General features: G+C 46.2%; 14 protein-coding genes and 2 pseudogenes across 14 annotated transcripts in view; all 16 read right to left on the bottom strand.

Annotated features, from left to right (window-relative positions):
• LOC132206499 (ferritin, middle subunit-like) overlaps nt 1–2,522 on the bottom strand; it is a 5,576-nt gene extending 3,054 nt beyond the window's left edge. Inside the window, exons 1-2 of the mRNA XM_059640686.1 lie at nt 2,421–2,522; nt 1–63 (exon numbers count right to left, since the gene is read on the bottom strand). The exon at nt 1–63 is cut by the window's left edge and continues 84 nt beyond it. Of these exons, the coding sequence (XP_059496669.1) occupies nt 1–63; nt 2,421–2,522 (165 nt within the window). The remainder of the gene's footprint in view (nt 64–2,420) is intronic.
• A 2,207-nt stretch (nt 2,523–4,729) lies between these two features.
• Nucleotides 4,730–9,458, bottom strand: LOC132206546 (ferritin, heavy subunit-like). The gene is made up of 4 exons (XM_059640748.1): nt 9,357–9,458; nt 6,774–6,920; nt 5,318–5,443; nt 4,730–4,885 (listed from the first exon to the last, which is right to left on the bottom strand). The coding sequence occupies exons 1-4, from the start codon at nt 9,456–9,458 to the stop codon at nt 4,730–4,732; spliced, it is 531 nt and encodes a 176-aa protein (XP_059496731.1).
• Nucleotides 9,459–11,062: 1,604 nt separating this feature from the next.
• Nucleotides 11,063–15,624, bottom strand: LOC132206589 (ferritin, heavy subunit-like; the record flags this gene model as incomplete). The annotated part of the gene is made up of 4 exons (XM_059640831.1): nt 15,523–15,624; nt 12,195–12,341; nt 11,652–11,777; nt 11,063–11,203 (listed from the first exon to the last, which is right to left on the bottom strand). Coding segments are annotated over exons 1-4 (516 nt in total), but the record flags the coding sequence as incomplete, so codon positions are not given.
• A 5,433-nt stretch (nt 15,625–21,057) lies between these two features.
• On the bottom strand, nt 21,058–25,224 carry LOC132206569 (ferritin, heavy subunit-like; the record flags this gene model as incomplete). The annotated part of the gene is made up of 4 exons (XM_059640801.1): nt 21,058–21,201; nt 21,666–21,791; nt 22,929–23,075; nt 25,147–25,224. Coding segments are annotated over 4 exons (495 nt in total), but the record flags the coding sequence as incomplete, so codon positions are not given.
• Nucleotides 25,225–28,892: 3,668 nt separating this feature from the next.
• On the bottom strand, nt 28,893–34,067 carry LOC132206568 (ferritin, middle subunit-like; annotated as a pseudogene).
• A 1,473-nt stretch (nt 34,068–35,540) lies between these two features.
• On the bottom strand, nt 35,541–42,215 carry LOC132206498 (ferritin, heavy subunit-like). The gene is made up of 5 exons (XM_059640685.1): nt 42,114–42,215; nt 39,174–39,320; nt 37,664–37,789; nt 37,056–37,199; nt 35,541–35,648 (listed from the first exon to the last, which is right to left on the bottom strand). Exons 1-5 carry the CDS (start codon nt 42,213–42,215, stop codon nt 35,541–35,543), a joined length of 627 nt encoding a protein of 208 aa, XP_059496668.1.
• Nucleotides 42,216–44,806: 2,591 nt separating this feature from the next.
• Nucleotides 44,807–47,930, bottom strand: LOC132206497 (ferritin heavy chain B-like). Its single transcript, XM_059640684.1, has 4 exons — nt 47,784–47,930; nt 46,162–46,287; nt 45,564–45,698; nt 44,807–44,926 (listed from the first exon to the last, which is right to left on the bottom strand). Exons 1-4 carry the CDS (start codon nt 47,928–47,930, stop codon nt 44,807–44,809), a joined length of 528 nt encoding a protein of 175 aa, XP_059496667.1.
• Nucleotides 47,931–52,588: 4,658 nt separating this feature from the next.
• On the bottom strand, nt 52,589–57,317 carry LOC132206425 (ferritin, heavy subunit-like). Its single transcript, XM_059640551.1, has 4 exons — nt 57,216–57,317; nt 54,633–54,779; nt 53,177–53,302; nt 52,589–52,744 (listed from the first exon to the last, which is right to left on the bottom strand). The coding sequence occupies exons 1-4, from the start codon at nt 57,315–57,317 to the stop codon at nt 52,589–52,591; spliced, it is 531 nt and encodes a 176-aa protein (XP_059496534.1).
• A 1,589-nt stretch (nt 57,318–58,906) lies between these two features.
• Nucleotides 58,907–63,485, bottom strand: LOC132206570 (ferritin, middle subunit-like). The gene is made up of 4 exons (XM_059640802.1): nt 63,384–63,485; nt 60,054–60,200; nt 59,511–59,636; nt 58,907–59,062 (listed from the first exon to the last, which is right to left on the bottom strand). Exons 1-4 carry the CDS (start codon nt 63,483–63,485, stop codon nt 58,907–58,909), a joined length of 531 nt encoding a protein of 176 aa, XP_059496785.1.
• Nucleotides 63,486–68,849: 5,364 nt separating this feature from the next.
• On the bottom strand, nt 68,850–74,021 carry LOC132206407 (ferritin, middle subunit-like). Its single transcript, XM_059640516.1, has 4 exons — nt 73,917–74,021; nt 70,964–71,110; nt 69,456–69,581; nt 68,850–69,005 (listed from the first exon to the last, which is right to left on the bottom strand). The coding sequence occupies exons 1-4, from the start codon at nt 74,019–74,021 to the stop codon at nt 68,850–68,852; spliced, it is 534 nt and encodes a 177-aa protein (XP_059496499.1).
• Nucleotides 74,022–86,279: 12,258 nt separating this feature from the next.
• Nucleotides 86,280–99,987, bottom strand: LOC132206395 (ferritin, heavy subunit-like; the record flags this gene model as incomplete). The annotated part of the gene is made up of 6 exons (XM_059640491.1): nt 99,886–99,987; nt 96,959–97,105; nt 95,457–95,582; nt 88,411–88,557; nt 86,879–87,004; nt 86,280–86,414 (listed from the first exon to the last, which is right to left on the bottom strand). Coding segments are annotated over exons 1-6 (783 nt in total), but the record flags the coding sequence as incomplete, so codon positions are not given.
• Nucleotides 99,988–102,780: 2,793 nt separating this feature from the next.
• Nucleotides 102,781–108,383, bottom strand: LOC132206496 (ferritin, middle subunit-like; annotated as a pseudogene).
• Nucleotides 108,384–109,616: 1,233 nt separating this feature from the next.
• On the bottom strand, nt 109,617–115,479 carry LOC132206495 (ferritin, heavy subunit-like). Its single transcript, XM_059640683.1, has 5 exons — nt 115,402–115,479; nt 112,637–112,783; nt 111,181–111,306; nt 110,603–110,746; nt 109,617–109,658 (listed from the first exon to the last, which is right to left on the bottom strand). Exons 1-5 carry the CDS (start codon nt 115,477–115,479, stop codon nt 109,617–109,619), a joined length of 537 nt encoding a protein of 178 aa, XP_059496666.1.
• A 1,433-nt stretch (nt 115,480–116,912) lies between these two features.
• Nucleotides 116,913–121,485, bottom strand: LOC132206561 (ferritin, middle subunit-like). The gene is made up of 4 exons (XM_059640789.1): nt 121,384–121,485; nt 118,060–118,206; nt 117,517–117,642; nt 116,913–117,068 (listed from the first exon to the last, which is right to left on the bottom strand). The coding sequence occupies exons 1-4, from the start codon at nt 121,483–121,485 to the stop codon at nt 116,913–116,915; spliced, it is 531 nt and encodes a 176-aa protein (XP_059496772.1).
• A 5,434-nt stretch (nt 121,486–126,919) lies between these two features.
• On the bottom strand, nt 126,920–131,116 carry LOC132206602 (ferritin, heavy subunit-like; the record flags this gene model as incomplete). Its single annotated transcript, XM_059640864.1, has 4 exons — nt 131,015–131,116; nt 128,791–128,937; nt 127,528–127,653; nt 126,920–127,063 (listed from the first exon to the last, which is right to left on the bottom strand). Coding segments are annotated over exons 1-4 (519 nt in total), but the record flags the coding sequence as incomplete, so codon positions are not given.
• A 3,644-nt stretch (nt 131,117–134,760) lies between these two features.
• Nucleotides 134,761–139,922, bottom strand: LOC132206410 (ferritin, middle subunit-like). The gene is made up of 4 exons (XM_059640522.1): nt 139,821–139,922; nt 136,863–137,009; nt 135,367–135,492; nt 134,761–134,916 (listed from the first exon to the last, which is right to left on the bottom strand). The coding sequence occupies exons 1-4, from the start codon at nt 139,920–139,922 to the stop codon at nt 134,761–134,763; spliced, it is 531 nt and encodes a 176-aa protein (XP_059496505.1).
• Between the last annotated feature and the right edge of the window lie 311 nt (nt 139,923–140,233).

Raw genomic sequence — 140,233 nt, 5'->3', positions numbered from 1 at the left:
CTGATCTTTGAAGAACCGGGAGACATGGGTGAGGGCAACATCATCCCGGTCAAAGTACGACATCTAGAAGGGAGATAACATGTTAAAGCCCATTAAACACATCATTGACCCCATTTCTCATGCTCAGAACTGGAGGACTGGTTTAGTCTAAAGCAAACTAATGATTCAATCAGCTGAAAATTGTTGACACCTTACAATGTTCACTAATGGTGTTGCAAAATTAGCCAGCAGCTCCTTTAATTGGAGGAAACCAAACAACCCCAGCTTCTTCCACGTAAGATGCAAATTCAGTGTTTTGGTTTGTAAACCCTGCTGAATTGTTTGGGGGGGGGGGGTGTCTGGCACAGCCTGGATAGAAAAGCTGAAAGCACATTTCTACCATCTAGCCTCCAGAAATGGATGGAAGTGGTAACTGAATAGGGTTTAAACAAGTGCCAGGAGCTGGAATGCAGGATGTGCACAGGGTCAGGCAACTTCAAGTCATTACATGTCTCCCCTGGTGCTCGAGTAACATGCAGATGCTGGACATTAATATAGCTGGTAGGTACAGGTCTTCTGCAACCAATTGGATCAGATGTACTGTATTTTTTTTTACATAAAGCAGCTCTACAAGAGATGCTGTTTGCAGTATGCAGGAGAATGAGGGCGATTAGGAGAATCTTGGTGCTAAAGGAGAGCCTGCCCAGTGACAGCCTTTGGCTTGTTGCAGCAATAGTTTATCACATTTGTTTATGCCATGCACTCAGGTTGCCAGAAGCTTGCAAAGCAAAGCATTAAAATTCACAACTGAAACAAGATCAAATGTTCAGGAGGCCTAATGGTATCTGCAGGACTGTGTGACCTATAGATTGTTGACTTGTTCAAAGCTGGAGAGCTCAATTTAGCTTATTCCAAGAGGCTAAACTATTGTTTTCCCCACTCATTTCACTCACTTTTCAACTGAGATTCACAATCCAACAAGTTACTGCTGATTAGGAACAGTCTATTGACATCAAAAGAAGAAGTTGTTCTTTGGTAGAATCCTGGTGAGAAGTTAGTTTAATCCTCAAATACAAACTAAAAGTTAAAAAAGTGGTTTAATTGGGTAGTTAAGTTGTAGAAGGTGAAGAATAGTGGGGATTTTATTATCAGCACACAAGATTCCCTATTGAGTTGGGACAGTGGTCAGTGACTAAAACCCAACAATTGGTTCACTAGTTAAAGCTATTCCCACCTCCCAAAAAGGTAGTTATAGGGACTTTATCCTCATGTCCCTAGATAGGACTTCCTTCCAATAGGCACAAGCCCAGAGAGTGATGAATATTCTCCATGTGTCTGGAGAAAAGTGGAGCTGCAACGTGCAAGAAGCAGACACCATCCAGGACAGAGCAGCCCACTTCGTGGGGACTGCATTCACCACCTCCTTTCAGGGTCCATTATCTACCAGGTCCCCTGCAGCACTCACCAAGGGGACCTCAACACCTTCTGAACACATTCTACTCCTTGGAAGGGCACAGGGGCACCACCACATGGTGGGAGGAGCCAGTTTGTTTCTTTATCTGGTTAAATGGTAAAGGAAGAACATTTATTTCTTCACCTCTGGGTCAATAGCCTCAGCATGTTCCAGCAGCCCCCTTTTGGGGGCGGGGGGGTCGGGGGGGGGCAGGCACCTATAACAAGTCAACTTTCTATAGGTTGTGAAGTGATGGATCAAACCCACTTCATGATATAGAGCACAGAAAGCCAAAATAATATCGGAGACCTACTTAAGCAGGGAGCAGCTTGTCTTACCTCAAGGACTTCAGTTCAGCTTAAAAAAATCTGATTTGTCAAATTACTACAACACCTTATTGTAAATACCAAAACCAGTATGTTTGTTTATTTACATGCACAAAATTAAAGCAGATACATCAAGGCAGATTTAAAAAGGTAGTTAGCCAATGGTTATCTGGATCAAAGCTTGACAGTAGTTTAGAAAATTATGGAGAGCCACAGCCAGTTATAGGCAATCACAGCCCTAAAAGGAATTGTAAGATAAATCACAAGATGCTTCACCCTCCATATATCATTGAGACAACTGGGGCCTCAGTTGCTGCATATCAGTATCATATCCCATTGTCACCACATTTACGCTGAATCAAGAAATAGCTAAGAGAGATACAAAAAAAAACAAACAAGTCTACAAGAGTGTTAAAGATAATGGGAACTGCAGATGCTGGAGAATTCCAAGATAATAAAATGTGAGGCTGGATGAACACAGCAGGCCAAGCAGCATCTCAGGAGCACAAAAGCTAAACGTGTGCTCCTGAGATGCTGCTTGGCCTGCTGTGTTCATCCAGCCTCACATTTTATTATACAAGAGTATTAATCTAGTTTGTTTTAAAAAAAAACAGTTCACTTCATAACAGAAGTAACTCCAACCCCACAGGGACAGCACTCACCAAAGACTGATAGAGATAGGAGGCAGTGAGCTCCACATTAATCTGCTTGTTGACAGCAGCTTCACAATCCTGGTGATAGTTCTGACTGATCTGGGAGGCCATTTTGTGATAGAAACAACTTTCCTTATCCAACAAAACCAAATTATAAATATAGAAAGAAAATCAGCTACACCTAAAATAGCAATGCCATTGGGCTCTATTTATACTCCAGGAGAAGACCCTCATTTTTTGAGCAGGAAATGACATCATCAGTGATGGCCAATCACTCTTGTTAATCAATTGATCAGTTGCCACGTCCAATCAGTGCAGGATGGGAATTGGATCCAGAAACCAGAATTGACAACTGGTGGATGATGGAATTGCTGAATGACCTTTGACCTCCTGTGCAAGAACAAATTGTATAAGTTTATCAACCTGAAAATGAGAATAAAATAGACGTATAATTACCACTTTGATAAGACATTTGGACACTTATGGGGGAAGGAATGGCTTCGAGGAAGATGGGCCAAATGGCACTACAGAGTTTTGGAAACCTGGTGTGTAGGGACTGTGTGGGCAGAAGAGTCTATTTCCATGATGTACGACTTGATGACTGTGCAACAGCCTCCCCCTTTTGTTTGGTACTTTTGGGCGTGATGGGGGCTCAGTGGTGAGCACTGATACGTCACAGCCACAGGGACTCTGGTTCAATTCGAGCCTTTGGCAACATGAGTGGAGTTTGCACATTCTCCCTGTGTCTGCATGGATTTCCACCATCTGCTCCGACTCCCTCCCCTAGTCCAATGGGCTGCAGATTAGGTCGATTGGCAAAGATAATTGCTGACAGTGACAAGGGGCATTCGGATTTGTTAGATTAGCCATGGGAAATGTGGGATTAAGGGAATAGGGTGTCCCTCAGCAGGAGGTTGCTCAGTAGGTCATTACAAATTTAATCAGCTGAATGGCATCTGCCCGCATTGAGGGATTCTACAGCAAAAACTAAAACTTCCTGTTGTTAGCATCGAGAGCAGACATTGGAATCCCATACAGATCAGGGGAATTCCAGCTGACCTCTTGGTAAGTGGCTTCTGTGAACGGTTGGGCTGAATTTTCCCAGATCTGGGCTGGGCAGCTTGTTGGAGTGAATGCTGGGAGAGAAGGGGGGTGTGGTGGAGAAAGGAGGAGGAAGAAGGGGAGGATGGCACATGAAAGACAATTTTGGATTGCTCTTGGGAAAAGCTCAGCCCCAGTGTGAACTGACTCCTTCTTGAGCAAAGATGGAGCGGGCTATGTTACTCAGATGGAGGAATGAAAAAGCCAACCCACAGTGAGTCCAGCCACCCTCCCTCAGAAATGTCAAGAGGGATTTAACTGGGTAGGGGGTGCAACTGCAGTTGGCTGGAACAAGAGATGGGGAGAAAGAGAAGGTCACAGGCCTCCAGTGCTGGTCCTGCTTTGATCCATAACCGGCTCCAAGATCCCTAGGCTACATTCACAGGAGACCAAAAACAACAATGCTGAGAATAGAAAATACTGGTCATGGTAGGGCCTCACTGGGGAGGTTACACCAGATGAGTCAAGCCTGTGTCTTTCCTAACTTAGCTGGTTCCTGCAACTGGATTTAGAGCAGAACTTGATATATCTACTTCCGCCAGCATTTTGTCAACTGATCCAGCCTCCAAATCACAGACTTGTCTTCCCATTAGATTATCGTCCGAGTGACAAATCTCATTGCTCGTGGTGACTGAGGGGAGCCTGTAGGAAGGGAAACCTGGCATTGAACGTAGATATCCCACATCCTATGGAATGGGCGTCTGGTTTATCCCTTCGAGCAGGTACGGGAACTTCCTGTCTCAAAAAGGAAGACAAGTTCTGATCGACAATTGAACCTAGAGTATCCAGAACTGTACTAATTGACCTCTGGAAGATTTTCCACCCCACAATTGGGGAAACACCAACCTCATCCTACTTAGAGGGGAAAGTCTTGAGTCTCCTGTGTCATGAGAAAAAGGAAGTCCGTCTAGTTACTGTGCAATGATCGAGAGTGAGTAAATACATCCATTGAAAGGTTGTTTTCATGTCCAATTAGTAATTGGGTCAGCCAAATTACAGAAAGAGAACTGCCTTCAAGCTCAATAAGACATTTCCCAAAATATCCAGTGCTCTGAATGATGGACAATAAGCAAGATCATAAATGATTTTATTCATTTGCATTCAGCTGGTACAGCCATTATTCTTTGCTACAAGCCTCTTCTCCCTGGAAGGAGACGGGTTGCCCAGGGTGAAGTGGGGAATACATTCAGAACAAGCAGACAGTACTCCAGGCCACACTAACTGCTGTCCTCCAGGGAGAGCCTGTCAAACAGGTACTCTCCCATCCCATTCTCAGGGGCTCCCAGGCGCTTCAGGTTGGTGATGTAGTCCCCGAGTTGCTTGATGATCTCCACCTCCTCATCCAAATAGTGAGTCTCCAGGAAGTCACACAGCTGCAACAGAGGAATATGACACTTGGTACATTTATACTATCCAAGACAACTTCACAATTCCTACTGAAAAAGACTGAGCCATAGCTAGTTCTAGACATCCCTGAAAATCTAGCTAACAGGTGGAGAATTTGTGCCAGTGAGGACATTTCAGCTGCTTCATCTCACCTTCTTAAAGAGCTCCAAGTTGTATTGTATAGTGCAACAATCCCCAATTCAGCAGCCAAAAATCACATCAGCATTCCCACTAGACTGTAATCCAAATTCCTATTTCAGTTCGGTGTTGAGCAGTTTAACATTGTCATCATAATTATGATGACAAAGGTACAATGTAGCATCTGGACAAAGTTACGTCTGTGAATTTCCACTCCACAAAGACCAACCAATGAAGTTGAGGAGGCATGGCAGTGATGAGAATGAAGAGGTGAAGCTTGCATGAGGGTCAGTCTGGGCTGTGGCGAGTTGGTGTAGATCCAGCAAACTCTGGTTCACATTCTTCTCCACATCCAGGGCAACCTGCATTGCCTGCAGACTGTTACCCCACTCATCCCTCTCAGGCTTCTGAGGATGGAAACAGGAACAGTTAAGCTTCAGAATCAGAGACTCGCCGCAGCATGGGAGCAGGCCATTCAGCCCATTGAGTCTGCAATCAACCTTCTGAAGAAGATCTCAGATTTACCTGAGCCATTCGCACTGCAATTCCCCCATGGCTACTTCACCCAGCCTGCCCATATTTGGACTGTAGGAAGAAACCTGAACATGTAAGCACCAGTCATCAGAGGCCAGAGCTAAACCTGTGTCCCTGGCACTGAGCAACTGTGCCACCCCTAAAACCCACATTCATTACTTGTGAAGTGACTTCACTTTGCTCCATTTATCCTTGATCTGAAGCATGAAGTCATTGTGGGCTAGGGATTTATTTCACACAAAGTTCAACTGTTTGCACCAGTGCCCATTTGGCGTTTAGATCAGGACATTGACACCTTAGTCTCAAGGGCTCTTGAGGTAGAGTACCAATCTGCACCTTGCAGGCCAGGCATCTATGTCTCACCTGTGCTGGTGGCTTCATCCATGTCTGAGCAGGATGATCAGACATCACTACTATTTAATTCATTGAAGGGAGCAATGTGCTTACAGTAAAAGGGACAAGCAACAAATGCCCAAGTCCATCCCTCAAGGTTCAGCAAAGGTAGACAGAGTGGGGAAGGGGCTGACATGATGCTGGTCTCCATGATTTGGGGCTCAGTAGAAAGGATGAGTCTTGCCACAAACATGGCAGCATTGGCCAGACCAAAGATGGAATGTAGTGTGGTGACCAGAACCACCATCAGAGGGACAAGGTGGCACTGCAGGGGGTACAGGTGAGGGTCATCAGGATGTTGGCCCAAGATGGAAGCAAAAAAAGACAACAAAAATACAATGATGAGAGGGAGGTTGGATAGCCTGGGATGGTGATCTGATGGAAGTGTGGAAGATCAGGGAGGATGGACAATACACAGTCCCCATGGCAGACATGAAGACCAGATGGCACAGGTTTGAGGAGATTGGAGGACCCACCCACCCAGTCGAGGGTGGGAGAGGTATGGGATGCATTACCTGAGGGGTCAGTGGAGGCAGTTACTCCAGCAACATTGAAGCCTAATCTCAACAACTTCTTCATGCCAGAAGATAGTCGGCTGTGGACTAAGTGCAGGAAATTGTGTTAGTCTAGTTTGATGTTTGTGGGCAGCATAGACATGGTGGACAATAGGGCTTGTTTAGAAACTGCCTTCAAAAGAAATCAAACAGGGAAGCCATGCCAAAATAGGATTTTCACATCCCAACAGGACGCAGCACCACAAGAGCTGCCATTCTCTCCTCCACAGCTGCAACCCTCCCACCCAACTCCAACCTTCACATCCTGGAGGAGGACTCGGCCTCCACGCTGATTCTGGAATTTCAGCAGCTTCTCTGCATGTTCCTGCTTCTCCCGGGACTGATCTTTGAAGAACCTGGAGAAGTGGGGGAGGGCCACATCATCCCGGTCAAAGTAGGACATCTGGAAGGGAGATAACATGTTAAAGCCCATTAAACACAGCACTGACTCCAAATTCTAGTTCAGCCTTCTGCAGCAAACTAACTGCCTGGTATGTGAACATGTTTGAGAACCCAATGATGTCCAGCTGTCCAGCAGATCCTTCAACTGGGATCAAACAGAACAATCCCAATTTCCTGTTGGAAACTGGCAAAAGTTTGGCTTAAAACAAACAGTAAATTACTCAGGCTGCCTGGCACAGCATTATAGCTCTTCTTGTATCCAGCCATGTTTGCACTCACTAACCTTCATTCGAATTGGACAATATTAGTGCCAAACAAACAGCTGAAACAAGCACCAGGAGCTGGAGTGCAGGCTATACTTGAGTAGGGGAGCTGTAACACTATTGCTCCTTTGGGGCTGGCATGGAAATACATGTTAGACACTGCTGTAACAATATAACCAGGACGAAGCAAGGTTTCTGTGGCCTCAAAACCAGGGAGATTGAATGTACGGTATATTTTATGACTACAAGATATAATAGAGGCGAATGAGAGAAAGCGACAACAAGATAGTGCAAAGGAAAACCTACCCAGTAACTGCCTCTGGATTGTTGCAGTTATAGTTTATAGCACACTAAAATTAGTGCACTCACATCCAGAAGGGGGAGAACAAGGGTCACATGAACAAAACAAATTGAATCAAACTGAGGGAAGGTCAAATATTGGAGAGAGAGAACCAATGTGACCTGTATCTACAGATAATGGCTGATCTAACGTCACTAGTTAACACAAAGCTGGACAACAAAGTTTGGCTTATCCCAGCTGGCACCGTTCTGTTGTTTGTCCACCCATATGTGACTCACTTCCGAACCGAGATATTCACAATCCAATGCCTTGAGGTTTATGAAGGGCTATTCTTCTGATATTTGAAACAGGAGCTAAGAGTTTTGTTGTCGAGGAAGCCTGGTGGGAAGTTATTGTCTTCATGTAGAAGCAGTCAAACAAAATTTCTTGTCTGTTTAACGGGGTAGGAACAAGCTGTGGCAGGAGAGAATAGGAAGGATTTTATAATTGGCACACGTGTTCCCCAAGGGAATTGGGACCCTGGTCAGTAATTAAAACCCGTCAACTGGCTCACCAATGAAAGCTGTACCCACCTCCCAAATGGAGTTTATACGGGCTTCATCCATCTGTCATGAGGCATCTTCTTTCTAACAGACAAAAGCTGAGAGTGAAGAAGATTCTCCATGTGTCTGTGGAGGTGGAGCTACAACATTCAAGATGCAGACACCATCCAGGACAGAGCAGCCCACTTCATGGGGACTGCATTCACCACCTCCTTTCAGGGTCCATTATCTACCAGGTCCCCTGCAGCACTCACCAAGGTTACTTCAACACAACTTCCAAACACATTCTACCCCTTGAGATACGATGATGTAGAGCTGGATGAACACATCAGGCCAAGCAGAGGAGCAGGAAGGCTGCTGTTTTGGGCCTAGGCCCACCTTCAGAAGGGTCATGCCCCAAGACATCAGCCTTCCTGCTCCTCTGATGCTGCTTGGCCTGCTGTGTTCATTCAGCTCTACACCTTGTTATCTCAGATTCTCCAGCATCTGCTGTTCCTACTGTCTGAAACATTCTACCCATTGGAAAGTTACAGGTTCACTGCCACCTGGCTAAAGGGGACAGTTTGTTCCCTATCAGGATGGCATAGAGACTGGACCATGAATCTCAGACGCCAGCAGCTAGAGGGGATGCAGGGTGTGGGTGAGGGGGCAGGAGGCAAACATGGTTTGCAGAAGCTTCAACACGCCACACACTAAAGCAGATCAACTTTCTACAGGTTCAGGGATAGGCCACACCCATCTCATGATGGGAGTGCAAAATGCCAAGCAGGCCTCAGCTGAGATCTACTTTAAAAAGTCAGATACCAGTCACTCACAGCCTAACCTCAAGTAGGTTTGCTCAGATTAGCCACAGCAGACTGCAATAGGGAATTATCATTGTCAATATCAGAATTGATATTTAAGTATCACCACAAAAGCAAGCAAATATAAAATCAGATACTTAAACCTGTCAGAAAGAGGGTAACTAGCCAGTGGGTGATTCTAGTCCCACAGTCTGATCAATATAATACCTTTCTGAAGTAACCCTACCAACATTTGGTAATCTTAGAGGGAATGACATCTACTGCCAATTCAAACACCAAAGTGGCAAATATCTCCAGGGACACTTCATCCTCCACATATCTCTGAAGCCCAACTGGGACCCAGCTTCAGAGTACATCATTATCAAACCCCATTGGTATAGTAACGTTGCCCTTATCCTGAATTAATATTTAGGAAAGGACTACAAAACTCAATCTACAAAGAGAGAGTGCCCAGTTAATTAAATTCAAGAGAAAACATTTACTTCAACTACATAGATCAAGTTTTAACCCTGCAGGGACACCACTCACCAAAGACTGATAGAGATAGGAGGCAGTGAGCTCCACATTAATCTGCCTTTTGACAGTAGCTTCACAATCCTGGTGACAGTTCTGACTGATCTGGGAACTCATCTGAAAAAGGAAAAGCTTGCTTTACTTTCCTCACCACCTGCTCCTGTTTTTGTTACTTTCGGGGGCATGGTATCTTACTGATGAGCACTGCTGCTGCATAGTGCCCGGGACCCACATGTCATTCCAGTCATGGGCGACTCTGACGAGGCTGTACATCGTCCCCGTGTCTGTGTGGGTTCCTTTCCTCCCACAGTCCAGAGACATGCAGTTTACTTTGCAATGGCTGTGGGATAGAAAGATGGGGGCAAGAAGACAGGGTGTGTCTGAACAAGATGCTGTTCAGAGGACAGAGGATCAGTGCAGACTAAATGGGCTGAACAATCTCTTCCTGCACTGCACGGATTCACAGATTCTACAGCCAAGACTCAAGATTATTTGAAATAAAACACTTCTTGTACTGGAACAAATACATTCAGTGCCTGAACGACCCACACCTTCAGTGAAGGCTGCAGTGTGCACTCGCTACACAACTCCCTGGAACAATCCCCAGGCTGGCTCTGATCACCCCCTCCTCAACCCATCATCTCTCTGACACCTCAAAAAGATAGAAGAAGCAGTCGTACAGGAAAGTCAGCATCTCACGGTCTCCTCTCCAAGTCGCACTGATGCTTCAATGTGATTGGGTGAAATCTACCTTCATCAGGAGTAACCCTCAGCGTGTGTGAAGCACAGAGGAACCAAGGGAGCAGCTTAGTGCACTCAATGCTGGCTTTAGCAGCAAGAGCCAATCAAATGGCAGCATTGAACCACGAGTGTTGCTGTGTTACTCCAAAAGACACAGTGATGGTGCTCGAAGTGGTATTGAGCTCATACATGAGCATGTAACAGTTCAAGATAATTTCCTGAGCTAACTCCATGGAATATGGGTGCTGTCAATGTTGGGGCTGAATTTTCCCAGCTGTAGACTGGCAGGGTGGAAGTTTATTGCTAGGAGTGGGGTGGTGGGAGGGGTGAGAAAAGCAATGAAGGTGTTGGAACAGGTCAGAGAAAGTAAACTGACAAAAGCCACATTAGGCCAGCTTCAGAATGCTCCTAGGAGAATTGACTCGAGGCTAAGGGTAATTACACCAAGATCCCTTCAGGGTAGCAGCATATTTAACTCCCACAACAAGAGGAATGAACTGTTCAGTGCTGTCAACTACAGTAGGCTGTAACAAGGCAGGGTAGGTCTCAGCCCACCAGTACTGGCCTTGGTTTGAACCTTCACCGGCTCCCAGTAACTTTAGGCTGTGTCCACATGAGATAAAGGCAGCAAATGTAAAACAGAATATGCTGGTCATGTCAGGGCCCATTGGGAGGATACGAGTCAGGTTGAACTCATCTCAGTCCCAGCTGAACTGTTTCCTGCACCTGGGCAGAAAGCAGAGCCTGATATCTCTTCCCATCGGCCTATTGGTGAGAACCTGCAGCGTCCAGCTGTCTGAATGATGGACAAGAACCAAGATAAACACATCATTTTATTCATTTGCATTCAGCTGGTACAGCCATTACATTCTTTGCTACAAGTCCCTTCTCCCTGGAAGGAGACAGATTGCCCAGGGTGAAGTGGGGAATGCATTCAGACCAAGCAGACAGTACTCCAGGCCACACTAACTGCTGTCCTCCAGGGAGAGCCTGTCAAACAGGTACTCTCCCATCCCATTCTCAGGGGCTCCCAGGCGCTTCAGGTTGGTGATGTAGTCCCCAAGTTGCTTGATGATCTCCACCTCCTCATCCAAATAGTGGGTCTCCAGGAAGTCACACAGCTGCAACAGAGGAATTATGGCAACTTGGTACATTTGCATGATCCAGGAAATTTTCAGAATTCCCACTGCGAAACAGACCCCACCATAACTGGCTCTCGACAGCTGGAAAAGCCACTGACATCTAGATGTTGCGCCAGGGAGGACAGTAACATTCCAGATGCACCTTGTTGTTTGTGAAGTGGAGCCGAGCTGAACTGTGACAGACAATGATCATTCTACTGCAAGTGGCCCTGAAAGTGAATTCAGTGGCCAACATCACTCGTGGTACTGAATCCAAATTCCCATTTCAGCTCATTGCTGAGCTGTTTTAATGTTGATTAAATGAACATACTGTTCAGATATGATATTGTGATCAAAGTATCCCAGTGAATTTTAATCTACAAAAGACCAATGAGGTGTTGCCCTGAGGGCCTAGCAGTGATCAGAACGAGGAGGTGGGAAAGCTCACATGAGGGTCAGTCTGGGCTGTGGCGAGTTGGTGTAGATCCAGCAAACTCTGGTTCACATTCTTCTCCAGATCCAGGGCAACCTGCAGCGCCTGCAGGCTGTTACCCCACTCAGCCCTCTCTGGCTTCTGGGGATGGAGAGAAGGACAGGTAAGCTTCAGAATCTCTGCAGCATGGGAACAGGCTATTTGACACATGGTGACAATAACAAAGGTCACTACATCGTTTTATTCATCCCCGATCAGCAGGTACGGCCACTGCGTTCGTCGCTACAAGTCCCTTCTGTGAACAATCCCACCTTATTCCTGTAACCCTGCATTTTAAATGGCAATCCTTCTAACCCACACGTCATTGAACCGTGAAGCCAATGTGGACATGGCAAGAGCAAGTAAACTCCAGTCGTTCACTGGAGCCTAGAACCAAGAACAAAACTTGGATCCCTGGCACTGAGGCATGCATGGTAAACACCGAGTCACTGTGCCATCCCTGAGGAGCAGCCACTCTCTACCACCCAACTCCCCCCACCCCAAAAACCCAACACCAGCCTTCACATCCTGGAGGAGGACTCTGCCTCCACGCTGATTCTGGAATTTCAGCAGCTTCTCTGCATGTTCCTGCTTCTCCTGGGACTGATCTTGGAAGAACTGGGAGACATGGGGGAGGGCAACATCATCCCGGTCAAAGTAGGACATCTGGGAGAAAACAAGTTACAACCATTAAACATCATGCAATTGGTGCCAGACATGACTGGTTTAGCCTTCAATCAAATTGAGAAGTCAATAAACATGACATGTTTTTTTAAATACATCAAGGTGGATGAGAACCATTGTCCAATTAGCCAGTGGCTCCAGTTCAAGGATCATCAAAAACAACCCTCGCCTCCTCCTGGTAACCAGGCAAACTTGAAATTCCTTGACCAAAACCTGTGAATTGACCATGCCTGTTCTTGTCTGTAGAGAGAAGAGCATTTCCACTCTAAGCACCATCAGAATTGGAAGAAGTTTGTGACTGAACAGGGTTTAAGGAAATGCCAGGAGCTGGAGTGCCACATATACTTGTGTGGAAGAGCAGCCGATACCTCCTACCACCCCGCCCTTGATCATGACTCCACCCCTGACCACCAAACCATCTCCTCGTCCATTTACAACTTCACTGGAGATGACCTCCCACCCACAGCCTCCAACCTCATCCATTCCCCATGGAGATAGCCGAAGGCCCTCTGCTTCTCTCATCCTGCAGGTCTGACTGGTCCCCATTCACCAACAACCTTGTCCACTAGCCAACTCATCCTCACCCCTAACTTCTCCTTCAATTCCTCCCACCTCCTACAGAGGAAGGGGGTGGCCATAGGTATCTGCATGGGTCCAGGCTGTGCCTGCTTCTGTTAGGATTTGTGGAACAATCCTTCTACAGGGAGATGGGCCATAAACTCCACATCTTCCTCCATTACATCCCACAAAGGAGCTTGAACGGTTCCTCTAATTCATTAGAGCCTTCTACCTCAACCTTAAGTTTGTCGATCAATCGTTGATATATTTCAAACCTACTGACTCCTACAGCTACCTAGAATACACCTTACCCACCTTCCTGTGGAAGGAAAACGCCATCCCCTAATCCAATTCCTTCACCTCCAGCCCCGAGGGGAGGCATTCTACTCCTGGGCATCCCAGATGTCCTCGTTTTCCGAGGGAGCGTAACTTCCCTTTAGTGGAAGAAAAGCACAACCGGTCTTGCATCTTATCCCTCACACAACCAAAACAGAATCCTCTCATCCTTCAGTATCACCTCAATGCCAGGATCCAGTGCATCATCCTCTGGCACTTATACAATCTACAATCTGACAAAGACATGTTTTACCTCTCCAACCTTAGCTGCCTTCTGGAGAGACCACTGATTCCCTTGTACATTCCACTAGCCAGGGCTTTTTTCCTGCCACACAGATTGTGCTACACCTCCCCTCATCCCAGGCCCCAAGACCTTCCACATCAAGACGAAGTGGACCTACACACCTGCAGTGAGGTATGCTGTATCCACTGCTCCTAATGTGGCCTCCTCTACATCAGGAAATCCGAGCAGAGGCTTGACACCACTTTGTGGAGTGCCTATGCTGGGCTCGTGACCAGCAGCTGCACCTCCAAGTCACAAAATACTTGCCCTTCAGAGGGGCAGGAGGGGACAGTTGATGTTCATTCTGGGCCTCCAATGCCACCCAAAGGTTGCAGGAACAGCACCTTGTATTCTGCTTGGGAACCCTGCAGCCCAATGGTATCAGTGAGGACTTAAGCTGAAAGATCTCCCTTCCCCCAATCACAGCTCAGCTAGTTCCCACCTCCCCGACTGGTCCGTCCTTCCTCCCACCTACTTCCCCACACCACCCCACCTCCCGCCGACCCCCGCCACCTCAAATCCCATCCCCACCTCCACGGACAGGCCTACTCAACTCACTTGACTTGATTGGCTCCATCCTTACCTCAGACCGGAGTCTCCTCACCACCTGTTTCTTTATCCCTCATCCATTCACCTCCCCACCCCTTCCTATTTCAGGGACCCCTTCCCCTCCCCATTTCTCAAGGGTCCAGGCCCAAAACATCAGCCTTCCTGCTCCCCCTGATGGTGCTTGGCCTGCTGTGTTCATCCAGCTCTACACCTTGTTAGAGCAGGTTATCTAGTTCCAACTGATCAGGCTGAGAAGTTTCTTTTGTCAAAAAACAGTCATGTAAATTTCTCTGGCTTTTCTTGGGTAGCTGCATCTCACAGATATACAATAGTAGGTTGTTTGGGCACATGCTGCCCAATTGATATGGGACACCACTAACAGTTAAGACCCAACAGGCTTATTGGTGATAGCTGTTCCCACCTGCTAAAGGGAAGGGTACAGGGATTTCATCCTCAGAGTGGGAAGAGAATGCTTCTCAGACATAAGCCCCATGGAGGGATGAATATTCTCCCTTTTTCCCAAGAAGTGGAGCTGCAACATGCACAAAGTAGACACTATGCAGGACAGAGCAGCCCACCTCATTGAAGGGAGTGAGTGAATGCACTCCCAGTGTCCACTATCTACCAGGTATCTAGCAGCCTTCAAAAGCTGCTTCAACATTTACAAACCATTATAGCCTGCCATTTTGAGAGGCCATAGGCACAGTGCTCCCTGGAGAAAGGCACTATTTCCCATACCGTGGGAATTTGAAACTCCAATTCTTCACCTTTTTTGGTGAAGTGAAGACCTCAGGTTATTCCAGACACCCTGTGCATGCACTCACAGGAGGGTATTGATCTATTGGAGGAATGGACAACAAGTGACTTCCTGACCACTAACAGTCCATTCATGAACTGAGAATGCAGAAAGCCAACTAGTCCACATCTGAGGCCTCCTCAATGCAAGTTACAACTGCATATGCTCAGAGAAGCCAGTCACTGCCATCATTCTCCATCACAGAATGGAAACTGGCATGTGTATTTAGGATCAGAGCACAAATTAAGTGTGATCAAGGTAAATTAAAATGTTACAGGATGACTAGCCAAGGGGTGCCTACAACTCCCAACACCATTACATCTAATTTTAGTAAAGTTTGGTCAATTCTGGGGAGGAAAACGAGTTACCACCAGGCAGAGACCTGGCAGTAAATTGTAAAATAATTGACAGAACAATTTGCCCTCCATCTATCACTCAATCCCAGCTGGTGAATTAGATACTGCACATCAATATCAAAATCCATTGTCACCAAAGGGCATTACATTTATCCCAAAATGATTTTTCAAGGTGCAAACTTAAACTCCTCAAATCTACAAGACTATGAAGTTAATTAGAAACAAGAGGATCAGCGCATTTTTGCAGAATAGATTTAATTTCAACTCCATCAAGACAAAACTCACCAAAGACTGATAGAGATAGGAGGCAGTGAGCTCCACATTAACCTGCTTGTTGACAGCAGCTTCACAATCCTGGTGATAGTTCTGACTGATCTGGGAGGCCATTTTATGAAGAAAATAGCTTTCCTTTTCCTCCAAAATCAAATAACAAACTTAGAAAGATGATCAACAACACCATAAACATCGCTCTCTTGGGAGATTTTTATACTCGAGCAGCAGCCCTTTATTTTCTTGAGCAGGAAATGACATCATCAGTGATGGCCGATCACTCTTGTTAATCAATTGATCAGCTGCCACGTCCAATCAGTGCAGGATGGGAATTGGATCCAGAAACCGATCAGAATTGACAACTGGTCGATGATGGAATTGCTGACTGACCTTTGACCTCCTGCACAAGTGCAAATCCTGGAAATATTTCTCTGTGAAAATGACAATAAAATATACTCTAAAAGTTCACGATTGTATCTGAGATTATATCTTAAGACACACTCATCACAGATTGGCAGAATTCTGTCAGTTTGTTACTCTGAGGGATTAGTCTTTGTACTTGTTGAATAACAGCGTTGGAGCCCATTGAAAAATGGCCAGATTTTGTTAACAGTAAACATTTTCTTATTGCTGTGCAGCGACAGAAACAATGTGCTTTTGGGTTACCTCATACAGGAAGCTCATTCCTTTGTGGATCCATTCTGAATCTGCTGTGATCTCCTTGACGTTGGGTTCATGAAGTGCAGTTTGAAAAGCAAGGTGCTAAATGTGCTGAGTGCCTCTCCTGCATAGTAGACCTCACACCTCCCTGTCTACATTGCTGCTGGAAATGTATAGCACATGCAAACTTTCTATCGCAAAGTTTGGTTTTTATTTGTTTGAAGTAGATCGAGAGCTTAACTCCAGCATGTTTCCAAATGGAGAGTGGCTGGTCCTGTTTACATTACATTCTGTAGAATGTATGGCTCAGCAACTGCGTTGAATGGAGCAGCCTCCCATGGACTGGTGGCCTGTGAGGCTTTGGGAATTGAGGATCCCCAATGAACGTTCGAGTATGATCACAGCACTGATGTACAGACTGGTGGAAGCAAGTTACTTTCACTCAATATCTGCTTCAAAAAGCAGGATGCAGTCTAGTGCTATCTTTTAGCTTTGAATGACAAGTTTGAATATTATTCATGTGTTCAAAAAAGGGAATGGGGTAACCCTGGAAATTACAGGCCAGCTAGTCTTATGTCAGTGGTTGGCAAATTAATGGGAAGGGCTGTAAGAAACAGAATTAATGATCACTTGGATAGGCACAGTATGATTTGTGATGGCCAGTGTGGATTTGTGAGGCGTACATCATGCCTCACAAATCTGATTGAATTCTTTGAAGGGATGACCAAACGTGTGGATGAAGGTAGATCAGTGAATGTGGGATACATGGATTGAAGTAAGGCGTTTGATAAGGTTCCCCATGGCAGGCTCATGCAGAAAGTCAGGAGGCATGTGACGGGGGAAATGAGACAGATTGGATTCAGAATTGGCTGACCCATAGAAGACATGGGTGACAGTTGACTGAAAATATTCAACATGGCGCTCAGTTACGAGTGGTGTACCTCAAGGGTCTGTTCGGGGTCCTCTTCTATTTACGATTTTGGTAAATGATTTGGATGTAGGAGTGGAATGGCGGATTAGTAAGTTTTTGGAAGATACGAAGGTGATTTGACTTGTGGATAGTGTGGACGGCTGTTCCAGGTTACAAAAGGACATTGATAGGATGCCGAGCGGGGCTGAGAAGTGGCAGACAGAGTTTAACCCTGAAAAGCGTGAAGTGATTCCTTTTGGAAGGACAAATTTTAAAGCAGAACACAGGGTTAACGGAAAGATTCTTGGCAGTGTGGAGGAGCAGATGGATCTCGGGGTTCATGTCCACAGTTCCCTGAAAGCTGCCAGTCAGGTGGATAGAGTTGTCAAGAAGGCATGTGGTGTGTTAGCTTTCATTCATAGAGGGATTGATTTCAAGAGCTGTGAAGTTATGCTCCAGCTATACAAAAGCCTGGTTCGGCCACATCTGGAGTATTGTGTCCAGTTCTGGTCACCTCATTCCAGGAAAGATGTAGAAGTGTTAGAAAAGGTGCAGAGGAGATTTACCAGGATGTTGCTTGGAATGGAGGGAAGGTCTTACGAAGAAAGGTTGAGAGAACGAGGGCTTTTCTCTTCAGAACAAAGGATGAGAGGTGACTTGATAGAGGTGTACAAAATGATCATAAGTATAGGCAGATATGACAGCCAGAGACTTTTTCCTAGGATGGAGTTAGCTATTATGAGGGGGCATAGTTTTGAAGTGAGTGGAGGTAGATATAGGGTGGATGTCAGAGGTAGGTTCTTTACTCAGAGAGTGGCTGGGGCGTGGAATGCATTGCCGGAGAGTGCAGTGGAGTCAGCCTCGTTAGGGGATTTTAAGCGGCTATTAGATAAGCATATGGATATAAGGTAGTGGAGGTGAGATCGTCCTTGGGTTTAGGATAAAAGTTCGAAACAACATCGTGGGCTGAAGGGCCTGAACTGTGCTGCACTGTTCTAGGTTCTATTTTCTAAGAAACCATGGGCAGAGGTCAATCCTAATTCATGTGCTCATGGCTTTGAGACTAAGTCAGAGTCTGGGAATTCTGTTGTGAATAACTCTACTTCAGACTTTCCAGAGTCTGTTCACCATCGATAAGACTGAAGTTGGGAATAATGCTGGAGTAGTTTGCAATTTTCCAGCTCAATGCCGCCCCAGTGACACTGAAGCAGCTCCAAGTAAATCCATCACTATCCTGACTTGGAATAATATCAGTGTTTGTGAGTGAAGATCCCAGAAGCCCCTCCTCAGCAACAGCAGCAGCATCATTCCGGTCTCTCCGACACCAGGTGGACTGCAATAAGCAGCTCATCACCATCTCCTGAAGTGTAACAGTTGCTGAGCACTAAATGTAGCCTTGCCATTGGCACACTCAAGATTGACTGTATATAAAAAGCATGCTGTGATAGGGTCAGGTGGGGTCCAAAATTAGAGGGCATCGGTTTGAGGGGAGAGGGGTAAGATTTGATGGGGACATGAGGGGCAACATTTTCATACAGAAGGTGGTGTGCATTGTTAGAACGAGCTGTCAGAGACAGTGGTGGAGGTAGTTAGAATTACAACATTTAAGTGACATTTGGAGATTTGCATGGAAAGGAATGGTGTAGAAGGATATGGGCCAAAGGCAGACAAGTGGGACAATGTCAGTGATAATGGGAACTGCAGATGCTGGAGAATTCCAAGATAATAACATGTGAGGCTGGATGAACACAGCAGGTCAAGCAGCATCTCAGGAGCACAAAAGCTGACGTTTCGGGCCTAGACCCTTCGTCTCTGATTTTGTGCTCCTGAGATGCTGCTTGGCCTGCTGTGTTCATCCAGCCTCACATTTTATTATCTTGGGACTATGTCAGGTTGGGAAATCTGGTCAGCATGGACAGGTAGGACCGAAGGGTCTGTTTCCGTGAGAAACGAGTCATTCACTCTAATTCTATGCAACAGAGTGTTCCTGTTTTTTGTAACTTTTGGATGGCAGGGTATTTTAATGGTCAGCATTACTGCCTCATAGTGCCAGGGACCTGGGGTCAATTTCAGTCACGTGTGGAGGCTGCACATCCTCCCCGTGCCTGTGTGGGCCTCTTCCCACAGTCCAAAGACATGCAGTTTATTTTGGACTGGCCGTGGGAAAGATGGCGTAAGAAGGCAGGGTGTGTCTGAACAAGATGCTGTTCAGAGGATCAGTGCAGACTAAATGGGCTGAACAACCTCTTCAGAGGATCAGTGCAAACTAAATGGGCTGAACAACCTCTTCCCGCACTGCAGGGGTTCTACACCCAAGACTCAAGATGGTTTAAAATAAAACTCTACGTGGTGGAACAAATACATTCAGTGCCTTAAAGACCCACACCTCAGTGAAGGCTGCAGTGTGCACTCGCTACAAAGCTCCCTGAAACATTCCCCAGGATGTCTCTGACAGCCCCCTCCCTAAACCACGATCTCTGACACCTCGAAAGATAAAGGAAGCAGCCATTCAGGAAAGTCAGCATCTGCAGGTCTCCTCCCTGAGTCACACTGCTCCTTCAATGTGATCGGGTGAAATCAACCTGCATCAGGAGTAACCCTCCCCGTGGGGGAAGCTCAGAGGAACCAAGGGAGCAGCTTAGTGCGCTCAATGCTGGCTTGAGCAGCAAGAGCCAATCAAATGGCAGCATTTAACCAGGAGCGTTGCTGTGTTATTCCCAGGTCACTATTATCCTGCTGTAGGTGCCATTAAGTGCATCCAGTTCAGGTGAATTTTTTCAAGCAGACTTGTGCTGAATATTCCCATCTCTTGGCTGGCTGGCCTGAAGTTTATTACTAGGCGTGGTGGGGTTTTTGACCAAGACTTGGCAGAGAGCAAGGAAGTAAACGGAGCAAAGCCACATTAGGACAGCTTTGGATTACTCCTGGGAAATGGTTCCCCCCGTGTGAGCTTTCTTGTCGAGCTACAATGGGTATTTAATCCATATCGCCTGGGAGAGCAGCGCATGTTCCTCAGGCGAAGGAACAAATGAACTGGTCATTGTGAGTAACTGCTGATGGCTGTCCGGAGGCAGGCAGTTGGTGGTGGGGATCAGGAGGCCACAGGGCTGGTCTTGGCTTGAACCTCAACTGGGTCTGAGTGAATCTAGGATGCACTGTCAGGAAAAAGTAATAACATTGATTTGAACAGAATAGACCAGGTGTGTCAGATCCCAGTTGCTAAGTTTAATTTTATTGCTCCCAGCATTGCTGGTTCCTCCACAAGGCTAGAGAGGGGACGCTGCTGGATCTCTTCCCTTAAGCTCTTGTTGAGGCAAGCTGAGCCAGCTGGCACAGAATTTACATTGGCATCAACTTGTGATTTGTGTGGACTTTAGCAATCAGTCTCGGTTGGTGGAGGTTGACAGAGGTTGACAGGGAAGCTATTGCTTAGCAAACTAGACATGAACATAAAGCATCCTACAGCCCTGTTTCTGTGAAAGTGGGTGTCAAGTCTTTCTTTCGGCCAAACAGGGGTGTTTTCTCTTTCGAAAGCAATGAAAATTTTAGCTGCACCTGTATTCATCATACCTGGCTGTGGGATAATAGTACAAAGTGACTTGACACCCCGCAGGCCCAAACCTCAAGTTCTGGCTGGAGGAATAACTTGGATTCATAACTTAGAGGAAGTTCCACGGGAATTCGGAGACTGATGCTGGGGTGGTGTTGGAGGGAAGACCAGGGAAATATTCTGTCAAATTAATAATTTCATTAGCCAAAATTACAGGCTTGAAGCTCTCAAAAGCTCTTTAATATCAAGGGTCTCAATGATGGACAATAAGCAACATCAATACATTTCATTCATTTCCACTCAGCTGGTTCAGCCATTACATTGTTTGCTACAAGCCCCTTCTCCTTGGAAGGAGACAGGTTGTCCAGGGTGAAGTAGGGAATACATTCAGACCAAGCAGACAGTACTCCAGGTCACACTAACTGCTGTCCTCCAGGGAGAGCCTGTCAAACAGGTACTCTCCCATCCCATTCTCAGGGGCTCCCAGGCGCTTCAGGTTGGTGATGTAGTCCCCAAGTTGCTTGATGATCTCCACCTCCTCATCCAAATAGTGAGTCTCCAGGAAGTCACACAGCTGCAACAGAGGAATATGACACTTGGTACATTTATACTATCCACGACAATTTCAGAATTCCCACTGCAAGACAGACTTAGCCATGACTAGCTCTGGACAGCCCTGAAAAGCGAGCTAACACCTGGAGAATTTGTGCCAGTGAGGACAACATGTCAGCTGCTCCATCTTGCTGTTTGTGAAATGGAGCTGAGTTGGATTGTGATGGACAATGATCATTCCACTGCAATGATACTAATGAAGAACTCAGTGGCCAACGTCATTTCAGCACTTCCACTAGATTATAGATCAAATTCCCCTTATACCTCATTGTAATCAGTATGATCCCAAGTGATCAATGTTACAATAGTTCAGGAAAGTAATGGATGGAAAGTGTTACTTCAGTGAATTTCCAATCCACACAGACCAACCAATGAAACGTTACCTTGAGGGTCTAGCAGTGATGTGAATGAGGAGGTGAAGCTGACATGAGGGTCAGTCTGGGCTGTGGCGAGTTGGTGTAGATCCAGCAAACTCTGGTTCACATTCTTTTCCAGATTCAGGGCAACCTGAATTGCCTGCAGGCTGTTACCCCAGTCATCCCTCTCTGGCTTCTATGGATGGAGAGAAGGACAGGTAAGCTTCAGAAACAGAATCCCTGCAGCATGGGAGCAGGCCATTCACCCCACTGAGACCATAACTGCTGAAGAGCATCCCATCTGGTCCCATTCCCACCCTGTTCGTGTAACCTGCATTTCAAGTTGCCAATCCTCTTTTCTACTGTGTGGGGAAGCCATGCTTTGGGATAACGTTTAAACTCTCGTCACGGGCCAGAACCAAACTGGTACCCCTGGCACTGAGTCAACAGTGCCAACCACTGAGCCACTGTGCCATCCCTGAAGTCCAGATAAAGAAAACATTAGCTACTTGGTGACTCCTTTCACCTTGCCCCATTTATCCTTGACCTGAAGCCGGAAGTTCAGGAACATATCCTTGTACCACAGGGAATAAATATGTACCAGATTAGTCATTTGCACCAGTGTCCATCTGCTGGAGTCTTAAAAAGGATATTCATGAGTGAATCCCAAGGGCTGTGGGGGAAGTAGCGGTCGTGTCCCAAGCTCCGGTTGACAAGGCTGAGGTTCAAGTCTCACTTGTGCTTGTGGCCTCATACATGCCCGAGCGGCATGGTCAGAACCATCATTACTTGAATTCATTGTGGGGGGCAGTAATGTGCTTACAATAAACACAGGATCATCGATCCCTCAATGCTCACACAAGGCAAACTGTGTGTGAAAGGGGACATAGGCCAAGTAACATGTGTTAGTTTGGGGCAGGGTTGTGAGGAACAGCACAGGGACAAGTCCTTTGAACACATTTTATGAAAATTCTTCTCCCGGTCTCTGCTGTATTCTATCTTTGGCCTCGCTAGTCAGAAGGACAGGATAGCACTGCAGGGGGTGCTGGTGAGGGTCCCCAGGTTGTTTCCCCGAGACAGAAAATCCATTGTGAGGAGAGAGATTGGACGGGCTGGGGTTTTCCTTGTCCTTTGAGCAGGTGAGGCTGAGGTGGTTGTTTGATGGAAGTCAGGCTTGTATAAATGCTGAAACACTGGAGATGGAGGAGAGCAAACAGGGAAGCCAAGCAAAAGAACTTTCCACACTCGCTCAGGATCTGAAAATCTTGTCACTGGAGATGACACCGCAAGAGCAGCCATTCCACCCTGCACTCCCCCACCACCCAACCCCAACCTTCACATCCTGGAGGAGGACTCGGCCGCCACGCTGATTCTGGAATTTCAGCAGCTTCTCTGCATGTTCCCGCTTCTCCTGGAACTGATCTTTGAAGAACTGGGAGAAATGGGGGAGGGCAACATCGTCTTGGGCAAAGTAGGACATCTGGAAGAACAAGTTCAAGTTACATTCGACATCACTGGCTCACTCCCCATTGCAGTTCTCAACTACAAGACTACTTGAGCACTCAAACCAAACTGACAGAAGGCATGCTCATGTGTCAGACACTGAACAGATTGTGAACCCAGTGTTGTTCAATTCACCAGCAACTGGGCAAAATCACAACAGTCCAGCTTCCTCCTGGAACCAAAAATACTGTTTTATTTTGGTTTGAATCTACTGGTGATTAGCTCAGGAGTGCCTGGCACAGCCTTTGTGGAGAGACAGAGCTGAATTCATGCTTCTATTCATTAATCTCCAACAGAATTGGATGAAGTTACTGGTTGAACAGGGTTTCAGGAAGTGCCAGGAGCTGGCGTACAGGATGTACACAGGATGGAGGAGCCACAAGGCACTGTGTTTTGCCTTTCAGGTAAACTTTCAAAAAAGATGTTGAACCTTGTTCTAGTCAATGAATAGTAGGGAGAATGTTTTCTACAAACCCAGGATCAATGAGATTTGGACATAAGTGTACACATTAACTCTACACGGGTACGCTATCTTCAGTATGATGTTTAGCACTAAGATAATGCCAAGGAAAGCCTGCCCAGTAACAGCCTTTGGATCGTTGCAGCAGTGGGTTATTGCTCTGCCGAAAAATAGTGCAAACTCAGGCTGTCAGAAACTTGCACCAAGTCACATGACTGAAACAAATGATCAAATGTCAAATATGAGCGGCCTGTAGATAATGTCACTAGTGAAAACAGTAACCTGGAAAAGCACTTGCCCTGACTTAACCCAAACAGGCAAAAAATCCTGTCGGCTTTCAGCCCATGTGACTCATATCTAAACTGTCATGTTCACAATTCGATGTAAGGGTTTAAGAGCTAATCGTCACTATTGGAAGCATCAGCTAAGAGTTACATTCTGGGGAAGGACTCCTGAAAAGTTACTTTAATCCACAAATCCAAAAACCACAGTCAGGCAAGCAAAAATCTCTGGTTTAAGTGGGTAGTTACACGTCATGGCAGAAGATAGTCGGGATTTTATCCTTGGGAAGCATGTGCCAACAGAGTTGGGACACAGTGATTAAACCCCAACCACTGGATCACCAATAAAGCTGTCCCACCTCCCAAGTGAGGCTTATAGGGACTTAGTCCTCATTACAAGACAACTTCCTCACAACAGGCACAAGCCCAGAGAGAGATGAATATTCTCCATGTGTCTGGAGAAGGGGACCTGCAACATGCAAGAAGCAGACACCATCCAGGACAGAGCAGCCCACTTCATGGGGACTGCATTCACCACCTCCTTTCAGGGTCCATTACCTACCAGGTCCCCTGCAGCACTCACCAAGGTTACTTCAACACATACCTTCCAAGCACAGTCTACTCCTTGGAAGGGCACAAGCACATCACCACTGGGATAGAGGGGACATTTTGTTTTAGGTCAAGCTAAATGATATGGGAACAACCTCCATTCCTTCACTGTCACTGGGCTAATAGCCTCAGCACATTCCAGCAGCCCCAGTGTGGGGTGGAGAAGGGCAGAGAGGGGATCCAACATTTCTCACACACAGCAGATCAACTCTCAGTAGGGACGGGATAGGCCACACCCACATCTTCAATAAATACAAGTAAAGCCAAGTCAGCCTCAATGAAGGAGATCCACATAAAATAGATACCAGTCACAGACTAGCCTCAGGTTTGTTCAGACTAACAAGGGCCACTGCAACAGGGAAGTTATTGTTATTGTCAGTGTTAAAAAAAATCAGCATGTTTGTTTAGGACCACCACAGAGATCAGGCAAATGAAGTCAGGAAACTTGTGTCAGAAAGAAAACAAAAGCAAGAGGCTTTTACCCTCCAGATACCACTGAAGGCCAACTGGGACCTGAGTTAACATACATCAGTATCCTACACCATCGTGACAGTAACACCACCTCTATCCTGAACTGATATTTAGGTAGGAGCCACAAAACCTCAATCTACTAGATTGTCAGCTTCACTAGAGGCCAGGCAAAGAATTTACTTCAACAGAACAGATTTATATGTTTAACCCCGAGAGACAGCACTCACCAAAGACTGATAGAGATAGGAGGCAGTGAGCTCCACATTAATCTGCTTGTTGACAGCAGCTTCACAATCCTGGTGATAGTTCTGACTGATCTGGGAGGCCATCTTGTGACAATAAATTTCTTTTATTCTCCTCACCACCAAAATAACAAAATTAGGAAGAACAATCAACATCATTCCCGTGGGACTCTATTTATACCCCAGGGGCAGACCCTCTTTTTATGAAGCAGGAAATGACATCATCAGTGATGGCCAATCACTCTTGTTAATCAATTGATCAGTTGCCACGTCCAATCAGTGCACGATGGGAATTGGATCCAGAAACGAATCACGGTTGACAACTGGTCGATGATGGAATTGCTGAATGATCTTTGACCTCCTGTACAAGTGCACATTCTGTAAATGTATTTGCCAGAAAATGACAATAAAATATACTCTAAACCTTCGCTTTTCTATCTGAGGTTGTGCGTGAAGACACAGTCATCACAGATTTGCAGAATTCTGTCGGATTGTTAATCTGAGGGATTATTCGTCATAACTTTTGAACGTTGCTGTTGGAGCCATAGAACATAGAACATAGAAGATTACAGCACAGCACAGGCACTTCGGCCCTCGATGTTGTGCCGACCTGTCATACCGATATGAAGCCCATCTAACCTACACTATTCCATGTACGTCCATATGCTTGTCCAATGACGACTTAAATGTACCTCAAGTTGGTGAATCTCCTACCGTTGCAGGCAAAGCGTTCCATTCCCTCACTGCTCTCCAAGTAAAGAAACTCTGACATCTGTCCTATATCTTTCACCCGTCCATTTGAAGCTATGCCCCCTCGTGCTCGCTGTCACCATCCCAGGAAAAAGGCTCTCCCTATCCACGCTATCTAACCCTCTGATTATTTTATATGTTTCAATTAAGTCACCTCGCAAACTTCTTCCCTCTAATGAAAACAGCCTCAAGTCCCTCAGCATTTCCTCCTAAGACCTTCCCACCATACCAGGCAACATCCTAGTAAATCTCCTCTGCACCCTTTCCAAAGCTTCTACATCCTTCTTATAATGGGGTGACCAGAACTGTACACAATACTCCAATTGCGGCCGCACCAGAGTTTTGTACAGCTTCGCCATAACCTCTTGGTTCCGGAACTCGATCCCTCTATTAATAAAAGCTAAAACATTGTATGGCTTCTTAACCGCCCTGTCAACCTGGGTGGCAACTTTCAAGGATATGTGTACATGGACACCGACATCTCTCTGCTCATCTAAACTACCAAGAATCTTACCATTAGCCCTGTACTTTGCCTTCCGGTTACTCCTACCAAAGTGCATCACCTCACACTCGTCTGCATTAAACTCCATTTGCCACCTCTCAGCCCAGCTCCGCAGCTTATCTATGTCTCTCTGCGACCTACAGCATCCTTCGTCACTATCCACAACTCCACCGACCTTCGTGTTGTCTGCAAATTTACTAACCCATCCTTCTACGCCCTCATCCAGGTCACCTATTAAAAATGAGAAACAGCAGTGGACCCAACACCGACCCTTGCAGTACACCACTAGTAACTGGTCTCCAGGATGAACATTTCCCATCGACTACCGCCCTCTGTCTTCTTTCAGCAAGCCAATTTCTGATCCAAACTGCTATATCTTCCACAATCCCATTCCTCCACATTTTGTACAATAGCCTCTTGTGGGGAACCTTAGAAGCTCAGCGAATGCCTTGCTCAAATCCATATACACCACATCAACCAGTTTACTCTCATCTACCTGTTTAGTCACCTTCTGAAATAACTCAATAAGGTTTGTGAGGCATGAGCATGACTTTCCCCTCATAAAACCGTGCTGACTATCCCAAATCAATTTATTCTTTTCTAGATGATTATAAATCCTATCCCTTATAACCTTTTCCAACACTTTACCAACAACTGAGGTAAGGCTCACTGGTCTACAATTACCAGGGTTGTCTCTACTCCCCTTCTTGAACAGGGGAACCACATTTGCGATCCTCTGAACAGGGGAAACAACATTGGCTAATCTCATCTTTCTAAAATGCCCAGATTTGGTTGATATGAACATTTTCCTATTTCTGCGCAGCAACAGAATAGTATGCTTTTGGATCGTCTAATACAGGCAACCGATGTCCTTTAGATCTGTTCTGAATCTGCTGTGATCCCTGGGACTTAGGGTCTCATGAATCCCAGTTTGAAAAGCAAGATGCTAAATGTGCTGAGTGACTCGTATACACAGTAGGCCTCAGGGTTTTCTGTGAATGAAAATCCCAGAAGCCCCTCCTCAGCAGCATCATTCCAGAGTCTCCTACACCAGACGGTCTGTAATAACCAGCTGCTGAGCACTAGATGTAGCCTTGCCATTGGCACACTCAAGAATGACTGTATATAAAAAGCATGCTGCGACAGGGTAGGGAAGTCCAAAACTAGAGGGCACAGGTTTGAGGGGAGAGGGGCCAGGGGAAACACAGGGTCAAAGGACTGTGGTGTGACTGAGCAGGATGTTGGGCAGATGGTTGATACTACGTGGGTCAAACGGCCTCTTCCAGGAGAGTAGGGATTCTATCACCAAGGATTGAGACTGGGCAAAATAAAAAGGATTATTGTGATGGAACAAATATATTCAGTACCTTAATGACCCACACTCTTCCTAAGGCTGTAGTGTGCACTTCGACAAAACTCAAGACAAACTCTGGGCTGTCTCTGTTCACCCCCCTCCCTCAGCCATGATCTGACACCTTGAATGATCAAGGAAACAGCTGTATAGGAATGTCAGCATGTCCAGGCATCTTGTCTGAAGGAGACAGTCCCAACCTTCCCCAGAAATCCCTGCTCCCTCACTCGTTCAAATTGAAGCGTGTCAAAAGAAAAAGAGCCTTCAGCCCATGGAAAGGTTCCAAGAACCAAGGCAGCAGCTTTTCATACAAACCCTTCAACAGTAAGAAGCCAGTTGTAGCTGCAAGCATAAACCAAATGGGAGTATTTTTAAACCGTGGGCTATCATCCAAGCCCCAGGTCACCAATCCTTGTCTTTATGGGATCAAGACCATCCACTATCAATCAGGTAGCCCCAGAGAATCTGGAGCCAATTCCCTGGAATGTGACTGTTGTGAAAGTTTGGGCCGAATTTCCCCAGCTCAGGGCTGGCAGACTTCCAGTTATTTCCAGTGGGGGCAGGCAGGGTGGGGTGGAGAAGAGAAGCTGTTGGAAGAGAAAGTTGCTGAGCCCATGGGTGAAGGAAAGACAGCAAAAAAACTGATGAAGCCACTTGGAAGACAAATTTTGGATTGCTTCTGGGAAAAGAGATCAATGCAGTTAAACCAAGACAGTTATTTAGAAAACCCCAAGGTGCCCTGGGAGGAGCAGCAGACAACTGACAAAACTAAATGCGAACTGGTCAGTGGGGCCAACTGTCAATGGCTATTGCAAGGGTAGGTCACAGGCCCCGATTTGAACCTGAACTGGCTCCCATAGGCCTAGAGTCTGTCCACAGTGTGGGGGGGGCGGGGGGGGGGGGGGGGGTGAACTTCAGTAGGAAAGCTTGATTGACCAAAGAAAGGTATCAATGGTCTCAAAATGATGGACAAAAACCAATATCAATATATCATTTTATTCATTTCCATTCAGCTGGTACAGCCATTACATTCTTTGCTACAAAATTCCTTCCCCCTGGAAGGAGACAGATTGCCCAGGGTGAAGTGGGGAATGCATTCAGACCAAGCAGACAGTACTCCAGGCCACACTAACTGCTGTCCTCCAGGGAGAGCCTGTCAAACAGGTACTCTCCCATCCCATTCTCAGGGGCTCCCAGGCGCTTCAGGTTGGTGATGTAGTCCCCAAGTTGCTTGATGATCTCCACCTCCTCATCCAAATAGTGAGTCTCCAGGAAGTCACACAGCTGCAAGAATATGACAACTTGCTACATTAATGGTATCCAAGACAACCTCAGATTTCCTACTGCAAAACACTCAGCCATATGAGCTCTAGACTACCCTGAAAACCTAACACCTGGAGACTATGCCAGTGAGGACCATGTATTTCAACTGCTCTTGCAGTTTGTTAAGTGATGCTGTGTTGGATTATGATGGATAGTGATCATTCCACTGTAATAATCCTGGATGAGCATTCAGTGGCCAATATCACTTCATCACTCCTACTAGATTATAATCCAAATTCCCATTTTACTTGATTGCTGAGCTGATCAGATTATAAGCATTGGTACGGATCTGAAGAGATCCAAATGGCACTTGTCTGAGACAGCAGGCAACTTCTAATCCACAAAAGACCAACCATTGAAGGTGTTACCCTGAGTGACCAGCAGTGAAGAGAATGAAGTGGTGAAGCTTACATGAGGGTCAGTCTGGGCTGTGGCAAGTTGGTGAAGATCCAGCAAACTCTGGTTCACATTCTTCTCCAGATCCAGGGCAACCTGCATCGCCTGCAGGCTGTTACCCCACTCATCCCTCCCTGGCTTCTGAGGATGGAAAGAAGCAAAGTGAAGCTTCAGAATCTCTACAACATCGATCAGTGCAGAACTGCTCTGAAATGCATCCCAGCTCATCCCACTCCCCCTCTATTCCTGTAACCCTGCATTTCAGATGGCCAATCCTCTTATACTATGAGGACACCAACGCAGACATGGGGAGGACATGTAAACACCAGTCCCTCACCAGAGGCCAGATCCAGACCTGTGTCCCTAGCACTGAGAACACTGCTAGCCCCTGAGGCAGCCCTGGAGCACAGCTGAAGAACAGTTCCTTCAGAATTGCTTTCACCTTGCCTGTCGGTCCTTGATCTGAAGGAGGAAGGTGAATAACAGGTCCTTGTGGGGGATAATGACAAGATTTGCATCAGGGTCCATCTGATGGAATTGCGAGGATATTCACGAGTGAAGCCTAAATGCTGTCATGGTACAGTGGTAGTGCCCCTGTCTCTGGCTGACAAGGCCAAGGTTCAAGTACCACTTGTGCTGGTGGCTTCATACATGCCCGAGCAGGATGATCAGAAACATCACGGCTATTTAATTCATCAAAGGGACAGCGAGGTGTTTGCAAAGTGTGTTGTGCTGCTAACAGTTAAGAAAGGCCCAAAACCATAGATCCCTCAAAGTTCAGACAAGGTCAACAGGGTGTAACAGTGACAGAGGGCAAGCAACCTCTATTAGTTGGGTGTGGTGGAACAGGAAGGGGGCCAGTCTTGTCACAGTTTGTTCTTCTAGTCACCACATTATTCCCTCTTGGGCCTCACCAGTCACAAGGACAGGATGGCACTGCAGGGGGAAGCTGGTGAGGTTGCCCAGGCTGTTGCCCAAGATCCATTGATTGGAGGTTAGATAGGCTGGGATTTTCTGTGGAGCAGGAACGGCTGAGGGAGTGACCTGATGTAACTATTGAAGAATAGAGAGTGGCCAGTTGATGGAATGTCTTCCCCATGGCAGACACCAAGACCAGAGAGAAACCAGGTTTGTGGAGTAAGCAGGTTAGAGGGGATTGGAGGAAACGTTCTCTTCACCCTCCTCCGAGGGGGAGGTTAGAAATATGAGATGAACCACATAAAGGGTTGGATGGTGGTGGAGTCAGCTACTCCAGATCAGTTTAAGGTCCAGCTGGACAAGTATATAGTGCCAGGACAGTGGCCTGTGGACCAAGGGAAGGTAAATGGGATTAATGTGCTTTAGTGTTTGTGGGGTCAGCAAAGACATGGTGGGCCAAAGGGCTTCTTTCTACACTGGCTTCAAAAAGGAGATCAAACAGGCCGAACAAAGTTTTGACTCAAATGAAAACCTTGTCACTGACTTGAAACCACACCACAAGAGCAGCCATTACCATCCCATTCCCCACCCCACCCAACTCCAACCTTCACATCCTGGAGGAGGACCCGGCCTCCACGCTGATTCTGGAATTTCAGCAGCTTCTCTGCATGTTCCCGCTTCTCCTGGACTGATGTTTGAAGAAGCGGGAGACATGGAGGAGGGCAACATCATCCCGGTCAAAGTAGGACATCTGGAAGGGAGATCAAGGTAAAGCCCATTAACAAGTCACGGGCCAATTTTAGTTCAGAGCTCCAGGGCTACTTGAGCATTCTAAAAATCAGACTGACAATAAGCTGTTAAGTACCTGATGCATTAACAATTCAGAACCCAGTTTGGAGCAGTTCCTGTTGAATTGGAAAAATCAAAACAATCCCAGCTTCCTCCAGGTAAGCTGTAAACACCATGTGTTTTATTTTGGTTTGAAACTCCTGGCAAATTGCTCAGTGGGTCTGGCACAGCATTGGGTGAGAACAAGTGTGAATTGATGTTTTTACTGATTAACCTCCACCAGAAATGGGAAAATTACTGATTGAATAGGGTTTCAAGAAATGCCAGAAGCTGGAATGCAGGATGTGCACCAATAGAACAGCTGCAGGGCACGCTATTGCTCCTTTGGCAAAGGCCAGAAAACAGATCCCAGACACTGCAACTAACAGCTAGGAAGGAGCACATTTTCTGCTTAGTCAGGATCAATGCAATTGGATGCACTGTATCTATTAGTTTGACAAGGGCTGCAGTAGTGGGGTGGCTGGGGTGAGGGGGAAGGGATGAATGAAGGACATGGGCACCAAGAATCTGCCAAGGAAAGCCTGCCTCGGGACAGTCTTTGGATTGTTCTAGATACAGTTTACTGCTGCATCTAAAACAGCTGTACTGAGACTGCTAGCAACTTGTACCATTACACATGAAACAATGATTGACAAAACAAACTGATCACATGACAAATATGACAGTGACCTGCAGATCACCTCCTCTCTAGACAACATCACTTATTAAAACAGTAACCTGGAAATGCTACTGTTGACTTAATCCAACAGGCAAAGTCCTGTAGATTTCTAAACCAGGATGTTCACAATTCAATGTATTCAGGTTTACCAGGTCTGCTATTGGAAGCAGCTACTAAGACACACATTCTTGGGAATCCTGCTGAAAAAAGTTGCTTTAATTGTCAAATGCAAACACAAGCACAATTTATCATTGCCCATTTAAATGGGCAGTTAGAAGATGTAGAATAGTGGAGATTTTACTCTTGGGACATGCTTCCAAGTTGTGTTAGGAACATGGGTCAGCGATTAAAACTGACCTGGTGGCTCAATGAAAGCTGTTGCCACCTCCCAAAGTGGGGCTGACAGGGACTTGATCCTCATCATGAGAGGACTTCCTGCTGACAAGCACAAGCCCAGAGAGCACCCGGCAACACTCACTAAGGTTACTTCTAACACCTTCTAAACACATTCTACCCCTTGGAAGGGCACAGGCACCCAACCACCTGGGGAAAGAGGGGCTAGTTAGTTTAGAGTCAGGCCAAATACAACAGGAATAAGCTATTTTTTCCATATTCACTGGGTCAGTACCCTCCGCACATTCTCAGCCCCACGGCAGTGCCATGCCTTGGAAAAGCTCCAACACTGATATACAGACAGCCCACACCCACCTCATGAGTATGAAAAAAAGCAAAGTAGATCTCAAATGGAGATCTGCTTGATCAGATACCAGTCACAACCTCACCCAGTTTAATCTGAAACTAGAACATAACAGCACAGTACAGGCCCTAGATGTTGTGTCAACTTGTCATACTGATCTCAAGCCCATCTAACCTAGACTATTCCCTGTACGTCCATATGCTTGTCCAATGACGACTTAAATGTACCTAAAGTTGGCAAATCTACTACCGTCACAGGCAAAGCATTCCATTCCCTTACTACTGAGTAAAGAAACTACCTCAGACATCTGTCCTATATCTATCATCCCTCAATTTACAGCTATGCCCCCTCATGCTCACCGTCCGCAGAAAGAGGATTTCCCTTTCCAACCCTCAGAATATTATATGTTTCAATTAAGTCAACTCTCAACCTTCTCACCAATGAAGACAGCCTCAAGTCCCTCAGTCTTTCCTCATAAGAGCTTCCCTCGATACCAGGCAACATCCTAGTAAACCTCCTCTGCACTCTTGCCAAAGCTTCCACATCCTTATAATGCAGTGACCAGAACTGTATACAATACTACAAGTGCAGCCACACCAGAGTTTGGTACAGCTTCACCATAACCTCTTGGTTCCAGAACTCAATGCCTCTATTAATCAAAGAGAAAACACTGCCTTCTTAACCGCCCTGTCAACCTGGATGGCAACTTTCAAGGACCTGTTTACGTGGACACCGAGATCTCTCTCCTCATCTACATTACTAAGAATCTTACCATTAGCCTCGTGCTTTGCCTGCTGGTTACTCCTACCAAAGTGCATCACCTCACACTTGTCTGCATTAAACTCCATTTGCCACTTCTCAGCCCAGCTCTGCAGGGCTAGAACAAGCCTATTCTAAGCTGATTGCAATAGGAAATCAAGATTATTTGAGATGTTAAGTTGGGATCACCACAAAATTCAAATACAAGCAAGGATACAAGGAGGAAAAGAAGAGCAGTGACTAGCCGATGGTGCTTCCATTCCCACAATGGTGAGTCCCAATTCATTTTTAAATTAGTTCCCTCAAGTTTCAAACAAAGTCACAGGAAGCGATAATTACCACCAGTCACAGCACCATCATGGGACAGGCAAGTAACTACAAGAACACTCCACATCTCACTGACAACCAACTGGGACCCAAGTTAGAGTACATTAGACACCAAACTATTGTTATAGTAACATCACACTCATCCTGCAGTGAGAAAGAGGTAGGAGCCACAAAACTCAGTCTATAAGATAGACAACTTAATTACATCCAAGGGGAAGAGTTCACTTCAACAGAACAGAAGTATGTTTCACCCAACAGAGACACCACTCACCAAAGACTGATAGAGATAGGAGGCAGTGAGCTCCACATTAATCTGCTTGTTGACAGCATCTTCACAATCCTGGTGATAGTTCTGCATGATCTGGGATGCCATCATATAAAGGAAAAGCTTGCTTTAGTTTCCGCACCACAAAAATAACAAAGTTAAGAACAACAATAAACATCCCTGCCCTGGGACTCTATTTATACCCCAGGAGCCAACACTCATTTTATGAAGCAGGAAATGAGATCATCAGTGATGGCCAATCACTCTTGTTAATCAATTGATCAGCTGCCACATCCAATCAGTGCAGGATGGGAATCGGGTCAAAAAACCAATCAGAATTGATGAGTGGTTGATGATGAAATTGCTGAAATGATCTTTGACCTCCTGAACAAGTGCAAATTCTGGGAGGACATCTCCCTGAAAATGAGAATAAAGTATGCTCTAAAACTTCACGTCTGTATCTGAAGTTGTGCGTTAAGACACACTCAACACAGATTTGCAGAATTCTGTCGGATTGTTATTCTGAGGGATTAGTCGTCATAATTTTTGAACATTGGTGTTGGAGCTCTTTGAAAAATGGCTCGATTTGGTTGATCTGAACATTTTCCTATTTCTGTGCCGCAACAGAAATAATGTGCTTTTGGATCATCTAAAACAGGCAACTGATGTACTTTGTGGATCCAATCTGCATCTGATGTGATCTCCCTGACCTTGACCTTGAAGGCCCAGTTTGAAAAGCAAAACACGAAATGTGCTGAGTGCCTCTTCTACACAGTAGGCCTCAGGCCTCTATGTCTCAGTTGCTGCTAGAAATGTATCGCACGTTGAACATTTCTGTCTCCCAGTTTCGTTTTTCATTGTTTGAAGTAGAACTAGCGATTAACCCCAGCAGGTTTCCAAGTGAGGAATTTCTGGTCCTGTATACATTGCGTTCTGTAGATGGTACAGCTCAGAAACTGGGAATTCAGATGCTGGGAATTCTGTCAGGAAGTACTCAACTCCTGAGTTTCCAAAACCTGTCCACCGTCAATAAGGCTGAAGTTGGGAGTAGTGCTGGAATAGTTTACAATGTTGTCGCTTGAGGCAGCTCCGACGACACTCAAGCAGCTCCATGTAAATCTGTCACCATCCTGACTTGGAACACTATCCCTGTTTGTGAACGAAAATCCCAGAAGCCCCTCCTCAGCAGCAGCAGCAGCATCATTCCAGTCTCTCCTACACCAGGTGGACTGTAATGACCAGCTCATCACCACCTTCTGGAGTGTAACACTTGCTGAGCACTAAATGTGGCCTTGCCCTTGGCAGACTCACGATTGACTGCATACAGTAAGCATGCTGGGACAGGGTAGGGGAGTCCAAAACTAGAGGTGGTAGGGGTAATGTTTTCACACACAGGCATATGGAGTTTGGGGGGGTGGGGGGAGAGGGAGGGAAGCTGAAGAACAGCTTTTCCCCACAGAAAATGGTTTAGGTCAAGAATGAGTGGCTACATAAAGCAGGAGAAGTAGGTGCAATTGCAGTTGTTAAAAGACATTTGGTGATTTCCAGGGAAAGGACTGGTTGAGGGATATGGGGCAAACACAACTAGTTCAGATTTGGAACACTGCTCGACCTGGACGGTTTGAGCCAAACAACCTGTATCTCTGCTGTAGGACTCTGACAGTATGCAACAGCATATTCCTTTGTTCGGTACTTTAGGGTGAGACAGTGTCTCAGTAGCGAACACTTACCTCACAGCGACATGGGATTTATTACAGCCTTAGGGCACCCTGGGGAGTTTGTACATTTACAGTGTCTGTTTGGTTTCCAACCCACCATCTGAACTATTTGCTGGTCAAGTGGATAGGCAATGCTAAATTGGTGATATTGACAAGGGGCAAGCTGGATTAGCCATGGGGAAGACACAGGGTTAAAGGACTGGGGTGGGACTGAGCAGGATTCTGGTCAGAAGGTTGATGCTCCCTGGGTCAAATGGCCTCTTGCCAGAGAGCAGGGATTCTATCACCAAGGATAGAGACTGGGCCAAACAACAACGATTTTTGTGATGGAACAAATCTATTCAGTACCTTCATGACCCACACTCTTCCTAAGGCTACAGTGTGCACTTGTGCCAAAACTCAAGATAATCTCCGGGCTGTCTCTGATCACACCCTCCCTAACCCATGATCAGACACCTTGAATGATCAAGGAAACAGCTGTAAGGCAAAGTCAGCATGTCCAGGCATCTTGACTGAAGGAGACAGCCCCCATCTTCCCCAGAAATCCCTGCTCCCTCACTGGGTCAAAAAAAATTTCATCAGCCCATGGAAAGGTTCCAAGAACCAAGGTAGCAGCTTTTTGTACAAACCCTTCAACAGTCAGAGGCCAGTTGTAGCTGCAAGCATAAACCAAATGTGAGTATTTTGAACCATGGGCAATCATCCAAGCCCCAGGTCACCAATCCTTGTATTTATGGTAGAAAGAGCATCCACTATCAATCAAGTAGCCCCAGAGAATCTGGAGATGATTCTCTGGAATGTGACTGTTCAGAATGTTTGGGCTGAATTTCCCCCAGCTCAGGGCTGGTGGACTTCCAGTTATGGGGAGGGCCTGAGCCCTGGGCGGAGGAAAGAAAGCTAAAAACTGAGGAAGCCACTTGAAGGAATTTTGGATTCCTTCTGGGGGAAATTCAAATCTATGCAGTTGAACCAAGAAAGTTCAGAAAACCCAAGGTCCCCTGGGAGGAGCAGCAGACTTCAGTGACAAAGTGAACTGGTCAGCAGGGCCACCAGTTGATGGTTGTCGTCAGGGTCGGTCACAGGCCCCATTTGAACCCCAACTGGCTCCCGTAGGCCTGGAGTCTGTCCACAGGGGGTTGGGGAAAAGCAATGGTGAAGTGAGGCAAGAAAGCTTGCTTGACCAAAGAGGTATCAGTGGTCTCAAAATGATGCACAGTAACTGAGATCAAGAGATCATTTTATTCATTTCCATTCGGCTGGTACAGCCATTACATTCTTTGCTCAAAGTCCTTTCTCCCTGGAGAGAGACAGATTGGCCAGGGTGAAGTGGGGAATGCATTCAGACAAGCAGACAGTACTCCAGGCCACACTAACTGCTGTCCTCCAGGGAGAGCCTGTCAAACAGGTACTCTCCCATCCCATTCTCAGGGGCTCCCAGGCGCTTCAGGTTGGTGATGTAGTCCCCAAGTTGCTTGATGATCCTCACCTCCTCATCCAAATAGTGAGTCTCCAGGAAGTCACACAGCTGCAACAGAGGAATATGACACTTGGTACATTAACACTATCCAAGAAAACGTCAGAATCCCCACTGAAAAACATGCATATGGAGGGAGATTGTCAGGGATGACTAGAGCCAACGCCTGGAGAAATTGTGCAAAGAGGACAACTGCTTTTTAGCTGCTTCATCTTGCTGTTTATGTACTGGAGCAGAGTTGACTTGTGATGGATAAAAGTCATTCCACTGCAGTGGCCCTGAATGAGAATTCAGTCACCAATATCGCCTCAGTCCTCCCCACAGGTTTACAAGTTAAAATACATACTTGGAGTCAACTGCTCAGCGATGATTTTGTAATCACTATGGATCTGAAGTGATCCATGTCATCTGCACAAAAACAAAGTCTAACTGAATTTCTAATCCACAAAAGACCAACCAGTGAAGGTGTTGCCCTGAGGGCCTAGCAGTGAAGTCAATGAGGAGGTGAAGCTTACATGAGGGTCAGTCTGGGCTGTGGCGACTTGGTGTAGATCCAACAAACTCTGGTTCACATTCTTCTCCAGATCCAGGGCAACCTGCATTGCCTGCAGGCTGTTACCCCACTCATCCCTCTCTGGCTTCTGGAGGAGGGAAAGAAGGACAGTTAAGCTTCAGAATCTCTACAACATGCATCAGTCTGTAACTGCTCTGAAGAGGATCCCAACTCGTCCTTCTCCCACCCTATTCCTGTCACCCTGCATTTCAGATGGCCAATCCTCTTATACTATGAGGACACCAACGCAGACATGGGGAGGACATGTAAACACCAGTCCCTCACCAGAGGCCAGATCCAGACCTGTGTCCCTAGCACTGAGAACACTGCTAGCCCCTGAGGCAGCCCTGGAGCACAGCTGAAGAACAGTTCCTTCAGAATTGCTTTCACCTTGCCTGTCGGTCCTTGATCTGAAGGAGGAAGGTGAATAACAGGTCATTGTGGGGGATAATGACAAGATTTGCATCAGGGTCCATCTGATGGAATTGTGAGGATATTCACAAGTGAATCCTAAATGCTGTCATGGTACAGTGGTAGTGCCCCTGTCTCTGGCTGACAAGGCCAAGGTTCAAGTACCACTTGTGCTGGTGGCTTCATACATGCCTGAGCAGGATGATCAGAAACATCACGGCTATTTAATTCATCAAAGGGACAGCGAGGTGTTTGCAAAGTGTGTTGTGCTGCTAACAGTTAAGAAAGGCCCACAACCATAGATCCCTCAAAGTTCAGACAAGGTCAACAGGGTGTAACAGTGACAGAGGGCAAGCAACCTCTATTAGTTGGGTGTGGTGGAACAGGAAGGGGACCAGTCTCCTCAGTTTGTTTTTCTGGTCACCACATTATTCCTCTTTGGCCTCACCAGTCACCTGGACAGGATGGCACTGCAGGGGGAAGCTGGTGAGGTTCCCCAGGCTGTTGCCCAAGATCCATTGATTGGAGGTTAGATAGGCTGGGATTTTCTGTGGAGCAGGAACGGCTGAGGGAGTGACCTGATGTAATTGAAGAATAGAGAGTGGCCAGTTGATGGAATGTCTTCCCCATGGCAGACACCAAGACAGGAGAGAAACCAGGTTTGAGGAGTAAGCAGGTTAGAGGGGATTGGAGGAAACTTCACCCCACCCCCACCCCCACCCCTCTGAGGGGCTGTTTGAAATATGAGATGAACCACATAAAGGGTTGGATGGTGGTGGAGACTGCGACTCAAGATCAGTTTAGGGTCCAGCTGGACAAGTACTTAGTGCCAGGACAGTGGCCTGTGGACCAAGGGCAGGTAAGTGGGATTAATGTTGTTAGTGTTTGTGGGGTCAGCATAGACATGGTGGGCCAAAGGGCTTCTTTCCACACTGGCTTCAAAAAGGAGATCAAACAGGCTGGACAAAGTTTTGACTCAAATGAAAACCTTGTCACTGACTTGAAACCACACCACAAGAGCAGCCATTACCATCCCATTCCCCACCCCACCCAACTCCAACCTTCACATCCTGGAGGAAGACTCCGCCTCCACGCTGATTCTGGAATTTCAGCAGCTTCTCTGCATGTTCCCACTTCTCCTGAGACTGATGTTTGAAGAACTGGGAAAAATGGGGAAGGGCAACATCGTCCCGGTCAAAGTAGGACATCTGGAAGGGAGAACAAGGTAAAGTCCATTAACAAGTCATGGGCCAATTTCAGTTCAGAACTACAGGGCTACTTGAGCATTCTCAAAATCAAACTGACAATAAGCTGTTAAGTACCTGATGCATTAACAATTCAGAACCCAGTTTTGAGCAGTTGCTGTTGAATTGGAAAAATCAAAACAATCCCAGCTTCCTCCAGTAAGTTGTAAATACCATGTGTTTTATTTTGGTTTGAAACTCCTGGCAAATTGCCCAGGAGGGTCTGGCACAGCATTTGGTGAGAACAAGTGTGAATTGATGTTTTTACTGATTAACCTCCACCAGAAATGGGATAAATCTTTGATTGAATAGGGTTTCAAGAAATGCCAGGGGCTGGAGTGCAGGATGTACACCAATAGAACAGCTGCAGGGCACTGTATTGCTGCTTTGGCAAAGACCAGAAAACAGATCCTAGACACTGCAATTAACAGCTAGGAAGAAGCACATTTTCTGCTGAGTCAGGATCAATGCAATTGGATGCACTGTATCTATTAGTTTGACAAGAACTGCAGTATTGGGGTGGCTGGGGGGGCATGAGGAGATGAATGAAGGATGTTAGCTCCAAGAAAAGCCTGCCTAAGGACAGCCTTTGGATTGTTACTGCAACAGTTTACTGCTGCACTGACTCAGACTGCTAGCAACTTGTACCATTACACATGAAAGAAAGACTGACAAAACAAACTGATCACATGACAAATATGACAGTGATCTGCAGATCAACTACTCTCCAGACAAGATCCCTCATTAACCTGGAAAAACCACTGTTGACTTAATCCAACAGGCAAAGTCCTGTAGATTTCTAAACCAGGATGTTCACAATTCAATGTATTGAGGTTTAGCAGGTCTGCTATTGGAAGCAGCCAGTAACAAGCACATTCTTACAAATCCTGCTGAAAAAAGTTGCTTCAATTCTCAAATGCAAACACAAGCACAATTTATCTTTGCGATTTAAATGTGCAGTTAGAAGATGTAGAATAGCAAGATTTCATTCCTGGCACATGCTTACAAGGTGTGTTGGGACAATGGGTCAGTGATTAAAACCCAACTGCTGGCTCAATGAAAGCTGTTCCCCCTCCCCAAGTGGGGCTGACAGGGGCTTGATCCTCATCAGGAGGGGACTTCCTGCTGACAGGGACAAGCCCAGAGAGCACCCTGCAACAAACACTAAGGTTACGTAAACACCTTCTACCCCTTGGAAGGGCACAAGCACCCCACCTGGGGAAAGAGGGTCCAGTTAGTTTAGAATCAGGCCAAATACAACAGGCATAAACTTTTTACCAGAGTCATTGGGTCAGTACCCTCAGTACATTCTCAGCCCCATGGCAGTGCTGTGCCTTTGAAAAGCTCCAACACTTGACATACAGACAGCCCACACCCACCTAATGGAGTATCAAGAAAAGCAAGGTAGATCTCAAAAGGAGATCTGCTTAATCAGATAAGAGTCACAACCTCACCCAGTTTAATCTGAACATAGAACATAACAGCAAAGTGCAGGCCCTTCAGCCCTTGATGTTGTGCCGACTTGTCATACTGATCTCAAGCCCATCTAACCTACACTATTCCATGTATGCCCATTTGCTTATCCAATGATGACTTAAGTGTACCTAAAGTGGGCAAATCTACTACTGTCACAGGCAAAGCATTGCATTCCCTTACTGAGTAAAGAAACTACCTCTGACATCTGTCCTATATTTATCAGCCCTCAATTTAAAGCTACCCCACCTCATGCTCACCATCACCATCTAGGAAAAAGGCTCTCCCTATCCACCCTAACTAGCCCTCTGATTATTTTATGTTTCAATTAAGTCACCTCTCAACCACCTTCTCTCTAATGAAGAGAGCCTCAAGTCCCTCAGCCTTTCCTCATAAGATCTTCCCTCCAGACCAGGCAACATCCTAGCAGATCTACTCTACACCCTTTCCAAAGCTTCACATCCTTATAATGTAGTGACCAGAACTGTATGCAATCCTCCAAGTGCAGCTGCACCAGAGTTTTGTACAGCTTCACCATAACCTCTTGGTTCCAGAACTCCATCCTCTATTAATAAAAGACAAAACACTGCCTTAATTGCCCTGTCAACCTGGGTGGCAACTTTCAACATTCCATGTCTATCTATCAACAGATCTCTCTGCTCATCTACACTACCAAGAATCTTACCATTAGCCCTGTACTTTGCCTTCCGGTTACTCCTACCAAAGTGCATCAGCTCACTTGTCTGCATTAAACTCCATTTGCCACCTCTCAGCCCAGCTCTGCAGGGCTAGAACAAGCCTACTCTAAGCTGATTGCAATAGGAAACCAAGATTCTCAGTATCAATTGGCAGGTTTACTTCAGATCCCCACAAGATTCAAATAGAAACAAGGATACAGGAGGGAAAAAAAAAACAGTGACTAGCTGATGGTGCTTCCATTCCCACAATGGTGAGTCCCAATTCATTTTTAAATTAGTTCCCTCAAGTTTCAAACAGTCACAGGAAGCTATAATTACCACCAGTCACAGCACCATCATGGGACAGGCGAGTAACTACAAGAACACTCCACCCTCCACATCTCACTGACAACCAACTGGGACCCAAGTTAGAGTAACATTAGACACCAAACTATTGTTACAGTAACATCACACTCATCCTGCATTGAGAAAGAGGTAGGAGCCACAAAAACTCAGTCTATAAGATATAGAACTTAATTACATCCAAGGGGAAGAGTTCACTTCAACAGAACAGAAGTATGTTTCACCCAACAGAGACTCCACTCACCAAAGACTGATAGAGATAGGAGGCAGTGAGCTCCACATTGATCTGCTTGTTGACAGCAGCTTCACAATCCTGGTGATAGTTCTGACTAATCTGAGAGGCCATCTTATAAAGGAAACACTTGCTTTATTTTCCTCACCACAAAAATGACAAAGCTAAAAGCAACAGTAAACATCCCTGCCCTGGGACTCTATTTATACTCCAGGAGCCAACACTCATTTTATGAAGCAGGAAATGAGATCATCAGTGATGGCCAAACACTCTTGTTAATCAATTGATCAGCTGCCACATCCAATCAGCGCAGGATGGGAATCGGGTCAAAAAACCAATCAGAATTGACGACTGGTTGATGATGAAATTGCTGAAATGACCTTTGACCTCCCGCACAAGTGCAAATTCTGGAAGGACATCTCCCTGAAAATGAGAACAAAATATACTCTAAAACTTCACTTTTCTATCTGAGGTTGTGCGTTAAGACACATTCATCACAGATTTGCAGAATTCTGTCGGATTGCTATTCTGAGGGATTAGTCGTAATAATTTTTGAACGTTGGTGTTGGAGCTCTTTGAAAAATGGCTCGATTTGGTTGATCTGAACATTTTCCTATTTCTGTGCAGCAACAGAAATAATGTGCTTTTGGATCATCTAAAACAGGCAACTGATGTACTTTGTGGATCCATTCTGCATCTGATGTGATCTCCCTGACCTTGACCTTGAAGCCCAGTTTGAAAAGCAAAACGCTAAATGTGCTGAGTGCCTCTTCTACACAGTAGGCCTCAGGCCTCTATGCCTCAGTTGCTGCTAGAAATGTATCGCACGTTGAACATTTCTGTCTCCCAGTTTTGTTTTCGTTGTTTGAAGTAGAACTAGTGATTCACCCCAGCATGTTTCCAAGTGAAGAATTTCTGGTTCTGTTTACATTGCGTTCTCTCGATGGTACAGCTCAGAAACTGGGAATTCAGATGCTGGGAATTCTGTCAGGAAGTACTCAACTCCTGAGTTTCCAAAACCTGCCCACCCTCAATAAGGCTGAAGTTGGGAGTAGTGCTGGAATTAGTTTACAATGTTCTCGCTGGAGGCAGCACCAACGACACTCAAGCAGCTCCATGTAACTCTGTCACCATCCTGACTTGGAACACTATCCCTGTTTGTGAATGAAAATCCCAGGAGCCCCTCCTCAGCAACAGCAGCAGCAGCAGCATCATTCCGGTCTCTCCGACACCATGTGGACTGTAATAAGCAGCTCATCACCACCTCCTGGAGTGTAACAGTTGCTGAGCACTAAATGTAGCCTTGCCATTGGCACACTCAAGATTGACTGTATATAAAAAGCATGCTGGGACAGGGTAGGGGGGTTCCAAAACTAGAGGGCACCGGTTTGAGGGGAGAGGGGCAAGATTTAAAAGGGGCGTGAGTGACAACATTGTCACACAGAGGGTGTTGCGTGTATGGAACGAGCTGCCAGAGGAAGTGGTAGAGGTGGATAGAATTACAACATTTAAGTGACATTTGGAGATTTACATGGAAAGGAACGGTTAAGAGAAAGATGGGCCAAACGAAGGCAAATGGCACTACACAGTTTATGAAAACCTGGTCTGCAAGTTCAGGCTGCGCTGCAGAGTCTATTCCCATGGCGTAGTTTGCCGCAGTGTATTCCTTTCCTTTGGTACTTTAGAATGTTTTGGCGGCTCAGTGCCAGGGACCCAGGTTCGATTCTCCCCCTGGGTGATGGACTGCGTGGATTTCCTCCAGGTGCTTGAGTTTCCTCACACAGCCCGACGATTTGCAGATTGTCGATAGTGAGCAGGGGCATGCAGGCTTGGTCGAATAACCATGGGGAATGTGGAGTTAAGGCAAAGGGGTTGGGTCTAAGGAGGATGCTGTTCAGAAGGTCTATGCAGATTTAATGGGCCTAATGGTCCCTTCCTGCACTTGAGGGTTACTGTAGCCTAGACTTATTTTCACCAAAAATAAATTGCTTTATGAGGTTGGAACAAATATGTTGAGTGCCTTTTGACTCAGCAGCACCGCCCCCCAGCCAACCTCGATGAAGGCTGCAGTGTACACCCGCTACAAAACTCCCTGGAACAATCCTCAGGATGTCTCAGATCGCCCCCTCACGAACCCATTATCTCTGACACCTTGAACGATAAAGGAAGCAGCCGTAAAGGAAAGTCAGCATCTCCATGTCTCCTCTCCCAGCCACTTTGCTCCTTCAATGTGATTTCACCCAATCAACCTGCATCAGGAGTAATGTTCACCATGGGGGAAAGCTCAGAGGAACCAAGGGAGCAGCTTAGTGCGCTCAATGCTGGCTTTAGCAACAAGAGCCAATCAAACAGCAGCATTTAACCAGGTGCATTGCTGTGTTATTCCCAGGTCCCTGTTATCCTGCTGTAAGCAGCAATGAGGCCCTACATTATAATCCAGTACAGTTCAGGTGAACGTCTTGAGCTGACTCCCAGGGAAAGGGGCTGTGGTGAATGTTTAGGCTGGTGGGGCACGTGGATAGAAAAGGTCGGGTGGGGGGAGGGCGGGGTGAGCGAAGTGGGGAGAAGCGGAAGAGAAAGAGCTCCAGCCACAGTTTGGGATGGTGAAACCAAAAGTAACAATACTGAGAATATAGTGTTTATTGGTCAGGGTAGGGCCCAATGGGGGAAAAAAAAAAGAGATATACCAGGCAGTCCAGATTGTTTCACACCTCTGCTGCTTCCGCCACCTGGATTGAAATCAGAGCCTGCTGGGCCTCTTCCTTTAGACCTTTGTGATCAGGAAGCTGGGTCAGTAGATAAAGGGCTGTCTTCACTTTTTGTTGCTGTCATCATTCAGGCAATAATTGAGTACGCAGGATGGCTGAGGCGGGGAAGAGATTAAGGGAAATGTGCAATTGAACACCACTATCCCAAATTCTATCAGGCTGGGTAGAGAAGTCTATGTAGAAGGTGTGGGAACTTCCTGTCACCAGAGGAAGACAATTGCTTTGAGCTACAGTTGAACCCACCATATCCAGGAGCGCACTAATTGTCCTCTAGAAGAAAGCCAATGCCACAATTGACAAATCCCAACCTTATCCTATTTGGAGGAAAAACACCTTCAATTTCCACAGGAATAACCTAAAAAACACTCCATCTCGTTACATTCTAATGTGGGGATAGTGAGCGATTCCGTGAAGGGTTGCCTCGTCCAATTAGAAATTGGACCAATCAAATTACAGAAAACAAACTGGCTTCAAGCAAGAGCTATCACCCAAAGTATTCAGAGCTCTGAATGATGGACAATAAGCAACATCAATGCATGATTTTATTCATTTCCATTTAGCTGGTACAGCCATTACATTCTTTGCTCCAAGTCCCTTCTCCTTGGAAGGAGACAGATTGCCCAGGTGAAGTGGGGAATGCATTCTGACCAAGCAGACAGTACTCCAGGCCACACTAACTGCTGTCCTCCAGGGAGAGCCTGTCAAACAGGTACTCTCCCATCCCATTCTCAGGGGCTCCCAGGCGCTTCAGGTTGGTGATGTAGTCCCCGAGTTGCTTGATGATCTCCACCTCCTCATCCAAATAGTGAGTTTCCAGGAAGTCACACAGCTGCAACAGAGGAATATGACAACTGGGTGCATTAACACTATCCAAGACAATTTCAGAATTCCCACTGAAAAACAGGCTTTACCATACTAGTTCCAGACAGCCCTGAAAATTTAGCTAACGCCTGGAAAATCTGTGTCGGTGATGACAATAGGATTTCAGCTGCTCCATCTTGCTGTTTGTGAAGTGGAGCTGAGTTGGATGGTGATGGACAATGATCATTCCACTGTAATGCTCCCAAGTGAGAATGGGAATTCAGTGGCCAATATCACTTCATCACTCCCAATGGATTGCCTTCCAAACTCCCATTTCACTTCATTTCTGATCACCATGTAACAACTGCTCAGCAGCATGGACCCAAAGTGATCAGTGCACACCTGTGAATTTCCAATCCACACAGACCAACCAATGAAGTGTTGCCCTGAGGGTATGGCAGGGATGAGAATGAGGAGGAGATGAAGCTTACATGAGGGTCAGTCTGGGCTGTGGCGAGTTGGTGTAGATCCAGCAAACTCTGGTTCACATTCTTCTCCAGATCCAGGGCAACCTGCAGCGCCTGCAGACTGTTACTCCACTCATCCCTCTCTGGCTTCTGAGGATGGAAAGAAGGACAGGTAAGCCTCAAACAACATCCCTGCAGCATGCATCAGGCCATTCTGCCCACTCATGACCATCTGAAGAGCATCCAACCTGGTCCTAGTCCCAGCCATGTAATCCTGCATTTTTCATGGCCTATCCTACCCTGCACATCTTTGGACTGTGGGAGGAAGCCTATGTAGAGATGTGGTGAACATGTAAACTCCAGAATTAAGCTCGTGCCCCAAGCACTGATGCATTTGTGCTAACCACCGCCATCCCTGAAGTCCTTAGGAAGAACAGATCAGTTATTTAAGGAATTGCTTTCACCTAGCCCTATTTGCTTCTTCCGAAAGGAGAGTCAATTCACAACCAGGTCATAGTGGGGATAAGAGTTATGTTTGCACAGAATTGTCAGTGCCCATCTGATGGCATCCCAAGGAGGATATTCACAACTTAATCCCAGGGCTCGTAATGCAGTGGTACTGTCCCTAGGTTTGGAGCATAGGCCCAGGTTGAAGTCCCACTTGTGCTTATGGCTTCATATAGGACTGACCTGAATGATCAAAAGCATCACTACTATTTAATTCATTGAAGGGACAGCAATATGTTGACAATAAAGGAACCAAGAGAACAAGACTAGAGATATTTCAAGGATCCATAAGTGTAGACAGGATGGGGAAGGTGGCTTCCACAATGCCCTTCCCCATTTCTTGGGGCGCAGTACAGGGACTCCAGTCTTGTCACAAACTTTGCAGCATTGGCCATGCAAAGGTGGAATACAGTGTGGTGACCAGAGCCACAATGGCACTGGAAGGGTCACCAGGATGTTGCCCCAAGACTGAAAAATCCATTAAAAGGAAGATTAGATTTCTCACTCCAATCCCCAGAGTGAAGTCAGTTGAGATGTTTATGTGATGGCATTTGATTAGTGTGGAGTCTTGATAGTAGATGGGGAGTGTCTGCTATGAGGGGGTGGGGAGAAAGAGACATTAAGACCAGAGGGCACTGATGTGAGGAGTCAGCAGGTTAGAGGAATCCTTTGCCCAGAGGGTAGTGGAAAAATAATATGGGGGGGTGGGGCAGTGGGGGAGGCATCTACTGCTGCAATATTTAAGCAGCTTCTAGACAACTACCAATGCCATGGGGGCTGTAGACCAAGTGCAGTAAATGGGATTAATGTGGTTTGGTGTTTGTTGGGTCAGCATGGGTTGGGGGGGGGGGGGGGGTGGGGGGAGAAGCAGCAGGTGGAGGGGAGCCAAGAGGCTTGTTTCTGGGATTTCTTTCCTTTTAGTCAAAAGGAGGGGAGCCAAACAAAACAGTTTTCACTTTCTTTCAGGACATGAAACCACACCATAAGCAGCCATTTCTCACATCTCCTCCCCACTGCCTGCTTTCTCCAACTCCAACCTTCACATCCTTTACCACATGTGAATCTTGTCACTAGTGACCAAAAACACCATGAGCTACTATTCCTGCACACCACACCACGCCCCCCTCCCAAACTCCAACCTTCACATCCTGGAGGAGGACTCTGCCTCCACGCTGATTCTGGAATTTCAGCAGCTTCTCTGCATGTTCCTGCTTCTCCTGGGACTGATGTTTGAAGAACCGGGAGACATGGGCGAGGGCAACAACATCCCGGTCAAAGTACGACATCTAGAAGGGAGATAACATGTTAAAGCCCATTAAACACATGATTGACCTCATTTCTCATGCTCAGAACTGGAGGACTGGTTTAGTCTAAAGCAAACTAATGATTCAATCAGCTGAAAATTGTTGACACCTTACAATGTTCACTAATGGTGTTACAAAATTAGCCAGCAGCTCCTTTAATTGGAGGAAGCCAAACAACCCCAGCTTCTTCCATGTAAGATGCAAATTCAGTGTTTTGGTTTGTAAACTCTGCTGAATTGTTTGGGCGTGTGGGTCTGGCACAGCCTAGACAGAAAAGCTGAAAGCACATTTCTGCCATCCAGCCTCCAGAACTGGATGGAAGTGGTAACTGAATAGGGTTTAAACAAGTGCCAGGAGCTGGAATGCAGGATGTGCACAGGGTCAGGCAACTTCAAGTCATTACATGTCTCCCCTGGTGCTAGAGTAGCATGCAGATGCTGGACATTAATATAGCTAGTAGGTACAGGTCTTCTGCAACCAATTGGATCAGATGTACTGTATTTTTTTTACATAAAGCAGCTCTACAAGAGATGCTGTTTGCAGTATGCAGGAGAATGAGGGCGATTAGGAGAATCTTGGTGCTAAAGGAGAGCCTGCCCAGTGACAGCCTTTGGCTTGTTGCAGCAATAGTTTATCACATTTGTTTATGCCATGCACTCAGGTTGCCAGAAGCTTGCAAAGCAAAGCATTAAAATTCACAACTGAAACAAGATCAAATGTTCAGGAGACCTAATGGTATCTGCAGGACTGTATGACCTATAGATTGACTTGTTCAAAGCTGGAGAGCTCAATTTAGCTTATTCCAAGAGGCTAAACTATTGTTTTCCCCACTCATTTCACTCACTTGTCAACTGAGATTCACAATCCAACAAGTTACTGCTGATTAGGAATAGTCTATTGACATCAAAAGAAGAAGTTGTTCTTTGGTAGAATCCTGGTGAGAGGTTAGTTTGATCCTCAAATACAAACTAAAAGTTGAAAAAGTAGTTTAAATGGGTAGTTAAGTTGTAGAAGGTGTAGAATAGTGGGGATTTTATTATCAGCACACAAGATTCCCTATTGAGTTGGGACAGTGGTCAGTGACTAAAACCCAACAATTGGTTCACTAGTTAAAGCTACTCCCACCTCCCAAAAAGGTAGTTATAGGGACTTTATCCTCATGTCCCTAGATAGGACTTCCTTCCAATAGGCACAAGCCCAGAGAGTGATGAATATTCTCCATGTGTCTGGAGAAGTGGAGCTGCAACGTGCAAGAAGCAGACACCATCCAGGACAGAGCAGCCCACTTCGTGGGGACTGCATTCACCACCTCCTTTCAGGGTCCATTATCTACCAGGTCCCCTGCAGCACTCACCAAGGGGACCTCAACACCTTCTGAACACATTCTACTCCTTGGAAGGGCACAGGGGCACCACCACATGGTGGGAGGAGCCAGTTTGTTTCTTTATCTGGTTAAATGGTAAAGGAAGAACATTTATTTCTTCACCTCTGGGTCAATAGCCTCAGCATGTTCCAGCAGCCCCCTTTGGGGGGGGGGGGGGGGGGTCGGGGGGGGCAGGCACCTATAACAAGTCAACTTTCTATAGGTTGTTAAGTGATGGATCAAACCCACTTCATTATATAGAGCACAGAAAGCCAAAATAATATTGGAGACCTACTTAAGCAGGGAGCAGCTTGTCTAACCTCAAGGACTTGAGTTCAGCTTAAAAAAATCTGATTTGTCAAATTACTACAACACCTTATTGTAAATACCAAAACCAGTATGTTTGTTTATTTACATGCACAAAACTAAAGCAGATACATCAAGGCAGATTTAAAAAGGTAGTTAGCCAATGGTTATCTGGATCAAAGCTTGACAGTAGTTTAGAAAATTATGGAGAGCCACAGCCAGTTATAGGCAATCACAGCCCTAAAAGGAATTCTAAGATAAATCACAAGATGCTTCACCCTCCATATATCATTGAGACAACTGGGGCCTCAGTTGCTGCATATCAGTATCATATCCCATTGTCACCACATTTACGCTGAATCAAGAAATAGCTAAGAGAGATACAAAAAAAACAAACAAGTCTACAAGAGTGTTAAAGATAATGGGAACTGCAGATGCTGGAGAATTCCAAGATAATAAAATGTGAGGCTGGATGAACACAGCAGGCCAAGCAGCATCTCAGGAGCACAAAAGCTAAATGTGTGCTCCTGAGATGCTGCTTGGCCTGCTGTGTTCATCCAGCCTCACATTTTATTATACAAGAGTATTAATCTAGTTTGTTTTAAAAAAAACAGTTCACTTCATAACAGAAGTAACTCCAACCCCACAGGGACAGCACTCACCAAAGACTGATAGAGATAGGAGGCAGTGAGCTCCACATTAATCTGCTTGTTGACAGCAGCTTCACAATCCTGGTGATAGTTCTGACTGATCTGGGAGGCCATTTTGTGATAGAAACAGCTTTCCTTATCCAACAAAACCAAATTATAAATATAGAAAGAAAATCAGCTACACCTAAAATAGCAATGCCATTGGGCTCTATTTATACTCCAGGAGAAGACCCTCATTTTTTGAGCAGGAAATGACATCATCAGTGATGGCCAATCACTCTTGTTAATCAATTGATCAGTTGCCACGTCCAATCAGTGCAGGATGGGAATTGGATCCAGAAACCAGAATTGACAACTGGTGGATGATGGAATTGCTGAATGACCTTTGACCTCCTGTGCAAGAACAAATTGTATAAGTTTATCAAGCTGAAAATGAGAATAAAATAGACGTATAATTACCACTTTGATAAGACATTTGGACACTTATGGGGGAAGGAATGGCTTCGAGGAAGATGGGCCAAATGGCACTACAGAGTTTTGGAAACCTGGTGTGTAGGGACTGTGTGGGCAGAAGAGTCTATTTCCATGATGTACGACTTGATGACTGTGCAACTGCCTCCCCCTTTTGTTTGGTACTTTTGGACGTGATGGGGGCTCAGTGGTGAGCACTGATACGTCACAGCCACAGGGACTCTGGTTCAATTCGAGCCTTTGGCAACATGAGTGGAGTTTGCACATTCTCCCTGTGTCTGCATGGGTTTCCACCATCTGCTCCGACTCCCTCCCCTAATCCAGTGGCCTGCAGATTAGGTCGATTGGCAAAGATAATTGCTGACAGTGACAAGGGGCATTCGGATTTGTTAGATTAGCCATGGGAAATGTGGGATTAAGGGAATAGGGTGTCCCCCAGCAGGAGGTTGCTCAGTAGGTCATTACAAATTTAATGAGCTGAATGGCATCTGCCCGCATTGAGGGATTCTACAGCAAAAACTAAAACTTCCTGTTGTTAGCATCGAGAGCAGACATTGTAATCCCATACAGATCAGGGGAATTCCAGCTGACCTCTTGGTATGTGGCTTCTGTGAACGGTTGGGCTGAGTTTTCCCAGATCTGGGCTGGGCAGCTTGTTGGAGTGAATGCTGGGAGAGAAGTGGGGTGTGGTGGAGAAAGGAGGAGGAAGAAGGGGAGGATGCCACAGTAAAGACAATTTTGGATTGCTCTTGGGAAAAGCTCAGCCCCAGTGTGAACTGACTCCTTCTTGAGCAAAGATGGAGCGGTCTATGTTACTCAGATGGAGGAATGAAAAAGCCAACCCACAGTGAGTCCAGCCACCGTCCCTCAGAAATGTCAAGAGGGATTTAACCGGGTAGGGGGTGCAACTGCAGTTGGCTGGAACAAGAGATGGGGAGAAAGAGAAGGTCACAGGCCTCCAGTGCTGGTCCTGCTTTGATCCATAACCGGCTCCAAGATCCCTAGGCTACATCCACAGGAGACCAAAAACAACAATGCTGAGAATAGAAAATACTGGTCATGGTAGGGCCTCACTGGGGAGGTTACACCAGATGAGTCAAGCCTGTGTCTTTCCTAACTTAGCTGGTTCCTGCAACTGGATTTAGAGCAGAACTTGATATATCTACTTCCACCAGCATTTTGTCAACTGATCCAGCCTCCAAATCACAGACTTGTCTTCCCATTAGATTATCGTCCGAGTGACAAATCTCATTGCTCGTGGTGACTGAGGGGAGGCTGCAGGAAGGGAAACCTGGCATTGAACGTAGATATCCCACATCCTATGGAATGGGCGTCTGGTTTATCCCTTCGAGCAGGTACGGGAACTTCCTGTCTCAAAAAGGAAGACAAGTTCTGATCGACAATTGAACCTAGAGTATCCAGAAGTGTACTAATTGACCTCTGGAAGATTTTCCACCCCACAATTGGGGAAACACCAACCTCATCCTACTTAGAGGGGAAAGTCTCGAGTCTCCTGTGTCATGAGAAAAAGGAAGTCCGTCTAGTTACTGTGCAATGATCGAGAGTGAGTAAATACATCCATTGAAAGGTTGTTTTCATGTCCAATTAGTAATTGGGTCAGCCAAATTACAGAAAGAGAACTGCCTTCAAGCTCAATAAGACATTTCCCAAAATATCCAGTGCTCTGAATGATGGACAATAAGCAAGATCATAAATGATTTTATTCATTTGCATTCAGCTGGTACAGCCATTATTCTTTGCTACAAGCCTCTTCTCCCTGGAAGGAGACGGGTTGCCCAGGGTGAAGTGGGGAATGCATTCAGAACAAGCAGACAGTACTCCAGGCCACACTAACTGCTGTCCTCCAGGGAGAGCCTGTCAAACAGGTACTCTCCCATCCCATTCTCAGGGGCTCCCAGGCGCTTCAGGTTGGTGATGTAGTCCCCGAGTTGCTTGATGATCTCCACCTCCTCATCCAAATAGTGAGTCTCCAGGAAGTCACACAGCTGCAACAGAGGAATATGACACTTGGTACATTTATACTATCCAAGACAACTTCACAATTCCTACTGAAAAAGACTGAGCCATAGCTAGTTCTAGACATCCCTGAAAATCTAGCTAACAGGTGGAGAATTTGTGCCAGTGAGGACATTTCAGCTGCTTCATCTCACCTTCTTAAAGAGCTCCAAGTTGTCTTGTATAGTGCAACAATCCCCAATTCAGCAGCCAAAAATCACATCAGCATTCCCACTAGACTGTAATCCAAATTCCTATTTCAGTTCGGTGTTGAGCAGTTTAACATTGTCATCATAATTATGATGACAAAGGTACAATGTAGCATCTGGACAAAGTTACGTCTGTGAATTTCCACTCCACAAAGACCAACCAATGAAGTTGAGGAGGCATGGCAGTGATGAGAATGAAGAGGTGAAGCTTGCATGAGGGTCAGTCTGGGCTGTGGCGAGTTGGTGTAGATCCAGCAAACTCTGGTTCACATTCTTCTCCACATCCAGGGCAACCTGCATTGCCTGCAGACTGTTACCCCACTCATCCCTCTCAGGCTTCTGAGGATGGAAACAGGAACAGTTAAGCTTCAGAATCAGAGACTCGCCGCAGCATGGGAGCAGGCCATTCAGCCCATTGAGTCTGCAATCAACCTTCTGAAGAAGATCTCAGATTTACCTGAGCCATTCGCACTGCAATTCCCCCATGGCTACTTCACGCAGCCTGCCCATATTTGGACTGTAGGAAGAAACCTGAACATGTAAGCACCAGTCATCAGAGGCCAGAGCTAAACCTGTGTCCCTGGCACTGAGCAACTGTGCCACCCCTAAAACCCACATTCATTACTTGTGAAGTGACTTCACTTTGCTCCATTTATCCTTGATCTGAAGCATGAAGTCATTGTGGGCTAGGGATTTATTTCACACAAAGTTCAACTGTTTGCACCAGTGCCCATTTGGCGTTTAGATCAGGACATTGACACCTTAGTCTCAAGGGCTCTTGAGGTAGAGTACCAATCTGCACCTTGCAGGCCAGGCATCTATGTCTCACCTGTGCTGGTGGCTTCATCCATGTCTGAGCAGGATGATCAGACATCACTACTATTTAATTCATTGAAGGGAGCAATGTGCTTACAGTAAAAGGGACAAGCAACAAATGCCCAAGTCCATCCCTCAAGGTTCAGCAAAGGTAGACAGAGTGGGGAAGGGGCTGACATGATGCTGGTCTCCATGATTTGGGGCTCAGTAGAAAGGATGAGTCTTGCCACAAACATGGCAGCATTGTCCAGACCAAAGATGGAATGTAGTGTGGTGACCAGAACCACCATCAGAGGGACAAGGTGGCACTGCAGGGGGTACAGGTGAGGGTCATCAGGATGTTGGCCCAAGATGGAAGCAAAAAAAGACAACAAAAATACAATGATGAGAGGGAGGTTGGATAGCCTGGGATGGTGATCTGATGGAAGTGTGGAAGATCAGGGAGGATGGACAATACACAGTCCCCATGGCAGACATGAAGACCAGATGGCACAGGTTTGAGGAGATTGGAGGACCCACCCACCCAGTCGAGGGTGGGAGAGGTATGGGATGCATTACCTGTGGGGTCAGTGGAGGCAGTTACTCCAGCAACATTGAAGCCTAATCTCAACAACTTCTTCATGCCAGAAGATAGTCGGCTGTGGACTAAGTGCAGGAAATTGTGTTAATCTAGTTTGATGTTTGTGGGCAGCATAGACATGGTGGACAATAGGGCTTGTTTAGAAACTGCCTTCAAAAGAAATCAAACAGGGAAGCCAGGCCAAAATAGGATTTTCACATCCCAACAGGACGCAGCACCACAAGAGCTGCCATTCTCTCCTCCACAGCTGCAACCCTCCCACCCAACTCCAACCTTCACATCCTGGAGGAGGACTCGGCCTCCACGCTGATTCTGGAATTTCAGCAGCTTCTCTGCATGTTCCTGCTTCTCCCGGGACTGATCTTTGAAGAACCTGGAGAAGTGGGGGAGGGCCACATCATCCCGGTCAAAGTAGGACATCTGGAAGGGAGATAACATGTTAAAGCCCATTAAACACAGCACTGACTCCAAATTCTAGTTCAGCCTTCTGCAGCAAACTAACTGCCTGGTATGTGAACATGTTTGAGAACCCAATGATGTCCAGCTGTCCAGCAGATCCTTCAACTGGGATCAAACAGAACAATCCCAATTTCCTGTTGGAAACTGGCAAAAGTTTGGCTTAAAACAAACAGTAAATTGCTCAGGCTGCCTGGCACAGCATTATAGCTCTTCTTGTATCCAGCCATGTTTGCACTCACGAACCTTCATTAGAATTGGACAATATTAGTGCCAAACAAACAGCTGAAACAAGCACCAGGAGCTGGAGTGCAGGCTATACTTGAGTAGGGGAGCTGTAACACTATTGCTCCTTTGGGGCTGGCATGGAAATACATGTTAGACACTGCTGTAACAATATAACCAGGAGGAAGCAAGGTTTCTGTGGCCTCAAAACCAGGGAGATTGAATGTACGGTATATTTTATGACTACAAGATATAATAGAGGCGAATGAGAGAAAGCGACAACAAGATAGTGCAAAGGAAAACCTACCCAGTAACTGCCTCTGGATTGTTGCAGTTATAGTTTATAGCACACTAAAATTAGTGCACTCACATCCAGAAGGGGGAGAACAAGGGTCACATGAACAAAACAAATTGAATCAAACTGAGGGAAGGTCAAACATTGGAGAGAAAGAACCAATGTGACCTGTATCTACAGATAATGGCTGATCTAACGTCACTAGTTAACACAAAGCTGGACAACAAAGTTTGGCTTATCCCAGCTGGCACCGTTCTGTTGTTTGTCCACCCACATGTGACTCACTTCCGAACCGAGATATTCACAATCCAATGCCTTGAGGTTTATGAAGGGCTATTCTTCTGATATTTGAAACAGGAGCTAAGAGTTTTGTTGTCGAGGAAGCCTGGTGGGAAGTTATTGTCTTCATGTAGAAGCAGTCAAACAAAATTTCTTGTCTGTTTAACGGGGTAGGAACAAGCTGTGGCAGGAGAGAATAGGAAGGATTTTATAATTGGCACACGTGTTCCCCAAGGGAATTGGGACCCTAGTCAGTAATTAAAACCCGTCAACTGGCTCACCAATGAAAGCTGTACCCACCTCCCAAATGGAGTTTATACGGGCTTCATCCATCTGTCATGAGGCATCTTCTTTCTAACAGACAAAAGCTCAGAGTGAAGAAGATTCTCCATGTGTCTGTGGAGGTGGAGCTACAACATTCAAGATGCAGACACCATCCAGGACAGTGCAGCCCACTTCATGGGGACTGCATTCACCACCTCCTTTCAGGGAGAATTATCTACCAGGTCCCCTGCAGCACTCACCAAGGTTACTTCAACACAACTTCCAAACACATTCTACCCCTTGAGATACGATGATGTAGAGCTGGATGAACACATCAGGCCAAGCAGAGGAGCAGGAAGGCTGCTGTTTTGGGCCTAGGCCCACCTTCAGAAGGGTCATGCCCCAAGACATCAGCCTTCCTGCTCCTCTGATGCTGCTTGGCCTGCTGTGTTCATTCAGCTCTACACCTTGTTATCTCAGATTCTCCAGCATCTGCTGTTCCTACTGTCTGAAACATTCTACCCATTGGAAAGTTACAGGTTCACTGCCACCTGGCTAAAGGGGACAGTTTGTTCCCTATCAGGATGGCATAGAGACTGGACCATGAATCTCAGACGCCAGCAGCTAGAGGGGATGCAGGGTGTGGGTGAGGGGGCAGGAGGCAAACATGGTTTGCAGAAGCTTCAACACGCCACACACTAAAGCAGATCAACTTTCTACAGGTTCAGGGATAGGCCACACCCATCTCATGATGGGAGTGCAAAATGCCAAGCAGGCCTCAGCTGAGATCTACTTTAAAAAGTCAGATACCAGTCACTCACAGCCTAACCTCAAGTAGGTTTGCTCAGATTAGCCACAGCAGACTGCAATAGGGAATTATCATTGTCAATATCAGAATTGATATTTAAGTATCACCACAAAAGCAAGCAAATATAAAATCAGATACTTAAACCTGTCAGAAAGAGGGTAACTAGCCAGTGGGTGATTCTAGTCCCACAGTATGATCAATATAATACCTTTCTGAAGTAACCCTACCAACATTTGGTAATCTTAGAGGGAATGACACCTACTGCCAATTCAAACACCAAACTGGTAAATATCTCCAGGGACACTTCATCCTCCACATATCTCTGAAGCCCAACTGGGACCCAGCTTCAGAGTACATCATTATCAAACCCCATTGGTATAGTAACGTTGCCCTTATCCTGAATTAATATTTAGGAAAGGACTACAAAACTCAATCTACAAAGAGAGAGTGTCCAGTTAATTAAATTCAAGAGAAAACATTTACTTCAACTACATAGATCAAGTTTTAACCCCACAGGGACAGCACTCACCAAAGACTGATAGAGATAGGAGGCAGTGAGCTCCACATTAATCTGCCTTTTGACAGCAGCTTCACAATCCTGGTGATAGTTCTGACTGATCTGGGAACTCATCTTATAAAGGAAAAGCTTGCTTTACTTTCCTCACCACCCGCTCCTGTTTTTGTTACTTTCGGGGGCATGGTATCTTACTGATGAGCACTACTGCTGCATAGTGCCCGGGACCCACATGTAATTCCAGTCATGGGCGACTCTGAGGAGGCTGCACATCGTCCCCGTGTCTGTGTGGGTTCCTTCCCTCCCACAGTCCAGAGACATGCAGTTTACTTTGCAATGGCTGTGGGATAGAAAGATGGGGGCAAGAAGACAGGGTGTGTCTGAACAAGATGCTGTTCAGAGGACAGAGGATCAGTGCAGACTAAATGGGCTGAACAAACTCTTCCTGCACTGCACGGATTCACAGATTCTACAGCCAAGACTCAAGATTATTTGAAATAAAACACTTTATGTAGTGGAACAAATACATTCAGTGCCTGAACGACCCACACCTTCAGTGAAGGCTGCAGTGTGCACTCGCTACACAACTCCCTGGAACAATCCCCAGGCTGGCTCTGATCACCCCCTCCTCAACCCATCATCTCTCTGACACCTCAAAAAGATAGAAGAAGCAGTCGTACAGGAAAGTCAGCATCTCACGGTCTCCTCTCCAAGTCGCACTGATGCTTCAATGTGATTGGGTGAAATCTACCTTCATCAGGAGTAACCCTCAGCGTGTGTGAAGCACAGAGGAACCAAGGGAGCAGCTTAGTGTGCTCAATGCTGGCTTTAGCAGCAAGAGCCAATCAAATGGCAGCATTGAACCACCAGTGTTGCTGTGTTACTCCAAAAGACACAGTGATGGTGCTCGAAGTGGTATTGAGCTCAAACATGAGCATGTAACAGTTCAAGATAATTTCCTGAGCTAACTCCATGGAATATGGGTGCTGTCAATGTTGGGGCTGAATTTTCCCAGCTGTAGACTGGCAGGGTGGAAGTTTATTGCTAGGAGTGGGGTGGTGGGAGGGGTGAGAAAAGCAATGAAGGTGTTGGAACAGGTCAGAGAAAGTAAACTGACAAAAGCCACATTAGGCCAGCTTCAGAATGCTCCTAGGAGAATTGACTCGAGGCTAAGGGTAATTACACCAAGATCCCTTCAGGGTAGCAGCATATTTAACTCCCACAACAAGAGGAATGAACTGTTCAGTGCTGTCAACTACAGTAGGCTGTAACAAGGCAGGGTAGGTCTCAGCCCACCAGTACTGGCCTTGGTTTGAACCTTCACCGGCTCCCAGTAACTTTAGGCTGTGTCCACATGAGATAAAGGCAGCAAATGTAAAACAGAATATGCTGGTCATGTCAGGGCCCATTGGGAGGATACGAGTCAGGTTGAACTCATCTCAGTCCCAGCTGAGCTGTTTCCTGCACCTGGGCAGAAAGCAGAGCCTGATATCTCTTCCCATAGGCCTATTGGTGAGAACCTGCAGCGTCCAGCTGTCTGAATGATGGACAAGAACCAAGATAAACACATCATTTTACTCATTTGCATTCAGCTGGTACAGCCATTACATTCTTTGCTACAAGTCCCTTCTCCCTGGAAGGAGACAGATTGCCCAGGGTGAAGTGGGGAATGCATTCAGACCAAGCAGACAGTACTCCAGGCCACACTAACTGCTGTCCTCCAGGGAGAGCCTGTCAAACAGGTACTCTCCCATCCCATTCTCAGGGGCTCCCAGGCGCTTCAGGTTGGTGATGTAGTCCCCAAGTTGCTTGATGATCTCCACCTCCTCATCCAAATAGTGGGTCTCCAGGAAGTCACACAGCTGCAACAGAGGAATTATGGCAACTTGGTACATTTGCATGATCCAGGAAATTTTCAGAATTCCCACTGCGAAACAGACCCCACCATAACTGGCTCTCGACAGCTGGAAAAGCCACTGACATCTAGATGTTGCGCCAGGGAGGACAGTAACATTCCAGATGCACCTTGTTGTTTGTGAAGTGGAGCCGAGCTGAACTGTGACAGACAATGATCATTCTACTGCAAGTGGCCCTGAAAGTGAATTCAGTGGCCAACATCACTCGTGGTACTGAATCCAAATTCCCATTTCAGCTCATTGCTGAGCTGTTTTAATGTTGATTAAATGAACATACTGTTCAGATATGATATTGTGATCAAAGTATCCCAGTGAATTTTAATCTACAAAAGACCAATGAGGTGTTGCCCTGAGGGCCTAGCAGTGATCAGAACGAGGAGGTGGGAAAGCTCACATGAGGGTCAGTCTGGGCTGTGGCGAGTTGGTGTAGATCCAGCAAACTCTGGTTCACATTCTTCTCCAGATCCAGGGCAACCTGCATTGCCTGCAGGCTGTTACCCCACTCAGCCCTCTCTGGCTTCTGGGGATGGAGAGAAGGACAGGTAAGCTTCAGAATCTCTGCAGCATGGGAACAGGCTATTTGACACATGGTGACAATAACAAAGGTCACTACATCGTTTTATTCATCCCCGATCAGCAGGTACGGCCACTGCGTTCGTCGCTACAAGTCCCTTCTGTGAACAATCCCACCTTATTCCTGTAACCCTGCATTTTAAATGGCAATCCTTCTAACCCACACGTCATTGAACCGTGAAGCCAATGTGGACATGGCAAGAACAAGTAAACTCCAGTCGTTCACTGGAGCCTAGAACCAAGAACAAAACTTGGATCCCTGGCACTGAGGCATGCATGGTAAACACCGAGTCACTGTGCCATCCCTGAGGAGCAGCCACTCTCTACCACCCAACTCCCCCCACCCCAAAAACCCAACACCAGCCTTCACATCCTGGAGGAGGACTCTGCCTCCACGCTGATTCTGGAATTTCAGCAGCTTCTCTGCATGTTCCTGCTTCTCCTGGGACTGATCTTGGAAGAACTGGGAGACATGGGGGAGGGCAACATCATCCCGGTCAAAGTAGGACATCTGGGAGAAAACAAGTTACAACCATTAAACATCATGCAATTGGTGCCAGACATGACTGGTTTAGCCTTCAATCAAATTGAGAAGTCAATAAACATGACATGTTTTTTTAAATACATCAAGGTGGATGAGAACCATTGTCCAATTAGCCAGTGGCTCCAGTTCAAGGATCATCAAAAACAACCCTCGCCTCCTCCTGGTAACCAGGCAAACTTGAAATTCCTTGACCAAAACCTGTGAATTGACCATGCCTGTTCTTGTCTGTAGAGAGAAGAGCATTTCCACTCTAAGCACCATCAGAATTGGATGAAGTTTGTGACTGAACAGGGTTTAAGGAAATGCCAGGAGCTGGAGTGCCACATTTACTTGTGTGGAAGAGCAGCCGATACCTCCTACCACCCCGCCCTTGATCATGACTCCACCCCTGACCACCAAACCATCTCCTAGTCCATTTACAACTTCACTGGAGATGACCTCCCAGCCACAGCCTCCAACCTCATCCATTCCCCATGGAGATAGCCTAAGGCCCTCTGCTTCTCTCATCCTGCAGGTCTGACTGGTCCCCATTCACCAACAACCTTGTCCACTAGCCAACTCATCCTCACCCCTAACTTCTCCTTCAATTCCTCCCACCTCCTACAGAGGAAGGGGGTGGCCATAGGTACCTGCATGGGCCCAGGCTGTGCCTGCTTCTGTTAGGATTTGTGGAACAATCCTTCTACAGGGAGATGGGCCATAAACTCCACATCTTCCTCCATTACATCCCACAAAGGAGCTTGAACGGTTCCTCTAATTCATTAGAGCCTTCTACCTCAACCTTAAGTTTGTCTATCAATCTTTGATATATTTCAAACCTACTGACTCCTACAGCTACCTAGAATACACCTTACCCACCTTCCTGTGGAAGGAAAACGCCATCCCCTAATCCAATTCCTTCACCTCCAGCCCCGAGGGGAGGCATTCTACTCCTGGGCATCCCAGATGTCCTCGTTTTCCGAGGGAGCGTAACTTCCCTTTAGTGGAAGATAAACACAACCGGTCTTGCATCTTATCCCTCACACAACCAAAACAGAATCCTCTCATCCTTCAGTACCACCTCAATGCCAGGATCCAGTGCATCATCCTCTGGCACTTATACAATCTACAATCTGACAAAGACATGTTTTACCTCTCCAACCTTAGCTGCCTTCTGGAGAGACCACTGATTCCCTTGTACATTCCACTAGCCAGGGCTTTTTTCCTGCCACACAGATTGTGCTACACCTCCCCTCATCCCAGGCCCCAAGACCTTCCACATCAAGACGAAGTGGACCTACACACCTGCAGTGAGGTATGCTGTATCCACTGCTCCTAATGTGGCCTCCTCTACATCAGGAAATCCGAGCAGAGGCTTGACACCACTTTGTGGAGTGCCTATGCTGGGCTCGTGACCAGCAGCTGCACCTCCCAGTCACAAAATACTTCCCCTTCAGAGGGGCAGGAGGGGACAGTTGATGTTCATTCTGGGCCTCCAATGCCACCCAAAGGTTGCAGGAACAGCACCTTGTATTCTGCTTGGGAACCCTGCAGCCCAATGGTATCAGTGAGGACTTAAGCTGAAAGATCTCCCTTCCCCCAATCACAGCTCAGCTAGTTCCCACCTCCCCGACTGGTCCGTCCTTCCTCCCACCTACTTCCCCACACCACCCAACCTCCCGCCGACCCCCGCCACCTCAAATCCCATCCCCACCTCCACGGACAGGCCTACTCAACTCACTTGACTTGATTGGCTCCATCCTTACCTCAGACCGGAGTCTCCTCACCACCTGTTTCTTTATCCCTCATCCATTCACCTCCCCACCCCTTCCTATTTCAGGGACCCCTTCCCCTCCCCATTTCTCAAGGGTCCAGGCCCAAAACATCAGCCTTCCTGCTCCCCCTGATGGTGCTTGGCCTGCTGTGTTCATCCAGCTCTACACCTTGTTAGAGCAGGTTATCTAGTTCCAACTGATCAGGCTGAGAAGTTTCTTTTGTCAAAAAACAGTCATGTAAATTTCTCTGGCTTTTCTTGGGTAGCTGCATCTCACAGATATACAATAGTAGGTTGTTTGGGCACATGCTGCCCAATTGATATGGGACACCACTAACAGTTAAGACCCAACAGGCTTATTGGTGATAGCTGTTCCCACCTGCTAAAGGGAAGGGTACAGGGATTTCATCCTCAGAGTGGGAAGAGAATGCTTCTCAGACATAAGCCCCATGGAGGGATGAATATTCTCCCTTTTTCCCAAGAAGTGGAGCTGCAACATGCACAAAGTAGACACTATGCAGGACAGAGCAGCCCACCTCATTGAAGGGAGTGAGTGAATGCACTCCCAGTGTCCACTATCTACCAGTTATCTAGCAGCCTTCAAAAGCTGCTTCAACATTTACAAACCATTATAGCCTGCCATTTTGAGAGGCCATAGGCACAGTGCTCCCTGGAGAAAGGCACCATTTCCCATACCGTGGGAATTTGAAACTCCAATTCTTCACCTTTTTTGGTGAAGTGAAGACCTCAGGTTATTCCAGACACCCTGTGCATGCACTCACAGGAGGGTATTGATCTATTGGAGGAATGGACAACAAGTGACTTCCTGGCCACTAACAGTCCATTCATGAACTGAGAATGCAGAAAGCCAACTAGTCCACATCTGAGGCCTCCTCAATGCAAGTTACAAGTGCATATGCTCAGAGAAGCCAGTCACTGCCATCATTCTCCATCACAGAATGGAAACTGGCATGTGTATTTAGGATCAGAGCACAAATTAAGTGTGATCAAGGTAAATTAAAATGTTACAGGATGACTAGCCAAGGGGTGCCTACAACTCCCAACACCATTACATCTAATTTTAGTAAAGTTTGGTCAATTCTGGGGAGGAAAACAACAGTTACCACCAGGCAGAGACCTGGCAGTAAATTGTAAAATAATTGACAGAACAATTTGCCCTCCATCTATCACTCAATCCCAGCTGGTGAATTAGATACTGCACATCAATATCAAAATCCATTGTCACCAAAGGGCATTACATTTATCCCAAAATGATTTTTAAAGGTGCAAACTTAAACTCCTCAAATCTACAAGACTATGAAGTTAATTAGAAACAAGAGGATCAGCTCATTTTTGCAGAATAGATTTAATTTCAACTCCATCAAGACAAAACTCACCAAAGACTGATAGAGATAGGAGGCAGTGAGCTCCACATTAACCTGCTTGTTGACAGCAGCTTCACAATCCTGGTGATAGTTCTGACTGATCTGGGAGGCCATTTTATGAAGAAAATAGCTTTCCTTTCCCTCCAAAATCAAATAACAAACTTAGAAAGATGATCATAAACATCGCTCTCTTGGGACAATTTTTATACTCGAGCAGCAGCCCTTTATTTTCTTGAGCAGGAAATGACATCATCAGTGATGGCCGATCACTCTCATTCATCAATTGATCAGCTGCCACGTCCAATCAGTGCAGGATGGGAATTGGATCCAGAAAACGATCAGAATTGACAACTGGTCGATGATAGAATTGCTGACTGACCTTTGACCTCCTGCACAAGTGCAAATCCTGGAAATATTTCTCTGTGAAAATGACAATAAAATATACTCTAAAAGTTCACGATTGTATCTGAGATTATATCTTAAGACACACTCATCACAGATTGGCAGAATTCTGTCAGTTTGTTACTCTGAGGGATTAGTCTTTGTACTTGTTGAATAACAGCGTTGGAGCCCATTGAAAAATGGCCAGATTTTGTTAACAGTAAACATTTTCTTATTGCTGTGCAGCGACAGAAACAATGTGCTTTTGGGTTACCTCATACAGGAAGCTCATTCCTTTGTGGATCCATTCTGAATCTGCTGTGATCTCCTTGACGTTGGGTTCATGAAGTGCAGTTTGAAAAGCAAGGTGCTAAATGTGCTGAGTGCCTCTCCTGCATAGTAGACCTCACACCTCCCTGTCTACATTGCTGCTGGAAATGTATAGCACATGCAAACTTTCTATCGCAAAGTTTGGTTTTTATTTGTTTGAAGTAGATCGAGAGCTTAACTCCAGCATGTTTCCAAATGGAGAGTGGCTGGTCCTGTTTACATTACATTCTGTAGAATGTATGGCTCAGCAACTGCGTTGAATGGAGCAGCCTCCCATGGACTGGTGGCCTGTGAGGCTTTGGGAATTGAGGATCCCCAATGAACGTTCGAGTATGATCACAGCACTGATGTACAGACTGGTGGAAGCAAGTTACTTTCACTCAATATCTGCTTCAAAAAGCAGGATGCAGTCTAGTGCTATCTTTTAGCTTTGAATGACAAGTTTGAATATTATTCATGTGTTCAAAAAAGGGAATGGGGTAACCCTGGAAATTACAGGCCAGCTAGTCTTATGTCAGTGGTTGGCAAATTAATGGGAAGGGCTGTAAGAAACAGAATTAATGATCACTTGGATAGGCACAGTATGATTTGTGATGGCCAGTGTGGATTTGTGAGGCGTACATCATGCCTCACAAATCTGATTGAATTCTTTGAAGGGATGACCAAACGTATGGATGAGGGTAGATCAGTGAATGTGGGATACATGGATTGAAGTAAGGCGTTTGATAAGGTTCCCCATGGCAGGCTCATGCAGAAAGTCAGGATGCATGTGACGGGGGAAATGAGACAGATTGGATTCAGAATTGGCTGACCCATAGAAGACATGGGTGACAGTTGACTGAAAATATTCAACATGGCGCTCAGTTACGAGTGGTGTACCTCAAGGGTCTGTTCGGGGTCCTCTTCTATTTACGATTTTGGTAAATGATTTGGATGTAGGAGTGGAATGGCGGATTAGTACGTTTTTGGAAGATACGAAGGTGATTTGACTTGTGGATAGTGTGGACGGCTGTTCCAGGTTACAAAAGGACATTGATAGGATGCCGAGCGGGGCTAAGAAGTGGCAGACAGAGTTTAACCCTGAAAAGCGTGAAGTGATTCATTTTGGAAGGACAAATTTTAAAGCAGAATACAGGGTTAACGGAAAGATTCTTGGCAGTGTGGAGGAGCAGATGGATCTCGGGGTTCATGTCCACAGTTCCCTGAAAGCTGCCAGTCAGGTGGATAGAGTTGTCAAGAAGGCATGTGGTGTGTTAGCTTTCATTCATAGAGGGATTGATTTCAAGAGCTGTGAAGTTATGCTCCAGCTATACAAAAGCCTGGTTCGGCCACATCTGGAGTATTGTGTCCAGTTCTGGTCACCTCATTCCAGGAAAGATGTAGAAGTGTTAGAAAAGGTGCAGAGGAGATTTACCAGGATGTTGCTTGGAATGGAGGGAAGGTCTTACGAAGAAAGGTTGAGAGAACGAGGGCTTTTCTCTTCAGAACAAAGGATGAGAGGTGACTTGATAGAGGTGTACAAAATGATCATAAGTATAGGCAGATATGACAGCCAGAGACTTTTTCCTAGGATGGAGTTAGCTATTATGAGGGGGCATAGTTTTGAAGTGAGTGGAGGTAGATATAGGGTGGATGTCAGAGGTAGGTTCTTTACTCAGAGAGTGGCTGGGGCGTGGAATGCATTGCCGGAGAGTGCAGTGGAGTCGGCCTCGTTAGGGGATTTTAAGCGGCTATTAGATAAGCATATGGATATAAGGTAGTGGAGGTGAGATCGTCCTTGGGTTTAGGATAAAAGTTCGAAACAACATCGTGGGCTGAAGGGCCTGAACTGTGCTGCACTGTTCTAGGTTCTATTTTCTAAGAAACCATGGGCAGAGGTCAATCCTAATTCATGTGCTCATGGCTTTGAGACCAAGTCAGAGTCTGGGAATTCTGTTGTGAATAACTCTACTTCAGACTTTCCAGAGTCTGTTCACCATCGATAAGACTGAAGTTGGGAATAATGCTGGAGTAGTTTGCAATTTTCCAGCTCAATGCCGCCCCAGTGACACTGAAGCAGCTCCAAGTAAATCCATCACCATCCTGACTTGGAATAATATCAGTGTTTGTGAGTGAAGATCCCAGAAGCCCCTCCTCAGCAACAGCAGCAGCATCATTCCGGTCTCTCCGACACCAGGTGGACTGTAATAAGCAGCTCATCACCATCTCCTGAAGTGTAACAGTTGCTGAGCACTAAATGTAGCCTTGCCATTGGCACACTCAAGATTGACTGTATATAAAAAGCATGCTGTGATAGGGTCAGGTGGGGTCCAAAATTAGAGGGCATCGGTTTGAGGGGAGAGGGGTAAGATTTGATGGGGACATGAGGGGCAACATTTTCATACAGAAGGTGGTGTGCATTGTTAGAACGAGCTGTCAGAGACAGTGGTGGAGGTAGTTAGAATTACAACATTTAAGTGACATTTGGAGATTTGCATGGAAAGGAATGGTTTAGAAGGATATGGGCCAAAGGCAGACAAGTGGGACTATGTCAGTGATAATGGGAACTGCAGATGCTGGAGAATTCCAAGATAATAACATGTGAGGCTGGATGAACACAGCAGGTCAAGCAGCATCTCAGGAGCACAAAAGCTGACGTTTCGGGCCTAGACCCTTCATCTCTGATTTTGTGCTCCTGAGATGCTGCTTGGCCTGCTGTGTTCATCCAGCCTCACATTTTATTATCTTGGGACTATGTCAGGTTGGGAAATCTGGTCAGCATGGACAGGTAGGACCGAAGGGTCTGTTTCCGTGAGAAACGAGTCATTCACTCTAATTCTATGCAACAGAGTGTTCCTGTTTTTTGTAACTTTTGGATGGCAGGGTATTTTAATGGTCAGCATTACTGCCTCATAGTGCCAGGGACCTGGGGTCAATTTCAGTCACGTGTGGAGGCTGCACATCCTCCCCGTGCCTGTGTGGGCCTCTTCCCACAGTCCAAAGACATGCAGTTTATTTTGGACTGGCCGTGGGAAAGATGGCGGAAGAAGGCAGGGTGTGTCTGAACAAGATGCTGTTCAGAGGATCAGTGCAGACTAAATGGGCTGAACAACCTCTTCCTGCACTGCAGCGATTCTACAGCCAAGACTCAAGATTGTTTAAAATAAAACTCTACGTGGTGGAACAAATACATTCAGTGCCTTAAAGACCCACACCCTCAGTGAAGGCTGCAGTGTCCACTCGCTACAAAGCTCCCTGAAACATTCCCCAGGATGTCTCTGACAGCCCCCTCCCTAAACCACGATCTCTGACACCTCGAAAGATAAAGGAAGCAGCCATTCAGGAAAGTCAGCATCTCCAGTTCTCCTCCCTGAGTCACACTGCTCCTTCAATGTGATCGGGTGAAATCAACCTGCATCAGGAGTAACCCTCCCCGTGGGGGAAGCTCAGAGGAACCAAGGGAGCAGCTTAGTGCGCTCAATGCTGGCTTGAGCAGCAAGAGCCAATCAAATGGCAGCATTTAACCAGGAGCGTTGCTGTGTTATTCCCAGGTCACTATTATCCTGCTGTAGGTGCCATTAAGTGCATCCAGTTCAGGTGAATTTTTTCAAGCAGACTTGTGCTGAATATTCCCATCTCTGGGCTGGCTGGCCTGAAGTTTATTACTAGGCGTGGTGGGGTTTTTGACCAAGACTTGGCAGAGAGCAAGGAAGTAAACGGAGCAAAGCCACATTAGGACAGCTTTGGATTACTCCTGGGAAATGGTTCCCCCCGTGTGAGCTTTCTTGTCGAGCTACAATGGGTATTGAATCCATATCGCCTGGGAGAGCAGCGCATGTTCCTCAGGCGAAGGAACAAATGAACTGGTCATTGTGAGCAACTGCTGATGGCTGTCCGGAGCCAGGCAGTTGGTGGTGGGGGTCAGGAGGCCACAGGGCTGGTCTTGGCTTGAACCTCAACTGGGTCTCAGTGAATCGAGGATGCACTGTCCGGAAAAAGTAATAACATTGATTTGAATAGAATAGACGAGGTGTGTCAGATCCCCGTTGCTCAGTTCAATTTTATTGCTCCCAGCATTGCTGGTTCCTCCACAAGGCTAGAGAGGGGACGCTGCTGGATCTCTTCCCTTAAGCTCTTGTTGAGGCAAGCTGAGCCAGCTGGCACAGAATTTACATTGGCATCAACTTGTGATTTGTGTGGACTTTAGCAATCAGTCTCGGTTGGTGGAGGTTGACAGAGAAGCTATTGCTTAGCAAACTAGACATGAACATAAAGCATCCTACAGCCCTGTTTCTGTGAAAGTGGGTGTCAAGTCTTTCTTTCGGCCAAGCAGGGGTGTTTTCTCTTTCGAAAGCAATGAAAATTTTAGCTGCACCTGTATTCATCATACCTGGCTGTGGGATAATAGTACAAAGTGACTTGACACCCCGCAGGCCCAAACCTCAAGTTCTGGCTGGAGGAATAACTTGGATTCATAACTTAGAGGAAGTTCCACGGGAATTCCGAGACTGATGCTGGGGTGGTGTTGGAGGGAAGACCAGGGAAATATTCTGTCAAATTAATAATTTCATTAGCCAAAATTACAGGCTTGAAGCTCTCAAAAGCTCTTTAATATCAAGGGTCTCAATGATGGACAATAAGCAACATCAATACATTTCATTCATTTCCACTCAGCTGGTTCAGCCATTACATTGTTTGCTACAAGCCCCTTCTCCTTGGAAGGAGACAGATTGCCCAGGGTGAAGTGGGGAATGCATTCAGACCAAGCAGACAGTACTCCAGGCCACACTAACTGCTGTCCTCCAGGGAGAGCCTGTCAAACAGGTACTCTCCCATCCCATTCTCAGGGGCTCCCAGGCGCTTCAGGTTGGTGATGTAGTCCCCAAGTTGCTTGATGATCTCCACCTCCTCATCCAAATAGTGAGTCTCCAGGAAGTCACACAGCTGCAAGAATATGACAACTTGCTACATTAATGGTATCCAAGACAACCTCAGATTTCCTACTGCAAAACACTCAGCCATATGAGCTCTAGACTACCCTGAAAACCCAACACCTGGAGACTATGCCAGTGAGGACCATGTATTTCAACTGCTCTTGCAGTTTGTTAAGTGATGCTGTGTTGGATTATGATGGATAGTGATCATTCCACTGCAATAATCCTGGATGAGCATTCAGTGGCCAATATCACTTCATCACTCCTACTAGATTATAATCCAAATTCCCATTTTACTTGATTGCTGAGCTGATCAGATTATAAGCATTGGTACGGATCTGAAGAGATCCAAATGGCACTTGTCTGAGACAGCAGGCAACTTCTAATCCACAAAAGACCAACCATTGAAGGTGTTGCCCTGAGTGACCAGCAGTGAAGAGAATGAAGTGGTGAAGCTTACATGAGGGTCAGTCTGGGCTGTGGCAAGTTGGTGAAGATCCAGCAAACTCTGGTTCACATTCTTCTCCAGATCCAGGGCAACCTGCATCGCCTGCAGGCTGTTACCCCACTCATCCCTCTCTGGCTTCTGAGGATGGAAAGAAGGAAAGTGAAGCTTCAGAATCTCTACAACATCGATCAGTGCAGAACTGCTCTGAAATGCATCCCAGCTCATCCCACTCCCCCTCTATTCCTGTAACCCTGCATTTCAGATGGCCAATCCTCTTATACTATGAGGACACCAACGCAGACATGGGGAGGACATGTAAACACCAGTCCCTCACCAGAGGCCAGATCAAAACCTGTGTCCCTAGCACTGAGAACACTGCTAGCCCCTGAGGGAGCCCTGGAGCACAGCTGAAGAACAGTTCCTTCAGAATTGCTTTCACCTTGCCTGTCGGTCCTTGATCTGAAGGAGGAAGTTGAATAACAGGTCATTGTGGGGGATAATGACAAGATTTGCATCAGGGTCCATCTGATGGAATTGCGAGGATATTCACGAGTGAATCCTAAATGCTGTCATGGTACAGTGGTAGTGCCCCTGTCTCTGGCTGACAAGGCCAAGGTTCAAGTACCACTTGTGCTGGTGGCTTCATACATGCCTGAGCAGGATGATCAGAAACATCACGGCTATTTAATTCATCCAAGGGACAGCGAGGTGTTTGCAAAGTGTGTTGTGCTGCTAACAGTTAAGAAAGGCCCACAACCATAGATCCCTCAAAGTTCAGACAAGGTCAACAGGGTGTAACAGTGACAGAGGGCAAGCAACCTCTATTAGTTGGGTGTGGTGGAACAGGAAGGGGACCAGTCTTGTCACAGTTTGTTCTTCTAGTCACCACATTATTCCCTCTTTGGCCTCACCAGTCACAAGGACAGGATGGCACTGCAGGGGGAAGCTGGTGAGGTTGCCCAGGCTGTTGCCCAAGATCCATTGATTGGAGGTTAGATAGGCTGGGATTTTCTGTGGAGCAGGAACGGCTGAGGGAGTGACCTGATGTAACTATTGAAGAATAGAGAGTGGCCAGTTGATGGAATGTCTTCCCCATGGCAGACACCAAGACCAGAGAGAAACCAGGTTTGTGGAGTAAGCAGGTTAGAGGGGATTGGAGGAAACGTTCTCTTCACCCTCCTCCGAGGGGGAGGTTAGAAGTATGAGATGAACCACATAAAGGGTTGGATGGTGGTGGAGTCAGCTACTCCAGATCAGTTTAAGGTCCAGCTGGACAAGTACATAGTGCCAGGACAGTGGCCTGTGGACCAAGGGAAGGTAAATGGGATTAAAGTGCTTTAGTGTTTGTGGGGTCAGCAAAGACATGGTGGGCCAAAGGGCTTCTTTCTACACTGGCTTCAAAAAGGAGATCAAACAGGCCGAACAAAGATTTGACTCAAATGAAAACCTTGTCACTGACTTGAAACCACACCACAAGAGCAGCCATTACCATCCCAACCCCCACCCCACCCAACTCCAACCTTCACATCCTGGAGGAGGACCCGGCCTCCACGCTGATTCTGGAATTTCAGCAGCTTCTCTGCATGTTCCCGCTTCTCCTGGGACTGATGTTTGAAGAAGCGGGAGACATGGGGGAGGGCAACATCATCCCGGTCAAAGTAGGACATCTGGAAGGGAGATCAAGGTAAAGCCCATTAACAAGTCACGGGCCAATTTTAGTTCAGAGCTCCAGGGCTACTTGAGCATTCTCAAAATCAAATTGACAATAAGCTGTTAAGTACCTGATGCATTAACAATTCAGAACCCAGTTTTGAGCAGTTCCTGTTGAATTGGAAAAATCAAAACAATCCCAGCTTCCTCCAGGTAAGCTGTAAACACCATGTGTTTTATTTTGGTTTGAAACTCCTGGCAAATTGCTCAGTGGGTCTGGCACAGCATTGGGTGAGAACAAGTGTGAATTGATGTTTTTACTGATTAACCTCCACCAGAAATGGGAAAATTACTGATTGAATAGGGTTTCAAGAAATGCCAGAAGCTGGAATGCAGGATGTGCACCAATAGAACAGCTGCAGGGCACGCTATTGCTCCTTTGGCAAAGGCCAGAAAACAGATCCCAGACACTGCAACTAACAGCTAGGAAGGAGCACATTTTCTGCTTAGTCAGGATCAATGCAATTGGATGCACTGTATTAGTTTGACAAGGGCTGCAGTAGTGGGGTGGCTGGGGTGAGGGGGAAGGGATGAATGAAGGACATGGGCACCAAGAATCTGCCAAGGAAAGCCTGCCTCGGGACAGTCTTTGGATTGTTCTAGATACAGTTTACTGCTGCATCTAAAACAGCTGTACTGAGACTGCTAGCAACTTGTACCATTACACATGAAACAATGATTGACAAAACAAACTGATCACATGACAAATATGACAGTGACCTGCAGATCACCTACTCTCTAGACAACATCACTTATTAAAACAGTAACCTGGAAATGCTACTGTTGACTTAATCCAACAGGCAAAGTCCTGTAGATTTCTAAACCAGGATGTTCACAATTCAATGTATTCAGGTTTACCAGGTCTGCTATTGGAAGCAGCTACTAAGACACACATTCTTGGGAATCCTGCTGAAAAAAGTTGCTTTAATTGTCAAATGCAAACACAAGCACAATTTATCATTGCCCATTTAAATGGGCAGTTAGAAGATGTAGAATAGTGGAGATTTTACTCTTGGGACATGCTTCCAAGTTGTGTTAGGAACATGGGTCAGCGATTAAAACTGAACTGCTGGCTCAATGAAAGCTGTTGCCACCTCCCAAAGTGGGGCTGACAGGGACTTGATCCTCATCATGACAGGACTTCCTGCTGACAAGCACAAGCCCAGAGAGCACCCGGCAACACTCACTAAGGTTACTTCTAAACACATTCTACCCCTTGGAAGGGCACAGGCACCCAACCACCTGGGGAAAGAGGGGCTAGTTAGTTTCGAGTCAGGCCAAATACAACAGGAATAAGCTATTTTTTCCATATTCACTGGGTCAGTACCCTCCGCACATTCTCAGCCCCACGGCAGTGCCGTGCCTTGGAAAAGCTCCAACACTTCATATACAGACAGCCCACACCCACCTCATGAGTATGAAAAAAAGCAAAGTAGATCTCAAATGGAGATCTGCTTGATCAGATACCAGTCACAACCTCACCCAGTTTAATCTGAAACTAGAACATAACAGCACAGTACAGGCCCTAGATGTTGTGTCAACTTGTCATACTGATCTCAAGCCCATCTAACCTAGACTATTCCCTGTACGTCCATATGCTTGTCCAATGATGACTTAAATGTACCTAAAGTTGGCAAATCTACTACCGTCACAGGCAAAGCATTCCATTCCCTTACTACTGAGTAAAGAAACTACCTCAGACATCTGTCCTATATCTATCATCCCTCAATTTACAGCTATGCCCCCTCATGCTCACCGTCCGCAGAAAGAGGATTTCCCTTTCCAACCCTCAGAATATTATATGTTTCAATTAAGTCAACTCTCAACCTTCTCACCAATGAAGACAGCCTCAAGTCCCTCAGTCTTTCCTCATAAGAGCTTCCCTCGATACCAGGCAACATCCTAGTAAACCTCCTCTGCACTCTTGCCAAAGCTTCCACATCCTTATAATGCAGTGACCAGAACTGTATACAATACTACAAGTGCAGCCACACCAGAGTTTGGTACAGCTTCACCATAACCTCTTGGTTCCAGAACTCAATGCCTCTATTAATCAAAAGAGAAAACACTGCCTTCTTAACCGCCCTATCAACCTGGATGGCAACTTTCAAGGACCTGTTTACGTGGACACCGAGATCTCTCTGCTCATCTACATTACCAAGAATCTTACCATTAGCCCAGTACTTTGCCTTCCGGTTACTCCTACCAAAGTGCATCACCTCACTTGTCTGCATTAAACTCCATTTGCCACCTCTCAGCCCAGCTCTGTAGGGCTAGAACAAGCCTATTCTAAGCTGATTGCAATAGGAAATCAAGATTCTCAAGATTATTTGAGATGTTAAGTTGGGATCACCACAAAATTCAAATACAAGCAAGGATACAAGAAGGAAAAGAAGAGCAGTGACTAGCTGATGGTGCTTCCATTCCCACAATGGTGAGTCCCAATTCATTTTTAAATTAGTTCCCTCAAGTTTCAAACAGCCACAGGAAGCTATAATTACCACCAGTCACAGCACCATCATGGGACAGGCAAGTAACTACAAGAACACTCCACATCTCACTGACAACCAACTGGGACCCAAGTTAGAGTAACATTGGACACCAAACTATTGTTACAGTAACATCACACTCATCCTGCATTGAGAAAGAGGTAGGAGCCACAAAACTCAGTCTATAAAAGATAGACAACTTAATTACATCCAAGGGGTAGAGTTCACTTCAACAGAACAGAAGTATGTTTCACCCAACAGAGACACCACTCACCAAAGACTGATAGAGATAGGAGGCAGTGAGCTCCACATTGATCTGCTTGTTGACAGCAGCTTCACAATCCTGGTGATAGTTCTGACTGATCTGGGAGGCCATCATATAAAGGAAAAGCTTGCCTTAGTTTCCACACCACAAAAATAACAAAGTTAAGAACAACAATAAACATCCCTGCCCTGGGACTCTATTTATACCCGAGGAGCCAACACTCATTTTATGAAGCAGGAAATGAGATCATCAGTGATGGCCAATCACTCTTGTTAATCAATTGATCAGCTGCCACATCCAATCAGTGCAGGATGGGAATCGGGTCAAAAAACCAATCAGAATTGATGAGTGGTTGATGATGAAATTGCTGAAATGATCTTTGACCTCCCGCACAAGGGCAAATTCTGGGAGGACATCTCCCTGAAAATGAGAATAAAGTATGCTCTAAAACTTCACGTCTGTATCTGAAGTTGTGCGTTAAGACACATTCATCACAGATTTGCAGAATTCTGTCAGATTGTTATTCTGAGGGATTAGTCGTCATAATTTTTGAACATTGGTGTTGGAGCTCTTTGAAAAATGGCTCGATTTGGTTGATCTGAACATTTTCCTATTTCTGTGCCACAACAGAAATAATGTGCTTTTGGATCATCTAAAACAGGCAACTGATGTACTTTGTGGATCCAATCTGCATCTGATGTGATCTCCCTGACCTTGACCTTGAAGGCCCAGTTTGAAAAGCAAAACGCTAAATGTGCTGAGTGCCTCTGCTACACAGTAGGCCTCAGGCCTCTATGTCTCAGTTGCTGCTGGAAATGTATCGCACGTTGAACATTTCTGTCTCCCAGTTTCGTTTTTCATTGTTTGAAGTAGAACTAGCGATTAACCCCAGCAGGTTTCCAAGTGAGGAATTTCTGGTCCTGTTTAAATTGCGTTCTGTAGATGGTACAGCTCAGAAACTGGGAATTCAGATGCTGGGAATTCTGTCAGGAAGTTCTCAACTCCTGAGTTTCCAAAACCTGTCCACCGTCAATAAGGCTGAAGTTGGGAGTAGTGCTGGAATAGTTTACAATGTTCTCGCTTGAGGCAGCTCCGACGACACTCAAGCAGCTCCATGTAAATCTGTCACCATCCTGACTTGGAACACTATCCCTGTTTGTGAATGAAAATCCCAGGAGCCCCTCCTCAGCAACAGCAGCAGCTTCATTCCGGTCTCTCGTACACCAGGTGGACTGTAATAACCAGCTCATCACCACCTCCTGAAGTGGAACAGTTGCTGAGCACTAAATGTAGCCTTGCCATTGGCACACTCAAGATTGACTGTATATAAAAAGCATGCTGGGACAGGGTAGGGGGGTCCAAAACTAGAGGGCACCGGTTTGATGGGAGAGGGGGAAGGATTTAAAAGGGGCGTGAGGGACAACATTTTCACACAGAGGGTGGTACGTGCATGGAACAAGCTGCCAGAGGAAGTGGTAGAGGTGGATAGAATTACAACATTTAAGTGACATTTGGAGATTTACATGGAAAGGAACGGTTTAGAGAAAGATGGGCCAAATGTAGGCAAATGGCACTACACAGTTTATGAAAACCTGGTCTGCAAGTTCGGGCTGGGCTGCAGAGTCTATTCCCATGACGTAGTTTGCCACAGTGCATTCCTTCCCTTTGGTACTTTAGAATATTTTGGCGCCTCAGTGCCAGGGACCCAGGTTCGATTCTACCCCTGGCTGATGGCCTGCGTGGATTTCCTCCAGGTGCTTGAGTTTCTTCACACAGCCCAATGATTTGCAGGGTAGGTGGGTTGGTAATACTAAATAGCCCCATAGTGACAATGCGCATCCAAGGTAATTCGATTGACCGTGGGGTTAAGCAAATGGGTTGGGTCTGAGCAGGATGTGGTTCAGTGGGTCGATGCAGATTTAATGGGCCTAATATCCTCTTGCTGCACTATTGGGATTCTCCAGCCAAGACTTCAATTTGCTGCAATTAAACTGCTCTCTGTGGAGGAACAAACACGCTCAGTGCCTTAAAGACCCACACCCTCATGCAGGCTGCAGTGTGCACTCGCTACAAAACTCCCTGGAACAATCCTCAGGATGTCTCTGATAGCCCCCTCCCTAACCCAGGATCTCTGACCCCTCGAAAGATAAGGGAAGCAGGGGGACAGGAAAATCAGCATCTCCAAGTCTCCTCTCCGAGTCACACTGCTCCTTCAATGTGATTTCACCCAATTAACCTGCATCAGGAGTAACGCTCACCGTGGGGGAAGCTCAGAGGAACCAAAGGAGCAGCTTAGTGCGCTCAATGCAGGCTTTAGCAGCAAGAGCCAATCAAATGGCAACATTTAACCAGGAGCGCTGCTGTGCTATGCTATGCTCAAGACACTGCCACTGTGGGTGGCATCAAGAGCAGGCATTATACGCTCATACAGCTCAGGTGAATGTGAGCTGACTGTCTGATAGAGGCTGCTGTGAAAATTTGGGCTGCACTTTCCCAGGTCTTGGGGGTGGTAGGCTTGAAAATTTTTCCTTGGATGAAGCGGTAGAGTAAGTGCAAGGATAGGGAAAGAAAGTGGAATAAGGGAGCCACATTCGGACAAATTGGGATTGCTTCTGCGCATACTGCCCCCAGCAACCATGGGCATTGACTCCTTTTGGAGCTGAAGTGGATATAAAATCCCCTGAAGTGTCACCGTGTGGTAACTCAGACTGAAGGAGGAATCAACTGGTGAGCATTGCCAACTGGTGGAGACGTGTAACAAGGGAAGGGTGAATGGGTTTTAGAGAGTGGCACGTGGCACCCCACCCCCCACCACCTTGACTGCTGGTCCTGGTTTGACCCTTTACCAGCACCCAACGCTGTTGGGCTGCACACATGGTTGTGGGGGAGGGGGGTGTAAAGAAAAAAGTAACAGAAACAAAGGAGACAACAATGCTGAGAACTGAGAATAGAATATACTCGTCACGTCATGTTAGGGCCCGAGTCAATGAATAGCAGACCAGCTGAAGTGGTATCCTCTCCCAATGAGCTGGTTCCTGCCCCGGGCAAGGAAACACATCCCGATATCTCACCTCCTTCAGCTGAGCTGATCCAGCCAGCAGATTAGTTAGTTTTGTCGTCAAATTGTGATTTCTGTCACTTGGAGTGTAAGGTACTGTTCAGGGAGGCTGATTAGGAAAGGTATTTAACGTAAATTTTTCCATGCCTTATCCATGTACAAGTTAAAATTTCCCTAATTTTCAGAATGTTGGGGCCTGGTCCTAGCTTTTGATAAAAGGTGTGGGAAGTTGCTTTTGCAAAAGGAATTCCACGTTCTGTTAACTACAATTGTGCACACCACATCCAACAGTATGCTAGTCATTGTCGAAAACGTTTTCTCGGCCAACAGCATCAAACCACAACCTCAAATTCTGGTGGGAGGGGAATATCTTGTTTCACACAAAGGAGGCACTCCATCTCATTATCCCTGACCAGTGAGGTGGGGAAATTGTCAAAAGACCCAGTGAATTAGTCTCATGTCCAATTGTAATTGGACCAGCCAATCAAACTACAGAAAGATTACAGGCTTCAAGCTCTCGAGAGACACCACCCAGTTCTGAATGATGGACAATAAGCAAGATCAACACATCATTTTATTCATTCCCATTCGGCTGCTACAGCCATTACATTCTTTGCTCCAAGTCCCTTCTCCTTGGAAGGAGACAGGTTGGCCAGGGTGAAGTGGGGCATGCATTCAGACCAAGTAGACAGTGCTCCAGGCCACACTAACTGCTGTCCTCCAGGGAGAGCCTGTCAAACAGGTACTCTTCCATCCCATTCTCAGGGGCTCCCAGGTGCTTCAGGTTGGTGATGTAGTCACCCAGTTGCTTGATGATCTCCACCTCCTCATCCAAATAGTGAGTCTCCAGGAAGTCTCAGCTGCAACAGAGGAAGATGACAACTGAGTGCATTAACACTGTCCAAGACAATTTCATAATTCCCACTGAAAAACCCTTAGCCATAACTAGCTCTAGACAGCCCTGAAAATCTAGCTACCAGGTGGAGAATTGATGCCAGTGACGACAACATTTCAGCTGATCCATCTCACCTTCTGAAAGAGCTCCAAGTTGTATTGTATAGTGCAACAATCCCCAATTCAGCAGCCAAAAATCACATCAGCATTCCCACTAGACTGTAATCCAAATTCCTATTTCAGTTCAGTGTTGAGCAGTTGTAACATTGTACCTTAATAACATAATTATGATGACAATGTAGCATCTGGACAGAGTTACGTCTGTGACTTTCCACTCCACAAAGATCAACCAATGAAGTTGAGGAGGCATGGCAGTGGTGAGAATGAAGAGGTGAAGCTTACATGAGGGTCAGTCTGGGCTGTGGCGAGTTGGGGTAGATCCAACAAACTCTGGTTCACGTTCTTCTCCAGATCCAGGAGAACTTGCATTGCCTGCAGGCTGTTACCCTACTCATCCCTCTCTGGCTTCTGGAGGGGGGAAAAGAAGAACAGTTAAGCCTCAGAATCAGACTTCCTGCAGCATGGGAGCAGGCCATTCAGCCCATTGAGTCTGCAATCAACCTTCTGAAGCAGATCTCAGATTTACCTGATCCCATAGCCCTGCATTTCCCCCACAGCTACTTCACCCAGCCTGCCCATATTTGGACTGTAGGAAGAAACTGATCATGTCAGCACCAGTCACCAGAGGCCAGAGCTAAACCTGTGTCCCTGGCACTGAGGCAGCAGTGCTAACCACTGAGCAACTGTGCCACCCCTAAAACCCACATTGATGACTTGTAGGTGACTTCACTTTGCTCCATTTATCCTTGATCTGAAGCATGAAGTCATTGTGGGGACAGGGATTTATTTCACACAAAGTTAAACTGTTTGCACCAGTGCCCATTTGTCATTTAGATCAGGACATTCACACCTTAGTCTCAAGGGCTCTTGAGGTAGAGTACCAATCTGGACCTTGCAGGCCAGGCATCTATGTCTCACCTGTGCCAGTGGCTTCATACATGTCTGAGCAGGATGATCAGACATCACTGCTGTTTAATTCATTGAAGGGAGCAGCAATGTGCTTACAGTAAAAGGGACAAGCAACAAATGCCCAAGGCCATCCCTCAAGGTTCAGCAAAGGTAGACAGAGTGGGGAAGGGGCTGACATGATGCTGGTCTCCAGGAGTTGGGGATCAGTAAAAAGGATGAGTCTTGCCATAAACATGGCAGCATTGGCCAGACCAAAGATGGAATGTAGTGTGGTGACCAGAACCACAATCAGAGGGACAGGGTGACACTGGAGGGGGTACAGGTGAGGGTCATCAGGATGTTGGCCCAAGATGGGGGAAGAAAACTGACAAAAAAAACAATGATGAGAGGGAGGTTGGATAGACTGGGATGGTTATCTCATGGAAGTGTGGAAGATCAGGGAGCATGGACAATAGACAGTCCCTGTGGCAGACATGAAGACCAGATGGCACAGGTTTGAGGAGATTGGAGGATAATGGAGGGTGGGAGAGGTATGGGATGCATGACCTGAGGGGTCAGTGGAGGAAGTTACTCCAGCAACATTTAAGCCTAATCTCAACAACTTCTTCATGCCAGAAGATAGTAGGCTGGGGACTAAGTGCAAGGAAATTGTGTTAATGTAGTTTGAGGTTTGTGGGCAGCATAGACACGGTGGACAATAGGGCTAGTTTAGAAACTGCCTTCAAAAGAAATCAAACAGGGAAGCCAGGCCAAAAGAGGATTTTTACATCCCAACAGGAAGCAGCACCACAAGAGCTGCCATTCTCTTCCCCACAGCTGCAACCCTCCCACACAACTCCAACCTTCACATCCTGGAGGAGGACTCAGCCTCTGCCTCCACGCTGATTCTGTAATTTCAGCAGCTTCTCTGCAGGTTCCTGCTTCACCTGGGACTGATCTTTGAAGAACTGGGAGAAGTGGGGGAGGGCCACATCATCCCAGTCAAAGTAGGTCATCTGGAAGGGAGAGAACATGTTAAAGCCCATTGAACACAGCACTGACTCCAAATTCTAGTTCAGCCTTCTGCAGCAAGCTAACTGCTCAGTTAGCTGTTAACTGCGTGGTATGTGAACATGGTTGAGAATCCGCTGATATCCAGCTGGCCAGCGGATCCTTCAACTGGGAACTAACAACAATCCCAATTTCCTATTGGAAACTGGCAAAAGTTTGGCTTAAAACAGTGAATTGCTCAGGCTGTCTGGCACAGCATTATAGCTCTTCTTGCATCCAGCCATGTTTTCACTCACTAACCTTCATTTGAATTGGACAAATTTAGAGCCTAAAAAACAGCTGAAACAAGCACCAGGAGCTGGAGTGCAGGCTATAGTTGAGTAGCGGAGCTGCAACACTATTGCTCCTTTGGGGCTGGCATGGAAATGCATGTTAGACACTGCTGTAACAATATAACCAGGAGGAAGCAAGGTTTCTGCAGCCTCAAAACCAGGGAGATAGTGTACGGTATATTTTATTACTACAAGATATAGTAGAGGCGAATGAGAGAAAGCGACAACAAGATAGTGCAAAGGAAAACCTACCCAGTAACAGCCTCTGGATTGTTGCAGCTATAGTTTATAGCACACTAAAATTAGTGCACTCACATCCAGAAGGGGTCGGGGGGGAGAAAACAAGGGTCACATGACCACAAGAGCACGCAGGGGGGAGAGGGAGAGGGGGAGCAGGCCAATGCGACATGTACCTCCAGATAATGGCTGATCTAACATCACTAGTTAACACAAAGCTGGACACCAGAGTTTGGCTTATTCCAGCAGGCAGCGTTCTGTTGTTTGTCCACCCATATGTGACTCACTTCCGAACCGAGATATTCACAATCCAATGCCTTGAGGTTTATGAAGGGCTATTCTTCTGATATTTGAAACAGGAGCTAAGGGTTTTGTTGTTGAGGAAACCTGGTGGGAAGTTACTTTCTTGAAGCAGAAGCAGTCAAACAAAATTTCTTGGCTGTTTAATTGGGGTAGGGACAAGCTGTGGCAGGAGAGAATAGGAAGGATTTTAGAATTGGCACACATGTTCCCCAAGGGAATTGGGACCCTGGTCAGGAATTAACACCCATCAACTAGCTCACCAATGAAAGCTGTACCCACCTCCCAAATGGAGTTTACACAGGCTTCATCCATCTGTCATGAGGCATCTTCTTTCTAAGAGAAAAAAGCTGAGTGTGATGAAGCTTCTCCATGTGTCTGTGGAGGTGGAGCTGCCACATGCAAGAAGCAGACACCATCCAGGACAGAGCAGCCCACTTGATGGGGACTGCATTCACCACCTCCTTTCAGGGTCCATTATCTACCAGGTCCCCTGCAGCACTCACCAAGGTTACTTGAACACAACTTCCAAACACACTCTACCCCTTGAGATACAATGATGTAGAGCTGAATGAACACATCAGGCCAAGCAAAGGAGCAGGAAAGCTGATGTTTTGGGCCTAGACACACCTTCAGAAGGGTCAAGCCCCAAAACATCAGCCATCCTGCTCAGCCTGCTGTGTAATCTTAGAGGGAATGACATCTACTGCCAATCAAAACTGGCAAATATCTCCAGGGACACTTAAACCTCCACATATCTCCAAATGCCAACTGGGACCCAGCTTCAGAGTACATCATTATCAAACCCCATTGGTATAGTAACATTGCCCTTATCCTGAATTAATATTTAGGAAAGGACCACAAAACTCAGTCGACCAGAGAGAGTGTCCAGTTATTTAAATTCAAGAGAAACCATTTACTGCAACTACATAGATCAAGTTTTAACCCCCTAGGGACAAGACTCACCAAAGACTGATAGAGATAGGAGGCAGTGAGTTCCACATGAATCTGCTTGTTGACAGCAGCTTCACAATCCTGGTGATAGTTCTGACTAATCTGGGAGGCCATCTTGTGATGGGGAGTTTGTTTTACTCTATTCACAACATAAGTGACCAATTTAGAACCAACATCAACTAGACAAAAAAACATAACGTCCTTGGGGCATTACTTATACTCCAGGAGCAGACTCTCATTTTATGAAGCAGGAAATGACATCATCAGTGATGGCCAATCACTCTTGTTCATCAATTGATCAGCTGCCACGTCCAACCAGTGCAGGATGGGAATTGGATCCAGAAAACGATCAGAATTGACAACTGGTCGATGATGGAATTGCTGAATGACCTTTGACCTCCTGCACAAGTGCAAATTCTGGAAGTATTTCTATGAGAAAATGACAATAAAATATACTCTAAAAGTTCACAATTGTGTCTGAGATTATATCTTAAGACACACTCATCACAGATTGGCAGAATTCTGTCAGTTTGTTACTCTGAGGGATTAGTCTTTGTACTTGTTGAATAACAGCGTTGGAGCCCATTGAAAAATGGCCAGATTTTGTTAACAATAAACATTTTCTTATTGCTGTGCAGCGACAGAAACAATGTGCTTTTGGGTTATCTCATACAGGAAGCTCATTCCTTTGTGGATCCATTCTGAATCTGCTGTGATCTCCTTGACGTTGGGTTCATGAAGTGCAGTTTGAAAAGCAAGGCGCTAAATGTGCTGAGTGCCTCTCCTGCATAGTAGACCTCACACCTCCCTGTCTACATTGCTGCTGGAAATGTATAGCACATGCAAACTTTCTATCGCAAAGTTTGATTTTTAATTGTTTGAAGTAGATCGAGAGCTTAAGTCCAGCATGTTTCCAAGTGGAGAGTTTCTGGTCCTGTTTACATTACATTCTGTAGAATGTATGGCTCAGCAACTGCGTTGAATGGAGCAGCCTCCCATGCACTGGTGGCCTGTGAGGCTTTGGGAATTGAGGATCCCCAATGATAGTTCGAGTATGATCACAGCACTGATGTACAGACTGGTGGAAGCAAGTTACTTTTACTCAATATCTGCTTCAAATAGCAGGTTGCAGTCTAGTGCTATCTTTTTGCTTTGAAGGACAAATGTGAATATTATTCATGTGTTCAAAAAAGGGAATCGGGGTAACCCTGGAAATTACAGGCCAGCTAGTCTTATGCCAGTGGTTGGCAAATTAATGGGAAGGACTCTAAGAAACAGAATTAATGATCACATCATGCCTCACAAATCTGATTGAATTCTTTGAAGTGATGACCAAACATGTGAATGAAGGTAGATCAGTGAATGTGGGATACATGGATTGAAGTAAGGCGTTTGATCAGGTTGCCCATGGCAGGCTCGGGCAGAAAGTCAGGAGGCATGCGACGGGGGAAATGAGGCAGATTGGATTCAGAATTGGCTGACCCATGGAAGACATGGGTGACAGTTGACTGAAAATATTCAACATGGTGCTCAGTTATGAGTGGTGTACCTCAAGGGTCTGTTCGGGGTCCTCTTCTATTTATGATTTTGGTAAATGATTCATTTTGGAAGGACAAATTTGAATGCAGAATACAGGGTTAATGGAAAGATTCTTGGCAGTGTGGAGGAGCAGATGGATCTCAGGGTTCATGTCCACAGTTCCCTGAAAGCTGCCAGCCAGGTGGATAGAGTTGTTAAGAAGGCATGTGGTGTGTTAGCTTTCATTCATAGAGGGATTGAGTTCAAGAGCTGTGAAGTTATGCTCCTGCTAGACAAAAGCCTGGTTCGGCCACATCTGGAGTATTGTGTCCAGTTCTGGTCACCTCATTCCAGCAAAGATGTGGAAGCGTTAGAAAAGGTGCAGAGGAGATTTACCAGGATGTTGCTTGGAATGGAGGGAAGGTCTTACGAGGAAAGGTTGAGAGAACGAGGGCTTTTCTCTTCAGAACAAAGGATGAGAGGTGACTTGATAGAGGTGTACAAAATGATCATAAGTATAGGCAGATTAGACAGCCAGAGACTTTTTCCTAAGATGGAGTTAGCTATTATGAGGGGGCATAGTTTTGAAGTGAGTGGAGGTAGATACAGAGGAGATGTCAGAGGTAGGTTCTTTACTCAGAGAGTGGCCGGGGCATGGATTGCATTTCCGGAGAGTGTAGTGGAGTCGGCCTCGTTAGGGGCATTTAAGCGGCTATTAGATAAGCATATGGATGATAGCATAAAGTAGTGGAGGTGAGACAGGCCTTGGGTTTAGGATAAACGTTCGGCACATCATCGTGGGCTGAAGGGCCTGAACTGTGCTGTACTGTTCTAGGTTCTATTTTCTAAGAAACCATGGGCAATTAATTAATGAGCTCATGGCTTTGAGACCAAGTCAGAGTCTGGGAATTCTGTTGTGAATAACTCTACATCAGACTTTTCAGAGTCTGTCCACCATCGATAAGACTGAAGTTAGGAATAATGCTGGAGTAGCCGAAGGGTCTGTTTGCATATGGAATGAGTCATTAACTCTAATTGTATGCAAACAGGGTATTTTAATGGTTAGCATTACTGAACCCTCGTGCCAGGGACCTGGGGTCAATTCCAGTCACGTGTAGAGGCTGCACATCCTCCCCGTGCCTGTGTGGACCTCCTCCCACAGTCCAAAGACATGCAGTTTATTTTGGACTGGCCGTGGGAAAGATGGCGTAAGAAGGCAGGGTGTGTCTGAACAAGATGCTGTTCAGAGGATCAGTGCAGACGAAATGAGCTGAAAAACCTCTTCCTGCACGACAGGGATTCTACAGCCAAGACTCAAGATTGTTTAAAATAAAACACTTTATGTGGTGGAACAAATACATTCAGTGCCTTAAAGACCCACACCTCAGTGAAGGCTGCAGTGTGCACTCGCTACAAAACTCCCTGAAACATTCCCCAGGATGTCTCTGACAGCCCCCACCCTAAACCACGATCTCTGACACCTCGAAAGATAAAGGAAGCAGCCATTCAGGAAAGTCAGCATCTCCAGTTCTCCTCCCTGAGTCACACTGCTCCTTCAATGTGATCGGGTGAAATCAACCTGCATCAGGAGTAACCCTCCCCGTGGGGGAAGCTCAGAGGAACCAAGGGAGCAGCTTCGTGGGCTCAATGCTGGCTTTAGCAGCAAGAGCCAATCAAATGGCAGCATTTAACCAGGAGCGTTGCTGTGTTATTCCCAGGTCACTATTATCCTGCTGTAGGTGCCATTAAGTGCATCCAGCTCAGGTGAATTTTTTCAAGCAGACTTGTGCTGAATATTCCCATCTCTGGGCTGGCCGGCCTGAAGTTTATTACTAGGCGTGGTGGGATTTTTGACCAAGACTTGGCAGAGAGCAAGAAAGTAAATGGAGCAAAGCCACATTAGGACAGCTTTGGATTACTCCTGGGAAACGGATCCCCCCGTGTGAATTCTCTTGTCGAGCTACAATGGGTATTCAATCCACATCCCCGGGGAGAGCAGCACATATTCCTCAGGCGAAGGAACAAATGAACTGGTCACTGTGAGCAACTGCTGATGGCTGTCCTGAGGCAGGCAGTTGGTGGCGGTGGTCAGCAGGGCACACGGCTGGTCTTGGCTTGAACCTCAACTGGCTCACCGAGAATCTTAACGGCATGTGTATTCATTGTACGTGCTGTGAGATAATAGCAAAAAGTGATTTTCCTGCCCACAGGCCCCAACCTCAAGTTCTAGGATGCACTCTCAGCACAAAGTAATAAAAATGATTGGAGTAGAATAGACCAGGTGTGGCAGATCCCAGTTGCTAAGTTTAATATTATTGCTCCCAGCATTGCTGGCTCCTCCACAAGGCTAGAGAGGGGGTCGCTGATGGATCTCTTCCCTTAAGCTCTTGTTGAGGAAAGCTGAGCCAGCCCGCACATAATTTATGTTGGCATCAACATGTGATTTCAGTTGACTTTAGCATCAGTCTAGGTTGGTGGAGGTTGACAGGGAAGCTATTGCTATGCAAGCTAGACATGAAAATAAGCATCCAACAGCCCTGTTTCTCTGAAAGTGGGTGTCAAGTCTTTCTTTTGCACATGCAGGCGTGTTTTCTCTTTTGAAAACAATACAAAATTTTAGCTGCACGTGTATTCATCATTCCTGGGTGTGAGATAACAGTACAAAGTGATTTTACACCCCACAGGCCCCAACCTCATGCTCTGGCTGGAGGAATAACTTTGATTCATAACAGAGGAAGTTCCTCGGGATTTCCGAGACTGAGGCGGGGGTGTGTTGGAGAGAAGACCAGGGAAATATTTTGTCAAATTATTGATAATTTCATTAGCCAAAATTACAGGCTTGAAGCTCTCAAAAGCTCTTTAATATCAAGGGTCTCAATGATGGACAATAAGCAACATCAATACATTTTATTCATTCCCATTCAGGTGGTACAGCCATTACATTGTTTGCTACAAGCCCCTTCTCCCTGGATGGAGCCAGATTGCCCAGGGTGAAGTGGGGAATGCATTCAGACCAAGCAGACAGTACTCCAGGCCACACTAACTGCTGTCCTCCAGGGAGAGCCTGTCAAACAGGTACTCTCCCATCCCATTCTCAGGGGCTCCCAGGCGCTTCAGGTTGGTGATGTAGTCCCCGAGTTGCTTGATGATCTCCACCTCCTCATCCAAATAGTGAGTCTCCAGGAAGTCACACAGCTGCAACAGAGGAATATGACACTTGGTACATTTATACTATCCAAGACAATTTCAGAATTCCCTCTGCAAGACAGACTTAGCCATGACTAGCTCTGGACAGCCCTGAAAAGCGAGCTAACACCTGGAGAATTTGTGCCAGTGAGGACAACATGTCAGCTGCTCCATCTTGCTGTTTGTGAAATGGAGCTGAGTTGGATTGTGATGGACAATGATCATTCCACTGCAATGATACTAATGAAGAACTCAGTGGCCAACGTCATTTCAGCACTTCCACTAGATTAGAGATCAAATTCCCCTTATACCTCATTGATCACTTGGGATCATACTGATTACAATGTTACAATAGTTCAGGAAAGTAATGGATGGAAAGTGTTACATCAGTGAATTTCCAATCCACACAGACCAACCAATGAAATGTTACCCTGAGGGTCTAGCAGTGATGTGAATGAGGAGGTGAAGCTTACATGAGGGTCAGTCTGGGCTGTGGCGAGTTGGTGTAGATCCAGCAAACTCTGGTTCACATTCTTCTCCAGATTCAGGGCAACCTGCATTGCCTGCAGACTGTTAGCCCACTCATCCCTCTCTGGCTTCTGGGGATGGAGAGAAGGACAGGTAAGCTTCAGAAACAGAATCCCTGCAGCATGGGAGCTGGCCATTCACCCCATTGAGACCATAACTGCTGAAGAGCATCCCATCTGGTCCCATTCCCACCCTGTTCGTGTAACCTGCATTTCAAGTTGCCAATCCTCTTTTCTCCTGTGTGGCGAAGCCATGCTTTGGGATAACGTTTAAATTCTTGTCACAGGCCAGAACCAAACTGGTGCCCCTGGCACTGAGTCAACAGTGCCAACCACTGAGCCACTGTGCCATCCCTGAAGTCCAGGTAAAGAAAACATTAGCTACTTGGTGACTCCTTTCACCTTGCCCCATTTATCCTTGACCTGAAGCCGGAAGCTCAGGAACGTATCCTTGTACCACAGGGAATAAATATGTACCAGATTAGTCATTTGCACCAGTGTCCATCTGCTGGAGTCTTAAAAAGGATATTCAGGAGTGAATCCCAAGGGCTGTGGGGGAAGTAGCGGTCGTGTCCCAAGCTTCGGTTGACAAGGCTGAGGTTCAAGTCTCACTTGTGCTTGTGGCCTCATACATGCCCGAGCAGCATGGTCAGAACCATCATTACTTGAATTCATTGTGGGGGGCAGTAATGTGCTTACAATAAACACAGGATCATCGATCCCTCAATGCTCACACAAGGCAAACTGTGTGTGAAAGGGGACATAGGCCAAGTAACATGTGTTAGTTTGGGGCAGGGTTGTGAGGAACAGCACAGGGACAAGTCCTTTGAACACATTTTATGAAAATTGTTCTTCCGGCCTCTGCTGCATTCTATCGTTGTCCTCACTAGTCAGAAGGACAGGATGGTACTGCAGGGGGTGCTGGTGAGGGTCCCCAGGTTGTTTCCCCAAGACAGAAAATCCATTGAGGAGAGAGATTGGATGGGCTGGGGGGTTTCCTTTGAGCAGGTGAGGCTGAGGTGGTTGTTTGATGGAAGACAAGGAAGTCTGGACAGTAGATGGGGAAAATGTCTTCCCCATGGCAGACACTAAGACCAGAGGGCACAGGTTTGAGGAAGCAGGATAGAGGGGATTGGAGGAAATTTGGTGGGTGTGTTGGGGAACGGAAGAACAAAGTGCTGGAAATGGCTACTGCAGCACTGTTTAAAGGACTAGCTGGGCGGGTGCTAAACACTAGGGTATAGTAGGGCCTGGACCAAGAACAGGGTGAGTACAGTTCGGTCTTTGCTGGGTCAGCATAGGCCTGGTGGACCAGAGGGCTTGCATAAATGCTGAAACACTGGAGATGGAGGAGAGCAAACAGGGAAGCCAAGCAAAAGAACTTACACACTCGCTCAGGATCTGAAAATCTTGTCACTGGAGATGACACCGCAAGAGCAGCCATTCCCCCCTGCACTCCCCCACCACCCAACCCCAACCTTCACATCCTGGAGGAGGACTCGGCCTCCACGCTGATTCTGGAATTTCAGCAGCTTTTCTACATGTTCTCGCTTCTCCTGGGACTGATCTTTGAAGAACCGGGAGAAATGGGCGAGGGCAACGTCGTCCCGGTCAAAGTAGGACATCTGGAAGATCAAGTTAAAATTACATCAGACATCACTGGCTCACTCCCCATTCCAGTTCTCAACTACAAGACGCAAGGTACTATGTTTTGCCTTTGGGGAAAACTGGAAAAAAAGATGTTGAAACCCTGCTGTAGTCAACGACTAGTAGGGAGCATGTTTTCTGCAAACCCAGGATCAATGAGATTGTGATGTAAGTGTACACATGAACTCTACAAAGGTGTGCTGTCTCCAGTTTGGAGTTTGGCACTAAGATAATGCCGAGGAAAGCCTGCCCAGTAACAGCCTTTGGATCGTTGCAGCAGTGGGTTATTGCTCTGCCTAAATAGTGCAAACTCAGGCTGTCAAAAGCTTGCACCAAGTCACATGACTGAAACAAATTGCAAAACAAATGATCAAATGTCAACTATTAGTGGCCTGTAGATAACGTCACTAGTGAAAACAGTAACCTGGAAAAACACTTGCCCTGACTTTACCCAAACAGGCAAAAAATCCTGTAGGTTTTCAGCCCATGTGACTCATATCTAAACTGTCATGTTCACAATTCGATGTAAGGGTTTAAGAGCTAATGCTCGCTATTGGAAGCATCAGCTAAGAATTACATTCTGGGGAAGGACTCCTGAAAAGTTACTTTAATCCTCAAATCCAAAAACCACAGTCAGGCAAGCAAATATCTGTGGTTTCAGTGGGTAGTTACAAGTTGTGGCAGAAGATAGTCGGGATTTTATCCTTGGGAAGCATGTGCCAATAGAGTTGGGACACAGTGATAAAACCCCACCAACTGGCTCACCAATAAAGCAGTCCCACCTCCCAAGTGAGGCTTATAGGGACTTAGTCCTCATTACAAGACAACTTCCTTCCAATAGGCACAAGCCCAGAGAGAGATGAATATTCCCCATGTGTCTGTAGAAGGGGAACTACAACATGCAAGAAGCAGACACCATCCAGGACAGGGCAGCCCACTTCATGGGGACTGCATTCACCACCTCCTTTCAGGGTCCATTACCTACCAGGTCCCCTGCAGCACTCACCAAGGTTACTTCAACACATACCTTCCAAGCACATTCTACTCCTTGGAAGGGCACAGTCACATCACCACCGGGATAGAGGGGACATTTTGTTTTAGGTCAAGCTAAGTGATATGGGAACAACCTCCATTTCTTCAATGTCACTGGGCTAATAGCCTCAGCACATTCCCGCAGCCCCAGTGTGGGGTGGGGTGGGGAGGAGAGGGGGCAGAGAGGGGATCCAACATTTCTCACACACGGCAGATCAACTCTCAGTAGGGACGGGATAGGCCACACCCACATCTTCAATAAATACAAGTAAAGCCAAGTCAGCCTCAATGAAGGAGATCTACATAAAATAGATACCAGTCACAGACTAGCCTCAGGTTTTTTCAGACTAACAAGGGCCACTGCAACAGGGAAGCTATTGTTATTGTCAGTGTTAAAAAAAATCAGCATGTTTGTTTAGGACCACCACAGAGATCAGGCAAATGAAGTCAGGAAACTTGTGTCAGAAAGAAAACAAAAGCAAGAGGCTTTTACCCTCCAGATACCACTGAAGGCCAACTGGGACCTGAGTTAACATACATCAGTATCCTACACCATCGTGATAGTAACACCACCTCTATCCTGAACTGATATTTAGGTAGGAGCCACAAAACCTCAATCTACTAGATTGTCAGCTTCACTAGAGGCCAGGCAAAGAATTTACTTCAACAGAACAGATTTATATGTTTAACCCCGAGAGACAGCACTCACCAAAGACTGATAGAGATAGGAGGCAGTGAGCTCCACATTAATCTGCTTGTTGACAGCAGCTTCACAATCCTGGTGATAGTTCTGACTGATCTGGGAGGCCATCTTGTGACAATAAATTTCTTTTATTTTCCTCACCACCAAAATAACAAAATTAGGAAGAACAATCAACATCATTCCCGTGGGACTCTATTTATACCCCAGGGGCAGACCCTCTTTTTATGAAGCAGGAAATGACATCATCAGTGATGGCCAATCACTCTTGATGATCAGTTGATCAGCTGCCACGTCCAATCAGTGCAGGATGGGAACTGGATCCAGAAACGAAACACAGTTGACAACTGGTCGATGATGGAATTGCTGAATGAGCTTTGACCTCCTGTACAAGTGCACATTCTGTAAATGTATTTGCCAGAAAATGACAATAAAATATACTCTAAACCTTCACTTGTGTATCTGAGGTTGTGCGTTAAGACTCAGTCATCACAGATTTGCACAATTTCGTCGGATTGTTAATCTGAGGGAATAGTCGTCATAACTTTTGAACATTGGTGTTGGAGCCATAGAATATAGAACATAAAACATAGAACATTACAGCACAGTACAGGCCCTTCGGCCCTCGATGTTGTGCCGACCAGTCATACCGATATGAAGCCCATCTAACCTACACTATTCCATGTACGTCCAGATGCTCGTCCAATGACGACTCAAATGTACCTAAAGTTGGCGAATCTACGACCGTTGCAGGCAAAGCGTTCCATTCCCTCACTACTCTGAGTAGAGAAACTACCTCTGAAATCTGTCCTATATCGTTCACACCTCAATTTAAAGCAATGCCCCCTCGTGCTCGCTGTCACCATCCTAGGAAAAAGGCTCTCCTTATCCAACCCTCTAATTATTTCATATGTTTCAATTAAGTCACCTCTCAGCCTTCTTCTCTCGAATGAAAACAGCCTCAAGTCCCTCAGCATTTCCTCTTAAGACCTTCCCTCCATACCAGGCAACATCCTAGTAAATCTCCTCTGCACCCTTTCCAAAGCTTCTACATCCTTCTTATAATGGGGTGACCAGAACTGTACACAATACTCCAAGTGCGGCCTAACCAGAGTTTTGTACAGCTTCGCCATAACCTCTTGGTTCTGGAACTCAATCCCTCTATTAATAAAAGCCAAAACATTGTATGCCTTCTCAACCACCCTGTCAACCTGGGTGGCAACTTTCAAGGATCTGTGTACATGGACACCGAGATCTCTCTGCTCATCTACACCACCAAGAATCTTACCATTAGCCCTGTACTTTGCCTTCCAGTTACTCCTACAAAAGTGCATCACCTCACACCTGTCTGCATTAAACTCCATTTGCCACTTCTCAGCCCAGCTCTGCAGCTTATCTATGTCTCTCTGCGACCTACAGCATCCTTCGTCACTGTCCACAACTCCACTGACCTTAGTGTCGTCTGCAAATTTACTAACCCATCCTTCTACAAACTCATCCAGGTCATTTATAAAAATGACAAACAGCAGTGGACCCAACACCGACCCTTGCAGTACACCACTAGTAACTGGTCTCCAGGATGAACATTTCCCATCAACTACCACCCTCTGTCTTCTTTCAGCAAGCCAATTTCCGATCCAAACTGCTATATCTCCCACAATTCCATTCCTCCGCATTTTGTACAATAGCCTACTGTGGCGAACCTAATCGAACGACTTGCTGAAATCCATATGCACCACATCAACCGGTTTACTCTCAAATACCTGTTTGCTCACCTTCTGAAAGAACTCAATAAGGTTTGTGAGGCACGACCTTCCCTTCACAAAACCGTGCTGACTATCCCTAACCAATTTATTCTTTTCTAGATAATTATAAATCCTATCCCTTATAACCTTTTTCAACACTTTCCCAACAACTGAGGTAAGGCTGACTGGTCTACAATTACCAGGGTTGTCTCTACTCCCCTTCTTGCACAGGGGAACCACATTTGCAATCCTCATCTTTGTAAAATGCCCTGATTTGGTTGATATGAACATTTTCCTATTTCTATGCAGCAACAGAATAACGTGCTTTTGGATCGTCTGATACAGGCAACCGATGTCCTTTGTAGATCCATTCTGAATCTGCTGTGATCAGCGTGACTTAGGGTCGCATGAAGCCCAGTTTGAAAAGCAAGATGCTAAATGTGCTGAGTGCCTCTTATACACAGTAGGCCGCAGGGTTCTGTGTCTCAGGTGCTGCTAGAAACGTATCGCACGTTGAACATTTCTGTCTCCATGTTTGGTTTTTCATTGTTGAAGTTGAATCAGCGCTTAACGCCAGCATGTTTCCAAGGTGACAGTATCTGTTACAGTTTTCATTGCATTCTGTAGAGTGAACAACTCAAAAATTGGGAAGTCAGAGGCAGGGAATTCTGTTGTGATTACACAACTTCTAACTTTCCAAAGCCGGTCCACCATCAATAAGACTGAAGTTCGGAGTGAGTAATGCTGGAACAGTTTTCAATGTTCTGGCTGGAGGCAGCACCAACAACACGCAATGGAGCTCCATTTAAGTCTGTCACCATCCTGACTTGGGAAAATATTCCTGTTTGCGAATGAAAATCCCAGAAGCCCTTCCTCGGCAGCATTATCATTCCGGTCTCTCCTACACCAGGGGGACTGTAATGACCAGCTCATCACCACCTCCTGAAGTGTAACACTTGCTGAGCACTAAATGTGGCCTTGCCCTTGGCAGACTCACGATTGACTGCATACAGTAAGCATGCTGGGACAGGGTCGTGGAGTCCAAAACTAGGGGTGGTAGGGGTAATGTTTTCACACACAGGCATGTGGTGTTTGGGGGGGGGGGAAGGGGGGTGGAGAGGGAGGGAAGCTGAAGAACAGCTTTGCCCCACAGAAAATGGTTTATGTCAAGAATGAGTGGCTACATAAAGCACGAGAAGTAGGTGCAATTGCAGTTGTTAAAAGACATTTGGTGATTTCCAGGGAAAGGACTGGTTGAGGGATATGGGGCAAACACAACTAGTTCAGATTTGGAACACTGCTCGACCTGGACGGTTTGAGCCAAACAACCTGTATCTCTGCTGTAGGACTCTGACAGTATGCAACAGCATATTCCTTTGTTCGGTACTTTCGGGTCAGACAGTGTCTCAGTAGCGAACACTTACCTCACAGCGACATGGGATTTATTACAGCCTTAGGGCACCCTGGGGAGTTTGTACATTTACAGTGTCTGTTTGGTTTCCCACCCACCATCTGAACTATTTGCTGGTCAAGTGGATAGGGAATGCTAAGTTGGTGATATTGACAAGGGGCAAGCTGGATTAGCCATGGGGAAGACACAGGGTTAAAGGACTGGGGTGGGACTGAGCAGGATTCTGGTCAGAAGGTTGATGCTACCTGGGTCAAATGGCCTCTTGCCAGAGAGCAGGGATTCTATCACCAAGGATAGAGACTGGGCCAAACAACAAGGATTTTTGTGATGGAACAAATCTATTCAGTACCTTAATGACCCACACTCTTCCTAAGGCTACAGTGTGCACTTGTGCCAAAACTCAAGATAATCTCCGGGCTGTCTCTGATCACCCCCTCCCTAACCCATGATCAGACACCTTGAATGATCAAGGAAACAGCTGTACAGGAAAATCAGCATGTCCAGGCATCTTGACTGAAGGAGACAGCCCCCATCTTCCCCAGAAATCCCTGCTCCCTCACTGGGTCAAAAAAAATTTCATCAGCCCATGGAAAGGTTCCAAGAACCAAGGTAGAAGCTTTTTGTACAAACCCTTCAACAGTCAGAGGCCAGTTGTAGCTGCAAGCATAAACCAAATGTGAGTATTTTGAACCATGGGCAATCATCCAAGCCCCAGGTCACCAATCCTTGTATTTATGGTATAAAGAGCATCCACTATCAATCAAGTAGCCCCAGAGAATCTGGAGATGATTCTCTGGAATGTGACTGTTCAGAATGTTTGGGCTGAATTTCCCCCAGCTCAGGGCTGGTGGACTTCCAGTTATGGGGAGGGCCTGAGCCCTGGGCGGAGGAAAGAAAGCAACAAACTGAGGAAGCCACTTGAAGGAATTTTGGATTCCTTCTGGGGGAAAAACAAATCTATGCAGTGAACCAAGAAAGTTTAGAAAACCCAAGGTCCCCTGGGAGGAGCAGCAGACTTCAGTGACAAAGTGAACTGGTCAGCAGGGCCACTAGTTGATGGTTGTCATCAGGGTCGGTCACAGGCCCCATTTGAACCCCAACTGGCTCCCATAGGCCTGGAGTCTGTCCACAGGGGTTTGGGCAAAAGCAGTGGTGAAGTGAGGCAAGAAAGCTTGCTTGACCAAAGAGGTATCAGTGGTCTCAAAATGATGCACAGTAACTGAGAACAAGAGATCATTTTATTCATTTCCATTCGGCTGGTACAGCCATTACATTCTTTGCTCAAAGTCCTTTCTCCCTGGAGAGAGACAGATTGGCCAGGGTGAAGTGGGGAATGCATTCAGACAAGCAGACAGTACTCCAGGCCACACTAACTGCTGTCCTCCAGGGAGAGCCTGTCAAACAGGTACTCTCCCATCCCATTCTCAGGGGCTCCCAGGCGCTTCAGGTTGGTGATGTAGTCCCCAAGTTGCTTGATGATCCTCACCTCCTCATCCAAATAGTGGGTCTCCAGGAAGTCACACAGCTGCAACAGAGGAATATGACACTTGGTACATTAACACTATCCAAGAAAACGTCAGAATCCCCACTGAAAAACATGCATATGGAGGGAGATTGTCAGGGATGACTAGAGCCAACGCCTGGAGAAATTGTGCAAAGAGGACAACTGCTTTTTAGCTGCTTCATCTTGCTGTTTATTTACTGGAGCAGAGTTGACTTGTGATGGATAAAAGTCATTCCACTGCAGTGGCCCTGAATGAGAATTCAGTCACCAATATCGCCTCAGTCCTCCCCACAGGTTTACAAGTTAAAATACAGACTTGGAGTCAACTGCTCAGCAATGATTTTGTAATCACTATGGATCTGAAGTGATCCATGTCATCTGCACAAAAACAAAGTCTAACTGAATTTCTAATCCACAAAAGACCAACCAATGAACGTGTTGCCCTGAGGGCCTAGCAGTGAAGTCAATGAGGAGGTGAAGCTTACATGAGGGTCAGTCTGGGCTGTGGCGACTTGGTGTAGATCCAACAAACTCTGGTTCACATTCTTCTCCAGATCCAGGGCAACCTGCATTGCCTGCAGGCTGTTACCCCACTCATCCCTCTCTGGCTTCTGGAGGAGGGAAAAGAAGGACAGTTAAGCTTCAGAATCTCTACAACGTGGATCAGTCTGTAACTGCTCTGAAGAGGATCCCAACTCGTCCTTCTCCCACCCTATTCCTGTAACCCTGCATTTCAGATGGCCAATCCTCTTATACTCTGAGGACACCAACGCAGACATGGGGAGGACATGTCAACACCAGTCCCTCACCAGAGGCCAGATCCAGACCTGTGTCCCTAGCACTGAGAACACTGCTAGCCCCTGAGGCAGCCCTGGAGCACAGCTGAAGAACAGTTCCTTCAGAATTGCTTTCACCTTGCCTGTCGGTCCTTGATCTGAAGGAGGAAGGTGAATAACAGGTCATTGTGGGGGATAATGACAAGATTTGCATCAGGGTCCATCTGATGGAATTGCGAGGATATTCACGAGTGAATCCTAAATGCTGTCATGGTACAGTGGTAGTGCCCCTGTCTCTGGCTGACAAGGCCAAGGTTCAAGTACCACTTGTGCTGGTGGCTTCATACATGCCTGAGCAGGATGATCAGAAACATCACAGCTATTTAATTCATCAAAGGGACAGCGAGGTGTTTGCAAAGTGTGTTGTGCTGCTAACAGTTAAGAAAGGCCCACAACCATAGATCCCTCAAAGTTCAGACAAGGTCAACAGGGTGTAACAGTGACAGAGGGCAAGCAACCTCTTAGTTTGGTGTGGTGGAACAGGAAGGGGACCAGTCTCCTCAGTTTGTTTTTCTGGTCACCACATTATTCCTCTTTGGCCTCACCAGTCACCTGGACAGGATGGCACTGCAGGGGGAAGCTGGTGAGGTTCCCCAGGCTGTTGCCCAAGATCCATTGATTGGAGGTTAGATAGGCTGGGATTTTCTGTGGAGCAGGAACAGCTGAGGGAGTGACCTGATGTAATTGAAGAATAGAGAGTGGCCAGTTGATGGAATGTCTTCCCATGGCAGACACCAAGACAGGAGAGAAACCAGGTTTGAGGAGTAAGCAGGTTAGAGGGGATTGGAGGAAACTTCACCCCACCCCCACCCCTCTGAGGGGCTGTTTGAAATATGAGATGAACCACATAAAGGGTTGGATGGTGGTGGAGACAGCTACTCCAGATCAGTTTAGGGTCCAGCTGGACAAATACTTAGTGCCAGGACAGTGGCCTGTGGACCAAGGGCAGGTAAGTGGGATTAATGTTGTTAGTGTTTGTGGGGTCAGCATAGACATGGTGGGCCAAAGGGCTTCTTTCCACACTGGCTTCAAAAAGGAGATCAAACAGGCTGAACAAAGTTTTGACTCAAATGAAAACCTTGTCACTGACTTGAAACCACACCACAAGAGCAGCCATTACCATCCCATTCCCCACCCCACCCAACTCCAACCTTCACATCCTGGAGGAAGACTCGGCCTCCACGCTGATTCTGGAATTTCAGCAGCTTCTCTGCATGTTCCCGCTTCTCCTGAGACTGATGTTTGAAGAACTGGGAAAAATGGGGAAGGGCAACATCGTCCCGGTCAAAGTAGGACATCTGGAAGGGAGAACAAGGTAAAGTCCATTAACAAGTCATGGGCCAATTTCAGTTCAGAACTACAGGGCTAGTTGAGCATTCTCAAAATCAAACTGACAATAAGCTGTTAAGTACCTGATGCATTAACAATTCAGAACCCAGTTTTGAACAGTTGCTGTTGAATTGGAAAAATCAAAACAATCCCAGCTTCCTCCAGTAAGCTGTAAATACCATGTGTTTTATTTTGGTTTGAAACTCCAGGGTCTGGCACAGCATTTGGTGAGAATAAGTGTGAATTGATGTTTTTACTGATTAACCTCCACCAGAAATGGGATAAATCTTTGATTGAATAGGGTTTCAAGAAATGCCAGGGGCTGGAGTGCAGGATGTACACCAATAGAACAGCTGCAGGGCACTGTATTGCTGCTTTGGCAAAGACCAGAAAACAGATCCTAGACACTGCAATTAACAGCTTGGAAGAAGCACATTTTCTGCTGAGTCAGGATCAATGCAATTGGATGCACTGTATGTATTAGTTTGACAAGAACTGCAGTATTGGGGTGGCTGGGGGGGGGGGGGGAGGAGGAGATGAATGAAGGATGTTAGCTCCAAGAATCTGCCAAGGAAAGCCTGCCTAAGGACAGCCTTTGGGTTGTTACTGCAACAGTTTATTGTTGCATCTAAAACAGCTGCACTGACTCAGACTGCTAGCAACTTGTACCATTACACATGAAACAAAGACTGACAAAACAAACTGATCACATGACAAATATGACAGTGATCTGCAGATCAACTACTCTCCAGACAAGATCCCTCATTAACCTGGAAAAACCACTGTTGACTTAATCCAACAGGCAAAGTCCTGTAGATTTCTAAACCAGGATGTTCACAATTCAATGTATTGAGGTTTAGCAGGTCTGCTATTGGAAGCAGCCAGTAACAAGCACATTCTTACAAATCCTGCTGAAAAAAGTTGCTTCAATTCTCAAATGCAAACACAAGCACAATTTATCTTTGCGATTTAAATGTGCAGTTAGAAGATGTAGAATAGTAAGGATTTCATTCCTGGCACATGCTTACAAGGTGTGTTGGGACAATGGGTCAGTGATTAAAACCCAACTGCTGGCTCAATGAAAGCTGTTCCCCCTCCCAAACTGGGGCTGACAGGGGCTTGATCCTCATCAGGAGGGGGACTTCCTGCTGACAGGGACAAGCCCAGAGAGCACCCTGCAACAAACACCAAGGTTACGTAAACACCTTCTACCCCTTGGAAGGGCACAAGCACCCCACCTGGGGAAAGAGGGTCCAGTTAGTTTAGAATCAGGCCAAATACAACGGGCACAAACTTTTTACCAGAGTCACTGGGTCAGTACATTCTCAGCCCCATGGCAGTGCTGTGCCTTTGAAAAGCTCCAACACTTGACATACAGACAGCCCACACCCACCTCATGAGTATGAAGAAAAGCAAGGTAGATCTCAAATGGAGATCTGCTGAATCAGATAAGAGTCACAACCTCACCCAGTTTAATCTGAGCATAGAACATAACAGCCAAGTGCAGGCCCTTCAGCCCTTGATGTTGTGCCGACTTGTCATACTGATCTCAAGCCCATCTAACCTACACTATTCCATGTACGCCCATTTGCTTATCCAATGATGACTTAAGTGTACCTAAAGTGGGCAAATCTACTATTGTCACAGGCAAAGCATTGCATTCCCTTACTGAGTAAAGAAACTACCCCTGACATCTGTCCTATATTTATCAGCCCTCAATTTAAAGCTACCCCACCTCATGCTCACCATCACCATCTAGGAAAAAGGCTCTCCCTATCCACCCGAACTAGCCCTCTCTGATTATTTTATATGTTTCAATTAAGTCACCTCTCAACCTTCTTCTCTCTAATGAAGAGAGCCTCAAGTCCCTCAGCCTTTCCTCATAAGATGTTCCTTCCATACCAGGCAACATCCTAGCAGATCTCCTCTACACCCTTTCCAAAGCTTCACATCCTTATAATGCAGTGACCAGAACTGTATGCACCAGAGTTTTTGGATAGCTTCACCATAACCTCTTGGTTCCAGAACTCAATCCTCTTAATAAAAGACAAAACACTGCCTTAATTGCCCTGTCAACCTGGGTGGCAACTTTCAACAATCCGTGTCTACCTATCGACACAGATCTCTATGCTCATCTACACGACCAAGAATCTTACCATTAGCCCTGTACTTTGCCTTCCGGTTACTCCTAACACAGTGCATCAGCTCACACTTGTCTGCATTAAACTCCATTTGCCACCTCTCAGCCCCGCTCTGCAGGGCAAGAACAAGCCTATTCTAAGCTGATTGCAATAGGAAACCAAGATTCTCAGTATCAATTGGCAGGTTTACTTCAGATCCCCACAAGATTCAAATAGAAACAAGGATACAAGAGGGAAAAGAAAAGCAATGACTAGCTGATGGTGCTTCCATTCCCACAATGGTGAGTCCCAATTCATTTTTAAATTAGTTCCCTCAAGTTTCAAACAGTCACAGGAAGCGATAATTACCACCAGTCACAGCACCATCATGGGACAGGCAAGTAACTACAAGAACACTCCACATCTCACTGACAACCAACTGGGACCCAAGTTACAGTAACATTAGGCACCAAACTATTGTTATAATAACATCACACTCATCCTGCATTGAGAAAGGGGTAGGAGCCACAAAACTCAGTCTATAAGATAGACAACTTAATTACATCCAAGGGGAAGAGTTTACTTCAACAGAACAGAAGTATGTTTCACCCAACAGAGACTCCACTCACCAAAGACTGATAGAGATAGGAGGCAGTGAGCTCCACATTAATCTGCTTGTTGACAGCAGCTTCACAATCCTGGTGATAGTTCTGACTGATCTGGGAGGCCATCTTATAAAGGAAACACTTGCTTTATTTTCCTCCCCAGAAAAATGACAAAGTTAAGAGCAACAGTAAACATGCCTCCTGTGGGACTCTATTTATACTCCAGGAGCCAACACTCATTTTCTGAAGCAGGAAATGAGATCATCAGTGATGGCCAAACACTCTTGTTAATCAATTGATCAGCTGCCACATCCAATCAGCGCAGGATGGGAATTGGGTCAAAAACCCAATCAGAATTGACAACTGGTTGATGATGAAATTGCTGAAATGACCTTTGACCTCCCGCACAAGTGCAAATTCTGGAAGGACATCTCCCTGAAAATGAGAATAAAATATACTCTAAAACTTCACTTTTCTATCTGAGGTTGTGCGTTAAGACACATTCATCACAGATTTGCAGAATTCTGTCGGATTGCTATTCTGAGGGATTAGTCGTAATAATTTTTGAACGTTGGTGTTGGAGCTCTTTGAAAAATGGCTCGATTTGGTTGATCTGAACATTTTCCTATTTCTGTGCAGCAACAGAAATAATGTGCTTTTGGATCATCTAAAACAGGCAACTGATGTACTTTGTGGATCCATTCTGCATCTGATGTGATCTCCCTGACCTTGACCTTGAAGCCCAGTTTGAAAAGCAAAACGCTAAATGTGCTGAGTGCCTCTTCTACACAGTAGGCCTCAGGCCTCTATGCCTCAGTTGCTGCTAGAAATGTATCGCACGTTGAACATTTCTGTCTCCCAGTTTCGTTTTCGTTGTTTGAAGTAGAACTAGTGATTCACCCCAGCATGTTTCCAAGTGAAGAATTTCTGGTTCAGTTTACATTGCGTTCTCTCGATGGTACAGCTCAGAAACTGGGAATTCAGATGCTGGGAATTCTGTCAGGAAGTACTCAACTCCTGAGTTTCCAAAACCTGCCCACCCTCAATAAGGCTGAAGTTGGGAGTAGTGCTGGAATTAGTTTACAATGTTCTCGCTGGAGGCAGCACCAACGACACTCAAGCAGCTCCATGTAACTCTGTCACCATCCTGACTTGGAACACTATCCCTGTTTGTGAATGAAAATCCCAGGAGCCCCTCCTCAGCAACAGCAGCAGCAGCAGCATCATTCCGGTCTCTCCGACACCAGGTGGACTGTAATAAGCAGCTCATCACCACCTCCTGGAGTGTAACAGTTGCTGAGCACTAAATGTAGCCTTGCCATTGGCACACTCAAGATTGACTGTATATAAAAAGCATGCTGGGACAGGGTAGGGGGGTTCCAAAACTAGAGGGCACCGGTTTGAGGGGAGAGGGGCAAGATTTAAAAGGGGCGTGAGTGACAACATTGTCACACAGAGGGTGTTGCGTGTATGGAATGAGCTGCCAGAGGAAGTGGTAGAGGTGGATAGAATTACAACATTTAAGTGACATTTGGAGATTTACATGGAAAGGAACGGTTTAGAGAAAGATGGGCCAAACGTAGGCAAATGGCACTACACAGTTTATGAAAACCTGGTCTGCAAGTTCGGGCTGCGCTGCAGAGTCTATTCCCATGGCGTAGTTTGCCGCAGTGTATTCCTTTCCTTTGGTACTTTAGAATGTTTTGGCGGCTCAGTGCCAGGGACCCAGGTTCGATTCTACCCCTGGGCGATGGACTGCGTGGATTTCCTCCAGGTGCTTGAGTTTCCTCACACAGCCCGACGATTTGCAGATTGTCGATAGTGAGCAGGGGCATGCAGGCTTGGTCGAATAACCATGGGGAATGTGGAGTTAAGGCAAAGGGGTTGGGTCTAAGGAGGATGCTGTTCAGAAGGTCTATGCAGATTTAATGGGCCTAATGGTCCCTTCCTGCACTTGAGGGTTACTGTAGCCTAGACTTATTTTCACCAAAAATAAATTGCTTTATGAGGTTGGAACAAATATGTTGAGTGCCTTTTGACTCTGCAGCACCCCCCCCGCCAACCTCGATGAAGGCTGCAGTGTACACCCGCTACAAAACTCCCTGGAACAATCCTCAGGATGTCTCAGATCGCACCCTCACGAACCCATGATCTCTGACACCTTGAAAGATAAAAGAAGCAGCCGTAAAGGAAAGTCAGCATCTCCATGTCTCCTCTCCGAGCCACTTTGCTCCTTCAATGTGATTTCACCCAATCAACCTGCATCAGGAGTAATGTTCACCATGGGGGAAAGCTCAGAGGAACCAAGGGAGCAGCTTAGTGTGCTCAATGCTGGCATTAGCAACAAGAGCCAATCAAACAGCAGCATTTAACCAAGTGCATTGCTGTGTTCTTCCCAGGTCCCTGTTATCCTGCTGTAAGCAGCAATGAGGCCCTACATTATAATCCAGTACAGTTCAGGTGAACGTCTTGAGCTGACTCCCAGGGAAAGGGGCTGTGGTGAATGTTTAGGCTGGTGGGGCACGTGGATAGAAAAGGTCGGGTGGGGGGAGGGCGGGGTGAGCGAAGTGGGGAGAAGCGGAAGAGAAAGAGCTCCAGCCACAGTTTGGGATGGTGAAACCAAAAGTAACAATACTGAGAATATAGTGTTTATTGGTCAGGGTAGGGCCCAATGGGGGGAAAAAAAAAAAGAAGAGATATACCAGGCAATAAAATGTGAGGCTGGATGAACACAGCAGGCCAAGCAGCATCTCAGGAGCACAAAAGCTGACGTTTCGGGCCTAGACCCTTCATCAGAGCCTGTGCTCCTGAGATGCTGCTTGGCCTGCTGTGTTCATCCAGCCTCACATTTTATTATCTTGGAATCTCCAGCATCTGCAGTTCCCATTATCTCAGATATACCAGGCAGTTGAGATTGTTTCACACCTCTGCTGCTTCCGCCAGCTGGATTGAAATCAGAGCCTGCTGGGCCTCTTCCTTTAGACCTTGGTGATCAGGCAGCTGGGTCAGTAGATAAAGGGCTGTCTTCACTTTGTGTTGCTGTCATCATTCAGGCAATAATTGAGTACGCAGGATGGCTGAGGCGGGGAAGAGATTAAGGGAAATGTGCAATTGAACACCACTATCCCAAATTCTATCAGGCTGGGTAGAGAAGTCTATTTAGAAGGTGTGGGAACTTCCTGTCACCAGAGGAAGACAATTGCTTTGAGCTACAGTTGAACCCACCATCTCCAGAAGTGCACTAATTGTCCTCTAGAAGAAAGCCAATGCCACAATTGACAAATTCCAACCTTATCCTATTTGGAGGAGAAACACCTTCAATTTCCACAGGACTAACCAAAAAAAACACTCCATCGAGTTACATTCTAATGTGGGGATAGTGAGCTATTCTGTGAAGGGTTGCCTAATCCAATTAGAAATTGGACCAATCAAATGACAGAAAACGAATTGGCTTCAAGCAAGAGCTATCACCCAAAGTATTCAGAGCTCTGAATGATGGACAATAAGCAAGATCAACACATCATTTTATTCATTTCCATTTAGCTGGTACAGCCATTACATTCTTTGCTACAAAAGTCCCTTCTCCTTGGAAGGAGACAGGTTGTCCAGGGTGAAGTGGGGAATGCATTCAGACCAAGCAGACAGTACTCCAGGCCACACTAACTGCTGTCCTCCAGGGAGAGCCTGTCAAACAGGTATTCTCCCATCCCATTCTCAGGGGCTCCCAGGCGCTTCAGGTTGGTGATGTAGTCCCCGAGTTGCTTGATGATCTCCACCTCCTCATCCAAATAGTGATTCTCCAGGAAGTCACACAGCTGCAACAGAGGAATATGACAACTGGGTGCATTAACACTATCCAAGACAATTTCAGAATTCCCACTGAAAAAAACAGGCTTTACCATACTAGTTCCAGACAGCCCTGAAAATTTAGCTAACACCTGGAAAATCTGTGTCGGTGATGACAATAGGATTTCAGCTGCTCCATCTTGCTGCTTGTGAAGTGGAGCTGAGTTGGATGGTGATGGACAATGATCATTCCACTGTAATGCTCCCAAGTGAGAATGGGAATTCAATGGCCAATATCACTTCATCACTCCCAATGGATTGCCTTCCAAACTCCCATTTCACTTCATTACTGATCACCATGTAACAACTGCTCAGCAGCATGGACCCAAAGTGATCAGTGCACACCTGTGAATTTCCAATCCACACAGACCAACCAATGAAGTGTTACCCTGAGGGTCTCGCAGTGATGAGAATGAAGTGGTGAAGCTTACATGAGGGTCAGTCTGGGCCGTGGAGAGTTGGTGTAGATCCAGCAAACTCTGGTTCACATTCTTCTCCAGATCCAGGGCAACCTGCAGCGCCTGCAGACTGTTGCCCACTCATCCCTCTCTGGCTTCTGAGGATGGAAAGAAGGACAGGTAAGCCTCAGAAACAACATCCCTGCAGCATGCATCAGGCCATTCTGCCCACTCATGACCATCTGAAGAGCATCCAACCTGGTCCTAGCCCCAGCCATGTAATCCTGCATTTTTCATGCCCTATCCTACCCTGCACATCTTTGGACTGTGGGAGGAAGCCTATGTAGAGATGTGGTGAACATGTCAACTCCAGAATTAAGCTTGTGCCCCAAGCACTGATGCAGTTGTGCTAACCACCGCCATCCCTGAAGTCCTTAGGAAGAACAGATCAGTTATTTAAGGAATTGCTTTCACCTAGCCCTATTTGCTTCTTCCGAAAGGAGAGTCAATTCACAACCAGGTCATAGTGGGGATAAGAGTTATGTTTGCACAGAATTGTCAGTGCCCATCTGATGGCATCCCAAGGAAGATATTCACAACTTAATCCCAGGGCTCGTTAAGCAGTGGTACTGTCCCTAGGTTTGGAGCATAGGCCCAGGTTGAAGTCCCACTTGTGCTTATGGCTTCATCTCGGACTGACCTGAATGATCAAAAGCATCACTACTATTTAATTCATTGAAGGGACAGCAATATGTTGACAATAAAAGGAACCAAGAGAACAAGACTAGAGATATTTCAAGGATCCATAAGTGTAGACAGGGTGGGGAAGTTGGCTTCCACAATGCCCTTCCCCATTTCTTGGGGCGCAGTACAGGGACTCCAGTCTTGTCACAAACTTTGCAGCATTGGCCATGCAAAGGTGGAATACTGTGTGGTGACCAGAGCCACAATGGCACTGGAAGGGTCACCAGGATGTTGCCCCAAGACTGAAAAATCCATTAAAAGGAGAGATTAGATTTCTCACTCCAATCCTCAGAGTGAAGTCAGTTGAGATGTTTATGTGATGGCATTTGATTAGTGTGGAGTCTTGATAGTAGATGGGGAGTGTCTGCTATGAGGGGGTGGGGAGAAAGAGACATTAAGACCAGAGGGCACTGATGTGAGGAGTCAGCAGGTTAGAGGAATCCTTTGCCCAGAGGGTAGTGGAAAAATAATATGGGGGGGGTGGGGCAGTGGGGGAGGCATCTCCTGCTGCAATATTTAAGCAGCTTCTAGACAACTACCAATGCCATGGGGGCTGTAGACCAAGTGCAGTAAATGGGATTAATGTGGTTTGGTGTTTATCGGGTCAGCATGGGGTGGGGTGGTGTGGGGGGGCGGGGGTGGGGGGGGTGGAGAAGCAGCAGGTGGAGGGGAGCCAAGAGGCGTGTTTCTAGGATTTCTTTCCTTTTCATCAAAAGGAGGGGAGCCAAACAAAACAGTTTTCACTTTCTTTCAGGACATGAAACCACACCATAAGCAGCCATTTCTCACATCTCCTCCCCACTGCCTGCCTTCTCCAACTCCAACCTTCACATCCTTTACCACATTAAAATCTTGTCACTACTAACAGAAAACACCATGAGCTACCATTCCTGCACACCACACCATGCCCCCCTCCCAAACTCCAACCTTCACATCCTGGAGGAGGACTCTGCCTCCACGCTGATTCTGGAATTTCAGCAGCTTCTCTGCATGTTCCTGCTTCTCCTGGGACTGATCTTTGAAGAACCGGGAGACATGGGTGAGGGCAACATCATCCCGGTCAAAGTAGGACATCTAGAAGGGAGATAACATGTTAAAGCCCATTAAACACATCATTGACCCCATTTCTCATGCTCAGAACTGGAGGACTGGTTTAGTCTAAAGCAAACTAATGATTCAATCAGCTGAAAATTGTTGACACCTTACAATGTTCACTAATGGTGTTGCAAAATTAGCCAGCAGCTCCTTTAATTGGAGGAAACCAAACAACCCCAGCTTCTTCCACGTAAGATGCAAATTCAGTGTTTTGGTTTGTAAACCCTGCTGAATTGTTTGGGGGGGGGGGGGTGTCTGGCACAGCCTGGAGAGAAAAGCTGAAAGCACATTTCTACCATCTAGCCTCCAGAAATGGATGGAAGTGGTAACTGAATAGGGTTTAAACAAGTGCCAGGAGCTGGAATGCAGGATGTGCACAGGGTCAGGCAACTTCCAGTCATTACATGTCTCCCCTGGTGCTAGAGTAACATGCAGATGCTGGACATTAATATAGCTGGTAGGTACAGGTCTTCTGCAACCAATTGGATCAGATGTACTGTATTTTTTTTTACATAAAGCAGCTCTACAAGAGATGCTGTTTGCAGTATGCAGGAGAATGAGGGCGATTAGGAGAATCTTGGTGCTAAAGGAGAGCCTGCCCAGTGACAGCCTTTGGCTTGTTGCAGCAATAGTTTATCACATTTGTTTATGCCATGCACTCAGGTTGCCAGAAGCTTGCAAAGCAAAGCATTAAAATTCACAACTGAAACAAGATCAAATGTTCAGGAGACCTAATGGTATCTGCAGGACTGTGTGACCTATAGATTATTGACTTGTTCAAAGCTGGAGAGCTCAATTTAGCTTATTCCAAGAGGCTAAACTATTGTTTTCCCCACTCATTTCACTCACTTTTCAACTGAGATTCACAATCCAACAAGTTACTGCTGATTAGGAACAGTCTATTGACATCAAAAGAAGAAGTTGTTCTTTGGTAGAATCCTGGTGAGAAGTTAGTTTAATCCTCAAATACAAACTAAAAGTTTAAAAAAGTGGTTTAATTGGGTAGTTAAGTTGTAGAAGGTGAAGAATAGTGGGGATTTTATTATCAGCACACAAGATTCCCTATTGAGTTGGGACAGTGGTCAGTGACTAAAACCCAACAATTGGTTCACTAGTTAAAGCTATTCCCACCTCCCAAAAAGGTAGTTATAGGGACTTTATCCTCATGTCCCTAGATAGGACTTCCTTCCAATAGGCACAAGCCCAGAGAGTGATGAATATTCTCCATGTGTCTGGAGAAAAGTGGAGCTGCAACGTGCAAGAAGCAGACACCATCCAGGACAGAGCAGCCCACTTCGTGGGGACTGCATTCACCACCTCCTTTCAGGGTCCATTATCTACCAGGTCCCCTGCAGCACTCACCAAGGGGACCTCAACACCTTCTGAACACATTCTACTCCTTGGAAGGGCACAGGGGCACCACCACATGGTGGGAGGAGCCAGTTTGTTTCTTTATCTGGTTAAATGGTAAAGGAAGAACATTTATTTCTTCACCTCTGGGTCAATAGCCTCAGCATGTTCCAGCAGCCCCCTTTTGGGGGCGGGGGGGTCGGGGGGGGCAGGCACCTATAACAAGTCAACTTTCTATAGGTTGTGAAGTGATGGATCAAACCCACTTCATGATATAGAGCACAGAAAGCCAAAATAATATCGGAGACCTACTTAAGCAGGGAGCAGCTTGTCTTACCTCAAGGACTTCAGTTCAGCTTAAAAAAATCTGATTTGTCAAATTACTACAACACCTTATTGTAAATACCAAAACCAGTATGTTTGTTTATTTACATGCACAAAACTAAAGCAGATACATCAAGGCAGATTTAAAAAGGTAGTTAGCCAATGGTTATCTGGATCAAAGCTTGACAGTAGTTTAGAAAATTATGGAGAGCCACAGCCAGTTATAGGCAATCACAGCCCAAAAAGGAATTTTAAGATAAATCACAAGATGCTTCACCCTCCATATATCATTGAGACAACTGGGGCCTCAGTTGCTGCATATCAGTATCATATCCCATTGTCACCACATTTACGCTGAATCAAGAAATAGCTAAGAGAGATACAAAAAAAAACAAACAAGTCTACAAGAGTGTTAAAGATAATGGGAACTGCAGATGCTGGAGAATTCCAAGATAATAAAATGTGAGGCTGGATGAACACAGCAGGCCAAGCAGCATCTCAGGAGCACAAAAGCTAAACGTGTGCTCCTGAGATGCTGCTTGGCCTGCTGTGTTCATCCAGCCTCACATTTTATTATACAAGAGTATTAATCTAGTTTGTTTTAAAAAAAAACAGTTCACTTCATAACAGAAGTAACTCCAACCCCACAGGGACAGCACTCACCAATGACTGATAGAGATAGGAGGCAGTGAGCTCCACATTAATCTGCTTGTTGACAGCAGCTTCACAATCCTGGTGATAGTTCTGACTGATCTGGGAGGCCATTTTGTGATAGAAACAGCTTTCCTTATCCAACAAAACCAAATTATAAATATAGAAAGAAAACCAGCTACACCTAAAATAGCAATGCCATTGGGCTCTATTTATACTCCAGGAGAAGACCCTCATTTTTTGAGCAGGAAATGACATCATCAGTGATGGCCAATCACTCTTGTTAATCAATTGATCAGTTGCCACGTCCAATCAGTGCAGGATGGGAATTGGATCCAGAAACCAGAATTGACAACTGGTGGATGATGGAATTGCTGAATGACCTTTGACCTCCTGTGCAAGAACAAATTGTATAAGTTTATCAAGCTGAAAATGAGAATAAAATAGACGTATAATTACCACTTTGATAAGACATTTGGACACTTATGTGGGAAGGAATGGCTAAGAGGAAGATGGGCCAAATGGCACTACAGAGTTTTGGAAACCTGGTCTGTAGGGACTGTGTGGGCAGAAGAGTCTATTTCCATGATGTACGACTTGATGACTGTGCAACAGCCTCCCCCTTTTGTTTGGTACTTTTGGGCGTGATGGGGGCTCAGTGGTTAACACTGTTACGTCACAGCCACAGGGACTCTGGTTCAATTCGAGCCTTTGGCAACATGAGTGGAGTTTGCACATTCTCCCTGTGTCTGCATGGGTTTCCACCATCTGCTCCGACTCCCTCCCCTCGTCCAATGGCCTGCAGATTAGGTCGATTGGCAAAGATAATTGCTGACAGTGACAAGGGGCATTCGGATTTGTTAGATTAGCCATGGGAAATGTGGGATTAAGGGAACAGGGTGTCCCTGAGCAGGAGGTTGCTCAGTAGGTCATTACAAATTTAATCAGCTGAATGGCATCTGCCCGCATTGAGGGATTCTACAGCAAAAACTACAACTTCCTGTTGTTAGCATCGAGAGCAGACATTGTAATCCCATACAGATCAGGGGAATTCCAGCTGACCTCTTGGTAAATGGCTTCTGTGAACGTTTGGGCTGAGTTTTCCCAGATCTGGGCTGGGTAGCTTGTTGGAGTGAATGCTGGGAGAGAAGTGGGGTGTGGTGGAGAAAGGAGGAGGAAGAAGGGGAGGATGGCACATGAAAGACAATTTTGGATTGCTCTTGGGAAAAGCTCAGCCCCAGTGTGAACTGACTCCTTCTTGAGCAAAGATGGAGCGGTCGATGTTACTCAGATGGAGGAATGAAAAAGCCAACCTACAGTGAGTCCAGCCACCCTCCCTCAGAAATGTCAAGAGGGATTTAACCGGGTAGGGGGTGCAACTGCAGTTGGCTGGAACAAGAGATGGGGAGAAAGAGAAGGTCACAGGCCTCCAGTGCTGGTCCTGCTTTGATCCATAACCGGCTCCAAGATCCCTAGGCTACATCCACAGGAGACCAAAAACAACAACGCTGAGAATAGAAAATACTGGTCATGGTAGGGCCTCACTGGGGAGGTTACACCAGATGAGTCAAGCCTGTGTCTTTCCTAACTTAGCTGGTTCCTGCAACTGGATTTAGAGCAGAACTTGATATATCTACTTCCGCCAGCATTTTGTCAACTGATCCAGCCTCCAAATCACAGACTTGTCTTCCCATTAGATTATCGTCCGAGTGACAAATCTCATTGCTCGTGGTGACTGAGGGGAGCCTGTAGGAAGGGAAACCTGGCATTGAACGTAGATATCCCACATCCTATGGAATGGGCGTCTGGTTTATCCCTTCGAGCAGGTACGGGAACTTCCTGTCTCAAAAAGGAAGACAAGTTCTGATCGACAATTGAACCTAGAGTATCCAGAAGTGTACTAATTGACCTCTGGAAGATTTTCCACCCCACAATTGGGGAAACACCAACCTCATCCTACTTAGAGGGGAAAGTCTCGAGTCTCCTGTGTCATGAGAAAAAGGAAGTCCGTCTAGTTACTGTGCAATGATCGAGAGTGAGTAAATACATCCATTGAAAGGTTGTTTTCATGTCCAATTAGTAATTGGGTCAGCCAAATTACAGAAAGAGAACTGCCTTCAAGCTCAATAAGACATTTCCCAAAATATCCAGTGCTCTGAATGATGGACAATAAGCAAGATCATAAATGATTTTATTCATTTGCATTCAGCTGGTACAGCCATTATTCTTTGCTACAAGCCTCTTCTCCCTGGAAGGAGACGGGTTGCCCAGGGTGAAGTGGGGAATGCATTCAGAACAAGCAGACAGTACTCCAGGCCACACTAACTGCTGTCCTCCAGGGAGAGCCTGTCAAACAGGTACTCTCCCATCCCATTCTCAGGGGCTCCCAGGCGCTTCAGGTTGGTGATGTAGTCCCCGAGTTGCTTGATGATCTCCACCTCCTCATCCAAATAGTGAGTCTCCAGGAAGTCACACAGCTGCAACAGAGGAATATGACACTTGGTACATTTATACTATCCAAGACAACTTCACAATTCCTACTGAAAAAGACTGAGCCATAACGAGCTCTAGACAGCCCTGAAAATCTAGCTAACAGGTGGAGAATTTGTGCCAGTGAGCACATTTCAGCTGCTTCATCTCACCTTCTTAAAGAGCTCCAAGTTGTATTGTATAGTGCAACAATCCCCAATTCAGCAGTCAAAAAAGTCACATCAGCATTCCCACCAGACTGTAATCCAAATTCCTATTTCAGTTCGGTGTTGAGCAGTTTAACATTGTCATCATAATTATGATGACAAAGGTACAATGTAGCATCTGGACAAAGTTACGTCTGTGAATTTCCACTCCACAAAGACCAACCAATGAAGTTGAGGAGGCCTGGCAGTGATGAGAATGAAGAGGTGAAGCTTGCATGAGGGTCAGTCTGGGCTGTGGCGAGTTGGTGTAGATCCAGCAAACTCTGGTTCACATTCTTCTCCACATCCAGGGCAACCTGCATTGCCTGCAGACTGTTACCCAACTCATCCCTCTCAGGCTTCTGAGGATGGAAACAGGAACAGTTAAGCTTCAGAATCAGAGACTCGCCGCAGCATGGGAGCAGGCCATTCAGCCCATTGAGTCTGCAATCAACCTTCTGAAGAAGATCTCAGATTTACCTGAGCCATTTGCACTGCAATTCCCCCATGGCTACTTCACCCAGCCTGCCCATATTTGGACTGTAGGAAGAAACCTGAACATGTAATCACCAGTCATCAGAGGCCAGAGCTAAACCTGTGTCCCTGGCACTGAGCAACTGTGCCACCCCTAAAACCCACATTCATTACTTGTGAAGTGACTTCACTTTGCTCCATTTATCCTTGATCTGAAGCATGAAGTCATTGTGGGCTAGGGATTTATTTCACACAAAGTTCAACTGTTTGCACCAGTGCCCATTTGGCATTTAGATGAGGACATTGACACCTTAGTCTCAAGGGCTCTTGAGGTAGAGTACCAATCTGCACCTTGCAGGCCAGGCATCTATGTCTCACCTGTGCTGGTGGCTTCATCCATGTCTGAGCAGGATGATCAGACATCACTACTATTTAATTCATTGAAGGGAGCAATGTGCTTACAGTAAAAGGGACAAGCAACAAATGCCCAAGTCCATCCCTCAAGGTTCAGCAAAGGTAGACAGAGTGGGCAAGGGGCTGACATGATGCTGGTCTCCATGATTTGGGGCTCAGTAGAAAGGATGAGTCTTGCCACAAACATGGCAGCATTGGCCAGACCAAAGATGGAATGTAGTGTGGTGACCAGAACCACCATCAGAGGGACAAGGTGGCACTGCAGGGGGTACAGGTGAGGGTCATCAGGATGTTGGCCCAAGATGGAAGCAAAAAAAGACAACAAAAATACAATGATGAGAGGGAGGTTGGATAGCCTGGGATGGTGATCTGATGGAAGTGTGGAAGATCAGGGAGGATGGACAATACACAGTCCCCATGGCAGACATGAAGACCAGATGGCACAGGTTTGAGGAGATTGGAGGACCCACCCACCCAGTCGAGGGTGGGAGAGGTATGGGATGCATTACCTGTGGGGTCAGTGGAGGCAGTTACTCCAGCAACATTGAAGGCTAATCTCAACAACTTCTTCATGCCAGAAGATAGTCGGCTGTGGACTAAGTGCAGGAAATTGTGTTAATCTAGTTTGATGTTTGTGGGCAGCATAGACATGGTGGACAATAGGGCTTGTTTAGAAACTGCCTTCAAAAGAAATCAAACAGGGAAGCCATGCCAAAATAGGATTTTCACATCCCAACAGGACGCAGCACCACAAGAGCTGCCATTCTCTCCTCCACAGCTGCAACCCTCCCACCCAACTCCAACCTTCACATCCTGGAGGAGGACTCGGCCTCCACGCTGATTCTGGAATTTCAGCAGCTTCTCTGCATGTTCCTGCTTCTCCCGGGACTGATCTTTGAAGAACCTGGAGAAGTGGGGGAGGGCCACATCATCCCGGTCAAAGTAGGACATCTGGAAGGGAGATAACATGTTAAAGCCCATTAAACACAGCACTGACTCCAAATTCTAGTTCAGCCTTCTGCAGCAAACTAACTGCCTGGTATGTGAACATGTTTGAGAACCCAATGATGTCCAGCTGTCCAGCAGATCCTTCAACTGGGATCAAACAGAACAATCCCAATTTCCTGTTGGAAACTGGCAAAAGTTTGGCTTAAAACAAACAGTAAATTGCTCAGGCTGCCTGGCACAGCATTATAGCTCTTCTTGTATCCAGCCATGTTTGCACTCACTAACCTTCATTCGAATTGGACAATATTAGTGCCAAACAAACAGCTGAAACAAGCACCAGGAGCTGGAGTGCAGGCTATACTTGAGTAGGGGAGCTGTAACACTATTGCTCCTTTGGGGCTGGCATGGAAATACATGTTAGACACTGCTGTAACAATATAACCAGGAGGAAGCAAGGTTTCTGTGGCCTCAAAACCAGGGAGATTGAATGTACGGTATATTTTATGACTACAAGATATAATAGAGGCGAATGAGAGAAAGCGACAACAAGATAGTGCAAAGGAAAACCTACCCAGTAACTGCCTCTGGATTGTTGCAGTTATAGTTTATAGCACACTAAAATTAGTGCACTCACATCCAGAAGGGGGAGAACAAGGGTCACATGAACAAAACAAATTGAATCAAACTGAGGGAAGGTCAAATATTGGAGAGAAAGAACCAATGTGACCTGTATCTACAGATAATGGCTGATCTAACGTCACTAGTTAACACAAAGCTGGACAACAAAGTTTGGCTTATCCCAGCTGGCACCGTTCTGTTGTTTGTCCACCCATATGTGACTCACTTCCGAACCGAGATATTCACAATCCAATGCCTTGAGGTTTATGAAGGGCTATTCTTCTGATATTTGAAACAGGAGCTAAGAGTTTTGTTGTCGAGGAAGCCTGGTGGGAAGTTATTGTCTTCATGTAGAAGCAGTCAAACAAAATTTCTTGTCTGTTTAACGGGGTAGGGACAAGCTGTGGCAGGAGAGAATAGGAAGGATTTTATAATTGGCACACGTGTTCCCCAAGGGAAATGGGACCCTGGTCAGTAATTAAAACCCGTCAACTGGCTCACCAATGAAAGCTGTACCCACCTCCCAAATGGAGTTTATACGGGCTTCATCCATCTGTCATGAGACATCTTCTTTCTAACAGACAAAAGCTGAGAGTGAAGAAGATTCTCCATGTGTCTGTGGAAGTGGAGCTGCAACATTCAAGATGCAGACACCATCCAGGACAGAGCAGCCCACTTCATGGGGACTGCATTCACCACCTCCTTTCAGGGTCCATTATCTACCAGGTCCCCTGCAGCACTCACCAAGGTTACTTCAACACACACCTTCCAAACACATTCTACCCCTTGAGATACGATGATGTAGAGCTGGATGAAAACATCAGGCCAAGCAGAGGAGCAGGAAGGCTGCTGTTTTGGGCCTAGGCCCACCTTCAGAAGGGTCATGCCCCAAGACATCAGCCTTCCTGCTCCTCTGATGCTGCTTGGCCTGCTGTGTTCATTCAGCTCTACACCTTGTTATCTCAGATTCTCCAGCATCTGCTGTTCCTACTGTCTGAAACATTCTACCCATTGGAAAGTTACAGGTTCACTGCCACCTGGCTAAAGGGGACAGTTTGTTCCCTATCAGGATGGCATAGAGACTGGACCATGAATCTCAGACTCCAGCAGCTAGAGGGGATGCAGGGTGTGGGTGAGGGGGCAGGAGGCAAACATGGTTTGCAGAAGCTTCAACACGCCACACACTAAAGCAGATCAACTTTCTACAGGTTCAGGGATAGGCCACACCCATCTCATGATGGGAGTGCAAAATGCCAAGCAGGCCTCAGCTGAGATCTACTTTAAAAAGTCAGATACCAGTCACACTCAGCCTAACCTCAAGTAGGTTTGCTCAGATTAGCCACAGCAGACTGCAATAGGGAATTATCATTGTCAATATCAGAATTGATATTTAAGTATCACCACAAAAGCAAGCAAATATAAAATCAGATACTTAAACCTGTCAGAAAGAGGGTAACTAGCCAGTGGGTGATTCTAGTCCCACAGTATGATCAATATAATACCTTTCTGAAGTAACCCTACCAACATTTGGTAATCTTAGAGGGAATGACATCTACTGCCAATTCAAACACCAAACTGGCAAATTTCTCCAGGGACACTTCATCCTCCACATATCTCTGAAGGCCAACTGGGACCCAGCTTCAGAGTACATCATTATCAAACCCCATTGGTACAGTAACATTGCCCTTATCCTGAATTAATATTTAGGAAAGGACTACAAAACTCAATCTACAAAGAGAGAGGGTCCAGTTAATTAAATTCAAGAGAAAACATTTACTTCAACTACATAGATCAAGTTTTAACCCCACAGGGACAGCACTCACCAAAGAGTGATTGAGATCGGAGGCAGTGAGCTCCACATTAATCTGCCTTTTGACAGCAGCTTCACAATCCTGGTGATAGTTCTGACTGATCTGGGAACTCATCTTATAAAGGAAAAGCTTGCTTTACTTTCCTCACCACCTTCTCCTGTTTTTGTTACTTTAGGGGGCATGGTATCTTACTGATGAGCACTGCTGCTGCATAGTGCCCGGGACCCACATGTAATTCCAGTCATGGGCGACTCTGACGAGGCTGTACATCGTCCCCGTGTCTGTGTGGGTTCCTTTCCTCCCACAGTCCAGAGACATGCAGTTTACTTTGCAATGGCTGTGGGATAGAAAGATGGGGGCAAGAAGACAGGGTGTGTCTGAACAAGATGCTGTTCAGAGGACAGAGGATCAGTGCAGACTAAATGGGCTGAACAAACTCTTCCTGCACTGCACGGATTCACAGATTCTACAGCCAAGACTCAAGATTATTTGAAATAAAACACTTTATGTAGTGGAACAAATACATTCAGTGCCTGAACGACCCACACCTTCAGTGAAGGCTGCAGTGTGCACTCGCTACACAACTCCCTGGAACAATCCCCAGGCTGGCTCTGATCACCCCCTCCTCAACCCATCATCTCTCTGACACCTCAAAAAGATAGAAGAAGCAGTCGTACAGGAAAGTCAGCATCTCACGGTCTCCTCTCCAAGTCGCACTGATGCTTCAATGTGATTGGGTGAAATCTACCTTCATCAGGAGTAACCCTCAGCGTGTGTGAAGCACAGAGGAACCAAGGGAGCAGCTTAGTGTGCTCAATGCTGGCTTTAGCAGCAAGAGCCAATCAAATGGCAGCATTGAACCACGAGTGTTGCTGTGTTACTCCAAAAGACACAGTGATGGTGCTCGAAGTGGTATTGAGCTCATACATGAGCATGTAACAGTTCAAGATAATTTCCTGAGCTAACTCCATGGAATATGGGTGCTGTCAATGTTGGGGCTGAATTTTCCCAGCTGTAGACTGGCAGGGTGGAAGTTTATTGCTAGGAGTGGGGTGGTGGGAGGGGTGAGAAAAGCAATGAAGGTGTTGGAACAGGTCAGAGAAAGTAAACTGACAAAAGCCACATTAGGCCAGCTTCAGAATGCTCCTAGGAGAATTGACTCGAGGCTAAGGGTAATTACACCAAGATCCCTTCAGGGTAGCAGCATATTTAACTCCCACAACAAGAGGAATGAACTGTTCAGTGCTGTCAACTACAGTAGGCTGTAACAAGGCAGGGTAGGTCTCAGCCCACCAGTACTGGCCTTGGTTTGAACCTTCACCGGCTCCCAGTAACTTTAGGCTGTGTCCACATGAGATAAAGGTAGCAAATGTAAAACAGAATATGCTGGTCATGTCAGGGCCCATTGGGAGGATACGAGTCAGGTTGAACTCATCTCAGTCCCAGCTGAGCTGTTTCCTGCACCTGGGCAGAAAGCAGAGCCTGATATCTCTTCCCATAGGCCTATTGGTGAGAACCTGCAGCGTCCAGCTGTCTGAATGATGGACAAGAACCAAGATAAACACATCATTTTACTCATTTGCATTCAGCTGGTACAGCCATTACATTCTTTGCTACAAGTCCCTTCTCCCTGGAAGGAGACAGATTGCCCAGGGTGAAGTGGGGAATGCATTCAGACCAAGCAGACAGTACTCCAGGCCACACTAACTGCTGTCCTCCAGGGAGAGCCTGTCAAACAGGTACTCTCCCATCCCATTCTCAGGGGCTCCCAGGCGCTTCAGGTTGGTGATGTAGTCCCCAAGTTGCTTGATGATCTCCACCTCCTCATCCAAATAGTGGGTCTCCAAGAAGTCACACAGCTGCAACAGAGGAATTATGGCAACTTGGTACATTTGCATGATCCAGGAAATTTTCAGAATTCCCACTGCGAAACAGACCCCACCATAACTGGCTCTCGACAGCTGGAAAAGCCACTGACATCTAGATGTTGCGCCAGGGAGGACAGTAACATTCCAGATGCACCTTGTTGTTTGTGAAGTGGAGCCGAGCTGAACTGTGACAGACAATGATCATTCTACTGCAAGTGGACCTGAAAGTGAATTCAGTGGCCAACATCACTCGTGGTACTGAATCCAAATTCCCATTTCAGCTCATTGCTGAGCTGTTTTAATGTTGATTAAATGAACATACTGTTCAGATATGATATTGTGATCAAAGTATCCCAGTGAATTTTAATCTACAAAAGACCAATGAGGTGTTGCCCTGAGGGCCTAGCAGTGATCAGAACGAGGAGGTGGGAAAGCTCACATGAGGGTCAGTCTGGGCTGTGGCGAGTTGGTGGAGATCCAGCAAACTCTGGTTCACATTCTTCTCCAGATCCAGGGCAACCTGCATTGCCTGCAGGCTGTTACCCCACTCAGCCCTCTCTGGCTTCTGGGGATGGAGAGAAGGACAGGTAAGCTTCAGAATCTCTGCAGCATGGGAACAGGCTATTTGACACATGGTGACAATAACAAAGGTCACTACATCGTTTTATTCATCCCCGATCAGCAGGTACGGCCACTGCGTTCGTCGCTACAAGTCCCTTCTGTGAACAATCCCACCTTATTCCTGTAACCCTGCATTTTAAATGGCAATCCTTCTAACCCACACGTCATTGAACCGTGAAGCCAATGTGGACATGGCAAGAACAAGTAAACTCCAGTCGTTCACTGGAGCCTAGAACCAAGAACCAAACTTGGATCCCTGGCACTGAGGCATGCATGGTAAACACCGAGTCACTGTGCCATCCCTGAGGAGCAGCCACTCTCTACCACCCAACTCCCCCCACCCCAAAAACCCAACACCAGCCTTCACATCCTGGAGGAGGACTCTGCCTCCACGCCGATTCTGGAATTTCAGCAGCTTCTCTGCATGTTCCTGCTTCTCCTGGGACTGATCTTGGAAGAACTGGGAGACATGGGGGAGGGCAACATCATCCCGGTCAAAGTAGGACATCTGGGAGAAAACAAGTTACAACCATTAAACATTATGCAATTGGTGCCAGACATGACTGGTTTAGCCTTCAATCAAATTGAGAAGTCAATAAACATGACATGTTTTTTTAAATACATCAAGGTGGATGAGAACCATTGTCCAATTAGCCAGTAGCTCCAGTTCAAGGATCATCAAAAACAACCCTCGCCTCCTCCTGGTAACCAGGCAAACTTGAAATTCCTTGACCAAAACCTGTGAATTGACCATGCCTGTTCTTGTCTGTAGAGAGAAGAGCATTTCCACTCTAAGCACCATCAGAATTGGATGAAGTTCGTGACTGAACAGGGTTTAAGGAAATGCCAGGAGCTGGAGTGCCACATATACTTGTGTGGAAGAGCAGCCGATACCTCCTACCACCCCGCCCTTCATCATGACTCCACCCCTGACCACCAAACCATCTCCTAGTCCATTTACAACTTCACTGGAGATGACCTCCCACCCACAGCCTCCAACCTCATCCATTCCCCATGGAGATAGCCGAAGGCCCTCTGCTTCTCTCATCCTGCAGGTCTGACTGGTCCCCATTCACCAACAACCTTGTCCACTAGCCAACTCATCCTCACCCCTAACTTCTCCTTCAATTCCTCCCACCTCCTACAGAGGAAGGGGGTGGCCATAGGCACGTGCATGGGCCCAGGCTGTGCCTGCTTCTGTTAGGATTTGTGGAACAATCCTTCTACAGGGAGATGGGCCATAAACTCCACATCTTCCTCCATTACATCCCACAAAGGAGCTTGAACGGTTCCTCTAATTCATTAGAGCCTTCTACCTCAACCTTAAGTTTGTCTATCAATCTTTGATATATTTCAAACCTACTGACTCCTACAGCTACCTAGAATACACCTTACCCACCTTCCTGTGGAAGGAAAACGCCATCCCCTAATCCAATTCCTTCACCTCCAGCCCCGAGGGGAGGCATTCTACTCCTGGGCATCCCAGATGTCCTCGTTTTCCGAGGGAGCGTAACTTCCCTTTAGTGGAAGAAAAACACAACCGGTCTTGCATCTTATCCCTCACACAACCAAAACAGAATCCTCTCATCCTTCAGTACCACCTCAATGCCAGGACCCAGTGCATCATCCTCTGGCACTTATACAATCTACAATCTGACAAAGACATGTTTTACCTCTCCAACCTTAGCTGCCTTCTGGAGAGACCACTGATTCCCTTGTACATTCCACTAGCCAGGGCTTTTTTCCTGCCACACAGATTGTGCTACACCTCCCCTCATCCCAGGCCCCAAGACCTTCCACATCAAGATGAAGTGGACCTACACACCTGCAGTTAGGTATGCTGTATCCACTGCTCCTAATGTGGCCTCCTCTACATCAGGAAATCCGAGCAGAGGCTTGACACCACTTTGTGGAGTGCCTATGCTGGGCTCGTGACCAGCAGCTGCACCTCCCAGTCACAAACTACTTCCCCTTCAGAGGGGCAGGAGGGGACAGTTGATGTTCATTCTGGGCCTCCAATGCCACCCAAAGGTTGCAGGAACAGCACCTTGTATTCTGCTTGGGAACCCTGCAGCCCAATGGTATCAGTGAGGACTTAAGCTGAAAGATCTCCCTTCCCCCAATCACAGCTCAGCTAGTTCCCACCTCCCCGACTGGTCCGTCCTTCCTCCCACCTACTTCCCCACACCACCCCACCTCCCGCCGACCCCCGCCACCTCAAATCCCATCCCCACGGACAGGCCTACTCAACTCACTTGACTTGATTGGCTCCATCCTTACCTCAGACTGGAGTCTCCTCACCACCTGTTTCTTTATCCCTCATCCATTCACCTCCCCACCCCTTCCTATTTCAGGGACCCCTTCCCCTCCCCATTTCTCAAGGGTCCAGGCCCAAAACATCAGCCTTCCTGCTCCCCCTGATGGTGCTTGGCCTGCTGTGTTCATCCAGCTCTACACCTTGTTAGAGCAGGTTATCTAGTTCCAACTGATCAGGCTGAGAAGTTTCTTTTGTCAAAAAACAGTCATGTAAATTTCTCTGGCTTTTCTCGGGTAGCTGCATCTCACAGATATACAATAGTAGGTTGTTTGGGCACATGCTGCCCAATTGATATGGGACACCACTAACAGTTAAGACCCAACAGGCTTATTGGTGATAGCTGTTCCCACCTGCTAAAGGGAAGGGTACAGGGATTTCATCCTCAGAGTGGGAAGAGAATGCTTCTCAGACATAAGCCCCATGGAGGGATGAATATTCTCCCTTTTTCCCAAGAAGTGGAGCTGCAACATGCACAAAGTAGACACTATGCAGGACAGAGCAGCCCACCTCATTGAAGGGAGTGAGTGAATGCACTCCCAGTGTCCACTATCTACCAGGTATCTAGCAGCCTTCAAAAGCTGCTTCAACATTTACAAACCATTATAGCCTGCCATTTTGAGAGGCCATAGGCACAGTGCTCCCTGGAGAAAGGCACTATTTCCCATACCGTGGGAATTTGAAACTCCAATTCTTCACCTTTTTTGGTGAAGTGAAGATCTCAGGTTATTCCAGACACCCTGTGCATGCACTCACAGGAGGGTATTGATCTATTGGAGGAATGGACAACAAGTGACTTCCTGGCCACTAACAGTCCATTCATGAACTGAGAATGCAGAAAGCCAACTAGTCCACATCTGAGGCCTCCTCAATGCAAGTTACAAGTGCATATGCTCAGAGAAGCCAGTCACTGCCATCATTCTCCATCACAGAATGGAAACTGGCATGTGTATTTAGGATCAGAGCACAAATTAAGTGTGATCAAGGTAAATTAAAATGTTACAGGATGACTAGCCAAGGGGTGCCTACAACTCCCAACACCATTACATCTAATTTTAGTAAAGTTTGGTCAATTCTGGGGAGGAAAACGACAGTTACCACCAGGCAGAGACCTGGCAGTAAATTGTAAAATAATTGACAGAACAATTTGCCCTCCATCTATCACTCAATCCCAGCTGGTGAATTAGATACTGCACATCAATATCAAAATCCATTGTCACCAAAGGGCATTACATTTATCCCAAAATGATTTTTCAAGGTGCAAACTTAAACTCCTCAAATCTACAAGACTATGAAGTTAATTAGAAACAAGAGGATCAGCTCATTTTTGCAGAATAGATTTAATTTCAACTCCATCAAGACAAAACTCACCAAAGACTGATAGAGATAGGAGGCAGTGAGCTCCACATTAACCTGCTTGTTGACAGCAGCTTCACAATCCTGGTGATAGTTCTGACTGATCTGGGAGGCCATTTTATGAAGAAAATAGATTTCCTTTTCCTCCAAAATCAAATAACAAACTTAGAAAGATGATCAACTACACCATAAACATCGCTCTCTTGGGACAATTTTTATACTCGAGCAGCAGCCCTTTATTTTCTTGAGCAGGAAATGACATCATCAGTGATGGCCGATCACTCTCATTCATCAATTGATCAGCTGCCACGTCCAATCAGTGCAGGATGGGAATTGGATCCAGAAAACGATCAGAATTGACAACTGGTCGATGATGGAATTGCTGAATGAGCTTTGACCTCCTGCACAAGTGCAAATCCTGGAAATATTTCTCTGTGAAAATGACAATAAAATATACTCTAAAAGTTCACGATTGTATCTGAGATTATATCTTAAGACACACTCATCACAGATTGGCAGAATTCTGTCAGTTTGTTACTCTGAGGGATTAGTCTTTGTACTTGTTGAATAACAGCGTTGGAGCCCATTGAAAAATGGCCAGATTTTGTTAACAGTAAACATTTTCTTATTGCTGTGCATCGACAGAAACAATGTGCTTTTGGGTTACCTCATACAGGAAGCTCATTCCTTTGTGGATCCATTCTGAATCTGCTGTGATCTCCTTGACGTTGGGTTCATGAAGTGCAGTTTGAAAAGCAAGGTGCTAAATGTGCTGAGTGCCTCTCCTGCATAGTAGACCTCACACCTCCCTGTCTACATTGCTGCTGGAAATGTATAGCACATGCAAACTTTCTATCGCAAAGTTTGGTTTTTATTTGTTTGAAGTAGATCGAGAGCTTAACTCCAGCATGTTTCCAAATGGAGAGTGGCTGGTCCTGTTTACATTACATTCTGTAGAATGTATGGCTCAGCAACTATGTTGAATGGAGCAGCCTCCCATGCACTGGTGGCCTGTGAGGCTTTGGGAATTGAGGATCCCCAATGAACGTTCGAGTATGATCACAGCACTGATGTACAGACTGGTGGAAGCAAGTTACTTTCACTCAATATCTGCTTCAAAAAGCAGGATGCAGTCTAGTGCTATCTTTTAGCTTTGAATGACAAGTTTGAATATTATTCATGTGTTCAAAAAAGGGAATGGGGTAACCCTGGAAATTACAGGCCAGCTAGTCTTATGTCAGTGGTTGGCAAATTAATGGGAAGGGCTGTAAGAAACAGAATTAATGATCACTTGGATAGGCACAGTATGATTTGTGATGGCCAGTGTGGATTTGTGAGGCGTACATCATGCCTCACAAATCTGATTGAATTCTTTGAAGGGATGACCAAACGTGTGGATGAAGGTAGATCAGTGAATGTGGGATACATGGATTGAAGTAAGGCGTTTGATAAGGTTCCCCATGGCAGGCTCATGCAGAAAGTCAGGAGGCATGTGACGGGGGAAATGAGACAGATTGGATTCAGAATTGGCTGACCCATAGAAGACATGGGTGACAGTTGACTGAAAATATTCAACATGGCGCTCAGTTACGAGTGGTGTACCTCAAGGGTCTGTTCAGGGTCCTCTTCTATTTACGATTTTGGTAAATGATTTGGATGTAGGAGTGGAATGGCGGATTAGTAAGTTTTTGGAAGATACGAAGGTGATTTGACTTGTGGATAGTGTGGACGGCTGTTCCAGGTTACAAAAGGACATTGATAGGATGCCGAGCGGGGCTAAGAAGTGGCAGACAGAGTTTAACCCTGAAAAGCGTGAAGTGATTCCTTTTGGAAGGACAAATTTTAAAGCAGAATACAGGGTTAACGGAAAGATTCTTGGCAGTGTGGAGGAGCAGATGGATCTCGGGGTTCATGTCCACAGTTCCCTGAAAGCTGCCAGTCAGGTGGATAGAGTTGTCAAGAAGGCATGTGGTGTGTTAGCTTTCATTCATAGAGGGATTGATTTCAAGAGCTGTGAAGTTATGCTCCAGCTATACAAAAGCCTGGTTCGGCCACATCTGGAGTATTGTGTCCAGTTCTGGTCACCTCATTCCAGGAAAGATGTGGAAGTGTTAGAAAAGGTGCAGAGGAGATTTACCAGGATGTTGCTTGGAATGGAGGGAAGGTCTTACGAAGAAAGGTTGAGAGAACGAGTGCTTTTCTCTTCAGAACAAAGGATGAGAGGTGACTTGATAGAGGTGTACAAAATGATCATAAGTATAGGCAGATATGACAGCCAGAGACTTTTTCCTAGGATGGAGTTAGCTATTATGAGGGGGCATAGTTTTGAAGTGAGTGGAGGTAGATATAGGGTGGATGTCAGAGGTAGGTTCTTTACTCAGAGAGTGGCTGGGGCGTGGAATGCATTGCCGGAGAGTGCAGTGGAGTCGGCCTCGTTAGGGGATTTTAAGCGGCTATTAGATAAGCAGATGGATATAAGGTAGTGGAGGTGAGATCGTCCTTGGGTTTAGGATAAAAGTTCGAAACAACATCGTGGGCTGAAGGGCGTGAACTGTGCTGCACTGTTCTAGGTTCTATTTTCTAAGAAACCATGGGCAGAGGTCAATCCTAATTCATGTGCTCATGGCTTTGAGACCAAGTCAGAGTCTGGGAATTCTGTTGTGAATAACTCTACTTCAGACTTTCCAGAGTCTGTTCACCATCGATAAGACTGAAGTTGGGAATAATGCTGGAGTAGTTTGCAATTTTCCAGCTCAATGCCGCCCCAGTGACACTGAAGCAGCTCCAAGTAAATCCATCACCATCCTGACTTGGAATAATATCAGTGTTTGTGAGTGAAGATCCCAGAAGCCCCTCCTCAGCAACAGCAGCAGCATCATTCCGGTCTCTCCGACACCAGGTGGACTGCAATAAGCAGCTCATCACCATCTCCTGAAGTGTAACAGTTGCTGAGCACTAAATGTAGCCTTGCCATTGGCACACTCAAGATTGACTGTATATAAAAAGCATGCTGTGATAGGGTCAGGTGGGGTCCAAAATTAGAGGGCATCGGTTTGAGGGGAGAGGGGTAAGATTTGATGGGGACATGAGGGGCAACATTTTCATACAGAAGGTGGTGTGCATTGTTAGAACGAGCTGTCAGAGACAGTGGTGGAGGTAGTTAGAATTACAACATTTAAATGACATTTGGAGATTTGCATGGAAAGGAATGGTTTAGAAGGATATGGGCCAAAGGCAGACAAGTGGGACAATGTCAGTGATAATGGGAACTGCAGATGCTGGAGAATTCCAAGATAATAACATGTGAGGCTGGATGAACACAGCAGGTCAAGCAGCATCTCAGGAGCACAAAAGCTGACGTTTCGGGCCTAGACCCTTCGTCTCTGATTTTGTGCTCCTGAGATGCTGCTTGGCCTGCTGTGTTCATCCAGCCTCACATTTTATTATCTTGGGACTATGTCAGGTTGGGAAATCTGGTCAGCATGGACAGGTAGGACCGAAGGGTCTGTTTCCGTGAGAAACGAGTCATTCACTCTAATTCTATGCAACAGAGTGTTCCTGTTTTTTGTAACTTTTGGATGGCAGGGTATTTTAATGGTCAGCATTACTGCCTCATAGTGCCAGGGACCTGGGGTCAATTTCAGTCACGTGTGGAGGCTGCACATCCTCCCCGTGCCTGTGTGGGCCTCTTCCCACAGTCCAAAGACATGCAGTTTATTTTGGACTGGCCGTGGGAAAGATGGCGTAAGAAGGCAGGGTGTGTCTGAACAAGATGCTGTTCAGAGGATCAGTGCAGACTAAATGGGCTGAACAACCTCTTCAGAGGATCAGTGCAAACTAAATGGGCTGAACAACCTCTTCCCGCACTGCAGGGATTCTACACCCAAGACTCAAGATGGTTTAAAATAAAACTCTACGTGGTGGAACAAATACATTCAGTGCCTTAAAGACCCACACCTCAGTGAAGGCTGCAGTGTGCACTCGCTACAAAGCTCCCTGAAACATTCCCCAGGATGTCTCTGACAGCCCCCTCCCTAAACCACGATCTCTGACACCTCGAAAGATAAAGGAAGCAGCCATTCAGGAAAGTCAGCATCTCCAGTTCTCCTCCCTGAGTCACACTGCTCCTTCAATGTGATCGGGTGAAATCAACCTGCATCAGGAGTAACCCTCCCCGTGGGGGAAGCTCAGAGGAACCAAGGGAGCAGCTTAGTGCGCTCAATGCTGGCTTGAGCAGCAAGAGCCAATCAAATGGCAGCATTTAACCAGGAGCGTTGCTGTGTTATTCCCAGGTCACTATTATCCTGCTGTAGGTGCCATTAAGTGCATCCAGTTCAGGTGAATTTTTTCAAGCAGACTTGTGCTGAATATTCCCATCTCTGGGCTGGCTGGCCTGAAGTTTATTACTAGGCGTGGTGGGGTTTTTGACCAAGACTTGGCAGAGAGCAAGGAAGTAAACGGAGCAAAGCCACATTAGGACAGCTTTGGATTACTCCTGGGAAATGGTTCCCCCCGTGTGAGCTTTCTTGTCGAGCTACAATGGGTATTTAATCCATATCGCCTGGGAGGGCAGCGCATGTTCCTCAGGCGAAGGAACAAATGAACTGGTCATTGTGAGTAACTGCTGATGGCTGTCCGGAGGCAGGCAGTTGGTGGTGGGGATCAGGAGGCCACAGGGCTGGTCTTGGCTTGAACCTCAACTGGGTCTGAGTGAATCTAGGATGCACTGTCAGGAAAAAGTAATAACATTGATTTGAACAGAATAGACCAGGTGTGTCAGATCCCAGTTGCTAAGTTTAATTTTATTGCTCCCAGCATTGCTGGTTCCTCCACAAGGCTAGAGAGGGGACGCTGCTGGATCTCTTCCCTTAAGCTCTTGTTGAGGCAAGCTGAGCCAGCTGGCACAGAATTTACATTGGCATCAACTTGTGATTTGTGTGGACTTTAGCAATCAGTCTCGGTTGGTGGAGGTTGACAGAGGTTGACAGGGAAGCTATTGCTAAGCAAACTAGACATGAACATAAAGCATCCTACAGCCCTGTTTCTGTGAAAGTGGGTGTCAAGTCTTTCTTTCGGCCAAACAGGGGTGTTTTCTCTTTCGAAAGCAATGAAAATTTTAGCTGCACCTGTATTCATCATACCTGGGTGTGGGATAATAGTACAAAGTGACTTGACACCCCGCAGGCCCCAACCTCAAGTTCTGGCTGGAGGAATAACTTGGATTCATAACTTAGAGGAAGTTCCACGGGAATTCCGAGACTGATGCTGGGGTGGTGTTGGAGGGAAGACCAGGGAAATATTCTGTCAAATTAATAATTTCATTAGCCAAAATTACAGGCTTGAAGCTCTCAAAAGCTCTTTAATATCAAGGGTCTCAATGATGGACAATAAGCAACATCAATACATTTCATTCATTTCCACTCAGCTGGTTCAGCCATTACATTGTTTGCTACAAGCCCCTTCTCCTTGGAAGGAGACAGGTTGTCCAGGGTGAAGTAGGGAATACATTCAGACCAAGCAGACAGTACTCCAGGCCACACTAACTGCTGTCCTCCAGGGAGAGCCTGTCAAACAGGTACTCTCCCATCCCATTCTCAGGGGCTCCCAGGCGCTTCAGGTTGGTGATGTAGTCCCCAAGTTGCTTGATGATCTCCACCTCCTCATCCAAATAGTGAGTCTCCAGGAAGTCACACAGCTGCAACAGAGGAATATGACACTTGGTACATTTATACTATCCACGACAATTTCAGAATTCCCACTGCAAGACAGACTTAGCCATGACTAGCTCTGGACAGCCCTGAAAAGCGAGCTAACACCTGGAGAATTTGTGCCAGTGAGGACAACATGTCAGCTGCTCCATCTTGCTGTTTGTGAAATGGAGCTGAGTTGGATTGTGATGGACAATGATCATTCCACTGCAATGATACTAATGAAGAACTCAGTGGCCAACGTCATTTCAGCACTTCCACTAGATTATAGATCAAATTCCCCTTATACCTCATTGTAATCAGTATGATCCCAAGTGATCAATGTTACAATAGTTCAGGAAAGTAATGGATGGAAAGTGTTACTTCAGTGAATTTCCAATCCACACAGACCAACCAATGAAACGTTACCTTGAGGGTCTAGCAGTGATGTGAATGAGGAGGTGAAGCTGACATGAGGGTCAGTCTGGGCTGTGGCGAGTTGGTGTAGATCCAGCAAACTCTGGTTCACATTCTTTTCCAGATTCAGGGCAACCTGAATTGCCTGCAGGCTGTTACCCCAGTCATCCCTCTCTGGCTTCTATGGATGGAGAGAAGGACAGGTAAGCTTCAGAAACAGAATCCCTGCAGCATGGGAGCAGGCCATTCACCCCACTGAGACCATAACTGCTGAAGAGCATCCCATCTGGTCCCATTCCCACCCTGTTCGTGTAACCTGCATTTCAAGTTGCCAATCTTCTTTTCTACTGTGTGGGGATGCTATGCTTTGGGATAACGTTTAAACTCTCGTCACGGGCCAGAACCAAACTGGTACCCCTGGCACTGAGTCAACAGTGCCAACCACTGAGCCACTGTGCCATCCCTGAAGTCCAGATAAAGAAAACATTAGCTACTTGGTGACTCCTTTCACCTTGCCCCATTTATCCTTGACCTGAAGCCGGAAGTTCAGGAACATATCCTTGTACCACAGGGAATAAATATGTACCAGATTAGTCATTTGCACCAGTGTCCATCTGCTGGAGTCTTAAAAAGGATATTCATGAGTGAATCCCAAGGGCTGTGGGGGAAGTAGCGGTAGTGTCCCAAGCTCCGGTTGACAAGGCTGATGTTCAAGTCTCACTTGTGCTTGTGGCCTCATACATGCCCGAGCGGCATGGTCAGAACCATCATTACTTGAATTCATTGTCGGGGGCAGTAATGTGCTTACAATAAACACAGGATCATCGATCCCTCAATGCTCACACAAGGCAAACTGTGTGTGAAAGGGGACATAGGCCAAGTAACATGTGTTAGTTTGGGGCAGGGTTGTGAGGAACAGCACAGGGACAAGTCCTTTGAACACATTTTATGAAAATTGTTCTTCCGGCCTCTGCTGCATTCTATCTTTGGCCTCGCTAGTCAGAAGGACAGGATAGCACTGCAGGGGGTGCTGGTGAGGGTCCCCAGGTTGTTTCCCCGAGACAGAAAATCCATTGTGAGGAGAGAGATTGGACAGGCTGGGGTTTTCCTTGTCCTTTGAGCAGGTGAGGCTGAGGTGGTTGTTTGATGGAAGTCAGGCTTGTATAAATGCTGAAACACTGGAGATGGAGGAGAGCAAACAGGGAAGCCAAGCAAAAGAACTTTCCACACTCGCTCAGGATCTGAAAATCTTGTCACTGGAGATGACACCGCAAGAGCAGCCATTCCACCCTGCACTCCCCCACCACCCAACCCCAACCTTCACATCCTGGAGGAGGACTCGGCCGCCACGCTGATTCTGGAATTTCAGCAGCTTTTCTGCATGTTCCCGCTTCTCCTGGAACTGATCTTTGAAGAACTGGGAGAAATGGGGGAGGGCAACATCGTCTTGGGCAAAGTAGGACATCTGGAAGAACAAGTTCAAGTTACATTCGACATCACTGGCTCACTCCCCATTGCAGTTCTCAACTACAAGACTACTTGAGCACTCAAACCAAACTGACAGAAGGCATGCTCATGTGTCAGACACTGAACAGATTGTGAACCCAGTGTTGTTCAATTCACCAGCAACTGGGCAAAATCACAACAGTCCAGCTTCCTCCTGGAACCAAAAATACTGTTTTATTTTGGTTTGAATCTACTGGTGATTAGCTCAGGAGTGCCTGGCACAGCCTTTGTGGAGAGACAGAGCTGAATTCATGCTTCTATTCATTAATCTCCAACAGAATTGGATGAAGTTACTGGTTGAACAGGGTTTCAGGAAGTGCCAGGAGCTGGCGTACAGGATGTACACAGGATGGAGGAGCCACAAGGCACTGTGTTTTGCCTTTCAGGTAAACTTTCAAAAAAGATGTTGAACCTTGTTCTAGTCAATGAATAGTAGGGAGAATGTTTTCTACAAACCCAGGATCAATGAGATTTGGACATAAGTGTACACATTAACTCTACACGGGTACGCTATCTTCAGTATGATGTTTAGCACTAAGATAATGCCAAGGAAAGCCTGCCCAGTAACAGCCTTTGGATCGTTGCAGCAGTGGGTTATTGCTCTGCCTAAAAATAGTGCAAACTCAGGCTGTCAGAAACTTGCACCAAGTCACATGACTGAAACAAATGATCAAATGTCAAATATCAGTGGCCTGTAGATAACGTCACTAGTGAAAACAGTAACCTGGAAAAGCATTTGCCCTGACTTAACCCAAACAGGCAAAAAATCCTGTCGGCTTTCAGCCCATGTGACTCATATCTAAACTGTCATGTTCACAATTCGATGTAAGGGTTTAAGAGCTAATCGTCACTATTGGAAGCATCAGCTAAGAGTTACATTCTGGGGAAGGACTCCTGAAAAGTTACTTTAATCCACAAATCCAAAAACCACAGTCAGGCAAGCAAAAATCTCTGGTTTAAGTGGGTAGTTACACGTCATGGCAGAAGATAGTCGGGATTTTATCCTTGGGAAGCATGTGCCAACAGAGTTGGGACACAGTGATTAAACCCCAACCACTGGATCACCAATAAAGCTGTCCCACCTCCCAAGTGAGGCTTATAGGGACTTAGTCCTCATTACAAGACAACTTCCTCACAACAGGCACAAGCCCAGAGAGAGATGAATATTCTCCATGTGTCTGGAGAAGGGGACCTGCAACATGCAAGAAGCAGACACCATCCAGGACAGAGCAGCCCACTTCATGGGGACTGCATTCACCACCTCCTTTCAGGGTCCATTACCTACCAGGTCCCCTGCAGCACTCACCAAGGTTACTTCAACACATACCTTCCAAGCACAGTCTACTCCTTGGAAGGGCACAAGCACATCACCACTGGGATAGAGGGGACATTTTGTTTTAGGTCAAGCTAAATGATATGGGAACAACCTCCATTCCTTCACTGTCACTGGGCTAATAGCCTCAGCACATTCCAGCAGCCCCAGCATGGGGTGGGGTGGAGAAGGGGCAGAGTGGGGATCCAACATTTCTCACACACAGCAGATCAACTCTCAGTAGGGACGGGATAGGCCACACCCACATCTTGAATAAATACAAGTAAAGCCAAGTCAGCCTCAATGAAGGAGATCTACTTAAAACAGATGCTAGTCACAGACTAGCTTCAGGTTTGTTCAGACTAACAAGGGCCACTGCAACAGGGAAGTTATTGTTATAGTCAGTGTTAAAAAAAATCAGCATGTTTGTTTAGGACCACCACAGAGATCAGGCAAATGAAGTCAGGAAACTTGTGTCAGAAAGAAAACAAAAGCAAGAGGCTTTTACCCTCCAGATACCACTGAAGGCCAACTGGGACCTGAGTTAACATACATCAGTATCCTACACCATCGTGATAGTAACACCACCTCTATCCTGAACTGATATTTAGGTAGGAGCCACAAAACCTCAATCTACTAGATTGTCAGCTTCACTAGAGGCCAGGCAAAGAATTTACTTCAACAGAACAGATTTATATGTTTAACCCCGAGAGACAGCACTCACCAAAGACTGATAGAGATAGGAGGCAGTGAGCTCCACATTAATCTGCTTGTTGACAGCAGCTTCACAATCCTGGTGATAGTTCTGACTGATCTGGGAGGCCATCTTGTGACAATAAATTTCTTTTATTCTCCTCACCACCAAAATAACAAAATTAGGAAGAACAATCAACATCATTCCCGTGGGACTCTATTTATACTCCAGGGGCAGCCCCTCTTTTTATGAAGCAGGAAATGACATCATCAGTGATGGCCAATCACTCTTGTTAATCAATTGATCAGTTGCCACGTCCAATCAGTGCAGGATGGGAACTGGATCCAGAAACGAATCACGGTTGACAACTGGTCGATGATGGAATTGCTGAATGATCTTTGACCTCCTCTACAAGTGCACATTCTGTAAATGTATTTGCCAGAAAATGACAATAAAATATACTCTAAACCTTCGCTTTTCTATCTGAGGTTGTGCGTGAAGCCACAGTCATCACAGATTTGCAGAATTCTGTTGGATTGTTAATCTGAAGGATTATTCGTCATAACTTTTGAACGTTGCTGTTGGAGCCATAGAACATAGAAGATTACAGCACAGTACAGGCACTTCGGCCCTCGATGTTGTGCCGACCTGTCATACCGATATGAAGCCCATCTAACCTACACTATTCCATGTACGTCCATATGCTTGTCCAATGACGACTTAAATGTACCTAAAGTTGGTGAATCTACTACTGTTGCAGGCAAAGCGTTCCATTCCCTCACTACTCTCCAAGTAAAGAAACTATCTCTGACATCTGTCCTATATCTTTCACCCGTCCATTTGAAGCTATGCCCCCTCGTGCTCGCTGTCACCATCCTAGGAAAAAGGCTCTCCCTATCCACGCTATCTAACCCTCTGATTATTTTATATGTTTCAATTAAGTCACCTCGCAAACTTCTTCCCTCTAATGAAAACAGCCTCAAGTCCCTCAGCATTTCCTCCTAAGACCTTCCCACCATACCAGGCAACATCCTAGTAAATCTCCTCTGCACCCTTTCCAAAGCTTCTACATCCTTCTTATAATGGGGTGACCAGAACTGTACACAATACTCCAATTGCGGCCGCACCAGAGTTTTGTACAGCTTCGCCATAACCTCTTGGTTCCGGAACTCGATCCCTCTATTAATAAAAGCTAAAACTTTGTATGCCTTCTTAACCGCCCTGTCAACCTGGGTGGCAACTTTCAAGGATATGTGTACATGGACACCGACATCTCTCTGCTCATCTAAACTACCAAGAATCTTACCATTAGCCCTGTACTTTGCCTTCCGGTTACTCCTACCAAAGTGCATCACCTCACACTCGTCTGCATTAAACTCCATTTGCCACCTCTCAGCCCAGCTCCGCAGCTTATCTATGTCTCTCTGCGACCTACAGCATCCTTCGTCACTATCCACAACTCCACCGACCTTCGTGTTGTCTGCAAATTTACTAACCCATCCTTCTACGCCCTCATCCAGGTCACCTATTAAAAATGAGAAACAGCAGTGGACCCAACACCGACCCTTGCAGTACACCACTAGTAACTGGTCTCCAGGATGAACATTTCCCATCGACTACCGCCCTCTGTCTTCTTTCAGCAAGCCAATTTCTGATCCAAACTGCTATATCTTCCACAATCCCATTCCTCCACATTTTGTACAATAGCCTCTTGTGGGGAACCTTAGAAGCTTATCGAATGCCTTGCTCAAATCCATATACACCACATCAACCAGTTTACTCTCATCTACCTGTTTAGTCACCTTCTGAAATAACTCAATAAGGTTTGTGAGGCATGAGCATGACTTTCCCCTCATAAAACCGTGCTGACTATCCCAAAATCAATTTATTCTTTTCTAGATGATTATAAATCCTATCCCTTATAACCTTTTCCAACACTTTACCAACAACTGAGGTAAGGCTCACTGGTCTACAATTACCAGGGTTGTCTCTACTCCCCTTCTTGAACAGGGGAACCACATTTGCGATCCTCTGAACAGGGGAAACAACATTGGCTAATCTCATCTTTCTAAAATGCCCAGATTTGGTTGATATGAACATTTTCCTATTTCTGCGCAGCAACAGAATAGTATGCTTTTGGATCGTCTAATACAGGCAACCGATGTCCTTTAGATCTGTTCTGAATCTGCTGTGATCCCTGGGACTTAGGGTCTCATGAATCCCAGTTTGAAAAGCAAGATGCTAAATGTGCTGAGTGACTCGTATACACAGTAGGCCTCAGGGTTTTCTGTGAATTAAAATCCCAGAAGCCCCTCCTCAGCAGCATCATTCCAGAGTCTGCTACACCAGACCATCTGTAATAACCAGCTGCTGAGCACGAGATGTAGCCTTGCCATTGGCACACTCAAGAATGACTGTATATAAAAAGCATGCTGCGACAGGGTAGGGAAGTCCAAAACTAGAGGGCACAGGTTTGAGGGGAGAGGGGCCAGGGGAAACACAGGGTCAAAGGACTGTGGTGTGACTGAGCAGGATGCTGGGCAGAAGGTTGATACTACGTGGGTCAAACGGCCCCTTCCAGGAGAGTAGGGATTCTATCACCAAGGATTGAGACTGGGCAAAATAAAAAGGATTATTGTGATGGAACAAATATATTCAGTACCTCAATGACCCACACTCTTCCTAAGGCTGCCGTGTGCACTTCGACAAAACTCAAGACAAACTCTGGGCTGTCTCTGTTCATCCCCCTCCCTCAGCCATGATCTGACGCCTTGAATGATCAAGGAAACAGCTGTATAGGAATGTCAGCATGTCCAGGCATCTTGTCTGAAGGAGACAGTCCCCACCTTCCCCAGAAATCCCTGCTCCCTCACTTGTTCAAATTGAAGCATGTCAAAAGAAAAAAGAGCCTTCAGCCCATGGAAAGGTTCCAAGAACCAAGGCAGCAGCTTTTCATACAAACCCTTGAACAGTAAGAAGCCAGTTGTAGCTGCAAGCATAAACCAAATGGGAGTATTTTTAAACCGTGGGCTATCATCCAAGCCCCAGGTCACCAATCCTTGTCTTTATGGGATCAAGACCATCCACTATCAATCAGGTAGCCCCAGAGAATCTGGAGCCGATTCCCTGGAATGTGACTGTTGTGAAAGTTTGGGCCGAATTTCCCCAGCTCAGGGCTGGCAGACTTCCAGTTATTTAGGTGGTGGGGGCAGGCAGGGTGGGGTCGAGAAGAGAAGCCGTTGGAAGAGAAAGTTGCTGAGCCCATGGGTGAAGGAAAGACAGCAAAAAAACTGATGAAGCCACTTGGAAGACAAACTTTGAATTGCTTCTGGGAAAAGAGAGCAATGCAGTTAAACCAAGACAGTTATTTAGAAAACCCCAAGGTGCCCTGGGAGGAGCAGCAGACAACTGACAAAACTTAAATGCGAACTGGTCAGTGGGGCCAACTGTCAATGGCTATTGCAAGGGTAGGTCACAGGCCCCGATTTGAACCTGAACTGGCTCCCATAGGCCTAGAGTCTGTCCACAGTGTGGGGGGGGGGGGGGGGGGGGGCGGTGAACTTCAGTAGGAAAGCTTGATTGACCAAAGAAAGGTATCAATGGTCTCAAAATGATGGACAAAAACCAATATCAATATATCATTTTATTCATTTACATTCAGCTGGTACAGCCATTACATTCTTTGCTACAAAATTCCTTCCCCCTGAAAGGAGACAGATTGCCCAGGGTGAAGTGGGGAATGCATTCAGGCCAAGCAGACAGTACTCCAGGCCACACTAACTGCTGTCCTCCAGGGAGAGCCTGTCAAACAGGTACTCTCCCATCCCATTCTCAGGGGCTCCCAGGCGCTTCAGGTTGGTGATGTAGTCCCCGAGTTGCTTGATGATCTCCACCTCCTCATCCAAATAGTGAGTCTCCAGGAAGTCACACAGCTGCAAGAATATGACAACTTGCTACATTAATGCTATCCAAGACAACCTCAGATTTCCTACTGCAAAACACTCAGCCATATGAGCTCTAGACTACCCTGAAAACCTAACACCTGGAGACTATGCCAGTGAGGACCATGTATTTCAACTGCTCTTGCAGTTTGTTAAGTGATGCTGTGTTGGATTATGATGGATAGTGATCATTCCACTGCAATAATCCTGGATGAGCATTCAGTGGCCAATATCACTTCATCACTCCTACTAGATTATAATCCAAATTCCCATTTTACTTGATTGCTGAGCTGATCAGATTATAAGCATTGGTACGGATCTGAAGAGATCCAAATGGCACTTGTCTGAGACAGCAGGCAACTTCTAATCCACAAAAGACCAACCATTGAAGGTGTTGCCCTGAGTGACCAGCAGTGAAGAGAATGAAGTGGTGAAGCTTACATGAGGGTCAGTCTGGGCTGTGGCAAGTTGGTGAAGATCCAGCAAACTCTGGTTCACATTCTTCTCCAGATCCAGGGCAACCTGCATCGCCTGCAGGCTGTTACCCCACTCATCCCTCTCTGGCTTCTGAGGATGGAAAGAAGGAAAGTGAAGCTTCAGAATCTCTACAACATCGATCAGTGCAGAACTGCTCTGAAATGCATCCCAGCTCATCCCACTCCCCCTCTATTCCTGTACCCCTGCATTTCAGATGGCCAATCCTCTTATACTATGAGGACACCAACGCAGACATGGGGAGGACATGTAAACACCAGTCCCTCACCAGAGGCCAGATCAAAACCTGTGTCCCTAGCACTGAGAACACTGCTAGCCCCTGAGGCAGCCCTGGAGCACAGTTCCTTCGAATTGCTTTCACCTTGCCTGTCGGTCCTTGATCTGAAGGAGGAAGGTGAATAACAGGTCATTGTGGGGGATAATGACAAGATTTGCATCAGGGTCCATCTGATGGAATTGCGAGGATATTCACAAGTGAATCCTAAATGCTGTCATGGTACAGTGGTAGTGCCCCTGTCTCTGGCTGACAAGGCCAAGGTTCAAGTACCACTTGTGCTGGTGGCTTCATACATGCCTGAGCAGGATGATCAGAAACATCACGGCTATTTAATTCATCCAAGGGACAGCGAGGTGTTTGCAAAGTGTGTTGTGCTGCTAACAGTTAAGAAAGGCCCACAACCATAGATCCCTCAAAGTTCAGACAAGGTCAACAGGGTGTAACAGTGACAGAGGGCAAGCAACCTCTATTAGTTGGGTGTGGTGGAACAGGAAGGGGGCCAGTCTTGTCACAGTTTGTTCTTCTAGTCACCACATTATTCCCTCTTTGGCCTCACCAGTCACAAGGACAGGATGGCACTGCAGGGGGAAGCTGGTGAGGCTGCCCAGGCTGTTGCCCAAGATCCATTGATTGGAGGTTAGATAGGCTGGGATTTTCTGTGGAGCAGGAACGGCTGAGGGAGTGACCTGATGTAACTATTGAAGAATAGAGAGTGGCCAGTTGATGGAATGCCTTCCCCATGGCAGACACCAAGACCAGAGAGAAACCAGGTTTGTGGAGTAAGCAGGTTAGAGGGGATTGGAGGAAACGTTCTCTTCACCCTCCTCCGAGGGGGAGGTTAGAAATATGAGATGAACCACATAAAGGGTTGGATGGTGGTGGAGTCAGCTACTCCAGATCAGTTTAAGGTCCAGCTGGACAAGTACATAGTGCCAGGACAGTGGCCTGTGGACCAAGGGAAGGGAAATGGGATTAAAGTGCTTTAGTGTTTGTGGGGTCAGCAAAGACATGGTGGGCCAAAGGGCTTCTTTCTACACTGGCTTCAAAAAGGAGATCAAACAGGCCGAACAAAGATTTGACTCAAATGAAAACCTTGTCACTGACTTGAAACCACACCACAAGAGCAGCCATTACCATCCCAACCCCCACCCCACCCAACTCCAACCTTCACATCCTGGAGGAGGACCCGGCCTCCACGCTGATTCTGGAATTTCAGCAGCTTCTCTGCATGTTCCCGCTTCTCCTGGGACTGATGTTTGAAGAAGCGGGAGACATGGGGGAGGGCAACATCATCCCGGTCAAAGTAGGACATCTGGAAGGGAGATCAAGGTAAAGCCCATTAACAAGTCACGGGCCAATTTTAGTTCAGAGCTCCAGGGCTACTTGAGCATTCTCAAAATCAAACTGACAATAAGCTGTTAAGTACCTGATGCATTAACAATTCAGAACCCAGTTTTGAGCAGTTCCTGTTGAATTGGAAAAATCAAAACAATCCCAGCTTCCTCCAGGTAAGCTGTAAACACCATGTGTTTTATTTTGGTTTGAAACTCCTGGCAAATTGCTCAGTGGGTCTGGCACAGCATTTGGTGAGAACAAGTGTGAATTGATGTTTTTACTGATTAACCTCCACCAGAAATGGGATAAATTACTGTTTGAATAGGGTTTCAAGAAATGCCAGAAGCTGGAATGCAGGATGTGCACCAATAGAACAGCTGCAGGGCACGCTATTGCTCCTTTGGCAAAGGCCAGAAAACAGATCCCAGACACTGCAACTAACAGCTAGGAAGGAGCACATTTTCTGCTTAGTCAGGATCAATGCAATTGGATGCACTGTATTAGTTTGACAAGGGCTGCAGTAGTGGGGTGGCTGGGGTGAGGGGGAAGGGATGAATGAAGGACATGGGCACCAAGAATCTGCCAAGGAAAGCCTGCCTCGGGACAGTCTTTGGATTGTTCTAGATACAGTTTACTGCTGCATCTAAAACAGCTGTACTGAGACTGCTAGCAACTTGTACCATTACACATGAAACAATGATTGACAAAACAAACTGATCACATGACAAATATGACAGTGACCTGCAGATCACCTACTCTCTAGACAACATCACTTATTAAAACAGTAACCTGGAAATGCTACTGTTGACTTAATCCAACAGGCAAAGTCCTGTAGATTTCTAAACCAGGATGTTCACAATTCAATGTATTCAGGTTTACCAGGTCTGCTATTGCAAGCAGCTACTAAGACACACATTCTTGGGAATCCTGCTGAAAAAAGTTGCTTTAATTGTCAAATGCAAACACAAGCACAATTTATCATTGCCCATTTAAATGGGCAGTTAGAAGATGTAGAATAGTGGAGATTTTACTCTTGGGACATGCTTCCAAGTTGTGTTAGGAACATGGGTCAGCGATTAAAACTGAACTGGTGGCTCAATGAAAGCTGTTGCCACCTCCCAAAGTGGGGCTGACAGGGACTTGATCCTCATCATGACAGGACTTCCTGCTGACAAGCACAAGCCCAGAGAGCACCCGGCAACACTCACTAAGGTTACTTCTAACACCTTCTAAACACATTCTACCCCTTGGAAGGGCACAGGCACCCAACCACCTGGGGAAAGAGGGGCTAGTTAGAGTCAGGCCAAATACAACAGGAATAAGCTATTTTTTGCATATTCACTGGGTCAGTACCCTCCGCACATTCTCAGCCCCACGGCAGTGCCGTGCCTTGGAAAAGCTCCAACACTTCATATACAGACAGCCCACACCCACCTCATGAGTATGAAAAAAAGCAAAGTAGATCTCAAATGGAGATCTGCTTGATCAGATACCAGTCACAACCTCACCCAGTTTAATCTGAAACTAGAACATAACAGCACAGTACAGGCCCTAGATGTTGTGTCAACTTGTCATACTGATCTCAAGCCCATCTAACCTAGACTATTCCCTGTACGTCCATATGCTTGTCCAATGACGACTTAAATGTACCTAAAGTTGGCAAATCTACTACCGTCACAGGCAAAGCATTCCATTCCCTTACTACTGAGTAAAGAAACTACCTCAGACATCTGTCCTATATCTATCATCCCTCAATTTACAGCTATGCCCCCTCATGCTCACCGTCCGCAGAAAGAGGATTTCCCTTTCCAACCCTCAGAATATTATATGTTTCAATTAAGTCAACTCTCAACCTTCTCACCAATGAAGACAGCCTCAAGTCCCTCAGTCTTCCCTCATAAGAGCTTCCCTCGATACCAGGCAACATCCTAGTAAACCTCCTCTGCACTCTTGCCAAAGCTTCCACATCCTTATAATGCAGTGACCAGAACTGTATACAATACTACAAGTGCAGCCACACCAGAGTTTGGTACAGCTTCACCATAACCTCTTGGTTCCAGAACTCAATGCCTCTATTAATCAAAGAGAAAACACTGCCTTCTTAACCGCCCTGTCAACCTGGATGGCAACTTTCAAGGACCTGTTTACGTGGACACCGAGATCTCTCTGCTCATCTACATTACTAAGAATCTTACCATTAGCCTCGTGCTTTGCCTTCCGGTTACTCCTACCAAAGTGCATCACCTCACACTTGTCTGCATTAAACTCCATTTGCCACCTCTCAGCCCAGCTCTGTAGGGCTAGAACAAGCCTATTCTAAGCTGATTGCAATAGGAAATCAAGATTCTCAAGATTATTTGAGATGTTAAGTTGGGATCACCACAAAATTCAAATACAAGCAAGGATACAAGAAGGAAAAGAAGAGCAGTGACTAGCTGATGGTGCTTCCATTCCCACAATGGTTAGTCCCAATTCATTTTTAAATTAGTTCCCTCAAGTTTCAAACAGCCACAGGAAGCTATAATTACCACCAGTCACAGCACCATCATGGGACAGGCAAGTAACTACAAGAACACTCCACATCTCACTGACAACCAACTGGGACCCAAGTTAGAGTAACATTGGACACCAAACTATTGTTACAGTAACATCACACTCATCCTGCATTGAGAAATAGGTAGGAGCCACAAAACTCAGTCTATAAGATAGACAACTTAATTACATCCAAGGGGTAGAGTTCACTTCAACAGAACAGAAGTATGTTTCACCCAACAGAGACAGCACTCACCAAAGACTGATAGAGATAGGAGGCAGTGAGCTCCACATTAATCTGCTTGTTGACAGCAGCTTCACAATCCTGGTGATAGTTCTGACTGATCTGGGATGCCATCTTGTAAAGGAAAAGCTTGCTTTAGTTTCCACACCACAAAAATAACAAAGTTAAGAACAACAATAAACATCCCTGCCCTGGGACTCTATTTATACCCGAGGAGCCAACACTCATTTTATGAAGCAGGAAATGAGATCATCAGTGATGGCCAATCACTCTTGTTAATCAATTGATCAGCTGCCACATCCAATCAGTGCAGGATGGGAATCGGGTCAAAAAACCAATCAGAATTGATGAGTGGTTGATGATGAAATTGCTGAAATGATCTTTGACCTCCTGAACAAGTGCAAATTCTGGGAGGACATCTCCCT

The sequence above is a fragment of the Stegostoma tigrinum genome, chromosome 38 (genome assembly GCF_030684315.1).
Source record: "Stegostoma tigrinum isolate sSteTig4 chromosome 38, sSteTig4.hap1, whole genome shotgun sequence".
Taxonomy (NCBI): domain Eukaryota; kingdom Metazoa; phylum Chordata; class Chondrichthyes; order Orectolobiformes; family Stegostomatidae; genus Stegostoma; species Stegostoma tigrinum.
Note: the sequence above shows the minus strand (reverse complement) of the source record. Positions and strands in the feature narration are given on the sequence as shown.

Excerpts from the sequence above, each read along its gene's own strand:
- LOC132206407 (XM_059640516.1), bottom strand. The coding sequence starts at position 74,021 with ATGATGGCCTCCCAGATCAGTCAGAACTATCACCAGGATTGTGAAGCT. Across the intron at positions 71,111-73,916 it reads CCTATCTCTATCAGTCTTTG|ATGTCCTACTTTGACCGGGA; the intron begins GTGAGTGGTGTC and ends TCTCCCTTCCAG. Across the intron at positions 69,006-69,455 it reads CAGCCCAGACTGACCCTCAT|CTGTGTGACTTCCTGGAGAC; the intron begins GTAAGCTTCACC and ends ATATTCTTGCAG.
- LOC132206425 (XM_059640551.1), bottom strand. The coding sequence starts at position 57,317 with ATGAGTTCCCAGATCAGTCAGAACTATCACCAGGATTGTGAAGCTGCT. Across the intron at positions 53,303-54,632 it reads TCCTCCTCCAGGATGTGAAG|AAGCCTGAGAGGGATGAGTG; the intron begins GTTGGAGTTGGG and ends TTCCATCCTCAG. Across the intron at positions 52,745-53,176 it reads CAGCCCAGACTGACCCTCAT|CTGTGTGACTTCCTGGAGAC; the intron begins GCAAGCTTCACC and ends CCTCTGTTGCAG.
- LOC132206497 (XM_059640684.1), bottom strand. The coding sequence starts at position 47,930 with ATGTCGTACTTTGACCGGGATGTTGTTGCCCTCGCCCATGTCTCCCGG. Across the intron at positions 45,699-46,161 it reads CAGCCCAGACTGACCCTCAT|CTGTGTGACTTCCTGGAAAC; the intron begins GTAAGCTTCATC and ends CCTCTGTTGCAG. Across the intron at positions 44,927-45,563 it reads AGTACCTGTTTGACAGGCTC|CAACAAAAAGTGAAGACAGC; the intron begins TCCCTGGAGGAC and ends GAATGATGACAG.
- LOC132206561 (XM_059640789.1), bottom strand. The coding sequence starts at position 121,485 with ATGGCCTCCCAGATCAGTCAGAACTATCACCAGGATTGTGAAGCTGCT. Across the intron at positions 118,207-121,383 it reads CCTATCTCTATCAGTCTTTG|ATGTCCTACTTTGACCGGGA; the intron begins GTGAGTTTTGTC and ends GTTTTCTCCCAG. Across the intron at positions 117,069-117,516 it reads CAGCCCAGACTGACCCTCAT|CTGTGTGACTTCTTGGAGAC; the intron begins GTGAGCTTTCCC and ends CCTCTGTTGCAG.
- LOC132206495 (XM_059640683.1), bottom strand. The coding sequence starts at position 115,479 with ATGTACAGCCTCGTCAGAGTCGCCCATGACTGGAATTACATGTGGGTC. Across the intron at positions 111,307-112,636 it reads TCCTCCTCCAGGATGTGAAG|AAGCCTGAGAGGGATGAGTT; the intron begins GTTGGAGTTGGG and ends TTCCATCCTCAG. Across the intron at positions 110,747-111,180 it reads CAGCCCAGACTGACCCTCAT|CTGTGTGACTTCCTGGAGAC; the intron begins GCAAGCTTCACC and ends CCTCTGTTGCAG.
- LOC132206498 (XM_059640685.1), bottom strand. The coding sequence starts at position 42,215 with ATGGCCTCTCAGATTAGTCAGAACTATCACCAGGATTGTGAAGCTGCT. Across the intron at positions 37,200-37,663 it reads CAGCCCAGACTGACCCTCAT|CTGTGTGACTTCCTGGAGAC; the intron begins GTAAGCTTCACC and ends CCTCTGTTGCAG. Across the intron at positions 35,649-37,055 it reads TTGACAGGCTCTCCCTGGAG|TACCGAACAAAGGAATATGC; the intron begins GACAGCAGTTAG and ends CTCACCCTAAAG.
- LOC132206570 (XM_059640802.1), bottom strand. The coding sequence starts at position 63,485 with ATGGCCTCCCAGATCAGTCAGAACTATCACCAGGATTGTGAAGCTGCT. Across the intron at positions 60,201-63,383 it reads CCTATCTCTATCAGTCTTTG|ATGTCCTACTTTGACCGGGA; the intron begins GTGAGTTTTGTC and ends GTTTTCTCCCAG. Across the intron at positions 59,063-59,510 it reads CAGCCCAGACTGACCCTCAT|CTGTGTGACTTCCTGGAGAC; the intron begins GTGAGCTTTCCC and ends CCTCTGTTGCAG.
- LOC132206546 (XM_059640748.1), bottom strand. The coding sequence starts at position 9,458 with ATGAGTTCCCAGATCAGTCAGAACTGTCACCAGGATTGTGAAGCTACT. Across the intron at positions 5,444-6,773 it reads TCCTCCTCCAGGATGTGAAG|AAGCCTGAGAGGGATGAGTG; the intron begins GTTGGAGTTGGG and ends TTCCATCCTCAG. Across the intron at positions 4,886-5,317 it reads CAGCCCAGACTGACCCTCAT|CTGTGTGACTTCCTGGAGAC; the intron begins GCAAGCTTCACC and ends CCTCTGTTGCAG.
- LOC132206410 (XM_059640522.1), bottom strand. The coding sequence starts at position 139,922 with ATGGCATCCCAGATCAGTCAGAACTATCACCAGGATTGTGAAGCTGCT. Across the intron at positions 137,010-139,820 it reads CCTATCTCTATCAGTCTTTG|ATGTCCTACTTTGACCGGGA; the intron begins GTGAGTGCTGTC and ends TCTCCCTTCCAG. Across the intron at positions 134,917-135,366 it reads CAGCCCAGACTGACCCTCAT|CTGTGTGACTTCCTGGAGAC; the intron begins GTAAGCTTCACC and ends ATATTCTTGCAG.